This window comes from Pyrus communis, chromosome 1 (genome assembly GCF_963583255.1).
Source record: "Pyrus communis chromosome 1, drPyrComm1.1, whole genome shotgun sequence".
NCBI lineage: Eukaryota > Viridiplantae > Streptophyta > Magnoliopsida > Rosales > Rosaceae > Pyrus > Pyrus communis.
The window spans coordinates 20,615,647-20,723,344 of NC_084803.1; the positions used below are offsets into that span (position 1 = coordinate 20,615,647).

Here is a 107,698-nt window from a genome sequence, read left to right on the forward strand (position 1 = left end):
AAAAAAAAAAAAAAACTCAGCTTTACCAAACCATCAGCCCACAATATTCCTTTCCCTTTATAGATTAAATTAAATTATTTTAATTAATTATATCAACGTTTGGGCGTTCAATTTGGGCCTAAAATAATTTCGGGTATTCAGGACCCATTGGGCTTGTATTAAGTCGGAAATGACAAAAAGGGTCGAAGGACCCAACTAAACACTAATGGCCGATTATAGCTCCATCACTCATCTCTCATTTAGAAGGTGTGATGAACTTAGAGTTCATATTCTTTTTTTTTTCTTTTTTTTTTTTTTTTGGAAAATTGGAGTTCATATTCTTTGGTGACAAGGAGAACAAGCAAATGTAGAGGATAGAAGGAGCAAGCTCAATGAGAACTTTGAAGGCTCTCTCTCTCTCATTTTCTCAAATCTCGATCTAATTTTCTCACAAACATAAAATTCAAGTATAAATTGTTATTTTCTCGTTTCTTCTTATCATATCTTAAGGCTGTATTTGGTATGCGGAAAGAAATTCATGGGAAATGATTTCGCATGGCTTTCCCTATGGGAAGGAAAATGCAAAATTATTCTCTCATGTTTGGTAGCAATGGGAAAGTAGGAAATATCACTTTCTGAAATATAATGGACATTTTAATTGTCAATGAACCCTTATTTGTCATAAAAATATATCAATTAATGGTTGTTTTTCTCTAGGGGAAGGAAAGTGAATATCAAACGGATGAATAGATTCACTCCCTCTTATTTCTTATGGGCCAGAAAATTATTTCTCAAGCTTGAACTTACCAAACATCGGAAAGGCAACACTTCCCATTCTTCAGCTATCTTTCCCACATACCAAACGCAACTTAAATGTTTTGAGTGTGCCTAAGAAGTGTGTTGTAATACTGAGCTACTAAGACTTAGTTTATTAATAAGAACTAGCAGAGAGCACACATTTGTGTGTGTGAACAAAATAGGTATATGATCGTTATTTTTTTTTTTAAATGAGGGTAAAATATGAAAAATAGGGGTATGATTGTCATTTTGTCAAAAGGTACAAAATTAAAGCCTCTTCAACTGCCCACCTCCTCCCACATTCTTCTCAAGCGCAACTGCTTCAGTTCATTCAAACTATCCAAAAAACATCATGATTTCACTTACGTGTACGATGGTGGGACAATTTCTCTTCATAAATGCATATTTTTTATCTTTTGTAAATATTTCGATATAAAATTACTATTTTGCCCTACTTATGTAAATATTGTGTATCAAAAAATGAGGGCAAAATAGGAAAAAAGGAAAAAAATTTCAACAGATACAAAATTACTATTTTGCCCTCCTCATGTCAACATTGTGTATTCAAAAGTAAGGGCAAAATTGGAAGAAAAGCGGACAAAAAGTTGACAAGCCCTCTTCTCTTAATAGAATAGAATAGATAAGTTGTAATATTTAGATGGTTATATTTTCATCATGTCTCACGTCTTAGTTGTGATACTTTGTTATGTAGTTAAGGCATGATTCACACCCTAATTTGAGAATATCCTTTTAAGGGTGGTTGTGACAAGATTGTCATTTAAATTTTAATTCTCATGCCATGAAAGTCAATATTTTCCCTTTAAGAAGAACAATGGGAAACATGAAGAACAAGGTTTTGTTATGAAATACTTTATATCGTCACTTTTTTCCGAAACTAAGTGATTTAGAATTTCGTAGCGAGACTTGTATATTGGCAAAGAGTCATCATGTATGAAGATTTTTTAATCTATCTTGACCTGTGAAATCTTTAAGATACAATTGAGCAAGATGAAGTAGCTTTCTTTGTTAAAAGTTACAAATCAACCATTCAAATTCAAACATGCCAAGCAATATGACACTCATTTTGTCTTGAACTTGAACTACCCAAACCAATAGATGGTGATATTGGCTTTGGCATGAAATTTTTTTCCCATAATTCTTATTTCTACACAACACAATTAATTAAAACATAAAAACATATACCAATTAACCAATATACAAAAACTCTATCCATATTCCAATAAATTAAACGAGTTACAAACATAAAACATATTAATAATCATATGTGACATCCCACATCGCCTAGGGGGTGATCCTTAAATGTATATTCCAATCCCTATCTAGCACGAGGCCTTTTGGGAGCTCACTGGCTTCGGGTTCCGTAGGAACTTCGAAGTTAAGCGAGAAAGGGGCTAGAGCAATTCCAAGATGGGTGACCCACTGGGAAGTTGCTCTTGAGTTCCCAAAAACAAAACCGTGAGAGAATGGTAAGCCCAAAGCGGACAATATCGTGCTACGGTTGTGGAGCGGGCCCGGGAAGTGATCCGCCCCGGGCCGGGATGTGACAAATTGGTATCAGAGCCAATTCCTGGTCGGAAGTGTGCCGACGAGGACGTCGGGCCCCTAAGGGGGGTGGATTGTAACATCCCACATCGCCCAGGGTAGTGATCCTTAAATGTATATTCTCATCCTTACCTAGCACGAGGCCTTTTGGGAGCTCACTGGCTTCGGGTTCCGTAGGAACTTCGAAGTTAAGCGAGAAGGGAGCTAGAGCAATCCCATGATGGGTGACCCACTGGGAAGTTGCTCGTGAGTTCCCAAAAACAAAACCGTGAGGGAATGGTAAGCCCAAAGTGGACAATATTGTGTTACGGTAGTGGAGTCGGGCCCGGGAAAGTGATCTGCCCCGGGCCGGGATTGCTCTAGCTCCCTTCTCGCTTAACTTCGAAGTTCCTACGGAACCCGAAGCCAGTGAGCTCCCAAAAGGCCTCGTGCTAGGTAAGGATGGGAATATACATTTAAGGATCACTACCCTGGGCGATGTGGGATGTTACAATCCACCCCCCTTAGGGGCCCGACGTCCTCGTCGGCACACTTCCGGCCAGGAATTGGCTCTGATACCAATTTGTCACATCCCAGCTCGGGGCGGATCACTTTCCCGGGCCCGACTCCACTACCGTAACACAATATTGTCCGTTTTGGGCTTACCATTCCCTCACGGTTTTGTTTTTGGGAACTCACGAGCAACTTCCCAGTGGGTCACCCATCATGGGATTGCTCTAGCTCCCTTCTCGCTTAACTTCGAAGTTCCTACGGAACCCGAAGCCAGTGAGCTCCCAAAAGACCTCGTGCTAGGTAAGGATGGGAATATACATTTAAGGATCACTATGAAGGAATATTTGTGAAAAACAAGTTCATTTGAGCAACATCAACAACATGCAATTAACAATTAAAAGGCAGAATCATGTTTATATGCACTCAAAAACAAAACTTAACCCATGAACTTCAAAGCCTAGTAGATAGGTGAACCAAGACTCAACTCAAAACAAAGTGAGTTGAGAAATCAATACCTTTGTAGATTCCTCTTTGCATAAGCAAAGGCTAATCACCCAAAGAGAGGGCCTTCATTCCTTGCATCTTAGATCCATGGATTTGGATGGATGAAAAGGTTTCTCCAAGTTCCCAAAATTGAGAACCTCTAAGTCTCCACACCAAGGCATATTGTAGAAGAAATGAGTGACCTTGAGGAAGTAAGATTGCTAGATGTTTTCCTCAAGGGTGGCCGGCCATTTCTAGAGAGAAAGGAGAGTTTGTTCTCATCTTTACTCCTTAGAAAACCCTAAGGATGAAATGGCTATAAAGATGTCTTTATACCACCTCACAATGGAGTGGCAAACTTGCAATTAAGCCAAGTTCACTACCCTCCTCTAAATGGCCGAATTTAAGGGGATTTATTGGGCTATTTGGGCCTTTGTGAATCATTATTCATTAAGTTGTCATACAACTTAAGTCAATGGACTTGACGTTCGAAGCCCATTGCGCCTTAAGGTCCAAAACTATCCCGAGGTCTTTAACGAACTTATTCGTTTGATTAATTAACATATTAATTAATCCTTGCCATAAATAATTAAACCATTTAATTATTTTTACTCATCTCCGTTGAATCTTCAATCTTTACCTTACACGGTGTACGATCCATTAGGTTCCTTTTAGCGAGGCAGTGGGCGATTCAAACTCTTTCAAATCGATTGTGAATTGGAACTTACTTTCAATTCTCCCGTTAGTGATAATACATTTTTAGGGCTTCCACAAACCATGGTTGACGCCTAGCAGCATGTCATGGTTACTCAAGCTAATCAGAAGAGGTGGAGAACCTATTCAGTTTTAGGATTACAAATGCAATACGGTCTTTCTCTAATACAATACTCTTGACCACATTGTTTGGTTTGATAGTTTATTCATGTCTACTATCCAATGTGAGTCTTGTGCTTATATGATTACCTTGAATGTGATCTGGAACGCATTCCAACATCTCATTCATACTCTGGCCAGAGATTCTAAATCATATCATAGAGTATTCTCCCTCAAACAGTTTGAAGGTTAGAGATCCCTTGTTGCGCATTCACTTGCCTCCATGGCTAAGTGGCTTAACCCCAACGATGCCGTGGACACCCTCCTGATGGAGTGACTTTGACATAATCAAAGATTAAGGACCTAACCACAAGACAACTGTGATGCCTCAGGTCAAAAGACTAATTTGCATTATCCCAACCATGAGTTCTCATGTGACATGAATATGAGAACTCTTCGTTGATCGTGTTCAGTGAACTCATTCTCTATTGAGCACCTACGTACTTGCCTTGATGTCACACACACCAATGACTCGAGACTAGTCACTCTCCCTGAGAGAAGACATAGCACGTACTGATCTTAACGGACTGTCAATGCCCAATTGACAATCCTATGATCAGGAACGTTTAGGATGTGTCAACGAAAGAATGGTCTCATGAATCTAACTTCTTTAGATCGCATTCTTCCAATCACATATTCCTTAGACTTATCGTTTAAGCATATAACATTTATATGAGACGGCTCAAACAATAATCTTTGCCCTTAATATTAAACTAGATTAGTTTAACATGTGAAATGTCCATAAAGTATCATCATATGATTGGTTTTAGGGCATATTTCCAACAATCTCCCACTTGCACTAGAGCCAATCAGCTTAGTCATCAGTGATGATACCTCTTATGTAGTCATTTCATAAATGGCTGAGTAGTAGGCCTAGACAATGGATATTTATATGTTATCCATAGAAGCAACCTTGAGAATAACGACGTCACCATTATACATGATTCTCAATCATGTGGTTCAGTCTCTCATTTGAGTTCGGACCTTGATGAGACCTTGATTCCCTGGCTTGAGCTATCGCCCCATTAGTGTCATACACTTTCTGGTTGGAACCGAATGGAGAGTTCATAAATGAACTTTCCCATCCAAACAACAATGTTGTAAGCTTCTATATGGCAATATATTTTGCATACATGATGAAACACATTAAAGTCATTACTTTTTAACGTTTCCACCCAAATATCTCTTTAGTCATAATAAAGAGATATCTCATTATCACTTCATTCATAATGAAGAGATATTCTATGATGGATTAGATTCATAATCTAATACATTTACGCTTCCATTATGTTACTCTAATTCTTCCTCATTCTTGAGGAATCCATCCTTAGTATTTCTTAAATAACTAAGGATTCACTTGACAGTTGCCATGGTTCTGATCCTGGGCTTGCACTGATATCATCTTGTACCATTCTAGGTACAACTTATATCAATGTTTTCATACAATATGAAATACATAAATAAAGGATTCTATTTATTTCTTTGGGAATCAAAGGGTACATTCCCTTTGAGAAGAACAACTTCCTAGTCTCACTAGAATTGTCATTCTAATTGAAGTTTATCATCATATGAGAAACTTCCTAGCATCTCTTGTCTATTTTAGGGATTGATATAATCCAATTATATCTTGAAATCTATCATTATAGATTTCCGTCCCATGTATGTAGACTATGTCTCCCATATACATTCTATCATTATAGAATGTTTAAAGTCATAACTTTAACGATGAAGAATTCCTTTCATTTTCAAAATTAATATATATCATGTATATATATATATTCAAATTTAGGAATATGATTAACTCCCACTAATCTTTTGTAAACCTAGTAAACAAAAGATTCATTTACATCTTTATGAGAAATCAAACGATTTGATCCTTTTTCTCATAAGATGCTTATAGCTCCCACTAATCTTTTGTAGTCACCTTAAGCTACCAATTAGCTGTGAAGGTTTCATTATTTCGGGTCAAATGGTACTTTACCATTTCCTTGAGTATATATCGTATATACACTCAATGTAGTCATAAGGATTTTCATTCTTATTTCTTTCGAATTAAGAGGTGCAACTCTATGACATAGTCATAAAGTTCAAACCATTCAACTGAGACGGTTTATAAATCCTTCTGGACTACCTTGGAGCTTGTGGTATAGGAACTAGGTTGTCTTAGAAGTATATATCATATATATATGGGTAATTGATAATGTCCAACAAACTAAATCTTATTCATGTTCGTTCTTCTCCTAATGGAGAAATTCATTATCTTACGATGCTACCTTCCTTGATATCTTTCAAGGAAATTAATCTAATGTGTTACTTTTTCCTTGGATCAAATCTAAGGAGGTAAATACTTTAGACGTCTTACTCATCTACTTACATTTCTTGAATTCTTTGAAACCTTTTGCAAAGTATTCGGACTTGTGTTTATTCAAAATAAACTATAGTCCAACCGAGAGTGATCTTCGGTGAATGTCACACAACATGAGTAGTATTATATTGTGGACAAGTGCCACTAATATCTAAGTGAATTAACCTCAACAACTTTGTGATTCTTTCTTCTTTCCAAAAGAAAAAAGATTCGAACATTTCGCCTCTATACAATTTTAACAAGAAGGTATTGGATCCGGATCTAACGATCCAAAGCATCCATCTATGACCAACTCGTAACTTATGTTTTAGAGGTATCACAACTCAGTTGGGATTAGTCACTACCTTGCAACCTTTTGGGTTTTAAGCATCGTTATATTCTTAAACAGTTAACACTACCACATCATCTCTACTATAGAGACAATTAATTAGATTACCATAATCTAATCATTCATTAATAAAGAACAATGTTTTGTCAAACAAAACATTCATCCATCTCTACAATAGTGACGGAATTAAGTTCCTTAAAATTGGGACGTAAAGACAATCTTTGGTTTTTCCAATTTCTTTGGTAGTTCATATGAGGAAGTAAGTACAATCCGCTTTCGCAGAGATCTATATTTGATTCACGTTTCGAATGTGAAGTACTTTCTCTTCTCTCATTTATCTTCTACTTCTTATTAGCCACACTTTTACAACGATTGTAAAACATAGTTGCTAATACAGAATCATGTATTCAAGTAGAAGAACCAACTGTTTTGAATTATTCAAGAACATTTTACAACACCTTCGAAAGGTGTGTTCTTGACACTTGCAAGACATTTCTTGCAAATACCCCTTCCAATGTCCATCCTTTCATAAAGAAAGTTTGTTCCCTTGGAGTTATTTTGCCTTCTTCATTTGACTTCCCTTTTGACTACAATAGTCATGGTCCCTAAACTCCCACTATCTCTCTTGAAACTTATTTCAAATGTGTTATACACATCAAACGATTTGGAGAGCGTGCGGTTATTGTTCACTATATAGTTTACAATAAACTTAGTGAACCATTAGGATAGGGACACAAAGGTGAAGTCCTTGCCTAGTTTCCGTCTCGTTAAGTGGTTTAACACTTCAACACTCAATGATTCAAAAATCATCATAAGTCCATATAAATGGACTATTTTTGTCAACCAACCATTATGTTCTAAACATAATAACAAACTTTCAAGAGTTGTTCAAGGCAACTCTCATTTCTTCATACAACAATTTGTAAGTGAAGAATCATGGCACATAAAGTGTCCATGCCCTTGTGCTTACTTCTCAAGTTCCTTGTTCGTGTAACAAAGAGACAAGCACTAGAGTTTGCATTGTCCTCTTCATGGTAGACTTATCTAACATGTTCTTCCATTGATACATTATCAATAGGAAGATTGTGAGGATGAGACTACTTAGGTACTTTTACAATCCATTCAAGACAATCTATGGGATTGTGGTACCAAGTTCGGAAACTAAAGCGTTCGGTTTTTCTTTGTCAAGTTTTGGATAGCGTTTGCAAATATATTGGTAAACAAATACATAACGAATATAAATTGATTGATTTTAAGCTATTTGATCCGGGTCTTTAAATCAAAATAGCATCACCCGCTATTTTTGGCAAATTTCACATCCCTCATCGGAATTCGAGAGTTTTGTTGAACTCTTAGCGGGGTATGGGAGACTCACCATTACCAAGCCCACCTCAGAATTATATCATGTTGGTTAGCAAAAATAATGATGAGAGAATAACACTTTAGTCATTTACAACTCTTGTAATTACCCATCTAGTTTGGCCTCTAGAGAATGAATGCCTCAGAATTATATCATGTTGGCACCATTGCACTTAGTTAAGTTATTCCCACTATGCTTAGTTTATGTAGAGGTTCAAGCACAACCTCAGAATTATATCATGTTGGTCATACTCGTTGTCTACACTCACCTCATCATATGTTTATGGACTCCTCCTGGATGTAAGCACATACTTTGTACTTCCCCATTATAGGGTGAAGCCGGTGCATGAGTCACAAACGATTGGAGCCCACCACGGTGGAAGGCCTACGAAGAGATATTCAAAGCATCTCTCGCTTATCAACTTAATAATCATTTGGTTGAGGGTTTTTAGGTCTCATCACATATAAACATACATTTTAATCCAATTAAAACATTTTGGTCCTATTACAACTATTGGTCCATATGATTGATTTAGTAGTATATAATACTCCCACTATGCTTTTAAAACGGTTTTTAAAGCAAGACTATATGGTACTACTAACATAAGATTTGCATTCATTGATGGACTATATAGTTGCCTTAGGGCCTTAGGATGACTATGAACCTTTGATTAGATCCAACACGAGCCTTGTGTTGAATCTCGGTCTAGGGATGGTGATTGATTTTAGTTACGCGTTTAATCACATTAAGGCGTGTTGTCTTATTGGGCGTTGGACCCAACTACTCCAATTTCATGCATATCGAATAAAACAAGAAAGGAGTACTTCAAAGTAAATAAGAGCTTATGCTCTTTTACAACAATTGATCAAATCAAATTACTTTAAAGTAAAGAAGAGCTTATGCTCTTTTACAACAATTGATCATATCAAATTACAACCAAAATTTAATCTACACATTCCCATGGTTCAAACAAATTTGAAACGGCCTTTCACATAGCTCAATTATCGTAGGCTAAGGTTCATAATCACCCTTTCTTTAATTAATTAACGCTTTAACTAATTAAACTTGAATGCAACATTTTCATTTGGTTTTTGTATCCATAGAATTGATTTAAATGGAGCTAAATGAAATGAAAATCCAATTCTCATTTAAAGAGACAAAACAATTTTGTTCTCTACCTAATTTGGGCCAAAATGCTATGACCTCAACTTTTGGGCCATTTTGCAAAACTTAAACTTTTGGGGTCACTTTGTAAAAACACAAAAGTCCACTACCTCATGTAATTACAACTAGAACCCAAAAATTTCCACAAAAGCTAAAACTTCATTAAAGGAGCAAAACAATTTGTCATTTTAGTGATTTTGGACCTTTACGTAAAAACGTAAACTTTTGGGTCAAACTACAAATACACAAAAGTATCAAAACTTTATGTAATTGCATAAAAGCCCCACAAGGACCCTAATTGAGTAGGGTGGCCGGCCATTGAAGCAAAGTATTAAAAAAAATTTCAAAGTTTTTGTAAGTGGGGTGGGTGAAATGGAATAAATCATTACACACCTACCCACTAAAATTTCTTTAATTTTTCAAAACAAATATCTAAGATATTTAAACATAAGAAATATTTCAAAACAAAAACTTTATGAAATAAATCAAAACTTTGAATCAAAACACCAAACCTTTTGTTCTTGGCAAGAACATATCAAGAACAATGAAGAACATCCATGAAAACCCATAAGAGCTCCATGAACATTCTTCACCCAAAAACATACCAAAACCACTCAAACTTAAGGGAAATAACATACAACCATACTAGGGTACATAGGGGTTCCAAAAGTCACTTTAAAACACTTTTAACAAGTCAAACAAGAACCCAAAAATCCACCCTTTGGATTTGGCCGAATTTCCCCAAAAACATGGCACCAAAATTTAGCTCCAAAATTCATGCTCATATGAACTACATCTACAACATTTGAGATGGCAAATTTTCTAACAAAATTTACATTCAAAGAAGCAAGAATAAAGCTTGTAACAATTACAACATTCAAATCACAAACTATGAACTACAAAACCCAAAAGGATTCACCAACTACTAGACTTAGGCTCTTGATACCACTTGAAGGAATATTTGTGAAAAACAAGTTCATTTGAGCAACATCAACAACATGCAATTAACAATTAAAAGGCGGAATCATGTTTATATGCACTCAAAAACAAAACTTAACCCATGAACTTCAAAGCCTAGTAGATAGGTGAACCAAGACTCAACTCAAAACAAAGTGAGTTGAGAAATCAATACCTTTGTAGATTCCTCTTTGCATAAGCAAAGGCTAATCACCCAAAGAGAGGGCCTTCATTCCTTGCATCTTAGATCCATGGATTTGGATGGATGAAAAGGTTTCTCCAAGTTCCCAAAATTGAGAACCTCTAAGTCTCCACACCAAGGCATATTGCAGAAGAAATGAGTGACCTTGAGGAAGTAAGATTGCTAGATGTTTTCCTCAAGGGTGGCCGGCCATTTCTAGAGAGAAAGGAGAGTTTGTTCTCATCTTTACTCCTTAGAAAACCCTAAGGATGAAATGGCTATAAAGATGTCTTTATACCACCTCACAATGGAGTGGCAAACTTGCAATTAAGCCAAGTTCACTACCCTCCTCTAAATGGCCGAATTTAAGGGGATTTATTGGGCTATTTGGGCCTTTGTGAATCATTATTCATTAAGTTGTCATACAACTTAAGTCAATGGACTTGACGTTCGAAGCCCATTGGGCCTTAAGGTCCAAAACTATCCCGAGGTCTTTAACGAACTTATTCGTTTGATTAATTAACATATTAATTAATCCTTGCCATAAATAATTAAACCATTTAATTATTTTTACTCATCTCCGTTGAATCTTCAATCTTTACCTTACACGGTGTACGATCCATTAGGTTCCTTTTAGCGAGGCAGTGGGCGATTCAAACTCTTTCAAATCGATTGTGAATTGGAACTTACTTTCAATTCTCCCGTTAGTGATAATACATTTTTAGGGCTTCCACAAACCATGGTTGACGCCTAGCAGCATGTCATGGTTACCCAAGCTAATCAGAAGAGGTGGAGAACCTATTCAGTTTTAGGATTACAAATGCAATACGGTCTTTCTCTAATACAATACTCTTGACCACATTGTTTGGTTTGATAGTTTATTCATGTCTACTATCCAATGTGAGTCTTGTGCTTATATGATTACCTTGAATGTGATCTGGAACGCATTCCAACATCTCATTCATACTCTGGCCAGAGATTCTAAATCATATCATAGAGTATTCTCCCTCAAACAGTTTGAAGGTTAGAGATCCCTTGTTGCGCATTCACTTGCCTCCATGGCTAAGTGGCTTAACCCCAACGATGCCGTGGACACCCTCCTGATGGAGTGACTTTGACATAATCAAAGATTAAGGACCTAACCACAAGACAACTGTGATGCCTCAGGTCAAAAGACTAATTTGCATTATCCCAACCATGAGTTCTCATGTGACATGAATATGAGAACTCTTCGTTGATCGTGTTCAGTGAACTCATTCTCTATTGAGCACCTACGTACTTGCCTTGATGTCACACACACCAATGACTCGAGACTAGTCACTCTCCCTGAGAGAAGACATAGCACGTACTGATCTTAACGGACTGTCAATGCCCAATTGACAATCCTATGATCAGGAACGTTTAGGATGTGTCAACGAAAGAATGGTCTCATGAATCTAACTTCTTTAGATCGCATTCTTCCAATCACATATTCCTTGGACTTATCGTTTAAGCATATAACATTTATATGAGACGGCTCAAACAATAATCTTTGCCCTTAATATTAAACTAGATTAGTTTAACATGTGAAATGTCCATAAAGTATCATCATATGATTGGTTTTAGGGCACATTTCCAACACACTACCCTGGGCGATGTGGGATGTTATATCATATCAATAACAGACTATTATATATATATATATATATATATATATATATATATATATATATATATATAATTTGGCCAAAACAGCTTCGTTTTGGGCTAAGTCATTTAAAAAAGTCATTTCTTTTTTCGTGGTCGTCTTCTATGTGAAGATGCCGTTGTAGAGTTAGAACAAAGAGCCAGAGGCCTAGTCGTCAACTTCGAGGGGTCTCCAAAAAATTTCAAGCAAGGGTTTCAAGATCGCCAATGGGTCATAAGACTGCCTAGATCTCTCTATAAATTCGCCTCTAATGACATGATCTTCGTTAATTTGGTCGTGAATAAAACAACTTCTATAGCACAAATTTCAAAACTTCTCAAACTAATTTTATATTTTCACAAGACGATATCATAAATTGTTCTATTTAATAAGAAAATTTTAATTGAGTGCAACATGAGGGTTAAATTTCCAATACTAAGAGGAGAAAGTTACTCAAAGAGTAGGTGGTGATAGTCTTCCTCTTTTACTTGTACTCCGCCACCCAATCGAAGACTTGATGCATCGAGTCAACAAAGACTCTAAATTTCCACTACACTGTCAAATATTCTGCATTCATAAAATCGAAAGTACCGAGTTTTGAAATCCCTTCATGATAAATTCCTTTCATAGTAGCATAACGTTATGTCTACGTACCACATAAAAGCAAAATTATTAATTTAAATATTTCAGTTAGAAGAGTATTATTGTGAGAGTTCATCCATCATCCTTACTCATCACCGAGTCATTAGGCAATCAAAACTATTAATAAATCTACATAAATAGCTGTACCAAAATCCCATTTATTAAAATTAAAATGTGGAATTTAATCACATAATTTGAATGAGCAGCGCTATTCACACATTATTTTTACTTCTTACATATCTTTTAATTTTTGACTGTTGGACTGAGTGAATTTAAAAAGATCAACGACAAAAAATTAACAATGTGTGCGAGAGGTCAAATTAAATGTGTGAATAACACTTATATACACAAATTTTTTTACTTTTCATCATCTTGTATTTTGATTTATTCGATTTAATGATCGAAATTTGAGAAGTGTGTGTAAAAAGTAAAAAAAATGTCTATACCAAAAGAGAGAGAGAGAGAGAGAGAGAGAGAGAGAGAGAGAGAGAGAGAGAGAGAGAGAGAGAGAGAGAGAGAGAGAGAGAGAGAGAGAGAGAGAGAGAGAGAGAGAGAGAGAGAGAGAGTGAGATACAAAGGACTGGGCATCTGTCCTACTTTTTGTATTGGGCGATTTGATTGATGGTCATAAGGCCCTCCTTGCAATTCACCGTCTCCCACCACCACAGCCTTCTCTGCCTCTTCCTCGCGCGCCCCCACCCTCCGTCGTCTCCTCTCTCCTTCTCCTCCCACTTCTTCCACCAGCTCCCGCCGCCTTTCGTCCGCTGCATAGCATCCTCGGCGACTCCGCTCCCTCACCGCCATACTTCCTTTCACCGCCCCTCGAGGCCAGTTCATCCTTATCACGAAACCCTGGCGCAGAAGATCTGTAAAGCGATTCGCCGCCCTGGCGCCCCCTCCAAGGCTAGGACTTACGCCGATGTCAACGTGGTCCGACCCAAGGATTACTGGGACTACGAGTCCCTCACCGTCCAATGGGGGTAACGAACGGATGAAATTCTCTGTTTTTTGTTTGGATTGAGAGAAAGTGGAGGAAAATTTGGTTTAGTTTGGTGGGAAAATTGAATTTTGAGGGATAAATGTTTTTGCTTTTTTGAATTAATCGGGATTATTGTACAGGGAGCAGGATGATTACGAGGTGGTGAAGAAGGTTGGGAGAGGAAAATACAGTGAGGTGTTTGAGGGGGTTCACTGTAACGATAACGAAAAATGTGTTATCAAGATTCTCAAACCTGTTAAAAAGAAGAAGGTGAGTTCCAAATTTACCTTCTTATCTGTATAACGAAACGATTGACATTTCATTGTTCTTATCAGTTGGGTAATTCTATTTGTTTGTTTCTGGTTATCATGTCTGCCTGGTTTATATTTCATGTAATCGCAGATTATTTACTAGTATACAGCTAATGTTTTCATAGGATTAGTTACCTACAGTGGGAAGTTAGTATATTTTCTGTTCTTTCATTTGTTGGATAGCTAATGAATGGGGATAAGAATAGAGTGAAATCCTATCATGATATTTTTCCTGAAGTTTCGGTGCAACCTATCCACTGGAAAACCGAAAAAAGACTTTGATTTGGAGGTTTAACCAACCCCAAGAAACAATTTTGACTGCACCTGGCTTATGAAGTAAAAGTTCTCTTCTGTACAAGAACTTTGTATTGAATCACTACCGTGACACTTACCTTTCTGTTTGGTTCTATATTCAGATTAAGAGGGAGATAAAAATATTGCAGAATCTTTGTGGAGGACCAAATATCGTGAAGTTGCTTGATATTGTCAGAGACCAGCAATCAAAGACCCCTAGTCTTATATTTGAATATGTGAATAATACAGATTTTAAAGTCCTTTATCCGACGCTCTCAGACTTTGACATACGATATTACATCTATGAACTTCTCAAGGTAAGCTTGCTGTTTTGGTTCTGCAATTTCTAAAATGACGAGTTGTGAGACTTTAATTCCCTTAGAAGAAGCATGAATTAGATGTCCATAATGATGTAAGGTTTAAACTGAGTTAATTGTTTACATCTGCAAGGTTTGAAAGGTCAGTTTATTTTCAAGGCCTAAAAAAGATCGATTTCTTTCTCTTTGGGCTTGGTAGTGATGGGTTGGGACTGGTAACTTCACTGCATTTTTCTTCTGTGCAATTTTTGTTTCTCACTTTACACTAGAAATAAGTTTGGGTTGTAGTACGGATCTAGGATTTATTTGACTGGCTGCTACTTAGTTTATGTTCTTTTTGGGAATGGCCTAGGTAATATGCTGACCTTTATGCATCTCCACCAGGGTTGGAAACAAGGTGGGATGGTCTAGCTTAGGCATCTCTGTTTCCATTCTCAATCCTCATCCCCACAATTGCCTTGGTTTTTTAAAGAATACAGAAATTCCTCACCCTGCCCTGCGAGAATATTAACCCCTCCTCACTGCCACCCCTTCCTAATTTTTTATTTTTTTTGGCTATTAGATAATAAAAATGAAATACATTTTTACAACCCTAACATAATATAATACATTTTATACACAATACTTGAGTAACTATGTACATCATAAAATAGAAAAATTAATTATTGGAATTAGCATATGTGATTCGGAGTTTGCCATCCCTATCCTGCCCTGAGTGTGAGGTGGGATTTACCACCCCACTTCAGTTGCTGTTTATTCCCCCAAATCTGCGACATTAGGGCAGGGCTTTGCACTCTGGGGCCTTGGGTTCACGAGATTATAGCGATCCTTAATCTTCACCCACAAATTTGGTTGGAAGAAAATATTGACAAAGGTAGATGAACTCAATAAGCAAGGAGAAAGCATATTGTCTTCAAAGTGACTAACACTAAGAGTTTCAATGAAATTTACAAGATGCGTTATACCTTTCTGCTTGTGATTATGAGAGTATTGTAAGAGAATGCTGAACGGTTATAGTTTTACTACTTAGAAGTCATGGATTGAGCCCCCTATAGGACTCAGATACAGGCAGCATCCTTTTTTAATCTTCTTTCGTATCTTAAATGTTCTTTAGGTTGGATCTTTTTGTTGGTGAATTTTAGGTTGGATCTTGAAATCCACTGTCCTTATACTAAAGTAGAAGTTCATTCAGATGCTTATTTCTCAATTATCCCAAGCATAAGGTTCTATTAATAGACACTGAAAGGTGGAACAACTCAACTCAGAGGAGTTATGTAGGACAAAACCATTGAAAAAGAAGGAAGGGAAGATTCATCTCTTCATACTTGAGGCAATCGGGCCTTAATTCTATACATTCTTGAATTTAAAATTTGAGGTCTCTTATGATATCTGTTAAATATTTTCAGTTTCTGGTTGAACCAACTGGTACCAAGGGCCAGGTTGTTGTTGATGCAGTTCTATGTTCTGTGCTTAATGCTCAAAGTGTGCACTTTCATTTTCTAGCTGAAAGGTAAAGTTCCTTGGCTTGTAAGATCCGCTAACTCGGTCTTTTATTGATCTCTTTGTAGGCTTTAGATTATTGCCACTCACAAGGTATTATGCATCGAGATGTGAAGCCCCATAATGTTATGATTGATCATGAGCAGCGGAAGCTTCGCCTTATAGATTGGGGCCTTGCCGAGTTTTATCATCCTGAGAAGGAATATAATGTTCGGGTCGCTTCAAGGTTATTTCCATTTGATCTTCTACTTCACAAAACACATCAAGATTTGTCACATTCCATATATTGTTATCTGAAACTTCCATAACTTTATTAATTTTATTGTGGGCTTACTATGTTTTAAACCTCGTGCCTCAATGCCCTTATGGGCTTCATGTAATTTTGGATTGCAATTTGCAAAGGACCTGTTCAATTCCTTGTTTGGCTATGATAAGACATTGTATGCATACTTTAAATACAGATTACAGGAAATTGTAAATCATGGATCTCATGCTGAAAAACTAATGTGTTATAGTTCTTGAGATGCCTGAAGCATGTTGCACGTTGTAAATTTTGAAGCACGCGGTGATGTAAAGTTATATATGCTGAAATATAACCAGGAGTTGGACCATTATCAATAAGATACTAACTTGTTTTACCTTTCTTTTACAAAGGAGGGGTTGAAAGTTAACTGACTTGAGGTGGTATTTTGGATTAGGATGATGTGGTATGGTCTGTAGGGAAAATGTGTGACATTAGGGCAAAATCATACCTGCAGTTTATTTGGGAACAGAGGAGCAATAGTAAAAAAGCAAACAGATGCACAATGAAGGGGACACTTTTTAGTTTATATTTGCATTATATGTGCGACATTATGCTTTAAATTGAGTTCTCATTAGCTACCTGCCGTTAGCATCAAGAGTCCTGTTTCATGTTTATGGTTTGACAACAACTCATAAATGTAAATGAGCATGAGAAACCTTTTTGCTTTAAATTTGGTTTATCCAAATTTCTTTAAATTTGTCTTATTCTCTATCCCCATCCACATTTGGTTGCAGATATTTCAAAGGTCCTGAACTTCTTGTTGATTTACAAGATTATGATTATTCTTTAGACTTGTGGAGTCTCGGTTGTATGTTTGCTGGAATGGTGAGCATTCCCATCTATTCTGTTCTATTAACTACTAAGCACCCTATAGATATCAGATACTCCTGCACTGACTATGGTTATGCTCAAGGTTCTAAACAGCACTAGGCAGTTTTTTTTCAATTGTAATTAAGTTTATTATATAATATATAAATAGATGTCTACTTATACTTAAAAGAATACATAATTGTATTGGGATACATAAATTGCAAAATAGAATGACATATAAATCATAATGTATTTGAACATTGTAAACATTGGGAACAAGGATATAATGAGTGTTCAAACAAGTATCCAACAAGTCTCTTACAATTTATTGAAAAAATAAAATGCAAATGGAAGTTATCTATTTTCTGTCTATGTAAGAGTTGCGACCTAGATGGTCAAGGCGGTCTTTCTTTTTTAAACGTCGTGGCGGTGGCCAACTGCCTAGTGCCTAGGTGGGGATTTTTAGAACACTGGTTATGCTGGTATTTTGGCCTGGAAATATCAAATGTTGTGTAATCTTGGTTATCCCCATCCAGCCCAGAATCATCCCCTGATAAAATGATTGCGCATTTGCTAGGGATGATGAAATATCAGAAATAGGTTTTGTGTCCCAAAATGAGTATTTTAGATGGGAAGGATGAACTTTTTTTCTTCTTACTGATCCATGGACAGTGATCTTGATCTGCTTGCCTACTTATCCATGGGTGGCAGATGGCAAGGAGGTTCAAAATTTGATACCATGTCAAAGTATGTGATGCTCTCTTGTGATGCTTATTCTTGAGCCTTGTGCTGTACAGATATTTCGTAAGGAGCCATTCTTCTATGGGCATGATAACTATGACCAGCTAGTCAAAATAGCAAAGGTATTCATTCTTACAAGAAAGTTCAGTTCTGTCGTTTCTTGTTGTATTTATTATACTCAAAACAATTAATCATATGCTTTACTCTGTTAAAAAGATTTTTATGTTGTGTATGGTTTGGAGTATATTCAATCATATAACAAATGTGTGTCTGTGTGTGCTTTATCATAATTTAGTGTTGTTTTCAAAAGAAGAAAGAGCAATTGAAATCTGACGTCTTGGAATTTGCAACAGGTACTTGGGACAGATGAATTAAACGCTTATCTACACAAGTACCGCATAGAATTAGACCCACACCTTGCAGCTCTAGTTGGGAGGTAGGTGTTCTCTCTTAATTTGTTTCTTATTCCTATTTACCTGCTATGCTGACGTTTTTTCCCTTAAAAATCTTTCTGATGCAGGCATAGCAGGAAACCATGGACAAAATTCATTAATGTTGATAATCAGCACTTAGTAGTTCCTGAGGTAAATTCCTGTCATTGTCTTTAATACTACTTGTATTGAGTTTTCCTTGGTCTAAATTTCTTCTGGTGTCATTTTCTGTAGGCGCTTGACTTTGTAGACAAGTTGTTGCACTATGATCACCAGGAAAGACCAACCGCAAAAGAAGCAATGGTAAAATCCTAGTTCTTCCTCAACCCAGACTATTCAAAGCACGACCCTAAGTAGGGTCTAGCGCTGCTTGGTCCCTGCCCCATAGGGCCCACAATCAGTAAACTTGTAGATTTGGACTGGCTGTTTCTACTCCTTACAGAGAGTCAGAAGCCCATATTTGTTTATTCTTCCGGTTCAACTTGTTACACTTTCACTTCTTCCTCATATGAGAGATGGTAGGAACTGAAGCTTTAGCATTTCCTTCACATTAATGGACAGAATCATTTCAGAGGTACTACTACTTTCCAATGACAAGCGATTACCAAACAAATAGAAATTTTTATGAAGCTTTTTTCATTTTTGTTTTGGTAGCCATTGTTTACAGCACAAGGTTAGACTTCATCTCACTGTCAAACTAACCATATAATACCAACTAAACTGTGAACGACGAATGAGTAGAATGCTAGTATTATATGGTTATTTTGTCATTGAGATGAAAGGTATAACCTTTTGGTGTTTGTGTGGCTAACAGAACAGGTTTATATCTTTTCCTCCAATCAAAAGAAGCTTTACATAATTTCTACTGGTTTCGTAATTGCTTGTCATTTAAAAGTAGCATCACTCGTTGAGATGATTTTGCTTTCCATTACTGGGCATAAACAATAAGCATTACAGTGCTGTCCATCTACCAAGCATGTGAGGAAAAAGTAATGGTGTACCAAATTGGAGTGGATGTTCATATCAATTGGTTCGGACTACCTGCTTAGAAAGTGCTGCCACTATGCTCATTACTGGGAAAGAACATCAGGGCTTTTCAGCAAGGGGGGGGGGGGGGGGGGGGGGCATGATTTGAACAGGGCTGTAACATGGGCACTATGCTTATTGTGTTGTAATGACAAACTAACATTTTTACGTGATGCAGGCCCATCCTTATTTCTACCCGATTAGGAATGCAGAAAGCAGCCGGACTCGCACCCAGTAAATTGAGTTCTGATGCTGGTCGAATCATGCTGTGTGTCGCTCTCTCTGTAATCTTACCTCAGTTTTTATTGTGGTGGTTGAGTTCAGATGCAGGGTTTGCAAGCGTTTGCGTTGTTATAAGACTTGTTTCTTTCTGGTTCATTTTTACCGTAATACTTGAATTTCGATTTATTAGATTTTTGCGGGACTTGCTTGTTTAACTGGTCATGTGTGGCTCAAACTTGTGTATGCATTTGTAATCTGATTTCAGGCTGGATTGTGTAATTTGATTTACTCAATTCCTCTTCAATCAATGAAAAGATTTTCGTTGTGATGATTTACATGCCTACCCCCTTGAGGTTAGCAGTCTCTTCTCTTGACTAATTTTAACTGGTGATGTTTGGTTTAAGTCTCCAAAGTGTTAACAGTATCGAACGACTCTTGAAAATCAACCATTTTATTGTAACTTCTGGGACCTGACCTAGACCTTGAACATCGTACCAAACGGGCTGGTCTGGTTTTTCTTGCCAACACCAATCTTATACGCCGTACACCATTCACTGATCTATTGAATTGGATTGGTTGTTAGAGCAAATCGAATTGAATTTTGATCACTTTATTGTTGTCTAAGTGTACATATTAATTCTTAGTTTCCACTTTTTTAAAAATTGAGTACTGAAATCTTGTTTAGTAATTATTTTTAGTTAAAAATGAAGATAAGAACTAAAGACTTGAAGCAAAATTTTGAAAACTCAAGAAAGTAGTTGAGTTTCATTTTTTTAAATACTGAAAACTGAAAGCAGTTATAAAATTAGATTTCAGTTTTCAAAAACGTGAAAACAAACTAAAAACTGAAAAACAAAATGATATTTTATCAAACAGCCCCTTCATTATCGCTCATTCGTAAAGGATGTAACTATGTCATTGTTTTGGCTGTAAGTAATGAACACCTTGTCACAATGTCATTTGAAATTTTTTTTGGTATCAAAAGACGTAATGTTCACTGGGTAATTCTTAAAGTACATGAAACATGTACAGGATAACAGGAAAAACAACAGCAACAATTCCCAAGTGTGAAACTAATATGGATACAAGCTTTATAAACAAGTCCTCACAGGTATAGCCTAAATTATAAGTACCACGACCAACTTTCTCTAGCTAAGAAAAATTGTACATCACAGATAATATCATTGGTTCAGAAAACCAAAAAACAAGCAAATAAAAAAAAAAAAAAAAGGTTCTATGAATTCTATATGTATTAAACCGTGCATAATTAACATTTATACGTACTAAGCCATCACATTGACATTTACACCGTAGTATTCAATGTCAATATATCACCCGAGGGTATTATATCATTATTTACGTACGTAAATCCTCACATCGTCACTTGTACCTATTCATTAACACATAATCAACTTATCATCATCTCTTTTCCAAAAAATAAGTTTAATATGTGCACTTATCAAACTGCCACTGTATTGCTCGTACTTGTGATATTTATTCTTTACCACCTTTCAGTCTTCCAAATTTTTTAACTACGACCTGGACCTAGCTATGATACTCCCCCCCCTTCAGATAATGGATTATGGAAAGTTGCCAAAGATGGAGAGTTCTAACAGACATGGAAAATATCCTTTGAAAATATTATCAACGACGGAAATTAAAAAGTCTGTGTACCTGCAACTTGGAAGAAGCAAATTAATTCATTACGTAGGCAAATGGCTATTTTTCTTTCGATTGTGCAACATAATGGTCATCCTTGTCATTTGGGGAAACCGCTTCCATAAAATACTTGTTGACCTCTATTTATACATACATATTTGTATACATTGCAATCAGTTCTGCTTGCACATGCATTCTTATATACAGTTGTTAACTGTGAATCGTTTTATCTAGAACCATAAAGTACGTGTATTCAGTATAATGTTGCCCTGTATATACATGATGAGAGAAACTAATATTGTAGTCCAATTTATATACGTGTAATTTGCACATCTATGGCAGGTTCAATGGTCCTTCTATACTCAACATCATGTATTATAAATGATCTTTGTAGTCAACTTCGTCACATATAGTAGTTTAAATGATCTGTCCAATTTAATTATATACGTGTAATATGCTTCGAGATATTAATATATTGTAGAGTTTTTGGCTTTTAAATTCTTGATTAAATATAATAATAACTAAGATTTAACAGTAAAAAATTTCAGAATATAAGAGACTCTAAAAAGTAATAAGTTAGATCTTCATTGCTTTTTATTTTTAACTAAAATCTAATCATTTAAAAGCTTAACATATTTGATAATCCAAAGCACCATCGAAAATCCCTTCCTATTAATTCTAAAGACATTTTGGTTAAACTTGAAAAAGAAAGGGAAAAATAAATAGAGGGGGATGATTATTGATCCTGAAAAGACAAAGATCCCTCCAATATTCTCCACTAAGTAATAGAAAGTGAAGGGACATCATCATATGTCTAATCCAAATTTAGATTGAGGGGCATCTGTAACAACCCGCTCTGGAAATCACGAAACAGAAGGGTATTTTCTTTTGGTCTTAATTGGTGTACTCAAGGGGCCCACCCTTGATTTTGTCCCCTGGGCCCAAATCCCTCATCTTTTTCTCTTCCCTCACAACTCTCTCATCTCTCTCCCTCACTCTCGGCCCTCTCATTTCTCTCTCAAAAACCAACCCTCCTAGAGGGTTTTCACTAAAACAACAACCTAAACTACACCACAACCTTCCCTCATTGTCCCTACGAGTTCTTGAACCAAGAAAATATAAGAAAAACCATTTGAAAACTCACCCCCGAGCTACACTGTTCAAGGAATTTCTTTGACGATTTCTCGCCATTTCCGACAAAGGTAAGCCTCGAAATTGGTCCCTATCATTGTAGATCATGTATAGGTTCATGCTTAGTAGGTTTTTGGATGGTTTTGGTGGTGTACGAACTTGGAAAAGCTCAAGGAAAGTCAATGTGAAAATCTGGAAATTTTCAGGTCGTGGTCGTTTGGCCATCTTTCAAGCCATTTTTCGGCCATCACTCGGTCCCCACTTGGTATGAATCTCTTCTCCACATTCCTAACTACATTTTGGCTTTGAATCACTTGATTTGGTTGAGTAACGAAGAAGTTATGTGCATTTGAAGTGGTGCCCGGAAACCGGCCAATTCATTGGCCTGAAAACGGGTCAACCCGACCCAAGTCCTTTGAACCTAGCCCAAAACCCACGGGCCTCCAGCCCAACCCATGACCCTTGTGACCCAAACCCATGGACCTTGTAACTCGGCTCTAACCCGGGCCCAACCTTTAAACCTATTAACCTTTTAACCGAATGCCCAACCTACCTAAACCTAACCCTAACCCAAGTCCAAACCCTAAGCCCTAAACCCGGTGACCTGACCCATTTGACTGACCTGTTAACTTCGGTCAACACTGACCGTTGATCGTTGTCTGATCAACGTTGACTTTTGGGTTGACTTTTTTGGGTTTTGTCCGGGACCCCTCCTAGGCTAATTTCGACGTCCTGAATTCGTTTTTTATGTTTGTTTTCCCAAATTTAATTGTTTGAATATAGTTTTATTAATTGGACCCTTTATGTGCTTAAGTACAAATATTAGTGGCGATTCTGTCATTCCTATTTCGTAGAGCTCTTTGACGACGGAGTATCTGTGAGTGGACCCCTTTTAAAATGCATGTTTTAATAGTAGAAATGCATACATGAAAAACAAGATCTAATGATTATTTTTTATGAAACGTTTTATGAGTATATTAGAATTACACTTTATGATTATCAAGCTTTATTGAGAATATTTTGGAATATCATACTTTATCGAACTATTGTTCTTTGTAGTATATATGATAGATGACTAAAGACTATTTATGAACATGTTTTTACACTTCTTTATAGTATATATGATGGATGACTATATACTATAAGATGTTTTTGAGATATATGTACTTATGTTGGAAAGATTATATTCAATGTTTTGTGCGTATCTAGTGGTCACTATTCTGGCTTCGGGCCGAGTGATATATAAATTGGCTTCGAACCGAGAAATATAGTACCTACAGGCGATTTGTTACCACTAGTTAGCACATTATATATGAGATATGTTTTATGAAGGTTTTATGGCATGTTAGGGTTTTCGGAAAACCTACTACATATTATGCTATTGAGTTTTCATAAAACTTTGGGGATTAGTATGTTGATAACTGTTTCAATATTCCCACTCAACTCGAGCGACTCTGGCACTGCAAAACTCGTTAGGGAATTGGTGCCGAACCTCGCCGGAGGCATCCCCTTTGAAATTGTCAGCCTTTCCATTTTCTGCGAAACCCAAAGGAAAACACGAAGAAGATAAGCTTTACATGTTTATTATTTTATTATCATTATTTAATTGTTTTATCACATCACAGTTACTATGCCATGTGACATAATCTGCTAATGCTAACACCACATATTATATGCGTCCATGCTTATCATTATAATGTGTGCCCCTTCAGGACTTAGAATGGAGGCGTATAATCCCAGCGTCAAGGCACTCTCGCATCGGCATTCCCGCTCCTGTGTTCATTCAATTTTATATTATTTCTTTTTAGTGTTCCTGATTAGTTGTATGGTTTGAACATGTTCCTCAATTACATAACATTATATTTATTATTTCTCATGCATCCTAACATGGCTTTGTCACCTTCGAGTGTCAGCCAACACATGCCTACCCTAGTGTGTAGGAGAATATCAGGGTTGGCCGTGTCAGTTTGGTATCAGAGCATGGTTGTTCAGAGCATACTTAGGACCTTCTGTTACTTCAGCAGTGTGTCAGTCATGACATCATCTAGATGTCACGACTTCCGGATTTGTTGTCTTTCGGCACAATTGTGCAACCCTTATATTGCATGAATAGTAACATCTTATGGAAGAAGAAGAAACTCGTGTCGAGATTGTACCTCATCGGTAACAAATTGGATTGTTGGACGACTTTCAACATATGATGATACTCTGTAGCATGCGTTCCCTAGGAATTGTGGGTAAAGTCGGATCTACATAGAAGTTTTAGGGAAAGGAAAATCTTATTGGTATGAGTTGGTTAAGACCAACAGAAGACCCGAGACGATGATGCCACTCTGCGACATGCATTCCCTAGGAATGGCGGGTAGAGTCGTATATATGATGAAACAGAAAAATTTAAGTGGTCTAAGTTTGGAGATCTAAAATGGTGATGTACTTTGCGACATGTGTTCCCTTGGAATGGTGGGCAAAGTCAAATCTATATGGAAATTGCTCAAAACATTTGAAGTGCGTGTTGGAGAAAGCAAGTAAGAGCTAGTTGTTACGAAGCTTAGTAAGTGGTGGTTTGGTGGGATCGAACCAGTGTCCTTAGACTTGTTCTCGCTAAGGAAATTCATGTGGATCTTTAGAATAAGTCATCGGTGATTGTTCTATAATTAACCTTCTCACTTACTCCAATCACAAGGTTAAGTTCGGTAAACCTCGATTGTTAGTTATACACCAAATTCTTTGAGCATTGTCTTCATTTAGTTAAATCATTTTCTTGGGAGATTCCTCGGTATCAGATGCTATTCTCATCAATTTCCAAAAAGTGGTTGCGACCAATGGAAATTGAAATTCCTCACAGGAGTTGTGAAGTATGAATTATCCTTGGACTTATTTTAACCCTCAAATTCTTGAGTGTCCTTTTAGCCTTCTCGACATGGTTTTTCACTCAATTCGTAAGGAATTCACGAGAGGTCAACTCGGTTGAAATGTACACCCAGTTCATATCGATTCAGACAGGAACGTTAAGAGCATAATCTTTTCACAAGCTTACTAGACTTACCAGAAAGAGTTCTACGTGGGTGTGAGGTTTGAGCCGTCTTTTAGTAAGAAATTGATGAAAGTTATAGTGCAGGTAGTCAGCGACTTGCATCACCAATCACTATCTTCATGCAAAAATGAATAGTCACCTCTCATTATCTTGCTACAATTCATAAACATCATATCGTACTCTAGTAGTTCTTTTCTAATGATGTGTTCGTCTTAATGCATCTTTCCACTGCTTCACTCCAAGACCTTTTTTTCGTGAGTATGTGGATGCCAAGACACTTCTAACAGATCTATTTGGTGCACTCTGGAATGGTACGACAACGTGATTGAGGTGAGAATCGGACGATCTTTGCACACTCTTAAGTGCGGGCAAAAATGGTATTTTGGCATCCTTGGGAACTTCTCACTTACATATCAAGATAACAAAGTGTTGTCGATATTACGGGCTGCAAACTATGATATCGATAGCTTATTCATTGGGTTCATTAAGAAAATGGGCAGGTAGACCCATCTATGGTAAATGTTACTGAGTAGTCATTGTTGGGGCTTGACGCAAAGATAACTTTTCTTGTAGTACATGACGTTATGTATGCTTGGGCGATACCCACTTTCATTTTCAGTTTTGGTTTTCAATACAAGTATTTTGTATTACCTTATATTACATTTATCTTTTCGAAGTTACAAACGTTTGGTCGAGTCTTTTCCGTCTTCAGTTTTAAGTTTAGCAAGAGTTTTCGACCTCTATGTTATTACATATCTATTTTGACGTTATTGTATTCTACGTACTTACTTTTGACCCTATGCTATCATACATTTTTGACTTTATATCTTTATAAAGTATGTTTCTACTTTTACACGGATGGGGGAAGAAGGTGTGAGCCTGGAGGCATGAAAGATGGAATCATTGCAACCCGATCGCGACAGTGTGGCATTTTCCCTTTTATGCAACCGCTCTGACTTGATTTCTTCGTTACATATATTTTCTTCTACCTATCTTCGAGTATTTTTGTATTGCAAGTTATTTCAAATTTTGGGACGAAATTTTCTTAACGGGGGTAGATTGTAACAACCCGTCCTGAAAATTACCGAACACAAGGGTATTTTCATAAATTTTCACTTTGGGCTAAATATTTTGAAATGGGATTGCTTTGTTTCCGTATTAGAATCGAGGCGTATAATCCCGGCGTCAAGACACTCTTGCATCGGCATCTTCGAGTTCTCTCAGTGTAGGACCCACTCCTTTGTTCATTCAATTTTATATTATTTCTTTTTAGTGTTCTAGATTAGTTGTATAATCTGAACTCGTTCCTCAGTTGCATAACATTATATTTATTATTTCTCATGCATCATAACATGGTTTCGTCATCTTCGGGTGTCAGCTAGCACGAGCCTACCCTGATGTTTGGGAGAATATCAAGGTCAGGCGTGTCAGCATCCATGGTGTCCCTAGTCTCCTTAGTTTGATGGGTCCTTAGTCCTTTTTCCAAGAATTTCCCACCAAATTACCATTAGAAAAATAAAAGCCTTAAGTTTTGGGGTCCTCTCATTTCTGTTTCTAGGGTTTGGGGGTCCTCCAACCCTCCCACAAATCCACCAGCTTAAGGGATTTGTCCCAATCTTACAACAAAATAATTAAAATTAAAATGACTGTATGAAACCTCAAATGGGGTGTATAATACCCAGCTTGACTAAGGGTGTGGGGAATAGGGATAGAGCAAAAGACCTAATAATTGGAGACAAGGTTAAGACATAGGATTTAAGCTTAACTATGCTTATGAAACATTTGGCAGATAATCCGATATTGGGAACTGGTATAGAAGGGACCACACACCATTACAACGCATAATTCTCACACTATTTTTTACAACATATATATTTTTTTTTATTTCACAGTGCATGACATTATTAAGGCATACCTCAATACATGAAACCAATTTCAAAAGAAGAAGCGCAAAATTTGTTTTCATTTTCAATTTGAATTAGGTCAAAGTATGAAGACTGCCAAGTTGGAACTACAAGGCAATGTCTCCAATTTTCTGCTCAAATATATTTTGTATCTTATAATTACGAATCATATAAAGAAATATAATAAGGGTCCAAGTGAAATATTATTTAAACTCATTTCTTAGGGCAATGCAATTTTCCATTATAAAAAGTTACGTAATTGTTTTGTTGGCAGTAATGTGAAAAAGGTCAATGATTGGTTGGAAATCCGCATAAAATTTCACAAATAATCTTTTAAAAATCCCATCATTTGGTGTAAAATATGCTAGTTAAAATATGACTTATTGTTCTTTAGGGTAAAATATGTATGCTTTTGGTAAGGAATTGATCAACCCTATTTAGATTAATGGGTAGATCGAGAATATTAAAGTGAAAATTAGATATTTTGACTATATTATTTTGCACCTATCCCATGTACCCTCCATCTCCATGCATGGATATAGATATTCTTGCATGAGTATTGATGATGATGATGATGATGATGATGAGATGATGTTGATGATGATTGTGGTGGCCATCATCCATGCATGGAACTGATGATGCGTGATAACTGTTGATGATGATGGTGATGGTGTGCATGCAAGGCTCGTAAAATATTTGTTCTTGATTATACAGATACAGATAGGTCTCAACTCAATGTCTCATGTTCCATACTTACCATTTCAAACTTTGTGTACATTTCGTTTTGTTTGTATGTTATACCTAAGGGTGGGTTCGGTACGGTTACCGTACCAAAACTCTTGTACCAATTACCGTATCAAACTTTCGGTTTGGCAAAGTCTATTACCATTACCATACCAAACTTTCGGTATACTGAAGTTCGGTATTATCAAATAGTTTGGTTGACATGGTATGACAATGGTAATGGTATTTGCCACTTTGTTTTGGGACAAAAACTATTTTTGCTTTTTTAACCCAATTCAAGGGCAAAACTTTTTTATTGTACCTTTATCTCATACATTGTAGCCTAAATTCATCTATTATTCATCATTCACAATTCACACACACAATAATTCAAATGTTGCATCAAGATTTATGATGAAAATTAAGCTTACAAGCCAAATAGAAGCTACGAACCAAACAAATAGAAGTTAACAATCCAAATAGAAGTTAAAGTTTCAAACCAAATGAAAATTAAAACTAAACTTCAAAAAGTAAAATTCATTGATCAATTCTTCAAGTTTGAGATGTCGAAACTTTTGGAGGAGACATGGAACTTATAGAAGATTGAGCTTGTGTCAAGCCTACATTACAAACAAAGAAAATATATTAGTAGCAAGAAGAATTAAAGTTGAAAACCATTTAACAACAAATTTACTAAAAAAATTAAAGCATATCTTACTTGTTTCCACTTCTTCCATTTCCTTGTAAAATTGAAGCATATCTTCTGTTGGTTCCTTGTAGAAGTTTACTTCATCCGCTCTAAGCCAATCACTAGTACACACTAGTGCCTCTACCATTTTAGGAGTCAAGAATGCCCTAAAAGGGTCCACAACCCTCCTCCCTAGGCTAAATGCATTTTCACTATCAACGGTAGAAGTGGAGATTGCAAAGATATCCTTGGCTATTTGTGAAAGAATTGGGAACTCCTTTGTGTTTGATTTCCACAAATTCAAGAGATCAAAGCCAAAAACAACAATGCTAATATAAGGAGTGGCGAAGTACTTATCAACTTCATTGGATATCTCCAAAAAGCGTTGCTCCCTCTTTCCTTGTATAAGCTCCTTCATCATTTCAATTTTGTTCTCATCACCCCACAAGCTTGAATTATGTACTCCTCATTGAGTTCTACATCTCCCAATGGAGCCCCAATGGTAGTAGAAGAACCCCTCCTATACTCATTATACAAATCAAGCAAGCATTTTTTTAATCTCCTTAAGCATCCAAGCTATCTTTCTAGCATCCCATCCAAGTGTTTTGAGGCTAATGGTAATCATTTAAAGTTTATAACAAGGGTCTAGAACTTGGCCAGGAAACATAAGTGGGTTCACATTCTCAAAACTTCCCCAATACTTGTTAAATTTATGCATCATTATAGTAGCCACCCTTTGCAATGTAGGATTGGTAGGATCTTTATTTTTCTTCTCAATCTCTATTTGTAAAGCAACCACTTGGTCCCATAGCAAAGTTGATGTAACATTTTTTGTTGGTCCCATAGCAAAGTTGATGTAACATTTTTTTTGTTGCACTAAGCTTCATAGTAGAATCATGAAACTTCTTAAGAGAGTGCGTAAAGGCTAGTGATTTCTCCCAATCCTCCTCATTCGGAGGCCCCACTCTCTTTCCTAAATTCTTCTTTGAATCCATCTCCATTTCTTCAAAATAATCACAAAATTGCACATTCTCCTCTGCCATCTTAAGAAACACCTTCCTAAACTTGTATGCAACGTTAAGCATTTTATATGTTGCATTCCACCTTGTAGACAAATCAAAAGGCACATTTGACATCTTGTCCATCTTGAATAAGATAGAAAAATCCCTGAACTTATCTAAACTAGCCAGTGAATAATGAATGTACCTAACACAATTTCAAATCCCCTCAACTAACTTAGCAAGCTCCTTTAACCCACTCTTGACAACTAAATTTAAGATTTGACAAGAACACTTCATATGTATGTACTTCCCACCAACCAAGAGAGAATTCATTTTCCCTAGCCTATTTTTCATGTAGTCAACCGCAACATCATTAGCAGAAGCATTATCAAACGTAATGCTAAATATATTCTCTATCCCCCATTGGTTCAAACACACCTCTAGAACTTTCCCAATGTCTTCTCCCTTATGACCCATGATCTTTATGAAGTTTATAATCCGTTTGTGCAACTTTCATTCACTATCCATGAAGTGAGCGGTAACTACCATGTAGTTAATGTTTTGTACCAATGTCCAAGTATCGGTTATGATACTTACTCTTTGATTATGCATTGCTTCAAATAACTTAGACTTCTCCAACACATATAAATCCCACACAACGGCTGCAATCTTCTTCTTATTTGGAATTTTGAACCAAGGTTGAGCCTCTTTCATCATATCAATGTACCCATTACCTTCAGCCACCTTATATGGTTGTTCATCCTTAATGACAAACATCACAACCTTTAACTCAAGTTTTTTTTTTGGTTAAAGGTGTGGGGGACCAATCCACCGCCCATAGACTCATTTGTTAAGACCGGTTGATTATTATCCACTTTCATATAAAGAGGTGAGTCTTTACAAGCTTTTCTAAGGTGATGTCTTATGCTTGATGTCCCTTTTTTCCCAGGATCGGCCGGAACCTCTTTTTTTCAATATGAGCAAATTGCAAGGTGAATGTATTTCCCTTTACTCAAGGTTCTTTTCACTCTCTTAGCATGTAACCAACACTCCGATTGCAACCCACTTACATCTTCATATTCATCGGGCACATCTCTCTTACCACTTCCCACATTTTCATCCCTTTCTCCTTGATTTTGTTGTTGAGGTTGTGTTTCAAGTGTTCGGGTTTGAGGTTGGGGTTGAGTGGTGGAAGGTGTACTGGTAGTAGAGCCACACAGAGATTGGCTTGTCCTAGACTTCATCTTGACCTAATCCCGAAAATAAAACACAACATTATATCGTATACACATCATATCCAAATATAGTAGAAGCTAATTCATATACACATCATTCCAAAAACAGAACCCATTCCAATTGTATCAATTAAAAAGAAAATAAAAAACAAGTCATGATCAAAGTAATTAATTAAAGTTGTTCGAAATAAGCAGAATCATGCATCACCTTTAAAAAAGTCATGATCAAAGTAAGCAATTGGATTATGGAGAAAGGAAATTCCCTCTTCCTGTATTTATCTCACTTTTATATATGAAATGATAGTAGGCATGTTGCATGCATCCCACACAGCTCCAAATCTCACACCTTTCTGTCACACACGGACACACCTAGCTAAAGCTAATCCCTCCTCCCTTCACATTTCACACCCAAAACCTCAAAACTAAACCCAACAAAGCAAATTATACAAACCCAACAACCCAAAAGCAGAAAAGCATAGGGAGAAAAAAAAAAAAAAAAAACATATGCATCATTGACAAGTGATAACTTGATCAAAAGGTCATGCAATTCCTAATCGATTGAATCTCATTCCATTTAACAAATCAATTACAAATCCCCAATTTATCAATTTAGGGTTTGTAAATTTTTTTTTTATCTAACTCTAGAGAACTAATCTTGATAGACGGAGTCGCGGAAGAGATGAAGATGAGATGGATGAGACTGTTCGATGGGAGAATCTGAGATGGGTCGGTGAGTTTTTGTCTCCAGCATAGAGAATAGAAGTAGAACGGCTAAAATGAGAGACAGTGAGTAGTTTGTGACTTTGTGTCTGTAGGGTTTTATTTCAAATTATTAGAATATTATAAATATGTGTTATATAATTATATATTATATTATATTTTCAGTATTGTATGGTAATACTGTGGTAATGATATTTATTACCAATACCGTACCATAAAATTTCGGTTTGGTACCATTATTGATTGGCATAAAATTGGTATGACACGGTTAGTAATTCGATTGGCACGGTAATTTGGTAAAAAAATTCATCTCTAGTTACACCTTTTAGCTGATGAACGCGCAAAAGATAAAAGGAAACAGTAGCATTTACAGACACAGCCATATCTCATGCATGCATGCATGTCTTTTGCATCACAATTTGGATTCAACTGTGAAGTGAACACAAAAGCATATAACTTATTGCATAAACAATTATTGTTGTTGAGATAGAAAAGAAAGGAAGACAACAATAGCTGTCATTTGCAGGGTGCAGTAATAATATATTACCATTTCATCAAGTCTGGAATTTTTTTGCTTCTGAATTGCTGTGCCCTAGTCAAAATGAACCCTTTCTCCAGCTGTAGCACGTTTTGATTGGACCGACCGACGATCGCAGTTTGTTTCACTTGCTTGAGCTTTTAACGAAACCAACTGCTTTGAATGTTTGTTTTTTCAATTACTATTATTCTCTAGCCGTAAGAAGATGAATAATGTCAGGAATATCAACTATTTAAATTAATTTTTATAAATTATATAACGTGATCGTTGATAATTGAATTATTATTTAAATGTTAATAAATATATTTATTCTTTATTAATGACTCATCACATGATTTACAAATTTAATTTAAAATTTTGATCTACCAAGCATTGCTATTAGAAAGTAATTAATGGGAATGTGGTAATTAAAGGAAATATGAATCAAGTATATACCTGAGTGAATTTAGTGAGGTGTGAAACATAGCAACAGGAAAGATATGCAGTTAATTAATTAATTAATGATAGGTATCAATGTATACATTATTGATTAATATGCTCTTGTAAGACTTAAACTGCTATAATACCATTTATGTTATTAAATTGTGAATTTAAAAAAAAACATTTGGATACCAGCTCAGCTCACTGCCTAAATGTTGAGTCTTGTAATAACTTTTTAGGAAAACTAATGAAAAAAGTTTGAAAACCTTGAGTTTTAATGATAATGACAAAATAAAGGATAAGATAAATAGTATCAGAATTGACTTTTAAATGTAAAAATATGATTTTTCGTTAAAATAAACAATACCAAGAGTTTTTCGTTAAAGTTTCCTAAATTTTTTTCTTTTGTCAATCCTTTGTTCATATATTTTCAGTCGATACTTGGTAATATTACTAATATATACTTAAATTGTCCCAGCATATACTGAGAAAATCTTACTGTCCTAATACGATAGCTGACAAAGAAGTGCAGCCACATATCAGTTGTATGGGAGAAGTGAAAGGGACTTTGTGTGCGTGGTCTGTAGGCCCGGCAAACGGATCGTGTTCGTTTCATTTTCATGTAATACTTGTTATCTTAATAGATTGTGTCGTGTCGTGTCCCACTTAGTGTTGGGTAAAATGACACAACCTGTTAAGATTTTTTTTTCCTAAACTTGCACAGTGTCACATAAATATTACTTTAAAACATAAAAACACATTTGTCATTAAGTACTACATGCTCCAAAATAAGAGCCTAATAAAAAAAACATCAATACACTACTATAAAATATCAAATGTGCAAGGACATGCAAAATAAAAGAGTTTTCTTTTCAAGGTTGTGAAGTCTTTCTCAGAAGTTAAAAACCTTGTCAATGAAACTCAAAGCTTACATGTTGTTGTTTTTACAAAATCCTTGAACTTTCATCAATCATTATCGTGTATGGGTTATTCATGTGTATATATGGACCAACCCTTATCTTAACAGGTACTTATCGGGTTACTCAATAACTACACGATTCATTCATGTTGACCCAAAAACCTTTTAATTTTGTATCATTTCAAATCAGATTAACAGATCGTATCAGTAATTGCCAAGTATGGTGGTCGAACAAGACCCTTGATCCGTAACGAAGTTCTTCTCCACGGTGAATCTCCTTTAAAGAACTAGATTTGCATCAACTTCAATCAATACTTAATTGAATCAACTTTCGTGGCAAAGTGAACGCACGAGGGATTTGATTGTTTATGGTTTGGGACAGAATGAAGGGTCTTGTCAAAGCATGAAGATATATCATCATAAGATTGAGAGAGAGAGAGAGATGGGTGATGGGAGGGCACGTCTCAATGAGGAGGGGAACATGGTGCATAATCTTGGGGATTCGTCGCAGCCAGGGCCGCACCCTAGTGTCGGACTCTTACCATACAAATACCCAAAACCATACAGATAAAAACAAATGCTGGAAATGACAGATCCTCAACCATCCAAATACGTCTCCCCAACCCTTCAACTTCAAACTCCCCCTCTCTCAATCTGATCTACCCATTAACACCACCAAATCACACCATATGTCTCTGCCTTCATTGTCTCCCTCTTTTGCCATTTAGTCCCAACCTTTAAAAGCTGTAACCTAAACAAATGGACATGGCAATATGGCAGGCAAAGGTCTGAAACTGAAATAACTAGATAAGGTCAAAAGAATAGCGTTACTATAGTAATATATTAAGAAACAAAACTACTGTAACAGTAAATTTTTGATAATTTTAATTCTATAAGCTTGTCATATTTGGTCATCACTTCTTACAAAGGCAGAGTTTACTGTGTTATTGAGCGATAAACTTGTATAAATTTGTTATATATCACAATAGTACGTACTGATATTTTCTCCTAGATAGTTTGACAAACCATATATCAGTATAATGACATGGTATAACTTTTTCATAAGAAATGTTCTTCTTAGGTGACTAGGGTTCATAAACAAAATCTTAATTCTTTGTTTATAAGATACAAATATTTTTTTCTCCTTGGTTTTGCTAGATCATATTAGGTCGTCATATTTATATGGACAGAAGATCAAGCTTTTAGCTTGCATGTCACCAACCCTTCATATGAAATTTTCTTCTTAAGTGACTAGGGTTCATACAAAATCTTAATTCTTTGTTTATAAGATACGAATACTTCTTTTTCCTTGGTTTTGCTAGATCATATAATTAGGTCATCATATTTATATGGACAGAAGATCAAGCTTTCGGCTTGCATGTCACCGACCCTAAAAACATGTAACGAGAAGGGAACAAGGGTCTGTTTAATTAAGGTAGCTCATATGGCTATATAAAATTTGTATTTTCGTGGATCTTCTAGACCATGGAAAGCAGTTTTGCCGGTGTAAATGTTTAAGGTCTCGATGCCAAAGAAACCCTGGCTAGCTAGCTAAGTTGACCAACTTGACCAAGAATTAACCCAAATCATCAAGCACTGAAGCATATAATAACAAAACGAAGTGAGTGAGAAGCTCCATGGCAAATAGAACCTCCACTATAATAAACTCATGCTATTATTCCTTGAGCCACACTCTCCACTACTCAATTTTCTCTAATCCTAGCTAAAAAAGTTAAAATTAAAGAAAAACTAAAAAAAGTTTCAGAATCTTAACCAAAAACATCTTAATAACTTCATTTCATGGTTAGAACAAAACTCAACATCAAACTAGCGCAATTTGACTGGCTCAGCCAAAATAATTGATCGATTTCCAATTTTGCCCCTGTCAGTTTTAGTCTAGCCCGTTTTCTTTTTCGGTCTTGTGTTCCTCCCTCTCATTTTCTTCTTTCCGATCTTAGATTCTTCATAAGTCTATCACAAGGTAACGAAATCATGTGAGATCAGAGGCTACGAGTTCATATCAACATCCCATTTCTTCTAATACATGACCCACACGTTGAAACTCAATAGCTTGCCAAAAAGGTGACGTTTTCCGGCGAATTTTGCCAATTTTCGACCAAACCTGACGAGATTGGTCCTTGACTCAAGAGAGAAGTTTAATCCTCTCCTCATGGGCTTTCTTTCCATGTAAGTGCTTCCTCAAAATTGATACTTTCTTATTTGGTTCTATAAATAATGACAGTGTTCAGTTTTAAAAATAGTGGCAGTAGTTTGATGAATATGGGTTAATGCCCGTTAGGGCAATGGTTGGCAGAAAAAATAGGAGGGTTGTGTGATGGGCTTTGCTACACGTATTTAGGGGTAAATATATGTAATTTGAATCATTTTCATTAAATAAAGCTATTAGGGTGGTGGTATTGATTAAGAAAAAGTTTGGAGAAACCACTTGAGCTCCCTAAAATTAAAGCATCAAGGGTCAACTTCAAATACTACTTTCCAACTGTCTTAATTATTTTTTTAATCAACCCCAATGACAATTCTGCTATTTGGTCGTTCCCATAGGAGCAAAAGACAATTTGGAAATATTATCTATGAACATGTTTGCCTAGTTGCTCCAACTTTATATGCTCCTAAATATCACTCAAAGCTTAAAAAATTTGACACGATTTCGTCCTCTCGGCTCTCGGCTCCAATTACCCCATGTCATATATATCCAAGGTGAGACATAACCTAATTCTGCTAGGACTTGTTTGGCACCGGGCGGCCCTACAATATTGGTTGTGGTTCACAACCCTAAGTCAATTGTATATGCAAGGATAGGGGTAAAAAGGCACGTACGGATGCCTAAGATTGATCACAACGGAAGGGAACAAGATCCCTAAACAGAAATGTTTTCGAGGCATTTGTCTTGACATTTGTCCCTAACTGTTTTCTTTCCTCCAAATATTTTATCAGCTTGGTGAAACATATAAACATGATACGTGTCGCAGACCCATGTTCTTCTTTTTTTGACCAGCTAGCTTAATATTTAATCAAAGATATTAAGTATATTGTAGATTGCGCATGAACCATGAGGAGGGCATATATCTCTTCAAACGACAATGTGGTCCTGCATATATATGCCCTAGCTGTTAGCTAGCTAACTCTTATTATTATTATTATTTATTTATAGTTGATTGGCCAAACTAGAACAATTTGTGTTGAAATGAACATTGGTTTTTTGATCCATCATCGACCTAATCAAAATTATAATGCTTAGTCAAGGAATTAATTGAGTTTAATATGCATCAAAAGCCAAAAGCTTCGCTCGAATCATGCGTTCACATTTATAGGCGCAATGGTTACATATAGATTATGCTCATGATCATCTCTTTTGTCATGGGATCAAAATTATTGAGGTCGGATCAGAGACAATCCATATTTATTCACTAATAAATGAGATTCTGAATAAAATCCAAAGCAAGAGACATTAATCCTGTAAAAAATAATTGTTGTAGATTAAGTAGTTATTCAATAATTCAAAAGTTTGAACACTTTTTATTAGGATAAAAATCAGACCAAATACTTCCTATGATTCCTAATAATCTTCCAATAGAGTCTCCACAATCGCATTGACAGAATAATATGGTGGATACGTATGTAGTTGGATTCTTAGGTTCAACTTAATTAAGCTACAAAACATAATTTAATCAAGAGCAAGAGAATCCCATTTATTTACAACTTTGTCACTTTATTCTAATCCCACACACACATATTTATATACAATTTTGTATGCAAAGTACATGCACGTAATATGCTTCTTCTATTTTGACCAGCAATCATTTGAGAAAAACAAATTGAAAATAGTTTCAATTAGCCACAAATCTTAAATAGCTAATCATATTTTATGGATGTGTGACGACTCATATTCTACCAAACTATCATCCTCGTCATCTCGTCAAACTTTTATATATACTCATCATCGTGAGTTCATTATTGTTAAATTGTTTTAACATTTAACTACTATATTTCTAACTAAAATTGATTACTAAAGAATAATCGAAATCTAGGCCTCCAATTTAGAATCTTTGAAAGATCAGTGGTTATGTATCAAGATTAAAATTCAAATTATGTTCTGCCCTTAACTCTAAGCATAATCGCTAGATTTTTCGTCTACTTTTAGAAGGACGGATGACCTCAAGTGCAAAAATTTGACTAATTAACTATAATAACATGCATCTTTTGCTGCTGTAACAGGAAAATTATCGAGCGATTCTTTATTAAAAATTTTTTTTGAATTTTACTCATGTTTAGAATATATGAAAAAAATTCTAGTATTATAGTTGAGTGTCACTTAACACTTTCAAATGTTAAAATTTAAATTTGAGTGTCACTTAATATTATAGTTAAATGGTATTTCCTTTACTTGTAAGTGAGATATTTTAGATTTAATTCTCGTCAAAAGCAAGTTTAAACCAAATTATTTTGGTTGACCCATAATTTGGTTTAGCCCTAATCCCCCACTCTTTTAGTGTAAACATATCATTGTATTAAAAAAAAAAAATTAAACTCGAGTATGTACATTGGAGGTGGTTAGAGTGTAACTCGAATGTTACTTTTCTTGTAAGTATATTTCCTTGTTGGAATGGGCCACATTTTAGACTTGTATTTATATTGAAACCCAAATATAAGTTTCAATGTAACTCAAATGTTATGTATAGGTACTTAGAGATGACCTTATCTAAAAGCTCATTGCACTACGTGAGCTACTATTTGACCCTTTACCTAATAACATAAGGATCTTTAGGGTGCATTTGTTTGGGCTCGTTAACTCTCATTGGACTCGACTTATCAGTCTAGTCCATTGTTTGTTACGTATACAGACTAAGTTTAATAAGATAAAATAGGACTCACGTCGACTTCTCATTAGTTAGAAGGTCTTAGCAAGACTCCCTCCCCCCAAAAAAAAACCATGGGATTGCTAAGACGTTCGTTGCATCTCTCACGTCGCGTCTTCTCTGTCCTCCTTTACTCGCTTCATCTGCTCATTTTGTCTAATTGTGTCGCCAACATCGCCTCACACTTGCCAACCCAGAAGAGTAGAGAACCTAGAATCGCTTCATCTATTTGTTTCGAATCTCAGATAACCTAGAACCAAGTCACATCCTTTCTCTCCTTTCTCTACTCACTTCGTCTACTTGTGTCGCCTGAGCCCTTGTTGGTAAACAAAGAAATAGAGGTTGACTGGCGGACAGCTATGGCGGAAGCCCACTTCCATTTGGGTATTTCTAAGTCCTCGGTTGAAAAATCAATGTGATTTTCATTTCGGTTCTTCTGATTTCATTTGGGTTCTTGGTTTTCAGCTGGGTTTTCATTTGAAAAATTTGTTATCAAGGGTTCTTTTTTTCTTTTTGTCATTATCCTGCTTCTTAGTCTGATACTACACCAAACGCTATATTAAATCAGTCTAGCTTAGTCTATTCTAAGTCAGTCTAAATTTGTTTCTGAAGCTAGTCCAGTTTGTGTGACATCCCACATTGCCCAGGGGAGTGATTCTTATATGTATATTCCCATCCCTACCTAGCACGAGGCCTTTTGGGAGCTCATTGGCTTCGGGTTCCGTAGGAACTCCGAAGTTAAGCGAGAAGAGGGCTAGAGCAATCCCATGATGGGTGACCAACTGGGAAGTTGCTCGTGAGTTCCCAAAAACAAAACCGTGAGGGAATGGTAAGCCCAAAGCGGACAATATCGTGCTACGATGGTGGAGCGGGCCCGGGAAGTGATTCTCCCCGGGCCGGGATGTGACAAATTGGTATCAGAGCCTATCCCTGGTCGGAAATGTGCCGACGAGGACGTCGAGCCCCTAAGGGGGGTGGATTGTGACATCCCACATCGCCCAGGGGAGTGATCCTTAAATGTATATTCTCATCCTTACCTAGCACGAGGCCTTTTGGGAGCTCACTGGCTTCGGGTTCCGTAGGAACTCCAAAGTTAAGCGAGAAGGGGGCTAGAGCAATCCCATGATGGGTGACCCACTGGGAAGTTGCTCGTGAGTTCCCAAAAACAAAACCGTGAGGGAATGGTAAGCCCAAAGCGGACAATATCGTGCTACGGTGGTGGAGCGGGCCCGGGAAGTGATTCGCCCCGGGCCGGGATGTGACAGTCTGAAATAATCCAATACAACAAACGCACCCTTAATCTCTCTAATGACCAATTGCCTATAGTTTTTAAGATTTTAAGCACTCATCACTTTAATGTCATATCTATTTGTAAGCGCATGTAGTCCATTTGCACAACTGAATCACTCATAAGAGAGAGTGTTCTTCTTATGAAGAGAAGTATTTGGCTTCTCAAAGTTAAAACATTAAGAAATTATAGCGTAAATAATAGTAGCTCATTCAGCAAGCATGCATGTAAGGAGATATAACCCCATCTAAATATAATTCGTAGTTTATGACAATCCTAATTTTTTTTCTAACGTCTGGTTTAGGATTGTGGTACTTTAAAAAAGAAAAACAACTTATTAAAAAATCTGCAACATCAAATATATTTGGTAAAACAAAAAAAAGTATTTATATTTTAAAAATAGTTGTCAATAACAGTAAAAAAACATAGGAAAGCATAAGCATGTCTACCATGCTTTTAGAAGCATAGTAATCAGTGTCATTTAATGAAATTTTCAAATGGTAAGTATACTCTTACATATTTTATAAAATTACTATCACCGCCCCTTCATTATTATCTTTGACTTTTATTATATCATATCAATTTAAGTCATTTAATATATTCAAAACAATTTATGTAAATGTTCATCAAACACTCAAACACTTTTTTTTTTTGTTAAAAGCACTTTTACAAAAAAAAAAAAAAAGAAGTTTATCAAACACTCAACAATTTTATTTTACAATAGTTTATTCTCTCAATACAGCAGAAACAAATTTAAAAAAAGCACAATACCAAATTAGCCCTTAAAAATACTAATAACAATAATGGTAGGATTATCCGTAAACTCATTTTTACTTCTCATAGATTTCTCTCAATTTATAATCGTCGGATCAAATAAATTGAAAAAAGATCAATGACAAAAAATTAACAAAATATATGGAAAGTGATAATTAGTGTGAACAGCACCTTTATAACAATAATTGCTGGTTTCCAATGAAAGACAAATCCAAAACCAAAATCAACCCAAATAATCTCAAAGCCAACATCCACTCCACAAGTAGTGGCCCACAGATATTCCAAACCAGACCCACAAAAGTAGGGACCCACTGATCTTAATCTATATCAATTTATTTGGCAAATTTATGTATATCGTTTTAATAAGCATATCAATCATATAGACGTTTGCTATGTGCACGCCCACCCACAACTTACAAAAAATGTCTTTATATGTCTAATATATATTAAGTGTAGTGTGCAAAATAATGTATATAAAATATTTGCCTCTGTGCCAAACATCGCGTCTCCTTTATTTGCTTTCCTCGCATTTTTTTCCCCACTTTCCCACCTTTTTAATTTTAATGAGCTCAATAATTTTAGCCCATTATCACAAAGCATTAAAATTATAGCAAACAAAACAATTTTCGAAATACTTTTATGCCCCACTTTAACTGCTGGCCACGCAATCTTAAGTTGAGACAAGTAGGTTAGAGTATTTCCAAAAGAAACGTCTAATTGAAAATATCAAAATTTAAATTTGACGTATTATTAATATTTTTATTTCATCTGATATGTTAAAATTTATTTCTTCATTTATGTTTTTTTAAAACAAAAATAATAAAAGTTGGGTTGTTGTTGGTTTAAAAATAATAAAATAATACCCAAATATGCTAGAATTTAAGGTAAGGCAAGTGGAATGCATTTGGAAATAACAAAAGCCATATTTGAAGGCAGCTTCAAATTTGACATCTCTTTATCCATGTCAGCTTAACCTTCTTTTTCATGTCACCTTTGACATCCCGGTTGGAGTAAATGGTATGTCATTTGTTACTGTTATATGTTTATGTCGCATTTTTTGACATCTCCTTTGGAGATGGTCTTAGGAAAATGTGATTTCCTCTCTATACTAAAATTCGAATACCCCTCATTATAGTTTAGTTGAATTCGATATAGTTATTTTATAGTTACTTGCTACTATAGTCTAGTAATATTTTTCGTCATTTAAAATGAGAAGTCTTTTTTTTTTTTTTTTTTTTTTTGAACAAAAAATGAGAAGTCTTATATTCAATATAAATGACGTGCATAACGAATTCTTGAGTATAAATATATCATTATTCTATTGATTGTCCAAACAAAATTCTCCTTCAAAGACATAAATGGGGAGTTTGTTGCACCGGACTGTCTCAGACTGGATTAGCTTTAGGGACTAAGCTGGACTGGCTTAGACTAGACTAAACTGGACTAACTTAGTGAAGCGTTTGGTGCAGTGTCGGATTAACTAGTAGGATAATGAAAATAATACTGTAGTTTATTGTCGAAATTAATTTATTATTAATTTCTTCACATAATCTCTCTCTCAGCTTCCCTTCTCGATCTCGAGTCCACCAGCAAGCTGCTCCACTTCCCTCATTAACTTCACAATTTCACCATCTCTCTACTCATCGCGCTCTCAATCTCAAACTTTATCTCACATCATTTGCTCCATCTGGGTCAGAACAAAAACACCACAAACACTCTTCTCCAACTCTAACCTAACATTTTCCTTGCTCTACTCACTCAACTCGCTCACAAGCGGCTCAATCTCCATAGCGGAACCAACTTAGCTCGAACTCCAAATATGCCTTGCCCTGCACCAACGACTCCACCTGCTGCTGGCGGTCCTTGGTTTCCTTGAGCATTAGAGAATTCAACGACTTGAGGTTCTGGAGCTTCTCGGATGGCTTGTCCATGGCGGTGGTGGTGGCAGGAAATATGAGATTGGGGATTTTTTGGCGGGTGATGGTTGGTGGTGGGAAATATGAGATGGGGGATTTTTTGTGGTTGATGTTGGTGGTAGGAAATATGAGATTCAAGATTTTAGAGGATGATGACCATGGCGAAGCGAAGCAGCTTGCTAGGAATAGTCTGCAAATCTTAATTAAATCCCATCGAAATCCAAAATTAAGAAGCCCAGAACTCACAGTGGGGCTCGCAAGGAGGAGGAAGAAGCCGATCTTAACAAGTTCCATGGTTTGGGGAGGGCCTCGCTAAGAACCTTTAAGGAGGCCTCTAGTCAACACGAGTCCCCTTTAGTCCCATTTAACTTAGTCCAGTCCCATTTATCAAACATGGAACTGTAGTCCAGTCTAGTCCAGTCCTATTTAAAGAGGCCAAACAAACGCATCCAAAAAACTTTATGTACATTAATGATTGAATAATAAATGGTTGAAAAAAGTATTAATTGTAGGCCAAATTTAGGCGACGTGTCCACTTCTTTTGAATTACCCAATCATAGTCTAGACCGTTGTGGATAATCAAACGCTTTAATATGATTAGAAGTGGCAGCACTTGGATGCTACGGCGTCCCATAGACCACGGTGCACACTACTAAAAAAAAATCGAATCGACGGTTGGGATAATCAAATATCCAAGTGTTAGCGTCACCCTAGGCCGGTGGTGGTGGCGGCTGCCTATCAATTCAAGTGCAGTAGGACGGCGTCGCTTAGCTGTCCCTAGAATGATACGATCCCAGCCGTCCATCTGGAAAATATCAAAAATTGTGATCATGATGATTTTGATGTGGTTGTTAAAAGCGAAAGCCGCTTTTGCAGCAGTGGCAGCTGCACTAGTCACTTCTCATCAGTAGTCGGTCAGAACTAAAATCGACGGCCCCAAATCCAGGGAATTCGCTTCCAAACCGGACGGCATCCGCTGCGCCACGTCATCAAGTTTCACTTCCATTGTTTTCTAAGAGACGTTTACTTCCATAAGAAAACTAGATTTGGGGAATATATCTAAAAGCCGTTCATTCCATTCGATTGGTCTCGCGTCATATGGAGAAAGATTCATATATGAGAGGTTTATCGTTATGTAGTGTTCATTTTTTATAATAATATGTTAAAGTACTCGTCGAATAATATTATATCGTCAAATAAAAACATTACGGTTTTTCATATAAAGTATTTGAGTAAAATTGTGGGTAACATGATGATTGCTATGTAGGATGAAGCAACGATGATGGTCATGTATTCATGATGGATAGATGAGAGAGAGAGAGAGAGAGAGAGATAGATAGAGAGGATTAAATTTAAAAGGATAATGATTAGAAATGGGGTAATGATGGGAAACGCCTGCTCCTTCCGTAGAAATAAATGATACAAACTGGAGAAAACAACCAAGAGTAGGCTAACTGCGCGCAGCCAAAGCCGCCATTTCCCATTTTTTCTTCTTTTTCTGTTATGATGGATTTCGTATTTATCGACCCCCAATATTCTTTTTTTTTACATTTAATGCCATTACTGCTATTGTTATCAAAGCCTTCATTTGTAAAAAGACAACAAATTTTTATTGCATTTTAGAAAATGAAAAAACAAAATTTATATACAGATAAGGCACGATGACACTTCTAAAACGCCGATACCATCTATTATTTTTTATTATATTACTACATATTCAGCAAGTAGCGGCCCCGAATTTAATAAAGCATTCTGGTTTTTCTTTATTTAATAAATAAAATTCAAAAAGTAGAAAGATTAAAAAAAAAGAAGGTGGAGAGATTCTAGAGAGAGAGAGAGAGAGAGAGAGAGAGAGAGAGAGAGAGAGAGAGAGAGAGAGAGAGAGGGAAATAGGGGAAAAGGAAAAGCCCAAAAATAAGGTATATAAAGAGAAAGGAAGGAAAGGGAAGGAAGGGGAAGGGAAAGTACACTCTGTATCTCCACAATGATGAACTAGCTACTTAAAAACGGCCCTCTCTCTCTCTCTCTCTACGTTCCATCCCGATTCCAAAACCCTTAACCCAGACCTTTCGTTTTTCAGATTAATTTCCGAAATTAAGATTTTAATTATTTGGAGATGTTAATTTCTTGTTTTATTTTATTTTTTGTTGAGGTTTTTAAGTTGATAGTATAATATATAAGCGGGCCCTTAGCAACCTGAAGCCTATATAAGGTATTGTGATGATGGAGGTAAGACATATATAGCATACCCTTTCTTGCGTACAACTCACGTTATATTGGCTCACTCTCACTCTTTACATACACCCCCCCCTCCTCCTTCCCTTCCCTTTTCATTCAGCTCCGTCACGAATAAACGACTTGGTTCTGATATACGCACCCCAATTTGATCGTCGTCGTTAAATATGGGCGAGGATGACGGAATGGTTTTTAGTTTAGTGGTGAGAGAGTTCGACCCCATCAAGGATTGCGAAATGGTTCAAGACGTTGAGAGGCGGTGCGAGGTCGGTCCCAGCGGCGGACTCTCCCTCTTTACCGACCTCCTTGGCGACCCGATTTGCAGGGTCCGCCATTCTCCTGCCTATCTCATGCTGGTATGCGTCAACAAATTAACAACCACCACGTATTTCATCAGCTTCTTTTCTTCCCAAAAAAAAAAAAAAAAAAAAAATTGGTTTAGTTTAGTTTAAGAATATTAGGTGCTGATTAATTGAAATTTTGTGTTTTGTTTTGTAGGTGGCGGAGGTGGTGGGGGCGGAGAAGAGGAGAGAGATAGTTGGGATGATAAGAGGTTGCATCAAAACCGTTACATGCGGCAAGAAGCTCTCTAGAAATGGTAAAAGCGTTACTGCTGGCGATGTCACTCTCAAACCCCTCCCTGTTTACACCAAACTCGCTTACATCTTGGGCCTCCGCGTCTCTCCTTCTCACAGGTATACTAATCGCTCCTCCACACCCCTATTTTTTCATCGGTACACTGTAACGGTGATGTTTTACAATCAATATCATTAAGTTATTGAATCGAGACGTTATCCGGAAAAAAAAAAAACAAACAAAAACCCCTCCATTTCCTTTTATTTTTTTTTATTTTTTTACTTTTTTTGTAACAGGAGGATGGGAATAGGGTTAAAGCTAGTGAGCAGGGTGGAGGAGTGGTTTCGAGAAAACGGGGCGGAGTATTCGTACATGGCCACCGAGAACGACAACCAAGCCTCCGTCAAGCTCTTCACCGACAAATGCGGGTACGTCAAGTTCCGTACGCCCACCATCCTTGTAAACCCGGTCTACGCCCACCGGGTCAAGGTCTCCTCCCGCGTCACCGTCATCGAGCTTTCCCCCTCCGACGCCGAGGCACTCTACCGCCGCCGGTTCGCCACCACCGAGTTCTTCCCCCGCGACATTGACTCAGTCCTCAACAACCGCCTCAGCCTCGGCACGTTCCTCGCCGTGCCGCGTGGCAGCGTGACGGAGGAGACGTGGCCCGGCGCGGATCATTTCTTGGCCGACCCGCCCGAGTCATGGGCCATCCTCAGCGTCTGGAACTCGAAGGACGTGTTCACATTAGAAGTCAAAGGCGCGTCGCTCGTGAAACGCACGCTCGCGAAGACGACGAGGTTGGTGGATCGGGCCTTGCCGTGGATGAGGCTGCCGTCAGTTCCGGACATTTTCAGGCCATTCGGGGTACACTTCTTATACGGGCTCGGAGGAGAGGGCCCGCGCGCGGCAAAGTTCGTGAAGGCACTGTGCGGCCACGCGCACAACTTGGCGAAGGAGCGCGGTTGCGGGGTGGTGGCGACGGAGGTGTCGAGCCGCGAACCGCTGAGGTTAGGAATCCCGCACTGGAAGAAGCTATCGTGTGACGAGGACATGTGGTGCATCAAGCGACTCGGGGAGGACTACAGTGACGGCTCTGTCGGTGACTGGACAAAGTCGGCACCTGGCATGTCCATTTTTGTCGACCCCAGAGAAATCTAATTCCGTAAAGAATCCGAATTAGTTTCCGACTTTCTCTTCTTTTTTCTTTTTTTTTTTCGCTTCTTTTTCTTTATTATTTTCCTTTTTGGGTTTTAAATTTTGGGCCTGCCATTGTAACTTGGTTGTGGCCCTAGGTGGGTAGAGTAAGCAAGTGTTGGGGGTGGTAATAGAGAAAGAAGAATTTAAGGAGAAAAACACGAGAGGAAGAGGGAGGATGGGTTAACTTTATATTTTCCTAGTTAGCTATGTAACGTTTTTTGTAAATTGATGTGGCATTTTAGATGATCTCCAACAAAATGTGACGAAGAAATGAACTAATTTCGACCCATCATTTTTCTCTACTTGCGCACACTTTATACTTGGTTACGATGATTCGATTGAGCAAAGTACAGAAAAAGCGTGGATGTGGGGAAAAAGAAGATTGCAGAATCATTTATCATTGAAAAAATCTTAAGCAATGTTGACACTCGTCGGAATATCCTTTTGAGTTTGTGCATGCAGAAGAAAACTTTGAAAGGAATATATGCATAACTTAAGCATTTTCCCAGATTACTTTTGGAGCCTTGATTAGACCATATCATTTGTCCTTGATTATATGCTAGCTAGGGAAGGGGAAGGGGAAATTTTATAAGGTTCTGTTTTTGGTTCATAAGGTTCTAGTTGATTAGTATCTTTCTAGTTAAGGGTAGTGGGAATTTTATAAATATGTGATATTGACTAGACTGCCAATTGTGTGATTTACTAGTACTAATGTCGCATTCAAATTACAAACAAACACTGTTTTGTTAATACAAGGTGTTATATATATAATGTGGTAGTACTCTCTGTGGATGAACTTTCATGTTTGTGGCTGGGTGGTGTCGGGGGATTTTTCTTTTCGGGTTGTTGGTTGTATTTGCTTTTCCATATGTGATGATGAAACCGACTGCTGAGTTTGGCTTTTACTTGCTTCGTGGGGTCTGCATATTAGCGCTAAAAAGATGATAACGACCGAGAGCAATGCAAGATACATATGGAGGAAGGTACAAAGAAAGTTTTCGAGGTCGCACGTCATATATCTAGTGTAATCAGTTCCCTTGTATTAGCCAGTGTGTAAGAAAAATTGAGGTTCCATCATCAAATTAATTGCAATATGAAGAGTTTAACCTCTTATGAGCTTTTACAAAGTATTTTTTTTCATCGATGTGCGACTCTTTTACTTTTATATCCTCACACATCTCCTCACGTGTGGTAAATTTTCAAGTCAAACATGTGGACGACACGAATTACGTGACATGGAGCACTTGTGATCTTGGGCTTCACACATGGATTAACATGCTTTTGTACCATGAAGAAAATGGAGGTTCCACTATAAAATTAATTGGTAATATAAAACGTAGTCCAACTTCTTATAAGCACTTGCTAAGTTTTTCCTTTTACCGATGTGAGAGTCTTTTACCTTCACATCCTCACCATGTGTTTATATGTAGATATTGTATCTTAAAATATGAATATAATATATATACTTATATTATAACACATGAATAAAAACAGTACGTAATAGGATGAGAGCTATATTTTAAAGTTTTTCCCAGAAAGTACGATCCAGCGGTGTGAGTGTTCCTTTTTTCTGTTCTTGTTCCTGGTGCTTCTAATTTGGACTTTGAGACATCTTGGTGGGTTCATATCATGCCTTGGATTAGGACGTTTTCTATTGAAACTTCAACTATATTATTATATAAAGGAAATAGAGATGTTGTGGAGCATTGTGCAGTGATCGGTTATGTGCCTTTTATGTCCAGCTAAATATACCAAATAAAGATGAAAGCTTTTGCATGGAGAAAGTGATGGTATATTTTATCCTTCAGCATATCAAAATAAACAAATTAAACAATGGAGTAATGTCACGCATGCCCCAACTGTTGTTAGCGAGTGCTAAAAGATAGCTTGGGACTAACATATCTTTAATAAATTACTCTCCATCTTTTGGGTATAACTGGTGTTGTTGGTCCACTATCAACATATTTAAAAGTACACTTGTTAATAATTTTCGTATTATTAATGTAAAGGACGACAAGTTACTAATTAAGTAAGGACAAATTAATTAAACATATTGGATAGTGAAGAATCCATCAAAGATTGGAAATGAGATGATTGATGACAGTGTAGAAATAAAAAAAATTATACAATACTTCGGTGTATGAAATGAATAGATGCATGCATGGAACCACTAAATTTGCATAATTAAATTTTAACAGCTTCAATCTAATCGTTAAATTATCAGTGCATCACGTTCATCAGTGTGTTATAGTAAAATTATGAGAATATAGGTACTGCACGCAAAAAAGCATAGGCCTTGATGGATGAGTGAGTGAGTCTTGTGGCCTTCACGGGGTTTGTGCTATTAAAGATCATATGATTCATGCGGTGTTGAGGGCGGATTGGTTGAAATACGAAAAATTTATGTGTAATCTGCATGCTGACTTGCTCAGTGATTTCCAGCTCATGCATGAGAATATGGACGAGAATTATATTCCATTCTCCTTCCGTCGTCTTCTTTTTTTTACATTATTTATTTTGTCTTTTTTTGTATTTTATAAAATTAAGAAATTATTATTAGCATTTCAAAAATCTTATTCTACATTTTAAACTTTTTATTTTAAGAAAGAAAAAATATACTTATGAGGAGTGTAAAATGAGATTTTTGAAATGTCAATAACACTTCTCTAAAATTAATATAATATGTTAATGTGACTTTTCAAATAAGAAGGGAGGAAAGAGGAAGAAAAAAAATAAAGAGAAAGAATCCTACTTCAAAAATATAAACCTATAGACCATATAATTGGAGGCAGATTTAAATACAATAATATCTTGGACTCACTTTACTGGAGCATGATAATAATATCAATCATACTAAAATGTAACTGTAAAGCTTCCTTTTAATTTATTAATAATTAATCATGAGAAATGCTAATAAACTCTCTCAAAAGTGAGATTTTTATAGATTCTCTGTCGCCTCATGTTTTTAGCATAATATTTTATAATATTAGTATATGAATTAACGTGAAACTGTGAGATGACAGAAAATTCATGAAAAGTTTTACTATTAGATAGTTTCATTAGCATTTCTCATTAATCATTGTTATAGGCGTACCTTCTCCTTTAGTTCAGTTAGGACTAGGTTTTCTGTTTAACAATGTCTGGAAATTATAAACTGAAAGATTTTGTATTGTAAAAACTAATAACATCAGTTTGATCAGTTTTAGAATGGTTTAGAAATAGGGCAATGATCTGTTGCTATTACCTGTACTATTGGTTTACTATAATCTTGTCAGTTATGAAGGAAATTAATACTATTTTAAGGAGGATTAGTTGGAGTTGTTAAGTTTTCTTCATAAACAATCCATCTTCTATAGGTTAGGATCTGGAACCTACACTTTTGACACACATTTTGTAGGACGCACTCTATAATGTATTTCAACAATCAAACCTTCTAATTTTTATGTATTACCTCAAAGATCATGTCTATAAAAAAAAACCACTCAATCTGAAATTATATCACCCTTGGATTAAATTTAGTGTTTCTTTGTAAAACTGTATTCGTCAATTTCTTCACTAAAAATGAATATTTTATTGGTCTTGGATTTTTCTAATTTTTTGCAAGGATATACTATGAATGATGTAATAAAATATAGACATTTGGTTCATTGAAATACATTACAAAATAGACTCTACACATTAGGTGTTAATATGTGTATCAAACCGTGTGTCCGCATTTCATAACTCTAATTTTATAAGTTCTACCTTTAACATACCTTTAGTTTTGTAGGTTATCCATTCTAATGCAATTTTGTGTACCAAATGATTCAAGGTAGTAGGACAAAACACTTTGGAATTTTTTTTATTACATACACTAATTGGTAAATTTCATTTCATCTTTCAGATTTGAATGCAATTACAACATCATACAATCTTTAAAATATTTCAATCTCATATGTTTAGTTATTATATCATTTCAATTCTCTACAACCGTTTGAAAATCTGTTAAGTTAGCAGTTAAGTGATGATGTGGTAATAGTGAATTTCACATTCGTGCTAATAATTAATAAAAAATATTTGAGTAATTATTTCAAATTAACCAACTATTTTACCCTTATTTTGTTTGTTGCAGCATCTTTTTCAAGCCGGATTTAAGGAATATTGTGTTTATATATACATTGATGAACAAACATAAAGAAATAATATTCTCTTCATATTTTCACCTCTCCCTCTTTCTCATACACACAAAGTCCAAAGGGAAATACCATCTGGACTAATCTCTGTGATGCATTGGACTTCAAAAGTTTCCTAGGTATCCTAAGAAATGCTTCATCTAAAGCTGAAGGCTGATCAAAACCTAATCATGATTCAGCTGAAAATAAATCGTCATAAACGAAAAACCAAACCTAAAGATTAAGCATTTCCATACGTATACGTACTCAACAAAAATAGATTGTTGTAAGAAAAGTTTGTAGTTAGTCCTCAATTCCTAATTCGTTCCTATGTGTACAATGTATGATGCTCACGAGCACGCGTAATCCAACTTCGCAACAAAACACAAATCTTGAGACAAAGATGGATTTGATTATTTTAGGATTAAAAGGGGCACTATATTAAGAATTAGGTAAGTTGGGGTGAAAATGTTAGGCAGCTTCAAATGACCAGGGTTGTTTTCGTTAATATGTGTCAAACTAAACCTAATTGCATGTAATATATTAAGATATGTAGCTGAACTATGTGTGGAAGCTCACTATCCAAGTCCTGTCTTTTTAAGTTTAGTAGGAAAAGATGTTCAAAAGGAAAAGGCATGGAGGATGTAGCTGCCTATAAATCGAAAAGGCTAAGGAAAAGGATTGGTTAATGGGGTGGGTTGCTTTTGTCAATGTCGTTCTTTGGGTTGACTAACCCTAATGTTAGTTTTGGTGGATTTTGTTGTGCATTTATACGTGTGAAGACGGTGACAAAAAAACATTCACAGTGGGAAAGTCATGGTACGAAAAACTTGGTCGGCCTTATCTTTTCTGGTCGACTTCGGCAAGTCAATGGCCAAACGGCTAAAGTAATCAAAGTATTTTCTGTTTAGAGAGAACTTCTTTTGAGGTGTTCCACTTTGTTTAAGATTCAACGGATTTCTTTTTCTCTTTCGATCCAATCCCACAATAATTGAGGGAGATGATAAAAACCAGCATTGACTAATTGCTTGCCTAACTCCTTAGAACAACATTTGAATTATTATCTTAAGAAAAATATTCTCTTTGACCATCTAATCTAACGTGCAATATGAATTAGACCAGTTGGTTAGACATTGTACTCGTCCATTTTCACTTAAGTGAATCACCCTTCTCATATATTTTAATATTTTAGAATATTTCTACTTCATATTTGATCACCACCCCTTATCTGCAGTGGCAGAGCTAGACATCAATAACAGGAGGGAGGGGCATATGACCTGACCCAAAAAATGAATTGATTTTTATATGGTAAAACATAAGGCTACTTATAAAGCTGCGTTTAAAAAAAACACAAAAAAACGAAAAACGAAAAACAAAAAAAAAAAAACAAAAAACAAAAAAAAAAATGTAAGAAACAAGAAGTTTCAAACCCCTACCTATCAAACTATATTGACCCACTGACGCCATGCTTCTTATTTTCTAAGCTTCCACATAGTAATATACATCATAAAAATTCTAAAATGGGCCTAGACCAACCCTGGCCTTCACGTGGCTCCGCCACTACTTCTCTACATACAACCACTATTCAGTTGTCAATGTAAAACGATTATAGAGAACATATTGCTACTTCGCTTCTATTTTTGCGGCATTCCCCATTCCACACCACCCATCGCCACCGGACAGTTTCTTGCACCGCCAACAACCTTTATTCCTCCCACCATCGGCAGTTTCATGCACTGTCAGAAGTTACGCGTTTGATTCTTCTTCTCCTTTATGACTTGTATATAAACAAAAACAAAATCAGATAAAAAAAAAAAAAAAAAACGAAAAAAAAAAAAAAACAAAAAAAAAAAAAAAACTAGTGTAGGATGAACTTCTTGGATGGGGCCTTAAAATGGCACTTGGGCCAAACAAAGGGTAAATGAAACGTGGGCTTTAAAGTAGCAGGTCAAATACTCAACAAAGTATTTTATGAGTGTAACCCATTTAGGAATAAAAATGCCAAACAAAGCGGCCTTTTTGTTGCAATCAACAAAACCGAGGAATTTAGAATTCTCTACTAATTTTTCATTTTCAAAAAATAACAGATGTTCATTTAATTTATGTATCCACTTGTTATTTAGTACTACGGTCTGGTGGTATTCCTTTTCGCTTAGAAGTAAGAGGTTTTAGATTCCAATCTCGCCGATGGCGAATTTGATACCAAATTAGGCTACCCATTATGTACTTTAGCCGAACTCTCACCTCCCCCTTAGTGTAAAAATATCGATATACTCAAAAAAATTTATATATCCACTGAAAAGCTTGTCATATGCCACTTAAACTACGGTTTAATAGTATTCCTCTTGACTTATAAGTGACAGTTTTAAGTTCAATTCTTGCCAAAAGAGAATTTGAACCACATTATTGTTAGCCCATTGTGAGACTAAGCACACCCCTTCCCCCTTTAATGTAGATAATATCGTTTGTTTTAAAAAAAAAAAAAAAAATTATCATATTTTGTTTCTATATTTCTTAATAAAAAAAAAAATTAGCAGTTAGGGAAAAGAAACCCTAAGAAAAAACCTACTGTCGCTGACCCAGTCTTTGGCCTTGGGCTCAGCAACATTCATTCCTGATCTCTTCTCTTTCTTTTACTAATTTTAGTAGAGTCGCTCTCTCACCTTGTTGAGGAGAGCCTTTGTGGTTGTGGTTGTGGTCACTCTCTCATTTTGAAGAGTAGAGCTTTTGCAGAGGTTATGACTTACTGCTCACCTCATATATTAGAGCGACAATTGCTGCACAAATTTGAGGTGGCGATTTTGTGGTTTGTGCGCCTGTCAAGGATTATGCAAGGGAAGCTCGATATTTGTTGTAGGTATAGTGAGGTTTTTTGCCGACAATTGCAAGATTATCAACAGGTGGTGTGGTCTTTCCCTTGTATGGTGTTGAAGTGGTTTGAGGGATTCACAGTCATGTTCTCTTGTCGTTGCATAGTCTTCAGGTGATGGTACAATGATTACCTTGTGTGTCTTGACAGTGTTGAGTCCAAGTCATAGAGCTTAGGCCTTATGAGCTTATATTTCCTGTTGGTTAGATGTGGGTCTCCCGTCGTTGAGTAATCGTACCTCTGGAGAGTTTATTTTGTGTTGTCATTTTGTTTGTTTGTTTTGTTTTAGTTGTGGTTTTGTTGTTTGTTCGCCAGGCAAACGACCATTAAGACATCTACATGATGTCTCATAGCAGGGCTTTTTTGCCAAATGAGAGTCGTCTTTTTCAAGTTCATCAGATAGTGATGCAAGGTTTTGCCCTCATGAACACATATTTCTATTTGGTTCGATGTGGTTATGTAGGATAGACTTTGATTGTGTGTTTTTTTTTTTTTTTTTTTTTTTTTTTTTTTTTTTTTTTGTTGTGTTTGCAATCATGGAATTATATTCCTAATGGATAATATTTCTCGTCCTTGTACATTCAATATATATATCAACTTATGCGGGCTAGTAAGTTGCAACTAATTACCTACAATTTTTTTTAGGGAACTTTAACCAAAAGCACTCGGTATTGTTCACTTAAACGAAAAACCACATTTTTACACTAAAAAGTCAATCATGATACTATTCACTTTATCCTTTATTTTGTCCTTATCATTAAAACTCAAAGTTTTGCCATTTTCATTAGTTTTCCTTTTTTTTTTTTTTTCAAAACATCCATGAAACATGAACCCAATTATATGTTTAAGTATATGATATGTTTAAACATCCATGAAGCATGAAATTGATTATAATATTTTTGCTATGTGAATTTTTATTATTTTATCATATATCTTTTTTATTTTACAATTTTGCGAAATCCTCACGATACGAAAAAATCACCATGATGCATGAATCCCTTTAATCTAATTTTATGCATATTACTCAAAAATGGTTGTTTGTGATTTTTCATGATAAACATGTGTATATCATATGTAGATTTCATTATGGGTTAAAGATTATGCCTCAATCCCCATTGCTACAAAACTCTAGCTACTTTGTTGTTAGTGGGCTTCTAGAAGTCACCCAACCCGACACCCAAAAGTGAATCCGAATATTTCCAAGAAAAGGAAAAGGAACCGAGTCAATGAGAAGGGCCAATTGTCTCAAGGTCCGAAGAACAAAAAGGGGAATGGCAAGCAAGGTTTGAACCACGGGTCCCAACCTTACAAGAAGTCTAGGAACAACTGGGTATATGCCAGATGTCTCGTATTTACGCGTATTTAGGTGTGCTATATTTGTGTCAATTGCACCGCCACAATGTTCCAAAGTGGACCCTCAACTGAGGAAACGACTTATATTGGTTACGTGTCCTCTTCCATCATCCATTACCTAAAACCCTTGACAGAAAATCTATTTACCACCCGGTTGGCGGATTGTGACTTTGATGAGTCAACCTTCTCGTCCTTAAGGGGAGAAGGTCACACTCGTGTTCTTGAAGGACACCGAGAATTGATGTGGCTTGCCACCACTTTTACTCATCTTGATCCTTGAACTGCAAAATGCAAACGTGCAGTGCGTAGAATCCTAAATTGTTTGTGATATTCCTCATGTCTAGTGCCTTTATTTATAGTAATAAGAGAGAGAGAGAGAGAGAGAGAGAGAGTATATCTTGCTCTCTAAGAGCAGTTCCACCGTTGCTTAGGCCCCCTCGGGCTATTCACTATTCAATCCACCCAGTGAACAGTAATTGCCCTTAATGAACAGTAACTGCCTTTTGCATCTCCACCCCTAAAACTAAATAGCCATGGCAACATATAATAAAATATTAATATTTTTTTTCTCACCTAATCCATTAAACCTTGCAAACCCCAAGGCCTCTTGTTCCTCTCTCTATCAACAACTATCTCTCTCTCCTCTCTGTTTGTCTCTTTTCTTCTTCCTCCTGTTAAACCCCTTCAATTCCTTCCCCAATTTCACAAAGCGCCATGGCTGAATCACTGAAGCTGCTGGATCATGTGCCACACACACACTTGTGAGGGAGGTATCAGAATATCTGTTGGATAGCCACATGGCTGGATCACTGATTTCATATATCTGTGTATGTATATATTTTTAAATAAATATTTTCTTTAATTTTTGGTTACAGGGTAGGGTTAGTTCTTGAGAGAAAAGCTTTCTAGCTGTTGGGTTTGTGTAATTAAGTTCAAAGCTAAAGTGGGTTTTCTGGGATTAGGGTGTACTGTGAGAGGTGTTGAGATATGGGAAGGTAAGGGGTGAGAGGGATAAGTAAATTGGTGTTCAGAAGAAAGGGGATGAGTTGAAGCAACAAGTCGAAGGAGGACGGGGAGATGTCAAGCTCGGCGCATGCACCGATGCCGCACATCAGCCATACGTCACACAACCCTCAAGCTCTCGGACGAGCGATTCCTGCCAAGCCTCTCCCTCGGGCTTGCTCAGGCTCCCTCGCCAGCACACGCTGGACCACCTTCCTTGGGCTATCTGGCCCTGTTTGAGAGCCAATCCATTGGGCTATTGACCACGGTGGAACTGCTCTAAGTAATACAAAGTCTAATAGAAAAGATCTTCTAGATTCTGAAGGATTCCTAACTTAAGTCTACTTAGGATGTACACAAAATGCTATGCTAAATATTAATTACAACACTGCTAATAAAATCACCACAATTATAAAAAGAATGTTTAATCAAATTCTTCAAAAGAACAGATGTTTAATATAAGAAATTGAAAAAACGGTGCCCCTACGTCAAAACCCCTCATAAAAGATTTCTAAATTATGGTGCAATCACTTACACTAGGGCTCAAACCTTCCAGGGCCTGAACAAGTCAACATGGAACCAAAATAATTTATAACAAAACGAAGACAAAAAGGAGAATTGGAAAAGAAAAAAGTTTCGTGATTATTTTGGGGAAATAATCATTATGTCCAAATCTTATCAATGTCATCTGATGGAGAAAATCTACTTTGTCTCCACAGCGGTCGTCACATGACTAGACACAAGATAATATATTCTCGGTGGTGGGATATATTCTCTCCGTCTGGGGAGATTAATGGAGCGGTGGACAATTGGACAACAAGAAACTGTTACTTAGCCGTTGGAACTGAAATCCAACAGGTAGTCTGGGACCATAAATGTGATCATGAACTCTTTCTACAAGAAATGAAATACCTAAGCTCTTTTGTTCTCTAACAACATGAATCAGAGTGGAAAATCAGCTAAAACATGTCAGTTGATTCTGTTCTCCTCATGTCAGATACGCGAGGCGGTTTTACAAGTCAACAATTTATACTTTTAATCTACTAAGCATGCCTGTACCTAAGACAGCGAATTCCTCCTACTCCTCGAACCGGTGGACTTTGTTTCTTCTGCATTGCTAGAAGAACCAGGGCTCTCTGATGTGTTAGAACTGCTAATTTCACTACTGCCTTCTTTGCTTGACCACAGCTTAGAAAATATCTTTTTCGACATGATCATACCTTTCACTTTACCAGATGGAACTTTTTCAAGATTTTTTGTAGCACCGGGGTTCCCATTTCTATCACTGCCAACTCCTGCATTCACTTCGCCGAGCCTAGATGTGAAAATCTCACATTTTAAAGCCTTGATTTCTTCTGCTGTCGGCACATCATCCCAGCCGTTTTCTGTGTTGGTTGTGGTTGACCTTGAGCTCCCATGAGACCCACCTGGGAGTAAGGCCCTGATGGAGCCTTGTAGATCAGGTGTACTGTTGCTGCCACCAGACGCTGAAACCCTAATCTGTTCAAAGAAGAGTACCTGCACAACGACTCTTAAGGGCAGCCGCTCATTTTGCACAGCATGCATGCAGGCATCTACTGACAACTTCCTGCAGTCCATTAATTTGCACATTCTCTTCTTCTCACCCTTGTTGATCTCCGGGTGTTCCTGCATCAACACTCAATTTTAGACTTAAAATTATGTTGACAAAATTTCAAGCAATTAATTATTATTGGCAGTTATGCAGGTCTCATTGGAACAAAGGTACACTGAAGCCTCAACAACCCGAAAAATGAAATGGGGGCAGGAAGGCGTATCATGAACTAACCTTTAGATACATGTCAATGGCACGGTAAAGTCCATCGTGAGTTGGTCTTGAGAAGCTTGATACCATTTCAGCGAGATGGACAAACTTTGACACAGGTAAGTTGGGATCACGTGAAATCTCAGTAAGATAGCTGTCAACCAGCTTTGCCACCTTCACCTTGGAAGTATCTGATAACCTGGGACTTCTAATCTCCTGGAATTCAGTTTCCATTGAAGGATCAGTCTGAGCACTTCGATTGTGTGTCACAAACTCTTCAATTAGGCTTTGCACCATATCAACTTCATATTTTGTTGTTTCATCAGTTGGGGCTTGAATCAAAAGATCAGAAACTGTAGCCTCGTCAAGCTGCTGGCCAATTTTGCGAATTAACTCACATTTTTCAACTTCTCCACATTCTAATAGTCTTGCCGCTTTTAACAATTTAAGTAAGAAACTGCAAGGGACACTACGTGCAGGAAGTAAGTGGATTACAGTCTCCACCAATGATTTATTCTTTACAACATCGCCCTGAATCATACCCTTGCTAAAACCTGACAACCTTCTGGTAGTATATGCCTTTAACGCTTCCCCTATAACATCACCAGAGATTTTTCCTTTGCTCTTGATTATTGTTATCACCCGCTTGTATAAATCAAGTTGAAGCCCACAGAGGTCTTCCACCCACCAGTCTTTCGGAACCATCTGTTGTTTTGCCACTCCATTCCAGTGTGAATCATCCCCATTAGATGGTAGTTTCTTGTGGTTATACATATATGACCATTCAACCTTGGAAGTATCAATGGTAGCCTTGGAAGCTATGGAATCAAGGCAGTGGCTCACCACCTTAACTTCCTCGGACCATGGAAGAAGAGACCTCGTAGTCTGAAGAACAATAATCGAGTCTTTCCAGCTCTGGAAAATGCTAGAGTTTAGGAACACTTCAACCTTGTAGAATAGGTTTCCTTTCTCAATAGTTTCGTACATCTCCAGATACTCTGCTGCGCATCGAGTTGCAACCACATTGTATGCATTGAGAGTGACAGTCATGCCGTAACAGAACTTGGCACATATTTCAAAAGCAGCAGGTCCACCAGGAATATCATGGATGTGGATTTCATCGCTGCCTTCATTTGTGGTTGCAACCAGTTTCTGCAGGCGTGCACTCTTGGACAAAAGAGGAAACTACAGAAGAAGCATCACAGATATATTAGAATGCATCATAAGTAATGTTTTAAAGAGCTAAACAATTCAACTAAGAAATTTTTGGTATCCCGAAACCCCATCAATGTGTCTAAATCCACTGAAGTTTGGCAATTGTTAAGTAGGTTTGGCAATCAAACAGATGCCATTACTGTGTACCCATCAAGCCATAATGTTAGAAAATAACAAAGTTACTGAACAAACAGGTTTAAGACCAAACAAGCTTCATACCTTATGCAAATAGAACTTCACATCTCCGACATTAACAGCTACATCAGTTGCCAACTCAGTTGTGACGTACCTGGATCCACAGATTTTCACATGACATGAAGCAGAAATTACATTAGTTATGGTATGCAGAAAGTTCACCCAATATCATGTAAATTTTCTTTTAATTTTAACAGACTGCACCTGCCATAACCTTTTTAAGACCACGATTTTAAGAATTTATAGTAGAAAGCATTGTTGAACATTAACAGTGAATAATCAACTTTCATGGGTTTTACCTTATTAGTGCGGATGCACATCTAATTGACTTGATTTTTAAAACTCATTCACTGAATAGTTCTACGCATTTAACAAAACTGAAATCATGTTCGAACATTTTCAACCTCAAAACTTTCAATACAGTAATGCCGTTGAATCACGAGATAACACTAAATCTTAGTTCCTCATGCAGCTAAACAGAGAACAAATCTACACACGAAAACATAACGAGACTAAGAGATAAAAAAGGATTATTCAGAAATTCTGAAAGTTTTACCTAATTCAATTTGAGTGAAGGCTATTTTTACCTATGCTCCTGAAATTCGATTTTGATCCTACTTTACCCCCTAAAACTCAGAAGTCACCACATCCTCCCCAAAACTCAAAACTTTGAGTTTTAGGGAGTAAAGTGGTGACTTCGGAATTTCAGGGGGTAAAGTGGGATCAAATCTGGGATCAAAATCAAATTCCAAGGGCGTAGCTAAAATAAGCCTAAGGTCAACTACTGTATTATTCACAGTTCTACCAATAATATTATGCCTCCACTAAATGTTTTACATCTAAATTTTCAGTAAAGTACATTGGTAATTTGGTACATATCTCACAAACATTGGCAGAGGGCTAAAAATACCAACCACCGGGTAAATAGCACACGTTCGGTTCATTTTCCAGCAAAAACTAAAGCAAAAGAAACCATGTTACTCAGGCAATAAGATCTGATACTAACCTTATATTGTCTCCGTCGTTCTGAAAGAAATCCGGTTTCGATCCAAGTTTCATGAACTTCATTTTTGGCAAGGAAGAGATCTACTTCTTAGTTTTGTCCCCTTACAATTCTTGAATCCTACTAATCCTGCAAATGTCCGACCACTGCTGTGAATTAAATACCAAAATCCCCCTGAAAACAAAAGGAAACACCCCGAAAGTGGGGATTGAACAACTGAAAACCTTGGATTTAAAGGTAAAAAAAGAACAGATCTTAGGAAAACTTTGGCGGTGTTGTTCCTAGTATGACCGAATCTTTCCCACAAACCACGGCAAAAGAAAGTAGTTAGAGTAGATGTGATGGAAGTGATTTTTTTCAACAAAATGTTCTTCTCTTAAATGAAAAGAGACCAAAAGGGAAGGGGTTGCTTCCTGAAATGGTTACACGTCCCAACGAGTCCGGAGAAACAGGGCCATCTCAAGAGACATTTGCCATTACCGACCTTCCCAAAACATATATAATTCTCAAAAATCCAGAAAAAAATATTTTAAATAAAACAAAAAAACCACTTGCTTAAAACTGACACCACCACCCATTGCCCTTATTTGTTTATGCTTCTCGCACTCTAGATATTTGGCTTCTTGGTACTTTTTTTAAGAACCCAAAACCCACTAGAATCCACATTCCTTCACAAAAAAAAATGTTCCTTTTTGAAATCACAACACCTGCTGCAATGTCAAATGGAAAATACAATTTTTTGGTATTAGTTGAATTAAATTAACCAACAAGAAGGTAGACAGAAAGAATCAATCTTTAGGGGTGTTTAAGCATCAGCATCAAATACCAACAAGTGGAAATTTTTTATAGAGGATTATCAGAATTGGTATTCAGAATATCCCATGCAGTTTACCAAAAAAAGCATTGAAATTCCACCCAAAGCAACTCATGCTGCAGATTTTGTAGTATGGGACCACGTGGTTATCGAGACCAAGATACATCCTAGGGGAGAGGGGTGGGGGGTGGGAGATTCATATTTTAGTAATTTCACAATAAATGCAAGAAATCTAAGCACAACCCAAGATTAATTTTGGAATTTGCATAAATTTAAACAAGAAGGCACCGAAAACCCACCTCAAATTAAGATCAACCGGACCAAATCGAGCAAAAAGTTTCAACTTTTAGAAACTGAATGATGGTATTTGGCAGAGAAGAATTAGAGAGTGTGAAGAGGAAGAAGAAGGAGAAGAAGTGAGGTTAAAAACTGAAGTGTGGGACTGGGAAGTAGTGGGTTGTGGTTCGTAAAGTACAAGGAATCAAATATTCAGTGGCAGAAACAAACAAACACAATGTTTAGAGAGACAGGCAAGGCATGAGACTGCACGATATATGAATATATCCTTTATCAGAAGTGAAAGAGAGAGAGCAGCAGCAGCAGCTAGAAAAGCTGAAATTAGCCCAGAAAGTAGAAAGAAACCAGGCAAGCAGAAGCGAGAGAAAGAGACCCGCCATAAAAAGATGAGCTGTTGCTTATCTTTGACAGCCACCAGAGCAACAAAACACTCAAAGCCAACCTCAGTCTGTTCCCACCTCAGTCTCTCTCTCTCTCTCTCTCTCTCTCTGTGGAATCAACACCGCCGCCCCCACCACACATGCACATCATTTTCCGTTCCCGACACGTCTAAATCAAACGGTTAAATATGAAAACATGCAACTTCTTTTTCTTCTTTTCCTGAAAACATGCAACTTAACTGTGAAAATGAACTTATAAATCATCAAACATTACTTGTTAGGTATAGTTTAGTGGTGCACACCATGGTCTAATCGCCTATACTATACCCCTTGCAATACGATTAAAATATCAAAGATTGATATAGTAATGGGCTAACTGTTTTTTTTTTTTTTTTCTTTTTCCTTACAGCATGAAACGAAAGTTAGGTGCAGTTAGGCTAAATTTATACTTTTGCTAATATTAGGCTTATTGTTTTCTATAACATATATGTTTGTTATTTATACATACATACATACATATATAACGTTATTGAGAGGGGATTAAAGCTAAGCTTCAAAAAACTTGAAATATTTCACTTGCAAAGTCACAAGCTAAAGGAATAGTATTAAACTGTAATGCTAGTTGTAATATGCTAATATTTTTCAGCTCTCAAACTATGAGGTGGGTAAGAAAATAGGAACCCATACCTATCTCCACTCTTGTGTTCTTTTCTTTTGATAAAAGATAGCTAAATTAATTTACACCAAATTCATTTAAACTACAAAGAGCAAGATTCTAAGTGTATTTAAATCGGTACGACTCTAAAACAGATTCGAATATTTACAAAGGATCCGTCACCTCAAATAGGAACAGCTTTCATTGCCTTCTTCATTCACTCAATTTGCAAGCCCAATTACTCTCTGAAAACACTATGAAACACATCAAAAGAACTTTCTATATGCCTCACTGCTTTGTCACTGACACCATGTCTTCTTACTCCTCCCTCATTCTCTCGTAGGCAAACCTCGTCTTCTTCCGTTTAACTTATTTCATTTGCGCAGAATCTTATATCAATTGACATCTAAAATGTCATTCTTCAATTATTATTTTTATCAAAGTTGTTTGTACCATATGATTTTGTGCAACAACACAATGATAATGGATAAGGATAAATTTGAACTTAAAACAAAGATAAATGTTTGTAACCACTTGAGTTATAAACTCATTGCTTTGTAAAAGATGTGAATTTGAACTCACACCCGCAAAAATCAATTTAAGAGTCGAATTCATCTCCTTCAGAACATCCTTAGGTCTGACCTACATTTTTGTTTATGTGTATAGTTATCCCATTCTTGATAGATTTATGGGTTAATTTGCATGTTATCCAATATCCAATGGATATGATGTTGGGTTTCCACCCATTTGTCTCGAGTTCGAAACTCCCCTATATGTATGGTTAGAATTTTTTATTAACGTTTGCATTAATTTTCTTCTTCTTCTCTCCCTTTCTTATTGGCAACTTATATACTAAATATGCTTGATATCTATACACCAAGCATCACGAATATAAAAAATATAAAAAAAATGTAGTATTATATTTGTAACTAAAAAAATGTATGCTATATATATGTTCAAGCACAACGCGTGGTAGATCTATAAGGGCAGCTTATCGTTCTTTTTGTGTTGTGGTAATTGTGTAGGGTTTTTCTTATTTGCGAGAATATGTGCATGCGGATTTATCTTCATATTAAAATATTTGATCACTGAAAAAATGTATCCACCTAACACCTTATTGTATATGTTCATTGTATATGTTCTGATCAATGAAATTCTCCACCGCCATAACGCGGGGCAAGGGATGCTTTTCTTCACTACTTTACTCGACTTTTTTGTTATATTTATAGATTTAAGTACGAGGAGGGTTGGCCCTTTTGTTTTAGTTGGTGCTTTGTTTCTCTCTCTGAGTTGTTTCGTTCTTCCTTTAGGGGTTTTTGCATGATGCATGCCCTTCTGTCTTGCTTCTCTTTTGTTATTTTCTTATAAAAAAATTGCCAAATTTGCCATAGGTGAAAGTTACGTCCTTTTAGTATCATTTTAAATCTTCTCAAGTACTTTCGAACTCTGTCATTCAAGGTACTAAACGAATATTTCTTTCATCTTTAAAACCGAATACATTTTTTATTTTGGAATTTTACATTTTTAACGTGGTAAATATGGTCTGAAAACCAACTGCACATGAAAACCACGAGATCCGTTGATGCATTCCGTTGCTATATATTCTACTGATTCAATGAACCAAGGGCGGGATATAACTTCAGTCAGTCTTGTTTTTTGAGTAATGCTAGAAATACTAAATTTATAGACTAAATTAGCAAACAAAATGAGGTGTTACCAATAAAAAATGATCACGTCTATCAATGATTAAGTAATAACAAAATTTAGTTTACAAATTGAGTCTCTCTAACATTACTCTTTCTGGAAATATCTGATTGGATATTACCTCAATTGTTTCATATTCTCTGGTCCAATCAAAATGCTGGACCTATTTCTCATTTTATCTTTTCCAATCTTTTATAATTCTCTCACATGCAATGCTCCAATCCACTTCTCCAATGTCATTACAAAATTAACCAAATTTTTATTCAGTCACTAGGGTTATTTTTAAGGAAAACTCCCTTATTTTTATCGTATATCAATATATATTTTCCTCCAAATACACATCCCCATAATAATGCTTTCATAGTTTAATTTTACTATATATATACATACATATATTATTTAGCATTGAGAATCTAATAACCTACTATTGACTCTAAAAATTACAAAACCTACATGGCGCGTAGGCCGAGTAACTAACAAGCTAACTACGTCCTTCGGTTGAATGCAGGGCGTGCCAACTCGTCGGCGGAGCTCGGCCGAGGAGTAAAATTTGTTGATGTTGCGTTGAGCGCGTTGCTGACTTCTTTATCTTGTGACTGCGGCCGAGGAAGGAACGAATCTCGGCCTTTGGATTCTTGAGCCTGAAGACAAGGCTACTAGTTCTGCGAAGTTCACAAATCGTCGGCGCCGGATTCGGTCACAGTGATTATATTCGTGAGAGTATAAGCACGTCGAATCGACACTAGACTGTAGGGACACAAATATTCAAAGGTGATGTATGTCTTGATGGTGAATGTAGTTCGGCCGTCAGAATGCCGAACTCTAAAACTCACTTGTGAGTATCCAATCATAAAATCACTCGGCGTTCAATGTGCCGAATGTCGTAACTCGTAACACCTTACTTCGCCGAGAAGGCTAATAAGATGACCTCTACCAATAAGGATTCGGAAACCCTTCTCAACCGAGACTTGGATAGGTAATCAATCGGCCTCGACGCAGTGCTGTTTATCCAAACTGAAGGTGCTCCTCGGTCGGCTGATTCTATGGTAACAATGTTGTTTATCCAAACTAAAGGTGTTCGCCGGTTGCTTTCACAATGTTGTTTATCCAAACTGAAGGTGTGTCGGCGGGAAAAAGAAAATAAAAAAATCTCAAGATGTTTGAGAGGTTTTGTGCAGGGCAATTGTGTGTTGAATTGGAGGTCCCTGAATTGCACCCTCATTTCTCTATTTATAGCAGCAAAACCCAATCCTAACCATACTCGAACTAGGACTCCTTACCCCAATCCATCTTATCTCGGCCAATCCCACTTCTATTAGGACTTTGAACTCACCCCCTTTCAAGGCCATATTCATTGTTGGTCGAGAATCCAAATTGTACTAGGACTTAACCACTTCATTCATCTGATTAGCAATAGGGCCCACCTACTTCTTTCATCTGGAATATTCTTTTCCAAACAGGGCTTGGCCGACTTTTAGCTAGGCGGCCCATGAACCAGTTGGTTTGTAATAATCCTCAAACAGAGCTTCTGGGCCGAGAACAATTCCATACTCAGCCCAACCCAATAATTTTAGGTCCAAACATTGCCCCCTCGCTTCTGAGACCGTCGACCGCCAATCTTCGATCGAATCTCGACCTTGAATAAGCGAAAGCGTAATTCGCCTTCAGACTTAACTGTCTCGATAACCATCACCATGCGCATTTATGAAATATGATTACAGCCACGTGTCGATTCTCCGATAACCCTAACAGCCCTTAATCATGGCCCTTGAAAACGTGCGCCTGCCGAAGCTTCTTTTCCTCATTAATGCATTAAATCCGCCGATGCACGCAATCGTGCATCCTAAAACCTCGAGAACCTTGATCTTATCCTTGGATATTCCTGAGATAACCGAAATGATTGGCCATTTCCCGGTCGATTTTTCCATCAAATTTTGAAAATCAAAATGCCTCTAATCCTCAAACGTTTGACCTTCCTCTTAATACGCCTATAAATACCTGAAATCCTCCCATTCGTACATTTCACGCTTCCAGAAACCTTCGAAAAATCTCTCTGCCATTTTGCTTTCGAAATCCCAGAAAAAACAAAATCTTATCCCAGAAATCCTCCCAAGCATTCTTCCAAACTCTTCCAGGTTTCCTAAATGACTTCCAACACCTTTATTTCCAAGCTTAACGACGAATGCAGCAAATGCAAAAGCTTCATCGATTGGAGCGTCATCAAAACTCTGCGCTTTGAGAGTGACCTGAGCACTACCCATCAAATCCTGGGGCCACTCTTCAATGACGTAGTCCCTTCATCTATCACCACCCTCCTCAAAGAACAGTGCTTGACACCCTTGCTGCAAGGGTTTGATTGGTCGAAGTGATGCTTGGCAAGGCCCCAAGGAGATTAGCCCTCGACCACTGCAACCTGGGTCGAACGAACGGAAAAATTCTTTGGCAAAGAATGAGAGGCTTTTGGCATTTACAACGCCATCAAACTCTCAACTATGGAGATTGCTATGGATAAAGAACTACTTATGGCGGCTCTAAGTTTGTGGTGTTTGGCCACCAACACCATGATCCTTCCTTTCGGCCCTCTCAGCCCCACCATCATTGATATCTCAGCTATCCTTGGGACATCCCCATCTGGCCTTCCAATAGATGCTGCTCTTTCTAGGTGCCCGTCAAATCTCGACCTCAAAGCACTATTCGACGATCGGGCCGTCGAGATGCTTAGCCAAGGAGGTCAGGAACCTTCAAAATAAGAAGTTCAAAAGTTGCACAAGAACCTTTTCAATTACAACACCCTTATCCTCCACTTCGCTGGTCGTAGGGAGGCGAGTTTGTGGAAAGGCGAGCACAAAGCCTTCCTATTCTATTGGTACAACAAGTTTATCTGTTGTACCAAGTCGAATAAGTGCTTGGTCGAAAATATGCCGGTGGCTCAAGCTCTGGCTAGTGGTCACTCCTTGGCCCTTAGTTCTGTTATCCTCGCAAATCTTCTTCATTGTCTGGCCGAAACAACCATAAACAAAATTGACCCGTACCAGAACGGACCCCTCTGGGTATTCCAAATCTGGCTGCAGGTTTATTTTTCCACACTTCGGCCAAAAGTTCCCGTCTTACAATCTACCGCAGCGCTTGGCCCTTAATTGTCCTCTTGACTGGCGCCTCTTCACCGAGCCGATGAAGTCTTTAAACATTTCTTCGGCCTAGACGTCATTTCTAATGACGAATTCTTAATATGTCGGCGTCAAGATTACCTCGCCTCGATCAGGCTTCCGAAATCAGCATGGGATGAGACTGAAGATGCTGATCTTCGTCAACACTGGGGTTATTCGTGTTGACACACGACCTTCCCCTCGGCTGCGATGCTCGCCGAACCAGTTGGGAGGTTTATAATCCCCACTTTGTTGCCCGACAGCTCGGCTACATCCAAGGTTACCCAGTACCCCTACTTGCTTCTCGCTTTCTCTTAAGTCGAGGACGCCTTTCTGGCTCATTCGAGAGAGAGTGTAAAGATACGGAAAAAGAGTTTCAGGAAAAGTGTAAAAAATTTTGACTCCGACCAACTGTTCCTGAATCTCTTGGTACTGACACCTTTGGGGATTGGTGGGAATAATATACCCGCGACATCTTTGATGCCTCGGCTAAAGAAGTGGTCAATAAAATCTTCGGCGACTGACCTAAAGAAACGACCCAAGGTATATTATCATTTCTCCCTTTATATCTCAACTACTTGCTCAATTTTACTAACTTGATTTCGCTCTTTCAGGTGGTCGCGTATTGAAACGAACGAATGTGGTCACCGCGGTTGCGGCCAAGAAAAAATTGGCCCCCTCCTCGAAGAAAATTAAAACCGCCGCGCAAACCCCGCCGACCAAACGACCCCATCAAGACGTCGAGACTGGAGATGACACTCATCGACCTCCAAAACGCGTCAAGAAATTGGCGAAAAAGAGGGAACGGGAGATTCATGTCATCTCCAGCCAGACCACGGGAATAACCGATCCTAGTGTCTCTCCTCCCGTTCCAGTTATCCAGGCCTTGACGGAACAACTGCCAATGCCATCCGATCACCCGGCCGCACCGATCCCTAGGGTCGTGGCTGGATCAGCTGCCACTCCATCTGCAGCTTCAGAGCCGGCCGTTGCACCTGTTTTGGAGGAAACGGCCACACCCGTTGAGGCATCCCTCATCAAACGACCAACAACTATTCTAGAAGGGGTATGATTCTATTGCTAATGATCTTCTTCGTTTTATCAGATTTTCAAGTCATAACAGCTTTTTATTTCAGGACGATGAGAGCGACGAGGGTGACAAAATTCCGCTGAAGCGTCGCCCTCGACCAGCCAACCTTTCTTCCGCCAATCTTTCCCCTGTGGTTGAGGCAGTTGTTCAATAGCATCCTTCCGCGGCTGACCGCAGGAAAAAACCCTTGGTCGAACATGAGGTGACGGTAGAAACGCCGCTCCATCCACAAAATGAAAACCTCGACATTCCTCCACAAGAAGTTACCTCTGCTTTTGTAAGGCTCGCTCCCCTTTTCTTCATTAATTTTATTATGACGCGTCTGAACCCAAGAAAATATTAAATGTCAGGTGCCCGATCGTTCATTTCACCGATAATTCTATGTGCCGAAGGGTGTTATCTGCATTTCTTGGCCACCTCAGTGGCCATCAAACGTAGATAAACTTCATCGGCCGCTTGAATTGAAAAGCAGTCTTGGACATTGGGCTCAGCCATTAAGCTCTCTAGGTTCGAGCAATGAACCAGAAGACATGGCCGAAGTCTCCTCTTGGCAGGTTTAGAAGTAAATTCCCTTTTTTATGCATTTCATATAATTTTCCTTTTGCTTACAAATTTTCTCTTTCTGTGCAGCCTTCGTGGGAGGTCAAGCTCGATGCTTTTCTTCAAAGCACCACTGGTGCGGCTGGTTCTTCTGCTGCTTCCGCCGAACCAGCAGAGACCGTGGCTGAGTTCTAAGCTTTTGTCAGGCTGCAGGAGCTTCTGTCCTTCTTTGTCTCTCAGGTCCTCCAATGCAAGGGTCTAAATTCCGTAGGGGAGTGCCTGAACGACCTTACAAACGACTGTTTCTTGAGCACAAAGAATATCGCCTATTTGTCCGATCTTCTGGAGCGGACTTAGCATCACTTGACCATTTTCGAACAAGCTCTACGGGCTGAGGATGACCTGAAGACGGCAAAGATTGCTCATGAAACCAGTCGGTCAGAGATGGAGGCCATAAAAGCGAAGAAGGCGCAGCTAACCGAGTTTGATCGCCAGATTTCTAAGCTTCAACGTCAAATCGCTGAGCTTCAACAACAAAGGTCAGTTGCTGCTTCAGAGCTTAAGATGGACTTCGAGGCGAATAAGGCTCGGCTGACGACTTTCGCTGCCGGCGTAAAGCACATCCAGCAACTGCAACTTAAGAATAAGACGAGGCAGGCTGAGATTATTTTGAGCAAAGTAAGGTGGCTGGAGTTGAAGGTTGCTATCGAGACTTTCCTCCCATCGACCTCTTAGAATTTTTAGGAGCTTTTTAAATGTATATGTACGTCCTTTTATGAATTCAATACAATGATATTCATTCTCGCATTTCCCATGTGACTGGATAGTACTTCTTTAAGAATTTTCCATTGATTGGTAGTTTATGAACTAAACCAGTTCGATCTTTAAGGTGGTATGCCCCCTTGCCAAGAACTTTGTGGACGACGAACGGTCCTTCCCAATTTGGTAACCATTTGTCGAACCTGGGGTCTTCAATCCCTACGGGCAACACAGTTTGCCAAACCAATTCTCCCTCATCAAACGTTTTTTGTCTAACGCGTTGATTATAAGATTGCTCGGCAATTTTCTTTTGTGCTACTAATAAATTACACGCGTCGAGTCGAATTTCTTCCAAGTCTTCTAACTCTTGTCTCATGGCTTGACTGTATTTGGCACTGAACAAAGTACTTTGCTCAATTACTCATAATGAGTTTATACTTAGGTCGACTGGTAACATAGCGTCGTGTCCGTAAGTTAACGCGTAAGGAGTTGTTCCGGTGGCGAATCGGGGTGAAGTTCGGTAGGCCCATAATGCTTCATTTAGCTTCAAATGCCACATCCCCGACCTCTATCTTACCATTTTTTCAAGAATACCAATCAAAACTTTATTACTTGCCTTGGCCTGCCTATTTATCTGCGGATAATACGACGTAAACCGCTCAAGTCAAATTTTTAGGTTCACCGTATACTCTTTAAACCTGTCGGCCGTAAAGATTGTGCCGTTGTCAGTTATGATCGTTTCTGGTACGCCGAATTGAGTCACAATATTTTCTTCTACGAAATTGCAAACGTCTTTAGACGTTAATTCGGCGTATGATCTTGCTTCAACCCACTTTGTGAAGTAATTGGTTACCACTAATATCCATGCGTGTTTTGCTGCTCCAGAAGACGACGTGATTTTGCCAATTACATCTATTGCCCATCTTCTGAACGGCCATGGTTTGGTAACCGAATGAAGCAATTCGGTTGGGACTTTCTGTGCAGGTCCATGAATCTGACATTGTATACATCCTCGGGGGTATTCGATGTAGTCCTTCAATATACTCAGCCAGAAATAGTCGTGTCGACGAAGCAACCAATGCATATTACGTCTGAATTGGTGATCTCCACAAATCCTTTCGTGCACATCGGCCATTGTTTGGGCAGCATCTTGTGGGCCGAGGCACAATAATAGCAAACCATCCTCACCCTTTCGATATAATTCATTCCTGTACGACACGTAATTCGTGGCGTGGAAGCTCGTCCTCCAGTCGTGTTTATCGTTGGGGTTGTCGAGATATCGTAAAATCACCTTTCTCCAATTGTCTGGTAATGTCTCGACCGCACATACTTCTACGGGGTCTCTTGACTCTAGTAACGATGGTAAAGACATCACTTTCATGCGTATGATGTGATTGCGCTGAAGGACTTGCTGGTTGACTAAGGCTAGGTAAGATCGTAGTTCTGTGGGTGTCACCTGTCCTAACTTGGTCCCCGTAAGTTATGCTCCGGAGGTTAGTTGGGTGAGTTCGTCTGCATCAATGTTTCGAACACGCAAAATGTGATCAAATGTAATCCGCTCAAATGACTTAGCCAAATAGATGGCAACCATGTGATAAGGTGCCAAAGTACAACTCATGCAACGAAAAATGCCATTTAATTGGTTAATCACAAGTTCAGAATCACCGAGGACGAGGACACGGGCTACTCTTAAGTCGTGGAGGACATGAAGACCGATGATGAAAGCTTCATACTCAGCCTGATTATTCGTACAATTGAAATCTAACTTGAGAGAGAAACACCATCGGTAGTGGTCGAGGGATTGAATGACGATACCAACACCAGCCGAGGTAGCGATGCTAGATCCATCAAAGTGCATCGTCCAGTAGTTATCGCATGTTTGGACTAAACCAATGTCGATTTCGCTGCCCCTAAAACCATAAGGAGAGGGGTGTTGGGCCAAAAAATCGGCGAGGGCTTCTCCTTTGACGGCCTTTTGGGGTACGTACTGCAAACTGAACTCTGACAAAGCCATTGTCCATTTCCCAATTCGGCCTTTAACGATAGGCTGAGTAAGTATGTAACGAATAACATCTGTTTGGTCAATGACCTGTGTAACTGATGGGAGCATGTAATGCCGAAGTTTTGATGCGACAAAAAACAAAACTAAGCAAAGTTTCTCAACGGGTGATCTCCGGCGAATACAGATTTCGGCTGAGATAAAAGATAGCTTGTTCACGCCCAGTATTGTTATCTTGCGCGATGAGGTAACCGATGGACTTGTCGACTGCCAAAATGTACAATTTGAGAGGCTTACTGCGACGAGGCGGTACTAGTACTGGTAGCGTGGTAAGGGAGACCTTGATTTGCATGAAAGTCATTTGATGTTCTTCGTGTCACTTAAAATTGTCAGAATCCTTAAGTTTTAGGAGTGTAGAGAATGATTTCATTTTGCTTGCCGAATTAGCTATAAAACGACAGAGAAAATTTATCTTCCTGAGCAACGATTGGAGTTGCTTCTTGGTAGTCAGGGGTGGAGCGCTAATGATTGCGCGAGCTTTATTTTCGTCGACCTTGATGCCACGATAGTGCACCAGAAAGCCCAAAAAATTACCGGTCGATACACCGAATGCGCATTTAGTCGGGTTCATTTTGAGATTATGTTGATGCATACAAAGGAATACTTGTAGAAGATCATCCAGGTGCGTTCGGCGGCTTTTTGATTTCACAACCACATCGTCGATATAAACTTCTACGACGGTACCGATCAAATCATGGAATATCGTATTCATAGCTCGCTGGTATGTGGCGCTGGCGTTCTTGAGGTCGAATGGCATGACGACCCATTCGTAGGTGCCGAGTGCCCCCTGGCAACGGAAGGTGGTCTTGTGAATGTCAGCTTCAACGATAAAGATCTAATTGTAACCGGCATGACTGTCCATGAAGGATAACATTTCATGATTGGCTGCTACATCAATTAGTAAATCCGAGATTGGCATTGTGTATTCATCTTTTGGAGTCGCCAGATTTAAATTATGGAAATCGATGCAGATGCCTATGGCTCCATTTTTCTTTAACACCGGGACGATATTGGCGAACCATTCGACGTACCGAGCGGTCTAAATAAACCCGACTTTCAAAAGTTGAACTAATTTGTCTTTTATGCTAAGTTGTACTGCTGTCGAGAACCGGCGTAGGGGTTGTTGAAAAGGCTTACACCCCTCTTTGATGCGTAACTCATGTTCGACGAGGTTTCGGTCAAGGCCAGGCATCTCATGATAATTCCACGCGAAATAATCTTTAAATTCATGGAGCAGTTTACAAAGCTCGACCTTCATGGGGGTGGCAATAACACACTGATAAACAACGGTCGAGGCTCATCGGCTGTGCCAACATTTATTTCTTCTAATGGGTCCTTGACCTGGGGCCGATTGTCTTTGAGTTCGGTCGGTGCGGCTTGAACTTTGTCAAATGATAAAACGGGGCCGTTATCTGCTTCGGCCAAAAATTTGATCAAGTTTATGCCCGAGTGTGATTGCTTGGCAATAACATACCAATAAGCCAGCAGACGTTCCAAGGTGGATGAAACCGCAGCCCGATGCCGTTCTTGTTTAGCAACGTTAGTCATCGGCATTGGTAATTAGATTTACCAAGCTGAGTCTCGCCGAATCCTACTGTACAGTCTCGACACCTACCTCAATGGCTTTTTGAATTGAAATTCAAGTCGGTCGTCCGTCCTTATTAAAACCCTATAGGGTAATGTAGCCGACATGATCGTCATAATAGCAAGCCTGAATCATGTTGGTTTCAAACGGCTGATTATCGGTTATATGGACTACGACCAATTTGCCATCCCAAAAGATGAGAACCTGGTACAACGATGAAAGAATGCAACTTGTTTGATGGATCCAATAGCGGCCTAGCAATGCATTATAATCGATCTTTGAGTCAATTATAAAGAATGCAGTCATGTGGTTGCGACTTGGGACGCTAACTTTTAACGGGAGTACTCATTTGGTTTGAGACTTGTCGCCGATGAAGCTGCTCATCATAATCACTAACAGTATGAGCTCGTCATTGAAGCGACGTAATGCCTTCATGATGGAGATCGGCATGATGTTAACTATGGCTCCACAGTCGACAAACACCTTGGAAATGGGATATCCTTCAATATGAGCCGTGACGTATAACAGCTTTAGATGTTGGAGATTAACAGAATGAGAGTGGGGAAATAATTCGGCCAGGGCTGTCTTAAGTTTGTCGCCTTTACTGATTTCCCCATCTTCTTCAGTAGAAATGAAATCCACTTGTGTTGCTTCTTTGGCAACCACGTCCCCATCCAAAAAAATTGACTGATAGGTTCTCGGATGAAATTCAGCCAGTAGGACATGGACCATACTGATCTCTATATGCTCGAGGACCGAATAACCCATCGGGTCTTGGTCGTCGAATTCCAGATTAGTAGATGTAGTATCAGTCGTTGGAGTGTCTTCAACTGGATTATTTAGCACCTCGGTATGTACCTGCTCCTAAGGCGTGTGGACTGAATCTATTCTATTCTGGTCATCTTCCTCGAGCGTGTTTATTGTCGAAGATTGATTTCGTGCTTGTAGTGCTTTACGGGCTCGTTCTTCGTAGGCAATTCGGGCGTTCCTTATGTCTAGGTATGCATCTAAACGCGCCACACGATTTTCCTCATCGGTCGTAAGGCCGAAAAGAGACACGGTTGAGAAAACTTCGAAATGATATCGCATATGCTAAAGGTTTTCGAGTGAAAAAGGTAACTCGGCGGTGTCTATATCTGTGTATTGGTTGACCTCAAAGTCGAGGACTCGAGCCTCACGTATATGCTGGAACCTAGCTTTCATTGCTGGATCGGTAGTTTTCTAGATAATTTGCTCAGCATCAGGGCAAGTTAGTGCTAGGTCGAAGGCTTCCTGATACACCTTGGGGAGTCCATATAAGTCATTGGTGGAATATTTCTTATGAAATTCCTGCATGTACTCCAAGGATTCACCGAGGAATGGAGGGTGCAGATTGTGCCGTAATTTTACTAACGGTTCCTGCGATGGTAACGAGGGAAGTTTACTTTCAGCTTCTTGTCTGAAATGCTCAAGACGAGTTCTCATCTCTCCGAGCCGAAGAAGGAGCTTGATGCGTTTCTCGGGTTCTTCGATGGTGGTTTCCAAGTCGCGACCAACTGCCTTTTTCTCTTGAAGTAATTCGGCCATGATGGTCTGGGCAGGCCGATCATCGCCGCTTCCTACTACCTCTTTTGGCTACCACCGGGTAGTCAAATTAACTTGTGCTTATTGTCGTCGAGCCATGCAATCTATCCGCTGACGACGATGCTTTTGCGACTTAGATAACGTCGTTTACAGGCCAGTTGGAGAATTGTACCTGTACCAACGTTGGTCACGTGGCTTAGGTGGCTTGAAGGTTTTTCGACCTACTGATGAACTCGAGCTGCCAGAGTTGCGGGAGTAATAATCCTCATTATAAAATGATGCATCAAAGTTAAGACGTCGTTTGACTGGGCTGGGTCTTTTGCTTGTACATGTGGCCCAAGTCTCTCAAACACTTGCCGTCATGGGCCGGCACCAAGTTTTTTGGGCGGTTTTGCTACGATTGATGGTGGACATGAAGTTGGCGCCGAAGATGCTCTCTTTTTAGGTTCAATTCGTGTTTTACAGTGGTCGCATAAGACCATTGATTCATCAGTTTCTTCAGAACTAGAACCTGATATGGGTTCAACGATGGTCGACCCTAAAGACTCTGTGGGTGGTGCATTTGAAAATAAATCAATCTTCAGTCTCGACTGACCACCCTACTTACGAACATGTTGTATCGGGACGAATTCAGCCTTCCCTTTTCCTTTGTTTTTAGGGAGATGAGCATCTACCATACCAATTGTCGTCGAGGGGAAAGGATTGACGTTAACCACCATCTGTTTCTCCAGGAATTTTAACTTACCCTTCTCAATCCAACTTTGAATCGCATCACGGAACATGACATAATTATTGGTAGCATGATTGTTTGAATTATGGTACTTGCAATATGTTTTGCCCTTCAATTCATCAGCCATAGGGATGTTGTGTCTTGGCCGAAGTTTGATGATCTTTGCGACCAACAACTAGTCAAAAATTACATCGGCTTTGGTAATATCGAAAGTGTAAACTTTTGATGTTTTAATCATCTCCTCGAAAACCGAGCAGGTCTTCGTATCTTTAGGACTAATTTGAGCTAATGCCTTGCAAACGTATGGTTTATCTATCACTATTTCAGCCGCGTCCACACTAGCGTATTGGGGGTCCTTGCTTTCGGCCAATGCGTAGCTGACTGTGGGATTCTTGTATATTATTCCCTGGGATGAGGACTTTGATATTTTTTCCTCTCGGAGCAAATAATCATATTGCTCAACGTGCTGAGCAAGTTCGTACATATCTCTAATATTTACCCCCAGGAATTTCTTTTTGTATTCCACGTTCAGGCCGTTTAGGGCAATTCTGACGAATTCAACTTCAGGAAAGAGTACTCGGCACCTATTCCTGGCTGACTTGAACTTTGTTAAGTATTCCATTGGCGATTCATCTGAAGCTTGAGCCATCCTAGCCAACGATGAAACGAACATTTCCATCCCTGGTCGATAAAATTGTTCATGGAATTTCTCGACCAATTCCTCACAACTCTGGATGGAGTTTGGTGGGAGATTAATGTACCAAGAAAAAGCTGAACCTGTCAGTGAAAAGTTGAATAACCATAGTTTATGGAAGTCACTATTGACGTCCCCACATTGCACCGTGAACCGAGCTACATGTTCTAACGAAGATAAGGACGATTCTCTGGCGAAAAGACTGAAGTCGGGGATCTTGAAGCCTTTAAGATATTCGAACTTTTCCACATAAGGGGATACAGATTGATGAATTTTGGGAACTTCGACCCTTTTTTTAAGGCTGAGTCGATCATTCTTTGGACCTCGATCATATTGACAGATGCTGTTTTTACTCTCTGGTCAGGTTCATCAGATCTACTGCTTGATTCACCTCTTTTTTCCAAGTCAATTGGTTATAACCAAGAGGATCATTTCTCGGCTTGTAATGTAACATTCTTAAAGGGAGGCTGTCGAGGTTGGCCGACGTGGCCATCTTCGAAGGCTTTACTGACCAATAGTTCAAGCATCCTGGTCTGTGTATCACTATTGCTTCGTATTGCATCAAGTAAATTATTCATTTTCTGGCCAATCGACTGCTCGACCTGCAGAGATTGTTCATCAAGTCGTCTTCGAAGAAACGACCTAGTTGGCGGATCAGAACCTTCCCCATCATCTTCGTCGCAATCTTCCATTATTCCTTCGACGAAAATGCCTGCCGTTTGGTTGGGAATTTCTGGGTTGCAAGGCTGTCCGCCGAGACAAATTTTCTTCTCTCGGCGTGTCGCACTTGTAGCCTTAGGTGGCGCAACAATTAGGGGATTTTGTGCCTGAGACAAATCTTGTCCAGGGCCTTGCACCGGTAAGTCAATTGTTAACTTTCCCATGATTGTTTTCTTCTTTACGGACCGTGTCTCAATGGTCATGAACTTCGAAGGTCTAGCACAAGGTCCCACTGGGCGTACCAAAATGTTGACTCTAAAAATTACAAAACCTACGTGGCGTGCAGGGCGAGTAACTAATAAGCTAAATACGTCATTTGGTTGAATGCGGGGCGTGCCAACTTGTCGGCTAAGCTCGGCTGAGGAGTAAAATTTGTTGATGTTGCGTTGAGCGCGTTGCTGAATTCCTTATCTTGCAATTGCGGCCGAATAATGAATGAATCTCGGCCTTTGGATTCTCGAGCCTGAAGACAAGGCTGCTAGTTCTGCAAAGTTCACAAATCGTCAGCGTCGGATTCGGTCACAGTGATTATACTCGTGAAAGTATAAGCACATCGAATCGACACCAGACTGTACAGACACAAATATTCAAAGGTGATGTATGTTTTGATGGTGAATGTGGTTCGACCGTCAGAATGTTGAACTCTGAAACTCACTTGTAAGTATCCAATCATAAAATCACTCGACGTTCAATGCGCCGAATGTCGTAACTCGTAACACCTTACTTCGCTGAGAAGGCTAATAAGATGACCTCTACCAATAAGGATTCGAAAACCCTTCTCGACCGAGACTTGGATAGGTAATCAGTCGGCCTCGATACAGTACTGTTTATCCAAACTGAAAGTGTTCCTCGGTCGGCTGATTCTACAGCAACAGTGTTGTTTATCCAAACTGAAGGTGTTCCTCGGTCGGCTGATTCTACTGCAACAGTGCTGTTTATCCAAACTGAAGGTGTTCGCCGGTTGCCTTCACAGTGCTGTTTATCCAAACTAAAGGTGTGTCGGTGGGAAAAAGAAAATAAAAAAATTTCAAGATGTTTGAGAGGTTTTGCGCAGGGCAATTGTGTGTTGAATTGAAGATCCTTGAATTTATAGCAACAAAACCCAATCCTAACCATACTCGAACTAGGACTCCTTACCCCAATCCATCTTATCTCGGCCAATCCCACTTTTATTAGGACTTTGAACTCACCCCCTTTCGAGGCCATATTCATTGTTGGTCGAGAATCCAAATTGCATTAGGACTTAACCACTTCATTCATCTGCTTCGCAATAGAGCCCACCTACTTCCTTCATCTGGAGTATTCTTTTCCAAACAGGGCTTGGCTGACTTTTAACTAGGCGGCCCATGAACCGGCTAGTTTGTAGCAATCCTCAAACAGAGCTTCTAGGCCAAGAGCAATTCCATTCTCAGCCTAACCCAATAATTTTAGGTCCAAACACCTGCACGTAATTTTTTTTTAATATCTTTATATTTAGCACACTTGCAGATTATATATATATATATATATATATATATATATATATATATATATATATATATATATAACTTTTTGCTTTCACTATTTCACCCAAGAGAGCGCTCCGATCAAGTAATGTAGGACAACCTTTGTATTCCGTCGCTACCTTATACACAGGTCAATCCCACGAGCTATCCATTCACTTCATCTGTCCTTAGGAACATGGATTTGAATTTCCCTTTAGTACATCCTTTCTACTGTTATAGGTTCACTACTCAATTCATTTGCTTCCCACTTTCAGTACAATAACCTGGATCGATTCACTAAACAACAAAAGAAAACCGATCTTTCAAGTTGAATCTATCTATGACATTATGAACAAATATTACTATTTGACTCACCACGGCTATCACAACGATCATTCGGGCCCTCAATTCACTCCACCACCAACCTAAAAGAGCCTCTAATGAAGAAAAAAAAAATGACGGGATAGGATCCCCAGACAAAGCCATTTTAAAGCAAAAACTGCTCTAAAGGGAGTCAATTTATCGTTAAAAAGAAGGAAAAAAGCTCAATTACTTACAAATCTCTTTTTTTCTCCTTTTTAGCCCCTTCTTACCTGGTCGAATGGTTTCGTCGGCTCGAGTCTTCGATAGTCAGGAGAGCGTGACAACAGCATTTCCAAAAATACTTGATCTTTGAGACATATCTGTCTATATTCCATGCCTTTGGCTCGTTCAGTGCATAAATAACTCTTCTTTTCCTCTCCTGGTGGTCAAGAATGTTAAATATTACCATCTCCCTTAGTTCTCGAAATCCATTGACGAAAACACACCTTGAATGAAATGAACAATTGGGACATCTTATTCATGTGTGAGACAGACCAATCCCTATTGAACAAAAGTCCTATTTCTTCTTTAACTTGAATCGGCATGTGGACTCCTCATCAGGGGTCAAAACTACGTCAATGAAATTTCACCCCAGCCATGCAACACGAACCTGTATTTAAATGTCTGAACTCTCAACAAATTCTGAAACAAAATTTGAGTCATAAATTTTGGTAAGATCTTCTCCACAAGAAATGGTCTAGTTGAGACAAGCATTATTAGGGTTTAGGTTGAGACAAGCATTATTAGGGTTTAGTCAAAAGGGTTACATTACATCATCCTGCATTGAAAATTTGCACATTATGTTGTACAAGTCATTGAAAGTTTTTAGGTCCTACAATCTAAACTTAGCTAGCTATATAAAGTTGGACTTGTGAATGTGACCACAAGAATGAGATAGAGGAACCATGCAGATGTCAATTGTACTTTGATTGATCTATATATGTCATGCCCCAATCTCGACATATGTCCAGGATTGACACGTGACGTCACCAAGTACCTATATATCTAACATACTCGCCTCCGTGATATGGACAAAGCACAACTTAAGATTCGGATAACGTAGTAATTTTTTGTATACTTTATTACTTCAAACCTCCTCATTAGACTGCCTACATACCCTAAATAGGGATTAAGCCATTCGTAGTTCACCATTTGTTAAACTCTAAACTTTTCGTAAAACACTTTCTAGCAAAAAACATAGAGTACCACACTACACATCAACCATAAGCCAAACAAGAGTTGTCATCATGCCATTCATACACACATGTGCTTTCCAACACCAATCCACAATCAGATCAATCAATAACACATACAATACACCAAAATGCAGGGCTAGAGTGACACAGTTCGGTTGAAACCTACATCTATGAAGAATGTGATTTCAGACCACTCAACGGAATTGCAGAGTAGAAGGGATTCCAGACCTCTCAATGAAATGTGAGTGGATAAGATTCCGGACCACTCAACGAAATCACGAAGTACAATGGATGTTGGACCACTCAATGAAATCCAAGGCAAGATACGATTCCGGACCACTTAACAGAATCGTGGAGCACGAGGGATTTTAGACCACTCAACAGAATCCAGACGAAGTAGGGAATCAGACCACTCAACAGAACCCCAGCAAAACCCAGCTCCGGACCACTCAACAGAACCAAGTGGAAATCTAAGAAACATAACAACAGCTTGAAGAAACAAAACATGAATTAAGTGCTCAATTTACAAAGGCTTAACGAAATGAAACAAAGCACAAGTACTAAATTTAGAACGGGTCAATGAAGCAAGAAATGAAATAATATTGAAGCAAACAAATCCCCTTGACAATGGGTTAACAGTCCACTCGTAACCCTCGCATTTCACAAACAATTCAACATGTATTTCAATTCACATTTCACAAATATTTCCAATCCACAAATCGAATCACATTTCATAACAATAGATCGATAGCCAAATACAAAAATACATTTTAATAGAAATCACATTTATAAAACCAAGTCATATCCACAAAGGATAATAAATACGAAACCAGGGTAATGACCATATCACATTTATTAAAGTCACTCACTAACCAATGTAGGCCCACTAGACTTCACTTAGTCTCTAGTAGTACTAATTTTAGTATTTAAAACAATTCGAGACATGTTGACCAAAAGTGAACTCTCTGTCAACTGTGGGGTCCATAACCCTACATGATTCGATCCGTAATATCTGCCCACGGATTCCAGATCCATAATTTCCCAAGAGTCTTATTTATTTTCTAAAACAATATCGTAACATTTGGGAATGATCCAACAGTCGGATCTCGGCCAATTGCTAGAATTAGGTGGCCATCAACAATTAGTTTTACAAACTTAAAAATTCAATTCATCAAGATCCGTACGTCAGATTCCTAATCCGTAAGTTCATAAGGTCCTCAAATATTACATATAATAACATATTAAAGTTTGGTAACGATCTAACGATCAGATCGTCGATTGTTATAATGATCAAGTGGGAGCCTCTAACGAAAATATGTTCAAATGATGGGATTTCGTCAATCAGATGTCGCATATGAAATCGGGGTATTGAATTTAGTTTAGAAATGAAAGATGAGTTGATGCTGAGTTGCTTCCAGGTGATGGGTAGGCAAATCACTTGAAAAGGCATCGAAAAACATGGTGGGAGTCGAGTCAGGTCGGGTCGCGCAGGTCGAAAAACATGGTGGGAGTCGAGTCAGGTTGGCCAACATTATTATTATTATTATTATTATTATTATTATTATTATTATTATTATTATTATTATTATTATTATTATTATATAAGTGTGTGTGTGTGTATTTGGAAATGTTTTTGCTCAGCACATCACCTTTAATTGATGGTAATGGTCACTATCTTATTAATTGCCGTAATATGAGTTTGAATTTTTGACATTTATATAGTACATATATTAAATTAAACTCATCTAACGACATTCAATAGGAGTGGTGAGCATCATCACCATTACTTAGTTTAGGCGGTGAGAAAAAAAATATATTTTTTTATTCCTGATAAAATTATGTCCTTCCAGCATAATGGAAAGTTCCCTAGTTCAAGGTAAGGGACCACTTGAGTAGCAGTAATTAACCCTCCTTATGAATCTTGCTGTGTGTTTGTGTGACTGAGATAGTTCAATTTGTCTTCATGCAGATGATGGTGACTTTCCATATTCTAAAACAACTAGGTAATTTAGCACCAGGGTTTGAGTGGAAATTTCATACGATCCAAAGTAGCTACTTCATTTACGTGATTTGTAGTCCAAAAAAGCAACCAAATGAAAAACTGGTTAAAGCAGAGATGATGAACTGTATTTTACAACTCATCAGAGAGGGCTTAAATTATTTGCAGACAGCATTATAAAGAAGGAGGAAGAGCGCTTTATCTAAATTCAGGTAATTATGGAAAGGCACATGGCCACAGATCGTTTTATAATTAATGTTAATAGCATCAGAAAACTTAATTATATATATGTTCTTGTAATACTGTGAGGACCATATGCATTCATTATGGTAGCTAATGGTTTCATGACAATATATATATAGCTTAATTAGAAAACCTTTCTGACATTCTTTACAAAATTATTATCATTATAGTCAGTGATCTGTTATCTGTAATCCTTATATTTTGATGCTGAAATCTTTTCCAAAGTTCATATATCTTCAATAAATATTTTAAATCTGTTCCATGTAGCCGTCCTAATTATTTCCTTTTGATCCCTAGCTAGCAACTTAGTTAGCTAGATGTTGATAAACTAAATCATATCTTCCAAGATTAGACAACATACAAATTGCATTTGGAAATTGAAAAGTTAAATTCACAGTCAACTAGTCTGGTGTTGGTAACCCTAAAAAGATCAATTTTAGAATCTTTCCCAGTTGCATTTCATGCCTTTCTTAATGTTTGGTTAAGAGGAGTCCGCTTTGTTGAGCAAACCCTTTAGGAAGTACTACTTCTATTTCCTTAGCAAACCCAAAAGCATGAAATGATTATTTCCATCGTTTCTAAGGTGAGTTTGGGCACAATAATATTAATTTCTAAGGCTGGTTGGCCATAGATGCTATTACCAACTACTTAATTGTTGAGACTGCATCCTATTACCAACTACTTAATTGTTGGCTGCATCCTATGGCTGGTTGGCCATAGCAGCTACATTTGCTTCATTTCCTAATAGCTTAAGTTTTTTGAGACTGCATCCTATTACCAACTACTTAATTGTTGGTTTGCACGATGCATAGTGAGACTGCATCCATATCCATATGTTTATCTTTCGGTTTGTCCACTCTCCATATGCATGAGGAGAGTGTACATAAGGGATGGTCTAAACTTGTAATACATTATTGACTTATTCCCTAACAACTTAAAATTTGAAGTTATCAGTTGTTTAGCAATAATTATGTTGGAATAATAAGGTTTGACTTAATAATACATAGTGTGCATGTCAATGTTCCAAACGTCAATTATTTTCTCTTTTGGTTGCAAACTTCAAGTTTTTGGTTTAAATGACATGGTTGTATGGACTTTCAAATGAATCACAGCATAACATTTCACAAAATGGAAATTCTTGTGGGTGAAAAACAAGAGGGACGAAGAGAAGAATTCAAACTAAAAGTGCATATCAATCGTCAGTTAGATAATCATTAGTCTCAAAAACCTAAACTATTTAGAATATGAGCCGATATTGTATAATATACATATATCAATATATAAGTTTTCAAAGAATAATATGCCATACAAACACTCTATGAGCAGTTCCTATTGATCCCATGAGCTCAAAACTAAAACAAGCATGTCATACAACATGAATTTTGTATTGTTAATCACTTGGTTTCTTTACATTAACCTTAATTAAGAGTTAACGATACTTTGTTGCCTGCGTGGTACAAACCCTGAAAGTTAGGCTTTCATTTTTTAGCTTTATATTTTTTGTCGAGTGCCAACTGCCAAATTACGAACCAAAATCATGACTTCCTGACCACGGTTTTGTTATATAATTAAAGTACACAAAACCACAGTATGTAGTTTCAATTTTTATGTTTTCTGTTAGATAGTATGGTAATTGGCCCGCGTTTCTTAGAGGCCAAACTTAAACTTTAGCCCATAAGGAGAAAAAAAAAAAACATCTGAGAAGTTTGCAACATTGTTTCATTTGTTATAAATAGGTAAAAGTGAGAGAGATAATTTTTGCTAGAGATATGAGTAAAGCGGGTGCAATATATCATACTATTTATTTTCGTAACTATGACACAAAATGATTGCAGGTAAAGAAGAGAAGAAAGGGATATTGATCTTGTTGCTTTTACTTCTTTTCTTTTATGTGTGGTGTGATCATACACGGAATCCTCCTTATATAGAGCCATATCCGTGAAGAATCATAAAAGTGAAATGAGTGCTTCTTGAAAAACATCATACAACAACAATAATGCTACTATTTTTAAGTCTTCCTCATTTTTTATATCCGGCTAAAACATGTGGACATTCATTCCTACAACTTTTACAACATTCCCCTTGGATGCTCACATATCAACATCAGCTGCCTTGTTAAAACCTTGCTGGGAAAAACCGTAGCGAATGAAAAAGAGTACAACTTTGCTTGGATTATTGATATAGTGTTAAGTATGCCTATATTGCCTCATTAAAACCTTGATAGGAAAAACCCAGTGGGAAAAATCCTAGTCAAAGGAAAAAGAGTACAACAGGCATGTATCATGGATGTTTCCCCTGATATGCAGCTCCCTCTGATTCCACATTCTTCATATTTAACTGAATGGCGAATCGACTTAATCCGATACCATGCACTAGCTTCTGAAACGTGCACTTTGGTAAAGATTTGATTAATAGGTCTGCCAGGTTTTCATTGGAACAGATTTGTAACGACCCTCCCCGAAACTTTTGTTTCGAAATATAATTTTCGTGATAGGCCAATTTAGACTCTTGTTTATTTAACTACCATTAATCACAATTCATTATTTAAATTTATTGATCACTCACAAACTCTATAACCAAAATTTAATTACCAAAACATAAGATTTAATTTTACAAGAAACCGGGTCGGGTCGGCGGGTGTAACGGGTTGGGGTGATTCTATGCCTCTCGCCTCTCTCCCTTCCACCTCCCCCCCCCCTCATTTTCTCTCCTTTCATTTCCATCACAGCCACACACGTGGCACGTCCATTGCTCTAGAAAATCTGAAGCCTTCTAGATGAGAGTTAAAATCACAAAAATATCACTGACTTATAACTCCGTTTCACGAACGGTTTGCGCCTACGCGTTCGTGAAATCGAGCTCAATTCAAAAATATAAATTGTGACCTCGAAAGGTCTATGGATTTTAGATAATTAATTTCCAAACTTCAAACTTCGTAACTAGTTTAATTTAAAACTAAATTCAAATAAATTAATATAAATTTCTCAGAAAATAACAATAATACAAATACGTACATCATAATAATTTCCGGTAACAAAATATTAAAATTCCTCAATTAAATTTTCATAACCATAAATCGATTTATTTTCGATTTTCTCCACATATTCACAATTATGAATATTCTATTTCATATATTTAAATTTTTAGGGTATTACAAGATTTGTCTGACTTCATTAATTTTAGCCTTCTGAAGCTCATGTGCACTGAAAAACTTTGGAGATATATGTTTAGTCTTATCACCCTTGATGAATCATTCCATCATTTGGGCAACACACGCTTCATTATCTTCATGAATGACAGTTGGAGTGTATATCTTAGAAGATAGATCACATGAATTCCGGATGTGGTGGATCATTGATCTTAACCAAGAACATTCACGACTGGCTTTATGTAGAGCAAGTATTTCTAAGTAATTGGAAGATGTAACAACTAATGTTTGCTTTGTTGAGTGCCATGAAATTGCTGTATTTCCATAATTGAACACATATCCAGTTTGTGAGCGGGCTTTATGCAGATCAGAGAGAAAACAAGCATCTGTATATCTAACAAGGCTTTGGTCATTTGTGGATTTCTCAGAGTAGAAGAGACCCATATTTGTTGTCTCACGTAGGTATCGTAAAACATCTTTAACTCCCTTCCAATGACAAATTGTTGGAGTAGAGCTATACCTTGCTTACAAGTTAACTAAAAAAGCTATATATGGTCTAGTACATTGTGTTAAATACAATAAAGCATTTATTGCACTCAGATATGGTACTTCTGGACCAAAAACCATTTCATCATCTTCTTTTGGACGAAATGGATCTTTCTTAATGTCTAGAGAATGAATGACCATTGGCTTGCTGAGTGGATAAGTCTTGTCCATGCAAAATCGCTTTAGGATTTTTTCAATGTAAGGTAATTGATGGATTAAAATTTCATTAGCACAATGCTTGATCTGTAGGTCGAGACACTATTTTGTTTTCCCAAGGTCTTTCATTTCAAACTCGTTTTTTATATATTCAGCAGTTTTATTGAGCTCTTCAGGAATCCCAACTAAGTTCATATCATCTATATATCCTGCCACTGAAGAAAATCCAGAATTTGATTTCTTAATGAACACACAAGGGCAAATGATATTGTTGGTATATCCTTCTTTGATCAAATCCTCACTAAGACGATTATACCACATTCGTCCAGATTGTTCAACCCATATAATGATCGCCTTAATTTGATTGAGAGCATACCTCGTGGTTTGTTAGTTGTTTCAGGCAACTTAAGTCCTTCTGGGACCTTCATATATATGTCAGTATCTAATTCTCCATGTAGATACACGGTGATGATGTCAATAAGTTGCATGTCAAGTTTTTCTAAAACCACCAAATTTATTAAGTAACTGGACGTAATTGCGTCCATTACATGAGAGTATGTCTCCTCATAATCAATTACAGGTCTTTGTGAAAAACCTCATGCCACAAGTCGCGCTTTATATCTTGCAGTCTCCTTTTTCTCGTTACGTTTTCTTAAGAATACCCATTTATAGCCCACAGGGTTTACTCTAGGCGAAGTCTGGACTACTGGTTGAAAAACACTTCGTTTTTCTAAGAAATTTAATTCTGCCGAGATTGCATCTTTCCACTTGGGCCAATCTTGTCTTTGTTTGCATTCATCAACAAAGTGGGGCTCAATATCATCACTTAATATAATTTCAGTGGCTACTGCGAACATGTCGTCGATGATTATTTCATTTCAATCCCACAATTCATTATTACATGCATAATTTATGAAGATCTCTTTGCTTTCATGTACTTCTGTCTCTTCAGGGACATGTGTCTCATCAAGAACTTTTTTTTTTTTTTTTCTAGAAGTACAGAATCATGAATTGTGATTCGTCATTGATTTTCTTTTCCTGAATGATTTTATTTGATTCAGCTGTGCCCTCATCTTTCTCTTTCGAGAAGCTGAATCTTTTGAACCTAGGGGCCTACTACGCTTCAGGCATGCAACAGATGAATCATTCGCTGCCATTTTATTTTGTCCAACAGGGACATCAGTTTTTGTAGACGCATTTGCAGCTAGTATATGTGATTTTGTCACTTTCATATACTTTGAAGATGTATGATCCTTTTCACTTCATTTTCACATTGAGTGCTTCGTGGATCAAAATGAGATAAGGAGGGTACAACCCATGTCAGTTCTTGCCGTTCTTCTGGAACGATCTTTTCTCCTTCTAACGGCGGGAAAATTATCTCATAAAAGTCACAATTTGTAAAACAAGCTGTAAAAATATCACCTGTCAAAGGTTCCAAATATCTAATGATAGATGGTGTGAATCAAAACCCACATAAATTCCCAGTCTGCGCTGAGGTCCTATTTTAGTGCGTTGTGGTGGTGCAATAGGCACATAAACAACACAACAAAAAACTCGTAAATGTGAAATGTTTGGCTGATGCTCAAATACGAGTTGTATTAAGGAGTATTGATGGTTGGCTATAAGTCTCAATCGAACCATTGATGCAGCATGTAAGATGGTATGTCCCCATGCACAAACTGGAAATTTTGTTTTCCTGAGCAGACCGGGAGCTACTAATTGAAGTCGCTTGATAAATGCTTTTGCCAAACCATTTTGAGTATGGACATGAGGAACAGGGTCTTTAACATCAATGCCTAGTGTCATGCAGTAATCATCAAAGGTTTGAGACCTAAATCCATCAGCATTATCAAGTTGGATTGACTTATTAGGGTAATATGGGAACTGTGCTCGTAATTTAATTATTTGAGCAAGAAGTCTCGCAAAAGCTACGTTTCGAGTAGACAAGAGGCAAACATGTGACCATCGGGTAGATGCATTAACCAAAACCATAAACTATTGAAATGGTCCACAAGGTGGTTGAATAGGCCCACAAATATCCCCTTGAATTATTTGCAATAATGATGGGGAGTCAGCATCAATCCTTAATTGTGATGGTCTAATTACCAACTTCCTTTGAGAACAAGCCTTGCAAGGGTTATCATTTGATATAGCAATGTGTCTGCCCAATAATTGATGTCCATTAGAGTTGGTAATGATTCTACGCAACATGGTGGATCCTAGATGACCCAAACGGTCATGCCAAAGCATGTAAATTTTTGGATCAATAAACTTCTGGCTCATGACAATATGTGTTTCAATTGTCTTTATGTATGTATAATACAATCTACTCGATAAACCACACAACTTCTCCAATGTGCACTTCTGGGTATCATTGGAGGTAGTGCATAGATATTCCACATTTTTCTGCATTTTTCGTTTCAATGTGGTATCCATTTAAACGTATATCTTTAAAACTCAACCAATTTCAAGTAGATCGAGTAACGTACAACATATTTTGTATGGACAATATTGTTGCATTTGGTAACATGATCTGAGCCTTTCCTAAGCCTTCAATTACATCTAATTAGCCTGATATTATTGTTAACTTTATTTTTGTAAGCATCAAGCTTAAGAAATATTTTCGATCTCGAAGTATTGTATATATGGTTGCACTGTTTGCAAGACAAATAACTCTACCATTGCTTTTGTTTTGAAAATAACCATAGTTTTTATCCATGCTCTCTGACTAAGGGAATCATAGTTAAAAACAATTTGTTCATAACAAAAGGAAATTGAAATGCCATTTTTTTTATTGAATTGAAATACGAGCTTTAATCTACAAGTTCAGATAATAAGAGTACATTAATCATAAAAATGATTTAATCAAACCGATATACTTCATTCCCTCTTTCCACAATTAAGTTTGAAACATTCAGGTGGGTTGTGTTCAATTGCCCTGATAAATCGAACACTGGATCAAGTATATCCATTGGTTTAGCCTAGTCGATGAAATTGGTTTCGACAATCTTCTCCTTGAGGGATGCTTGATACAGGTCCACCAAATGTTTTAAGGTACGGTAGGTACGCGCCTAATGCCTGTTGCCATCATACCTATGGCAGACTCTTTTAGGATTTCTAGGAGTGTTATTCATATAAGCTTTACCCTTGTTGTGATTTACATTTTTGAAGCTTAGGCCTGAATTATGCCTTGGACCCTGGTTGTAAAACTAGACACCATGATTATTGTCTTCCCATTCCACCAGCCTCCCTTGTGGTCATGTCCTCGTTTGTAATTATTGCCACGAGATGATGTGATGTTCACTTTGAGGGAAGCAGCATTCATTTTTGGGAATGGCGTCAATCCAGTAGTTGTACTCAGTAAAGTCTCGGTCTCTATACTGCTGCTGTAAAAGCACATTGAAGGCATGAAAGATACTGAAAGTCTTTTCCATCATATTTTCCTCAGTGATATTCTCCCTATAAAGTTTCATTTGGGAGGTAATTCTGAACATTGCAAAGTTATAGTCAGCAACCATCTTGAAATCTTGGATTCTTAAGTGTGTCCACTCATAACGAGCTCTTGGGAGAATCACCGTTTTCTGGTGATTGTACCTATTTCTCAATGCCTTCTAGAGGGCTAATGGATCTTAAACTGTTAGGTACTTACTCTTCAATCCTTCATCAAAGTGGTGACGGATAAAGATCATTGCCTTTGCCCGATCTTGGAGGAAGCATTTTCGGCGAAGGGAAATGAGAACTAGTTATTGTTAGAGAGTCATGCTGATAACGTGTTATAAATAGGCAAAAGTGAGAGAGATAACCTTTGCTAGAGACAAGAGCGAAGCGAGTGCAATGTATCACACTGTTTATTTTCGTAACTATGACACAAAAGAATTGCAGGTAAAGAAAGGAAGGAAAGGATATTGATCTTATTGCTTTCACTTCTTTTCTTTTCTGTGTGTTGTGATCATACACAGAATTTGAAAAACATCACACAACAACAACAATGCCACTATTCTTAAGTCTTCCTCACTTTTCATCTTTGGCTAAAACATGTGGACGTTCATTCCCACAACTTTTATAACACCATTGTGCCTCTTGGCACTCTGTTTTTTCATAACTTAACCTATTAATTCATTTAGGAATTAAATTATTTATTCGAATAAATTTTTTTTTTTTTTTTTTTTTGAGTTGTGACTATTCTTAATTAAGATTGTAACTATTTAATTCAAACTAAAATGATGTGACTGCTTTTTACACAACGATATATTACACTAATGGGTGTGGGGAATAAATTGGTATCAAGCTCTCTCTATTCACAAGATTCGAATTAACACCTATCACTTACAAGTTACAAATGAAGAGGAATATCGTACATGCCCTTGAAAAACAATCTCTTTATGTTGCAAAAGGGTAAAGTTTGGTTTGTTGATTTTTATGGAAATGAACATAAGCAACACATCTAACAATTCATGGATGAAGCAATAAATCATATGGCAAGGGGTCATAAGTAGAAAGAATGAGTCTGGAATATTCAAGACCTTAGAGGGATTCAACAAATAAACAACATTAACGATATTATCATTCCAATAACTACAAGAAGCACAACAAGTGAAGAACGAGCAATTTCAAGAATATGTCAAATTTATTTTCTCAAAAATAATAATAATAATATGTCGAATTTTGTGCTCAACCACACCATTTTGGTGGGGTGTCTGAGGACAAGGCGTCTCATGTAGAATGTCATGGATTTCATAGTTGTGTCAAAAATCATGATTTACATACTCTCCACCATTATCAGAACGCAAGACTTTTGTTGTAGTAGAAAATTGAGTCTGAATCATCTTAAGAAAATTATGCCATGCCTTAAATATCTTTATTCATGGCGCTGGTGAATCACACGATGGTGATCAGGGGGAGGTTGAAATACTTCTATGATCTTCCCGGCCCCTGAAGGGTGGACTGCCGTGGCAAAGCCATTAGTTGATCCCCTTTTTATTATAAAAAAGAAAAAAGAAAAAAAAAAGACCTTATTCTTGGTTTTCAACACATATAACCATGTCATTCATGTGCAATCGTCCGTGAACGTCACAAACCATAGAATCCAAAAGCAGTAGGTATAGGAAAATGTCCCCCAACATTAGAATGAACGAGAGCAAAAAGTGTGTTGGTTTTATTTGTACTTAATAAAAAAGATACACAGGTAAGTGGCCCTCTACCATAGTGGTGAAGAGTATTGTTGCTCTTGCACCACGGTGCTCCCTAATCTAACAAACCTATTTTTGACAAAAAATAAATAAATAAATAAATAAAAAGAAAATATGCACGGTGACTCTTTGCATATGCCACAGGATATTCCTGCCAGGTTTGGGCCGAGTTGTTCACCTCAACAAAAAGGCCCTCTTTCGCAATCAACTCAGAAAGACAAGGCCCTATTTCAGTATTTTGTAAGCCCAATCTCCACCCTCAAGCGTTCCCCTGATAAACGCAGTTGAAGGCCTTCCCGCGGTTTCGTCAACACTCTTGAGCCGCCGTCGAGTTGCATTGTCGCCATCCGATGGTGAGTTTCAGGATTCATGAAAATTTTCCATTCTTCTGTGATTAATTTTTATCATTTTTTTGTAGCGTAAATTCTGATTTTCATTTTTGTTTTGTTTTAAATTTTCGGTGCAAATTTTGATATCGTGCCTGTTTCTTGACGGTTTAGGGTTTAGATAAAACCTTGAAAATTGTGCTAAGTTTTCATTGTTTTCTCTATCAACGTATGCAATTTGATAACTTTGATAATCCCAGGTTGTTTTAGGACGAAAGCTCATATGGCAGATACCTTAATTATTTTCGTGTTTGAATTATGAAACTTTGGATACGATCTGAAATCTTGCAGAAGGAAATTTGATATGAACTGTAAACTTGTGGTTGCGCTTGAAAGTGTAATGTTTGATTTGATGAATTGGTTCTGAGAATCGAGTTTAAATTCGGATTTAAACAGAATATTAAAAAAGGTGTAAAATTGTAATAAGGGTCTTTTTGTTACAATCCCTTGAGCTTAACTATGTTATGAGCCATATTCTCCTGCTAAATATGGATCTAAAGTTTTCCAAGTCGAACTCCTCATCTTCAAGTAGAGGCTATATTTCCTCTAGCCTAGGGTGGGAAGTACTCGCAGGCAGTGGTACCCGTGGTTATTTGCCCATTCAAACTTGATGGTTACAGTTATAGATAATTATTTAAACAAATACATGATTATGAGTAAAACTGTTTCCCGTAAAATATAAATGGGTGATTACTGATTATAGGTGTTACTCGTGGCTATCCATTTAACAATTTGTTTTATTCGTAAACTTCTAATAAATAAAAATTGAAAACCCTAAAAACTTTTCAATGTTGCTCTTCTTTCTCATCTCTGCTTGTTCTGAAAGCTTCCAGACCGCTGTAATTCAATCTCTTCCCCTCATGCAATCTCATTCTCGAATTAGGTTTTCTCCACTGTAAGTTTTTCCTCATTTTCATAGCTTTTAATGGCGGATTGGTTGGTTTGTTCATGTTTTTGGATCTCGACCTTCTGTTCGCTCCCGTGTCAATCAATCAGCTCAGACTTTCTCGTATTTGACAAAAAAAGAAAAGAAAAAAAGATTGATTTTTATCTTGTTAAACAAACCCCTTCTGCTTATATTCCGGTAGCTCATGAATTTCTACATCTTCTACCATCAAGGTGACCTTAGCGGCTCATAATTCTTCATGGTAAGTCAGAATAGGGAACCATAAATGTATGGAAGCATACCTTAGCAGTAAGAATTAGGAATTTCCTAGTTTTGTTACTAAAATAGTTGGAGCATGTAAGTTGTATGGTCGTGTTAAATTTTCAGTTGAAATCAAAATACACATGCTGATACACGAATCAGATGGCTAGAAAATTTTTGTACAGATTTTGAATGCACTCTGGCATTATATCTTCTTCTGTTTCTCACAGCTTCAGAATTTGAATCTTAAATCACTATAGGTATTGAACAGACTTTCATATTGGTGAACAGTATTGTTTGGTTTGTTTTCTTTCATTATTTTGTTTTGCATCTTTCTGTACCGCAGGCTGGCTCCGCTCCTACTTGGTTTCTCCGATTAATTGATTCGACAGTAACAGAAAATCTTTGTTTTTTGTTGACTAATAGAAACTCTTTATTTCTCAGTGATGATTTGACCGTGAACCCTAGTGTCAGCTCTTTTGTGGTAGACATTTGGCTTATTGTGTAGATTTGGGTTGTAAATTCATTATAATTCTTTAAGCCACTGTCAGCTTGTGACATGGTGTTATAGTTTTTTATTTTGTGTTACTGCTGGATTTTATGCTTGAATTCAGTTTGAATCCGTCTCTGATTCTCTTTTCTTTGCTTAATTGATATTTGCAGGACAGAGCGGAAATGCCTTGACCCAGTCCAACATAACACTAGACAAACGTACCCAAAGGATCCTAAAGTCGTAATCTTTGTCCTAAGCTCACATCATCAACTAGGATTTCAGATTATTAACATGGACCCTAGATACACAGGAGAGATATTGAAGTAAGAATTTCAACCAATTTTCTTCGTATGAAATTTAATTTTGATACGTTATCTTTTGTTTTTTGTAAGTTCATTTTGGTTTATTTTTTGTGTATAGGCATTTGGAGAAGCAAAATGAGCTCCTCATGGAAGCCAAAATATCAATGTCTGAGGAATTGCATCAACTGAAGGTTGTTTGTTCTTATAGGAAATTATGATGTACAATCTGCAGATTCTAGATGGTTCTAATTTAGTGTGCTGTTCAATCTGCAGGTAGAAGAGGAAATGCTGATGCGTAAGTTTTATGAGATTATGTCAGCTCATGGTAAAGTGAAAAAGGTACAATTCTTTCTTAGTTCTCTCGTCGTATGCTTCTGCTTACATGGGTTGCATAGTTCTGGAATCTGGACCAACCATTTTAGGTTTTCTGAATTGTTTGTATAATTATATTTTATATTTTCATAACCAAGGAACCAATAAATGGGGTGAAAAAAGGAAGGGCTATCATGTGCCTATTCCGTGAATTAACCATGGCGATAGCCTCTGGTTACACATTGCTGTCTGGAGAGTGATCACACTTTGGAGTGAGAAATAACTGATATAGGAAAGAAAAAGTCTGATGTATCTGACTAGCAGCAACTTTTGATGCGTATAATTAAACTTTGGTAAAATTCAGTCCATGACTATACATGGTTGGTGAGAAAAGAACCCGGAGTTTTGTTTTTTGGCATTTAGACCAGTAGTTTGTTTCAGTCAGCATGTAAGGTTCACGTTAATCTTTTCCATTGATTACCTTTCCTCAAGTGAGTGGACACTTTTTTTCAATCCTGGCTGTTACTTTAATTATGTAGTTCTTTTCTACTTTTGGTTTGTCTGATTTGTGTGCGCTTTTGCAGAATGGAGATGGTGGTAAAGTTTCAGATGATGGTGAAATTGGAAGTTCCACAGCGTTAGCCGTAGCCAACACAACTAACGATGAGGAATGCCGATGACTTCAAGTTCTGTTTCTCATTGTCGAATGACTGTACATATAGTTTTGAATGTTGCACGCCTTTTACTACTTAAGCCAAGCTTCGATCAATGTTTGATCATGTAAAGATTTGCACTTGGTTTATACAAGATGAAAGAAGTGATGCGCACTGTTATGCAAATGCAATGCAACACTTCCCGGTAAAAATCAGTTTTTACCTTATTTTAGGGGTTTTCTACATCGCACCGGGGCGTATGGGGTGCACCGGTGTTTGAACATCCAGATTTGAAGAAATTTCAAAATCCAACCGTCCAACATACAGATGCACATCCCATACACGAAAATTTCAAAATTTTCGTGAGAAATAAATCACTCCAAACAAATTCGAACAACAGAAATCAAGCAAGAGGTGGAACTTGGCAACAACACGTTCGAAATACGCAAGATTTCTTTCCTAATTAGCTCGTCTTTCGGAATTTGGCAATAACTCATTAGTTTCCTCGCACTTGCAAGAGGAGGCGTACATATCAAAAGAAACCACATGTAACTACTTAGAATAAAACTAACGGCTGCAAAATTACAGGGTCACCTCGGAACATGATTTCCCAAAAATTCAAATCCTCATCATAGAACAACAGCCACCAGTCTCAGTTTCTGCTCCGAACGCATTCAAGTGAGAACGAAACGACATTGAAGATAACCTGCAATCGGAAAACAAAACTCCATATCAACAATCTTGCAGAAGAGGAACATTGGCAAACTAATCAAAATTCGAAAACTAAACGACTTTTTTTACTTGGATCATTGTTGATCAGCATTGCAGTGCCATCGAAGTTGCAAGTCCCTCCGGTCCTCTTGTTCTTCTGCCAGTAGCTGTTGAAGGCATAGGAAGCATGTGCCACAACAGAATCAGGGTTGTAGCAGTTGCCATCCGGCATGATCTCCTTGCAGTCAGCATCGCCGTCTCCGCAGGCATAATCCATCGCCACCTGCAGAGTGTCTGAAGGAACGGTAGGCTTGGCCACACACCACAGCTTGTGCACCGCCATCTGAGGGGCAGGGGCAGGAGGCGGCACATGTGTCGGAATCGGATTGCGGCAGGGTGGAAATGTGGCAGGGGAAGGCGGAGGAGGAGGGGATTCATCAACAAAAGGAGGGTTTTCTGGCGCTGAGGAGAAAGACATATCTGGTGGCGAGGCTATTTGCGGTGGTGGTGGAGAGGCTGTTTGTGCCTCCGGGGAGAGCATTAGTGGCGGCGAAGTAAAGGCGGTTCGGGGTTGTGGGGAAGGCACTTGGAGTGGCGGAGAGGCAGTTTGGGGCTGTGGAGGATGAGGGTTTTTAGCCACATTGGCGGGAACTGATACACCAACAGAAGAGTGAAGTGGGGTTTCCGAGATTTCAGGCAACGGAGTCGGTCTCGCCGGAAAGGGGTCGGCATAGAGCTTTCTGCCGCTGGGTTTTCTCTCTCCCGGGTTGTCGAGAACGACAGGAACATCGTCGGCGTTAAAGCTAACGCCGATCAGATCTTCAAGGCTTTCAGAGTGAGAAGACACCAACGTTGGAGAGACAGTTGGAGATGCTCCCCTGATAAAATCTAGGACAGGCCTCACAAATTTCCCAAAGATATCGGAGCTTCTGTCGAAACAAGAAGGAGCGAAGGTGGCCGAGAGTTTGATGTGCTCCTGGAGGCCCCACCGTGTGAGGGAGTGGTGCAAGTTCTTGAGGGCTGGGAGGACCAGAGCGAGAGTGTTTTCTTGCTGTTTCCGGCAGAGAAGAGGGCCGCGGCCGGCCCCGACGACAATGGCGGTGATGGGGATGGAAGGGTAGTGAGCGAGGACGTGGGTTTTAAGCCAAGTTTCTGCCTTCAAAATGCTGCTTGCGACCTCGCTGAGATCTCCAGATTTTACAGAAACAATGGAGTCTTGCCTTTCACCTGCACAGAAAACAAAAACCCAGAGTTTTTTCAGAAAAATAAAAATAAACAACAAAAACCAAGAATTAAATAACACAATGAGAGATTTTTTGAAGTTTTTGAAGCTTCCGCTTACCAGAAACCAAAAACGAAGGGAGAAAAAGAAGATGAAAGAAGAACACCATCTTTTTCAACATTGTTGCAGTTGCAGAGGATCAACCCTCTCTCTGGTTTTACGTCTTGGAGTGGAGGTAATAGTACGAAAAACAAAGCAAAAAAGGTGCTTTTCTAGTGAAAAGACGAAGATGCCCGGTAAAGAGTACAAAAAGCAACGAAAATTTGGCAAGAAGCCATCGAAGCAGAGCATCCAACACATTTGCCTAGGGAAGTTGGAAGGAGGGACGTATTGGCATGGTCAAGACTCAAGAGTCCAGGACCCAACCAACAGAGTTGTCCTTGTCTGCTGTGTGCAGATCTACCCTCTGCAATTTTACATGTTTTATCTCGGAATATAGATACTCTAGAGCACCATGGGAGATATGGCTACATTTGTTGGTGCGTCCAATCCACATCAATTTGAAAATCCATGATCATGATCAATCCAACAATAAATAAAAAAATTTAATTAGGAATTTTTATATATATTGTTATTCTATAAATATCCACCATTTTTTCATTTCTTCATCACAACTCAATATTTATTTTTACTATAATTTTATATATTTGTTTGCACTTTCCAAATCCTTATTTTGCCAAAACAATAAGTGAAAGGGCAAATTGGTCGATTAGGGAAGACTTTATTTGCTTGAGTGTTGGCTTAACATTTTAGGTAATATGAATAATAAAAGTCCTTACCCTTGTCCTTATCTCTTCTAAGACCAACTTCAATGGTCGAGGCTAAAATCTAAATTTTTTGTCCAAAAAAATTTAAATTTTAACCCAAAAATAATTTTTCTTCTTCAATGCTTTTAGCTTAAAAATTTAGCCTGAAACCAATGAAGAATTGGATTTAGCTTAATTTTTTATTTCGGAAACTTTTTTTTATTTTTAAATTATGTAGATTATCCTAATTTATTTTTAGGAACATTTTAACCTAAACATGTTTAAATTCTGATAAAGAATACAAAATCATTAAATATGCTTCAATATTACAACAATTACTAATATTTGTATTAATTAATGAAACCCCAAAAGAGGGTGAAAATACTACTTAGTCTTTTATCACGTGAAAAAAAAATGATGGGCAATAATGTAATTTCATAGGTCCAAAATTTACTATTTTTTTATTGAAACCTCACCTACAGATGATGTTAAAATACCTCAAATATTAAAAAAAAAAACAAAAACAAAAACCTCCCACTCCCCCCCCCCCCAACGTTCTCTCTCTCTCTCCCTCTCTCCTTCTCATTTTCTAAAAAAAAATGTGTTCATACATACAAAGTGTGTAGACAAATGCTAGTAAGAGATAATTAAAACACTAAATAAAGATTAATAAATGATAATTAAAACACTACATAAAAATTACAACAATTACTAATCATAATAATATTTATCATCATTTGGTTGATTTGGTTCTTGACTTGGTGGTGGCTTTCGTGGTGGACTTGTAGACATGAGATGTATCATCATCCTCAAAGATATTCCTTGCGGCATTCCTTCATAAGATTTCGTTTTGCTTATCACGGAAGAACTTCTCTCTATTTGGAGTGTATTTGTAGAGGTCCTCCCTCATTACATCAAAATCGAAATTTACCTGCTATAAACAATCTCTTGCATTTTCCTTTTTCTATTGTTTATTAAAGAGTAAGCGCATTCAAACAATTTCTTCCTTGGTCTCCCCTCAACCATCAATCAAATTTTCAACTTCGGAACAAAGCTTGACACCAATCGAATTTTACATTCCACAAAGTATGAAGGGAGACACTCACCACTTCTTGGGCACTCCTTCCACTAGACATGTCAACCATGGTTCTCTCCAAGCTTCCATTCCAAAAAGTGCACATTTTGTTGATGATTTTCTACCAATGGTTTCCCTTTGGTAGGTGTTGCAGTTGGAATTGAACTTCTCAGCAATTTTAGCTTACAAGACCTTTTTATTTTGATTTGCACCAATGACACCATCTTCCCTAGTAGAAACTTATGCCAAGCACAAAGCAACATTTTTAGTAGAAACTTATGCCAAGCACAAAGCAACATTTTCATCATTCGACCAATTAGGTCCTCCAATATGATTTCTTGCCATCTTGAAAATTTTGGAAATGGGAAGAAATAGTTTTGGAAGTGGGTAGAAAGAAAAAATGGAAGAATTGTATGAGGAAAATGCATTTTGTGTGGATGTTTGAAAAAATACATAGTTATTTATAGTGGTTTTGGGTGAATTTCAATTTAAATAATTTTTTTTAATTGTTTTAGCCATTAAATTTAATTTTGGAACATCAAATTTTATTTTTTTTACCGTTAGATTTGATCATTTCGATCTCAACCATTGAATTTAATGAATTTATAAATTAAAATTAAAAAAAAGTTTGAATTTAACCGTTGGTTGATTCAACGGTTTATTCACCAAGGTCCTCAGATGAATTTAAATCATTGGTGTCTACTTTTTCAGTTTGGAGTTTGGCTTCCTCCGAGGATATGACAGCGGCGGCGGTGTGGTCTTTGCTGGAAAATGATCTGGCAACTTGGAGGCCAAGCAAATTTCAGACAACAGCGACAGAGGAGAGAATTTATGTTTTTATTTTTGTTAAACAGAGAGAGAGAGAGAGAGAGAGAGAGAGAGAGGGAGATTCGAAGGGTTGGGCCATATTAGACTTGTAAAAATGAAAATGGCCTGCAACCACTCGATTTGATCCAATCGTCCAAATTTTATATTGGCCCTTAAGGTTCGTTACGGTTCAATTTTGTCGGGTGAAAATGGACTTGAAACCCTCAAGCTTCGTGCAGCGACTCAGTCACGACATAACTTATTGCTAAACTGTTTTAATGTTAGAACAGCTCGCGTGATAGCTAACTTGGTTTTGAATTCCAATTTTAGCTTAAGCTTGGTTTTCAAATGAACTGGGTTGTTGGGCCTCTTTCCCTTTTTATGTCCTAAACCGGCCGATCCTAATCATGGGGGCCCGATTCATATGCTTAAGGTTTTTAACTTTTGTAAACCGACCTAAATTGAACCGGATTGATCACACTTACATATTGGTTTTTAAACGATTTTATTTTACACGTGTTGGTCTTTTTATTAGCTAAATAAGCAATAACTAGACAAGGATGTTGAATTTGAAGGTTGACAGAGCATTAAAGATCTTTGACTTGTAACTGTCTTAGTTACTACACTTTCAAGTTTGATGGGATGGTATGTTGAATTTTTTAGGATGCTTTTGATGCACCATAGAAATTTTCCATGTAGAAAATTGCTGATTTTTTTTTTTTTTTTTTTGTAGTGCTATAAAGTTTAAAAAATGAAAAGGAAGAAACAATTTGAGCTTAGGCTCAAATCAAATCGTTCAACATTAGTTTGGTTTGTTTAGTAATTTTAGTCAAACTTAAATTGTTGCATTTTAAGAATAAACTGCTGATTCTTTTCCTTGAATTTTCACTTTTTAACTTTCGATTTTCCTCCTAAACGTTTCAATTTGAAAATTAAGGATTTAAACTAATTTTTTTTGGCTAATTTTCCCTATGTTATTCGTTTTTCATGCATTCCATCCAAATTTCTATTAAATGGAAACATGTGCACAACATGTGAAGGTAGCTCGGTCGCTTCGTTCTTTAAAATAATTGAAAACTCTAAATTTCTAAAATGTCGACCTATGCAAATATGTTTGATTCTATCATTTTTGTGTCTGAAGGTCTAGCGAGTGACATTTTTTGTCTTCAAATGAGAGTCACGTGGTGTGCACGTGATAAGAGTTAATGTTAATTTAAATGAAATTTATAGAAAACTAATGGTAGGGGGAAAATCTAACATGCCCGACCTCGATATCCTCCAAACATCAAGGTAGGCACGTGCTGGCCGACACCCGAAGGTGACGAAGCCATACTTACATGCATGAGAACTATGAAGAAAGAACGAACATAAATAAAACTCGTAAATTTAATTATAATGAATATTCAATTGTGGAACCTGTTCAGAGCATACAACAAAATCAGAACATTGAAGAAGGAATATTATAAAAATGTACGAACAAAGAAATGAGTCCTACATCGAGAAGACTCGAAGATACATTGCGAGAGTGCCTTGACGCCGAGGTTGTACGCCTCGATTCTAAGTCCCGAGGGGGCGCAAAACAAAATATGAGTGGACCAAGTTTATATATATAAGTAGTACTAAAACAATTATTCTTCAACGTACTAACTCCCAGTTTAGAAAACTCATATAGTATAATTAGTAATAGGCTTTCCGAAAACCCTAGCATGCCATAAAACCTTCATAAAACATATATCGTATAGTGTGCTTAGTAGTATCACAAGGGCATTTATATATATCTTCATTCGCCCGAAGGCTCTTCATCTTTCGCCCGTAGGCATATATAAATCTTCATTCGCTCGAAGGCCCTTCATCATCTAACCGAAGCCATATATAAGTATCATTCGCCCGTAGGCCCTACATCACCCAACCGAAGCCATATATAAGTATCATTCGCTCGTAAGCCCTTCATCACCCGATCGAAGCCATTTAATGATATCATTCGCCCATAGGCATATATAAGCATAGAAAATCATAAATATAATATTTCCAACATGTATATCATCGAAGCTTAATAGCTCAAACATCATATCATAAATCATATTCATAGTATATAATCATAAATCTTTCAAATAATGTAAATCTGATAAAGCATGATATTTCATAAAGCGTAAATCCAATTTACTCATAAACATTTCATAAAGCAAAGTCATGAAATCATGATTTTCATGTATGCATTTCTAGTAATAAAATCATGCACTTTGGAAGGGGTCCACTCACCCTACTTCGTTGTCGAAGAACCGTGCAAACAAGAGAAGACATAAACGCCACTAACAAATGCACCTAAGCACATAAAGGGACCAATTATTAAAACTTACTATAACGATTAAATTTGGGAAAACGAACGTCATAAACGGATTCAGGACGTCGAAAAACATAAGGGGGACCTTGGGCACCCCCACGAGCCGCCACGCGCAGAGTTGGGTTGTCGAAAAGTTGGCCGAAAAAGTCGTCGATGTCGTCACAGTACCTCCGGCGAAGGCGCGTGTGCTCCACGCACCAGCCAAGATAGGTGGCCACGCGCGCCCATGCGTAGGGCCACGGATGACCCACAAGCTGGCTGGAAACTAGGATTCGATTGGGTCTGGTCGAATCTGGGTTTTGGGTCTGGCTTGTTTCTGGGTTTATGCCTGAGGTTTTTGGATTGGGTTTAGTGGGCCAAAGGCCTAGGTTTGGGCTTGGTAGTATGGCCTAAAGGTCTGGGCTGAGTCGGCTGCACAGTTGGGTTTTGGATTTGGTTTAAAGGGTATTGGGTCGGGTCGACCCGGTTTCAGGTTGTGGGTTGCACAGAAACTGGGCAACCCTTCTCAAGCTCCATTCGAGCGCATTTCTTCACCATTTCAACGTACAAGCTATGTAAATGAAGCTTAGAGATAGAGGAAGAGGTTCGTACCAGTTTGGAGTTGGGTCGTGGCTGGAAAATGGCCTGGAAGGCTCGGGTTCTCGCTGGAAAACTAGGAAAGTGTCCCCGAGTAGTTTTCTGTCACAAAACGTCCACAAAACATGTCTTTAGCCTTTAAAACAACCTAGGACGTTGAAAAGGAAGAAGAATCAATAATATTTCAAGCCTTGCCTAGTTGGAAAAGGTAGAACTCGTCGAAGTTCGCCATTGCACCATCTTGGTGCTTGCCGAGGAAGAAAAATGAGAGAAGGAGGTAAAGAGTGCGGGAGAGGAGATCATGGCAATGGTTCGTGCCTACCCTAAGCTTACGGTTGTGGTGCTCGCCATTCTGGCGAGGGTGGTGCTAGGAGAGAGTTTTAGAGTGAGAGTCTACGGGAGAGAGAGAGAGAGAGAGAGAGAGAGAGAGAGAGAGAGAAGAAGAGGGATTTGGGTTGGGGACAAAACCAAAAAGGTATTAAGATCAAAAGCAACATTTCAAAATATCTCCCAAGCAAAGTGAAATTACCGAAATACCCTCGACATTCTGTAGAATTCGGGACGGGTCGTTACAAAATCGGCCAAAAATTAGCTTAAGTCCTTGATTTTCCAATTAAAAAGTTCAAAGGAGAAGGTGAAAGTTTAGGGAGGAAATCGAAAGTTTACTCTTACATTTTAATTAGTTTGATTATGATTTTGGGTTGAAATTGATCCAATTCAGACAGTGTCCATCCTTACTTCCCTATGTTTTCTTGGTAAGACCGTGAAATATGTGGTGTAAGCTGCACCAACTATACAGTATATACTAGTTGATATCATTTAAGCATTACGGTGGCAAATTACAATTACACCAACTATACAGTATATACTAGTTGATATCATTTAAGCATTACGGTGGCAAATTACAAAATCTTGTGAATTAATCTTTCTTTTCTAATAATGTATGCACCAGAGAATAAAAGTAAAGGAAGGATGATGTAATGGGACAAACTTGACGTGTGTGTTTAGACTTTCCTTAATGATTGTACCTTGGTGCTTGCACTATGGTTAATATGGGAATTTACTGCCACCTCGCTGCCAAATGCCAATTCACTTTTATTTCTGATTGCATGACAATGAAGCAAACCTAGATCCTTGACGTGGCATAGGAGACTAGAACCTCTACACTCCACATTACGAGAATTAGTCTCCTTTTGTATGTATAAGAAATTTCCTAACGTGATAAGAGATACATATATAATCTAATCCATATTTTGTTTGAGTTTGGGCATTTTAAAGTAAGGAGGGATGCAGACAAAACCGTCACATATAGCTAGTGAATGAGAGATTTTTCATGTACTCACGAGCTAGTATATCAGGTGTCATAACATAATTAAAGAGTAGATATATTTTTTAGTGCTCCTTCCCGTATATTAAAGATGTAGTGTACCGACTACTGCTTTTAGCCTTGAATCATTAATTCTTTCCATTTACATTCTAAAACATCGTCATTTGGGTTAAAATTTAAATTATTAGTTGTCAGGAGGGAGGGAATCGATGAAAATTGATTTCGTACCATGGTGCATATGCATAATTACTTCCGTTATTGCGATAAAACATCATTTGCTTAGTCTTAATCCTTAATTAATTAGTAATATTGCTTACTTGTTTAATGGATATTCCAATTCCTTATTGGAAAATCTCTTGCTTAATTATTTATGCCTCGGCCATTAAATAATAAATTGAGCCCACAACCATGAGTTTAATATTACTTCCAAGACAGTAGGCCCCCAAGTGCAAAGAAATCACACACTGCTTTGCTTGCCTCCACCACATTCCATGATTAATAATTGCTCTCTTGAATATTATTTCTTTATTTTGTTTGATAATGCTGTCACAACGACAATAAATTTATTCTACAGTTAACCTTTTCAATGATTTAAAAGGCATAATTGGAGCTTCCACGATTAAATTGTAACAATAAAACATAGCTAGTAACATTTTTTAAAGATAAATAAACTCAAAAACCAAATAAAAGTGTCGGTTAATAGGATCTCATGGCAGCTAAAAGCCAATTAATCGTCGATTTCCCCCTGTTTTAGCATAATATACGTGATTTTAAGGAGTGTTCCTTTGATCTTATTCCTACTACGTATTTATTTACACACTGGCAGAAGCATACTCCACCATCCAAACATATATATGGTCTAAGATGGTGACGTCTTGTTGGTTTTCACTAAGATCAGTATGAGACGCACGAGTGCTTGAACCGTTAAATTAGCGATTGTCAAAATTTAGTCATTCAAATTTAATCATGTAAATTTAGCATTTACGCACATACAACTCATTCACTGGTGCATTTTAGAATTTTTACATTGCATGTAAAGAGTCAATTTTTGCTTTTCTTCTTATTAGTATTTATGGCATGGTACTAGTGCACTAGACTCTAGACAGAGGAGAAAAATACGTTAGAATCCATCTTGTTTAATTCCAATTACAATTTTTTAACCCTCTCATTCTGAATAGGGTTTAAGAATATGTTCAATTTTCACTTCGGATTTTAGTCACAATATTTACATATATTTAACACAATTATCGTTTTAACGGTCAGATAAATTGTATAAAATACATATATTCATAAGAATTATATTTGACCATTAAATGATGATTGTATTAAATACATATAAGTATTGTAGCCAATATATTGTTTTGTGGAGACTACAATAATCTCAACCGTTGAATCCATATGAACATAATTGGATGGATTGAGATGCTTGCACCATAAGAAGTCTGCATAGCTTTTCAATCTTTATACATACTACAAGGACATGCAAATTATAACCCTCAATCTTAAATCTCAAACAATAAGGACAGGAAAATGGATGGTTTTAGATTCTTACATTAATCTCAACAGTTAAATCTTAAATCTCAATTTTCTTTTACTTATAATTACCGTTAAGTAGTATTTGTCTTTATTTGTAAGTAAGATATCAGAATTTCATACATAACGAATTTACTACTATTTTATTCTTTCACCCCTTAGTGTATAAAAAAGATTCTCATTTTTTTTTCCCCAACATTAGTGTATAAAAAAGACTCTTTCAAAAGTATTGCAACCTCATGTTTTTTGCATAATATTTTATAATATTGTCAGTTGTGCAAAAAATATGAGGTGTCAGAGAGTTTATAAAGAATATCACTTTTGAGAGTCTCTTTAGCATTTCTTATATAAAAAGATGAGAAATACTAAGAACATTTCTCAAAAGTGGAAATCTTCATAAACTCTTTGTCTCTTTATATTTTTTGCATAATATTTTATAATGTTGATACAAAAATTAATGTTAAACTATAAAATAACAAAGAATCTATAAAAAATTTCACTCGTGAAAATCCCGTTAGCATCCCTCACAACAGATTGAATGGAGAGTTTGGGATTGAAAAACACAATCTGGACAGCCCTAGGACATTTGGAGATTGGGACATAAAATGCATTGACGAAAAAAACCTTAGTAGAACCTAGGTTTTTGAAGGATAACACTGTTGATTGTCCGAAAAAAATACCATTACAAAAGGAAAAGGGAGTGAGAAAGCATATGCCCTTGGGCGTGTGCATGTCCCGCCCCCCCCCCCCCCCCCCCCACCCGTCCCCACCATAAGAAAAGGAGGTGTACACAGGGTCGGTGGATCAAATCTAATCAGCAAAAGAAACTAAGAAAAGCACTAACAAACAAAACACTGAAACTTAGCCCATTTAACTTTGTACTAAAATCACCGACAAAAATTTAGATTTCGCGGTTACAACTATACGAGATATTATCAGTTTATATATTATAATATAAATAGTTTAAATATTGTATTTAATTTTTTCAAAATCACGTGCATGTAGTCCTAGATTACATACGTTTACAGTGTCATGTAATAAATACGTGTGTTATTCAGTCATTAGTTATGTTAATTTTTTTAGATAGGACGTAAAATTTACGTATTAGTGAATTATTGATTATGTTAATTCTTCTTAGATAGGATGTACAATTTGACGGTCTATATTTTTCATGTATAATGCCAACAGTTTAGATGTTGAGTATAACCAAACATACAAAACACAAAATCTAAACCCAAAACCAATAACAACGATAAAAGGGTCTTATTCTATCAGACTAACACGTGGGGGTTACTGGATGGACCACATTTTAGGGTCATGTAGTGCCATTTTTGTAGGGGAGGGACAAGGATTGTCTGCCCTCCCATTTTCAGTGTTCTTCCGTGTTCTTCAGTTTGTGTAGTCACGGATAAGTCACGTTAACATTTATATTACTATTTATTTTTATATTATTATCTCTATAAAAAAATAATATAAAATGTTGACGTGGCTTAACCGTGACCACACAAAACAGGAGGACACGAGAGGGCATCGGAAGTGAGAGGACAGACAATCCTTGTTCGTAGGGGAGACACTCACTTAAACTCTCTTATGTTGGACTGTAGCATCTTGAACCAAATATACAAATTATGTTAAAATGATAAAACACATGACATCGTGTTAACACACTTCCTCACTGTAGTTTTCTTGATTTTTTTACTTACAATTAACGATCGATATTAGAGGAAAAGAGATTTAATAAAAAAGAATACAATAAACTGATTATAATTGTTTATTAAGTCCGTTATCCATAAAAGTTAAACGTAAAACTTTTTATTTACATAATTGAAAAAAAAAAATTAATGGAAATGGTTTGAAAATTTTGAGTTTTAATGATAATGATAAAATAAAAGGTAAATTGAATAATACCAATATTAACTTTTTAGTGTAAAAATATGATTTTTCGTTAAAATCAACCGTATCGTGAATTTTTCGTTAAAATTCCTAAAAAAATATGACTAGAGCGCAAGTAGGGAGGGTGAAGGGATTATGTGCCTTTGCGTTGTTGGGCATCGGCCTCCACCTCGATGAATGGTAAAATGAGAGTTAAAAATAAAGAATGGACAACAAAACTTTTTAGGGATGTGCTGCCTACATACCTTAATTCTTACATATTTTTTTAATTTTTAGAAGTTAAATTGAAGAATATCAAATAACAGAAATTAATAAGAAGTGTATGGATATCACACTCCAACTTTTTAATATCAACACTACATCGTCATCATAGTCCCTTCATCTATTTGATATCGACCACCAAACTAAATTCTCCTCACTTCTTCATTTATTTCATATCATTCATTTGAGTAATGTTAGAGATGTTAAATTTGTAGATAAAATTTTGTAAAATAAATGACATAGAAGTTGATTATTAGATTATTACTTAAGGGATACTAAATGCACTTAATTTTTTTTGGCGACACATCATTTGGTTTGTAAATTTCATCTACAATTTTAATCTCCTTAGCATTACCCTATTTATTTAATATCAACACTCTAAAACACCTCTAGTATCATTGTTACTAATCATTTCCTCTTGATTTAAAACACCAATTTGTTGTCACTAATACGGTCCGGTGGTATTCCCCCTCACTTGTAAGTGAGAGGTCTTAAGTTTGATTCTTGCTAAAGACGAATTTGAACTATATTATTACTGATCAATTGTGAGATTTAATTCATATTATTTTCCTTTAATACAGATAATATCGTTAAACAA

The 107,698-nt window shown here is 37.4% G+C and overlaps 5 protein-coding genes across 6 annotated transcripts; 2 read left to right on the forward strand and 3 right to left on the reverse strand.

The window, feature by feature from the left end:
* The first annotated feature begins 13,403 nt into the window (after positions 1-13,403).
* On the forward strand, positions 13,404-20,117 carry LOC137743114 (casein kinase II subunit alpha-like). Its single transcript, XM_068483022.1, has 10 exons — positions 13,404-13,831; positions 13,971-14,100; positions 14,558-14,752; positions 16,321-16,478; positions 17,291-17,381; positions 18,164-18,229; positions 18,461-18,543; positions 18,628-18,691; positions 18,773-18,841; positions 19,743-20,117. The coding sequence occupies exons 1-10, from the start codon at positions 13,473-13,475 to the stop codon at positions 19,800-19,802; spliced, it is 1,275 nt and encodes a 424-aa protein (XP_068339123.1). The 5' UTR covers positions 13,404-13,472; the 3' UTR covers positions 19,803-20,117.
* A 24,540-nt stretch (positions 20,118-44,657) lies between these two features.
* On the forward strand, positions 44,658-46,854 carry LOC137725777 (probable N-acetyltransferase HLS1). The gene is made up of 3 exons (XM_068464921.1): positions 44,658-45,204; positions 45,347-45,543; positions 45,721-46,854. The coding sequence occupies exons 1-3, from the start codon at positions 45,016-45,018 to the stop codon at positions 46,583-46,585; spliced, it is 1,251 nt and encodes a 416-aa protein (XP_068321022.1). The 5' UTR covers positions 44,658-45,015; the 3' UTR covers positions 46,586-46,854.
* A 9,790-nt stretch (positions 46,855-56,644) lies between these two features.
* Positions 56,645-61,594, reverse strand: LOC137713062 (phototropic-responsive NPH3 family protein NPY5-like). 2 transcript variants are annotated; one of them, XM_068452315.1, is made up of 5 exons: positions 61,309-61,594; positions 60,199-60,324; positions 59,217-59,286; positions 57,807-58,967; positions 56,645-57,646 (listed from the first exon to the last, which is right to left on the reverse strand). In XM_068452315.1, exons 2-5 carry the CDS (start codon positions 60,258-60,260, stop codon positions 57,059-57,061), a joined length of 1,881 nt encoding a protein of 626 aa, XP_068308416.1. In that variant the 5' UTR covers positions 60,261-60,324; positions 61,309-61,594; the 3' UTR covers positions 56,645-57,058. The 2 variants fall into 2 exon arrangements, with proteins under 2 accessions (XP_068308416.1, XP_068308407.1); XM_068452306.1 differs by having other exon boundaries at positions 60,199-60,369.
* Positions 61,595-71,060: 9,466 nt separating this feature from the next.
* On the reverse strand, positions 71,061-71,594 carry LOC137722869 (uncharacterized). The gene has a single exon (XM_068462013.1). The coding sequence runs from the start codon at positions 71,592-71,594 to the stop codon at positions 71,061-71,063; it is 534 nt and encodes a 177-aa protein (XP_068318114.1).
* A 23,380-nt stretch (positions 71,595-94,974) lies between these two features.
* On the reverse strand, positions 94,975-96,793 carry LOC137707629 (glucan endo-1,3-beta-glucosidase 12-like). Its single transcript, XM_068446548.1, has 3 exons — positions 96,602-96,793; positions 95,350-96,486; positions 94,975-95,254 (listed from the first exon to the last, which is right to left on the reverse strand). The coding sequence occupies exons 1-3, from the start codon at positions 96,660-96,662 to the stop codon at positions 95,223-95,225; spliced, it is 1,230 nt and encodes a 409-aa protein (XP_068302649.1). The 5' UTR covers positions 96,663-96,793; the 3' UTR covers positions 94,975-95,222.
* Between the last annotated feature and the right edge of the window lie 10,905 nt (positions 96,794-107,698).

Excerpts from the sequence above, each read along its gene's own strand:
- LOC137743114 (XM_068483022.1), top strand. The coding sequence starts at position 13,473 with ATGGTCATAAGGCCCTCCTTGCAATTCACCGTCTCCCACCACCACAGC. Across the intron at positions 18,544-18,627 it reads CTTGCAGCTCTAGTTGGGAG|GCATAGCAGGAAACCATGGA; the intron begins GTAGGTGTTCTC and ends TTTCTGATGCAG. Across the intron at positions 18,692-18,772 it reads AGCACTTAGTAGTTCCTGAG|GCGCTTGACTTTGTAGACAA; the intron begins GTAAATTCCTGT and ends CATTTTCTGTAG.
- LOC137725777 (XM_068464921.1), top strand. The coding sequence starts at position 45,016 with ATGGGCGAGGATGACGGAATGGTTTTTAGTTTAGTGGTGAGAGAGTTC. Across the intron at positions 45,205-45,346 it reads CTCCTGCCTATCTCATGCTG|GTGGCGGAGGTGGTGGGGGC; the intron begins GTATGCGTCAAC and ends TTTGTTTTGTAG. Across the intron at positions 45,544-45,720 it reads CGCGTCTCTCCTTCTCACAG|GAGGATGGGAATAGGGTTAA; the intron begins GTATACTAATCG and ends TTTTTGTAACAG.
- LOC137713062 (XM_068452315.1), bottom strand. The coding sequence starts at position 60,260 with ATGAAGTTCATGAAACTTGGATCGAAACCGGATTTCTTTCAGAACGAC. Across the intron at positions 59,287-60,198 it reads AACGACGGAGACAATATAAG|GTACGTCACAACTGAGTTGG; the intron begins GTTAGTATCAGA and ends CTGTGGATCCAG. Across the intron at positions 57,647-57,806 it reads CCATTGACATGTATCTAAAG|GAACACCCGGAGATCAACAA; the intron begins GTTAGTTCATGA and ends GTGTTGATGCAG.
- LOC137722869 (XM_068462013.1), bottom strand. The coding sequence starts at position 71,594 with ATGGCTTTGTCAGAGTTCAGTTTGCAGTACGTACCCCAAAAGGCCGTC.
- LOC137707629 (XM_068446548.1), bottom strand. The coding sequence starts at position 96,662 with ATGTTGAAAAAGATGGTGTTCTTCTTTCATCTTCTTTTTCTCCCTTCG. Across the intron at positions 96,487-96,601 it reads CCCTTCGTTTTTGGTTTCTG|GTGAAAGGCAAGACTCCATT; the intron begins GTAAGCGGAAGC and ends TTTTCTGTGCAG. Across the intron at positions 95,255-95,349 it reads GCTGATCAACAATGATCCAA|GTTATCTTCAATGTCGTTTC; the intron begins GTAAAAAAAGTC and ends TTCCGATTGCAG.